At 40.0% G+C, this 120,703-nt stretch overlaps 1 protein-coding gene across 3 annotated transcripts; it reads left to right on the top strand.

The window, feature by feature from the left end:
* Positions 1-22,701: 22,701 nt before the first annotated feature.
* LOC121283999 (radixin) lies at positions 22,702-108,848 on the top strand. Of its 3 annotated transcripts, none has more exons than XM_041198888.1 (14): positions 22,702-23,057; positions 24,545-24,612; positions 53,129-53,212; positions 56,860-56,955; positions 59,076-59,350; positions 63,351-63,434; positions 68,445-68,591; positions 71,895-71,991; positions 85,492-85,655; positions 95,465-95,595; positions 96,863-97,023; positions 100,663-100,755; positions 100,978-101,220; positions 105,640-108,848. In XM_041198888.1, the coding sequence occupies exons 2-14, from the start codon at positions 24,601-24,603 to the stop codon at positions 105,802-105,804; spliced, it is 1,752 nt and encodes a 583-aa protein (XP_041054822.1). In that variant the 5' UTR covers positions 22,702-23,057; positions 24,545-24,600; the 3' UTR covers positions 105,805-108,848. The 3 variants fall into 3 exon arrangements, with proteins under 3 accessions (XP_041054822.1, XP_041054821.1, XP_041054823.1); XM_041198887.1 differs by lacking the exon at positions 22,702-23,057 and adding an exon at positions 23,788-23,823; XM_041198889.1 differs by lacking the exon at positions 22,702-23,057 and adding an exon at positions 24,368-24,384.
* The last annotated feature ends 11,855 nt before the right edge of the window (positions 108,849-120,703 follow it).

Consider the following 120,703-nt stretch of genomic DNA (forward strand, 5'->3'; position numbering starts at 1 on the left):
TCTGGACACTGTGGAGGCCCTTCACGATGTCCTCTACACACAATCTAGCCTGTCTGGAGGCCTGTCATGAATATATAATAATTTTCATAATATTATTGTGATTTATTGTAAAGATAGGTTAATAGTGGGGTTTGGATTCATTTCTCTGTGTGAGGTTGTGTATGTGGGGGTTTTAATTGAATTGCAGACAGGTAGTCTGGAGCTTTTCAGTTATCAGAAGAGAAGCTAGGTTTGAAATGCTAAATACGTAATCATGACTGAAGTTTTAGAAAGTGAGGTCTGAAGAACATTCACATTTTTGGATAAACCAGAGTAGCGAATTTCAAAGAGATGATAAGTTGTTACACCTAGCCATAACAGGCTAAGCCAAACAGTGTTTATTTTTCCCAAAGATTACTGATAATATGAGTACTATGGAAAATTTATGATATGGAAAAAGTTAAGTTGCAAGGACATATTGGGACAACGGAATTTATATTAAAAAGGGAGAAACCTGTATACACGTAAAGATCATTCTAAGATCTAACGAGTGTGAAAAGCCTCCAGCTTCTATGCATCAAGCTGCTGTTTACAAGAACTGAAGATATGAAAACTCATTGTGAATATCCCTGTCCAGGATATTGTGTGCTTTTCCTGGGTCTGTTGAAATCTATCTTGTTATGCTGTTGCCTTAATGGATGTGTCACTGGGAGCTAGATTTATTAGAGGATTTAGGATCAATTATAGTAGTAACTTGTAGACCTATGTATGTGCTTAAAATCTTTTATTCTATTAATAAATGTTTAATTTAGTTTTTTTTTAAACTTCTAAGACTCGGTGGATTTGTTGCTATTGAATTCAAGGCACGCATCTCAAAATAAAAATACAAATTGCAAAAGCAGTTGTGCAGCTGTTTCAAGTTTTCCTCTGGACTTCTCTCAGCATTTACCATCTCCTGTGCCATAACAAGGCCCATCAGTCTCACCACTTTGGCTTGGGAGGCAGTGGCAGGGGTGATCAGTGCCAACGCTGCACACAAGAAGTCGGCCACCCAATGCAGAAAATTAGTGAATGATCTCACTGTGCTGCCAGGGTAAGTGAACCATCTCATCAATTTCAACTCACCCACTCATAAACCCATCGCACATTCATTGGCATCTCACTCACTGCCAGCTCAAGGGACATCACCACTCACTCTCTCACATACACCCTCACATCTCCATCTGGCCTCATCTCCTCTGGAGATAGCCTCCTCATCCTGTCCATGGCTCTGCTCAGCATACACCTGGCATCCTTCTCATTTGGCCCAGCATGCGCCTTGCTCACACTGTCTTCATCTGTCTTTATGCAGGACGAGATCACACACAATAGGAGGAGAGGTCCCAAACCAGTGGTGGAGTGCCAGATTTCAAGGTTCTCATTCCATTCAAGAGTTAAGTGCGGGAGCTGGCCGGAGAGGACATCGACCATTCCTGTGATGACTGTGAGGTCGACAGTGAACACTCATGTGAGGGTCCTGCACCACATCATCCCTCTCTCAACACTACCCTGAATGCACTGTTCTGAATTCAACATGGCTGACAAGCACTAATAATCTTCATTTTGTCTCCTAGGCATATCTGACCTGTCACCCTCAGGCAACCTTGACCATGACACCAGCACTGAGAGCACCTCCAATAAGGACCCTGATGGCAGCACCACTGAAGTCGTCACAGCGCTCACCCACACCCTCCACTAGCGCAGCGACACACACCTCGTGGGACCAAGATGTAGAGTAGCCTTGGGATCACAACCCTGCCAGCACACCACACAAACTGTTCCACAGCAGACAGAGGCAGGGACATCCTTGGTCACCGGTACTCAGAGGACTGCTGGAGGCAAGGAATTTGCTGAGTCCAAGTCAGATGATGAGCCTCTGGATTCAGTCCTCAATCAGTTGTTGGAGCTACAAAGGCATTCATAGGAACATCAGGAACGTCTGGTGCACTCTCCAGATTGCAAGGGACGATGGAGGAATGTGTTTGCCTTCAGTCTGAGGTGATAGCGACAGCATACCAATGCACCAAGGTCAACACCGGCAGGATGGCAGCCGCCATGGAGACCTTGGTCCAGGACATTGGTCTTGTACTGCTGTGCAGGCTGAACTCCATCGCTGGCTCCTTGTTATCATGAGCAGTGTTCATATCACTCAGGTGTGAAACCTTGGTTCCTGCACAAGATAAAGACAGGTGTCTCCATCCAGGGCCTCTTCCCCATGCAGTGTGTAATCTTCAGGCCAAAGTGATGGTCTGGCTTTGCACTCACTGGACACATTAGTGATGCCTGCACCTCGATGATGCTTGTCATTGCTGCCAGAATGTCGTGGGAAAGCATCGCCGAGTTCTATCATTCTCTTGGTGTGCTCGCAGCATCTTTGAAATTAGGCTGGTCCCCATCTCTTCAGCATATGTGACAGGTGACACTGAGCTTCTAAAGGAGTCAGGTGCTGAAGGCTGCCAAAGAATCATGTGCATTTATAGTTTCATGGTTGCGTCTCCATGATATGACCCTGATTACAGAGCGCAAGCAAGCTGCCCTCAGCCGGACAGGAATCAGATATTCACAGAGCCTACGTGAAGATTTATGAGTTTCCTCACTGCATGTCATCATTATCCTCCTGGAATCTAGCGACAATTAAGACCTCTGCTACACTTCCATGACATGATCCTGAGGACTGAGTGTATATGTACTGCCACCAGCCATACAGGAGTCAAACATCCTTCACGAATCTTGCGGCTACAAGAGCTTCCTGAGAGCACCAGCATCAGCTGGCTAGTGTGATGGCCTCATCGCCAGCATCCTCACCTTCGAGGACTTCATCATCATCATCCCCTTCGACATCCTCCTCATCAGAAGAGAGCAGCTCCTCCATCTCTTCCTTAGCGATGTCCTCCCCCTGTTGCAGTGCTAGGTTGTGTAGTGCGCAGCAAGATACGATGTTTCATGACACGCAATGGGGACTTTATTGCAGTGTTCCACCGGACCTGTCGAGGCACTGGAACCTCATTTTCAAAAAAGTTTTGTTTGCACCACCAAAGTCGGGTTGCGGCCTGAGCCTCGTTATACCGTCGCTCTGCTGCAGTCTGAGGCCACTGCACAGGCACCTTCAGACACATCCTCTGTAGGTAGCCCTTGTCTCTGAAGAGCCAACCTTGGAGTTTCTCTGGATCCTGGAAGATCTCAGGGATCTGAGAACTGCTAAGGATGTAGGAGTCATGAATGCTCCCTGGGAATCAAGCACAGACCTGCAGGATGAGTTTTTGGCAGTCACACATCAGCTGAACATTCAGCGAGTGGAAGCCCTTGCGGTTGACATAGTTGACTGCTTGTTGCACCATGTGAGCAGTCGATGGCACCCTGCTCCTCCCTTTGCTGAGCTAGGCACCTCTACCACTCTCTTCTTCATCTTCTCTGCTCCTTGTAAGACATGAGACATACCGCTACATCATCAAGCTCCATGATCCTTATATTCTTTTCCTGCAGGTTCAAAGAGAGAGACCCATGGGATAGCATAGGTGTACTAAGAACCTCTCTTGGTTAAGTCTGAAGGCCCCTTTATGCATGCAGGAAAGTGCTGACCTCCACTCGGATGGCCAGTGTGTGGTGCGCTTCAAGGCTGTCTGAAACCTCACCCACCTTCATCCCACTCTACACAACCGATTGGCAGCAGCTTCGGCCATTGGACTTCACGCTGTGCTCACATTCTCCTAACCCGCTCTGCAAAGCTGTGCTGTTAGCTTGAACCAAGAGGGATACTGGTTCTAAACCTTAATAAAGACATTGCAGAGACTGCACAATGGCCACCTTTAGCAAGGGGGTTCCACAACATGCCCAGTTGGCCAATTGTTCTGCTGCCCCCAAAAACGCATATTAATTTGCAGTCTGTGCACATTGGGTGAAAAGTTCTGGAGCATTTGGTGGCACTTTCATGCCTTTGCATTGCTTGAGTGGGCAGAAAAGCTTCAGAGGCCCGACTCCAAGCATGTCAATGGGGCTACAGCTGAACGGTCTCAGATGCAGAAAAATGTTCACTTTTGACAAGCTTTTCCAAGTGTGTGGCCACTTTCCCCCACCTCCCCGCCCCAGACATGCTTTTGTACTTCCTTCAGTCTGTGCTGCCCCCTACCCCCTGCCCCAGCCTCCCCCACGCTGGGGCCTTTGCCCAGGCACTGCACTGAAAGCCAGCCAGGGGTAAGTGAATTGCCTGTGGCCACACCACCCCCCCTGCCCAAAAATGCATGGGGCCTGTTCCTTGGTGTCCAATGGGCGAGCTCGCAAACGCTGCACAAGGTTGTGTGCACTCACCTCCGAGACCCCCTCGAAGTTCAGGTTGTTCTGAAGTCACACCAACATGGGCAGTAAATTTGACTTGGGGGGATGATTCCGGCGAGCAGAGCATATAATGAGATGCTAAGGTATTGAAATTAGGTAAAAACAAAAAAACTGCAGATGCTGGAAATCCATTTTGTTTTTGTATTGAAATTAGGTTCCTGACATGTGGAAGCAGGAAACACGGCCCGCCATTGACAGTGGAGCAGACAATCGCAAGCTGGTTTCACAACGACGTAAAACCAATCTTTGGCTTTTTTGCCATATTGTTTGTTCACTACCGTTGCCAACAGGACCAGATGATTCTTTGTTATAATTCCAGGCTGGGGAGACAGACTGTCTGCTGTTCCCTTCTTTCACTGATTGTAATGGGTCCACACAATTATAGGTTTGAGATTCCATAAGGAAGAGGCTTGAGCTTTGTACTGTAATTACTTTTGGAAGTTTCCAGAATTATAGCCTACTTAAAAATCATATGACTTGTAGCATCCCTGTTTTTACCCCAGCAAAGTCCATTTTTAAATAAGCAGAGAGTAAGGTTTGATTTAAATAATTTATAATCTCTTTCTTGTCTTGTGGACATGACATTGGTAACAGATGTGGAAGAAAAGTTATACATTAATGAAGCTGCCAGGTTAAGACTATCCAACAGTATAATTTCCCCATTCAATGGCACAAATGTACATGTCATAAAGTGTTGCCTGCCAAGCTGTTCTCCATTTATTACTTATCTACGCCAAGTCCTCACATAGCCTTACAGCTCTGTCATTGTTTATTGTGATATCTGTGGCAACCTGAAGTGTAATACACTTTTAAGAGGCTGTGAGCAGATTGACCATGTGACTGTAAGACCCAATAGCTATGAAGCGCGGGCGACTGTGTAAATGTTAGTCGAGAGTAGGGTCTGGTTGGAGAAGCACACATCATGTTAATGCTCTCTTGTTTGTGTAAATAAATAATATGTGCTTCATTTCATATTGGTCTCTGCGTCTGCAGTATATTATAATTGATTCACCTGCCGACAGATTAGTGTGCAGCCGGTTCATGAGCAAAGTGACCCCATAGTTAAAACATGACAATACCCATACTCAAGGGCACACAATCAAACTGCAATTTAGGATTGAAAGCTAGGCACACTCACATTTGTTGCCCATCCCTAATTTCCCTTGATCTGACTGGCTTGTTAGGCCATTATAAGGGTCAGGCACATTGCTGTGAGTCTGGTATCACATGTCGTCCAGACCAGGCAAGAATGGCAGATTTCTTTCCCTAAAGGGCATTAGTGAACCAAAAGGGTTTACACAACTACCAATGATAGTTGTCATGTTGACCAGGTTTATATTCCAGATTTATTACCTGAATTCAAATTCCACCAACTGCCATGGTAGAATTTGAACTGATGTCCCTTAAGCCAGGGCCTTGGGATTACCAGTCCATTGACATTACCTTGACATTAACACTGTCTCTCCTGAAGCATGTTCTGTCCTTCTGCTGACAATGTCTCTGTTGGAATAAGAAGTTGTCACACGATTATAAAAGAACAGAAGCAAATTGGTGGAGGTTTAGGAAATTACAAGCTTTATAGCTATTTTGAGTATATCACTCTGGGCATCCTTGTGTGAAAAAGTATGAAGGGAATAGATAGATTCATGTCAGAAAATATTTTGGGATACTGTATATTGTATATACTGTACAGTGTATGTGTACATATGTGTACAGTATAAATGAAGATGTGAGATAAGATAAGTTTATTATCCTTGGGAGGAACATTGGGTTCCCAAAAGTTTCCATCATTGAGGCTTTCCTTGCTCCATGTCAGAATCTTTTTGTGGATGAACTGTTAGATTGGTTGCCATGATTAATTAACAACCCCATTATTATTGTATCATGTGACTACTAAGATACTAGAAGACCTTTTATATTTAGTAATTGTTATGTGCCTAAGAACTCAGAAGGTGAACCTGCAGATCTCCCCCCGCCCCAAACTCAGGATTGGGACTCGGCCCTTACAATTTTCTCCATTCTGACTTGCTTCCACTTAAACAGGCTCACAGCTATGTCAGCATTAGACACGGTTTGTAACTTGAAATGTAGCTCAGTTTGAAGCTCTATCTTGGAGCCAGTGTTCTAATACGTGTTTTTTTTTTTGGTCATTGTAGGCTTGGACTGCGAAGTCTGTGAGGACCATCTAGGGCCTGAAATGTTGTATAAATAATCATGTTGAAGTTTTATACACATTAATATAACAATTGTCTGAAATTTCCTTGCAGGTTTTCCCACTCCATTGCCATAACTCTGGTGGATGTTTAGTAGAAATTCTGTTTGTGTACAGAAACTGGGTTTCCACAAAATTACAAGGGTGGCATGAGAGAAACCCTGAGGAAATTCCCAGCTAATGTTACTAATATTTTCTTTAAGGGCCTAGATTTTATGTTTGTAATGATAGTGAAACTGTTAGCATTTACCATCATTACTTTCTGAAACTGGCATTTTGCATATGAAAATCCAGAAGTCGCTGATAGTGATTTACCACTCCACCACAGAATGTGTTGTTGAAGTCCTCACAGATGGAAATCAATTAGAACTCATTGAATTGAAATGAATTCTAAATAATGTCAGGAAGAGATGGCCCACAGGAATTAGAAGAAATAGATTCAAACTTACCTGCCCTTGAAATTTATGCTGACACTTCCAGTCGCCAGAGCTGCTTGGGGTCTGTACCGAAAGGTTCCTCACAGGCCGCAGTGAAGTGCAGCCATGGTGGATTCAAGGAGGCCACAACCCTTTTCTACAGCACTAGATATCGTAAAGCAGGTAAGTTTAAAGGGCTAGTGAAATTGACAGGCCAGAGAGAAGGTAAGTGTCTAAGGTAAGTGGATAGGATTTGGGGAGGGCGGGGGGAATTTGAGGTGGGGGTTGGGGGGGTGCTGGGGAGGTCGGCGGTTAGTGGGGTGGGTAATTTCCCTGTGGGGAGTGGTGGGGGTGTGGGGGGAGTCTTGTGGCAGGGTGGTGGATGGGGTGTGGGGGGAGTCTTGTGGAAGTGGGGGGTCTTGGGGGTCTGGGGGCAGTCCCGTGGGTGGTCCAGAGTGTGTAGGGAGACCCATGGGGGTTGGTCTGGGGGTTTACAATAGTTACGCAGAAGTTAGAAGAGGTTTTAATTCTTTCAACTTTTTCTGGATAATTATTGGTGTAACCCTGGCAGAACCATCCAAGGTTTGTGATTTAAATTGCATTTTTGAATGGTTTCCAGAGCAGGACAATTGTCCAGAGGAAGTTAACATTTCTGGGCAATTGCTGTGCAAACCCTTACCTGGGAAATTCCAAGAGGGATTCCCCAGCGCATTTTTGGGGTTCCCCCAAATCTGACGCTGGGGAGCTCAGAAGTTATGGCCCCATTATTTTCAATGTAAAAACCCTTGAAGAAAACGATGCTTTGTTGAATGTGTTGTCTCTAAGTTGTTAATTTCTGATGAGCAACTGCTCTGGCCCTGAAAAGCTAATTTTATATTTGTGGAATGTCATGTTTTTCAATTCCATGATAAAAATTCAACAGATTAAAAAAATATGTTTATGATATTTCAGCATCCACCTTAATCCCATGTGTATGTCGGAATCTTTAGTTTGCTTTCTATAAAATTTTTAAAAGTGAATGATAAAACCAGCTTGTTACTTCTTGGTTTGCTATCAATATGATTGGATACTTAGCCTGCTTGATGACATCACTGCTTCTGGATGTCAGAGGTCCCTTAAAGCTGGCGCCAGAATCAAATTCATATTGGGGAAGTTGAAATTCACACCGCAAGCTCGCTGGATCTTTACAAGTAGATTTCTTTGAGGTCAGCAATGAGCAATGTCACTTCATTTTTGACTTCAAAATCTGGGTCATAAGGTCTCAAATGGTTCAGCAGTGAAATGGGAAAAAATGCCTTCATGCATAATGACATGCTGACAGCAGGAAAATCTCAGCAACAAGTCTAGGTACCTGCCTTCATCAAAGTGACCCATTTACTAATGCAGTAGCTTTCTTATTATCACAGGATATGTCACTGTTTTTGTGACATTATCTGTGTTTGCTACTTAAAGTATATTTTAGATATGTTATCTATTAATTGTATGGTACATTTATAAAACTTGATAATAGAAGGAAATACTCTGGTAAATATTAACCAAGCTTTACTTTTTGCCATTGTTTAATGATTTATGGTTTAACATTGATTCACTGTTGACTTTATTGAAGAGCAAGTATTATTCTATAAAATATGTCATTTAAAATGGCATTGTATTATGTTTATAGGAAATTCCACTGCTGTTAAAAAAACTCATTACTAATATCACATAGCATGATTTAAATGTCACGGTTTCTTCAATAGAGAATAATTTTCTAACATTTTATCTGTATCTACAACCTAGATAAATTGCTTCTCAAAAAGCATTCAACTTGTTTCATAAACTTCCAGCTTTCGCTCAGTTGTAGCACACCCATCTTCAAATCAGAAGGTCGTGGATTTAAATTCTGTTTCAGAATTGGAGTACATAATCTAAATTGGCACTTCAGTGCAGCTCTGAGGGAGTGTGCATGTGGCTTGGATGAAATGTCAACATGATGAAATGTCTACCCTCTTAGATGGAAATAAAAGATCCCACGACATTATTCAGAGAAAATCAGGAGAATTCTCCCAGTGCCCGCTCAAAGTTTATCTCTCAACCAACAAAGCAAAAGCAGATTAACGAGTCATTTATCTTATTGCTATTTGTGGGATCTTGATTTAAGCAAGTTGATTGTCATGTTTACCTACAAAGTAAGTGACTGTACTTCAAAGGCAAATAATTGGGATGGCCTGATCAGAAAGGGGCTACATAAATGCAATGTATTTTTGATACATACTATTAAAAGTATACGTTAGCACTGTGATGGCTTAGCAATTAATTGAACTACCAACAAAGACTGCACTAAGCAAAAGAGCCATTTTTTCTGGGGTCCATGGAAATGAGCAGAATGCATGAGTAGCTCACTAGAATAGTCCTATGACTGCTGTCACATCACTGCTGCTCTCCAATTTTTTGTCAGGTTTAGTAATCCTGTTGTCAGCAGAGACATGAAGATACAAACAATTGAAGTGCTTCTGCAGGCAGTAAAGGAGCTGACACATCTTATGTCCTTGAGAGAGGTCTTGGAAGAAACAGTAAAGGCTAAGTCTATCTAGGTGAACAGATTGCAGCCAAACATTTAAGAGTGCTTCTGAAAAGTTATTGAATGTTGCTATGTCTGTTTAGTGCCCAAGTGGAAGATTTCTGCCCCCCATCACTTGAAGTGTTTCAACAATAATTAATTTTCAGTTGCTGTGATATTTGTAATGTTGACAAATGCTACTCAATGCACTGATATTAGAAGTAATTTTAGCAAAATGACTATAAATTGAGCTTCTTGATGCAGATTATGGAGATTGACAGCTGACAAAATTAGTGCATCTAGATGCCTCTAAGTGAAAATGAAGTTTGATCTAACAGATAGCAACAACAGATACAAGATTCACACAGGGAAGTCCTAACTTTTATCAAGAAGGTAGTTGTGTGTGGAGTAATATAATTTTGGCCGCTGAGAGCCCATAGCACACCTTCAAATTTTTACTGCCATAATTTATGACATCAGAAGGACTCAGATTGTGTTTCAGCTTTATAGCACACTCCCACTCATGTTTTCTCTCTATGTGTTTATTGCACTCTGCATCTGGATGGTCACAATGTGTTCCATTAATCGAGGACTGCAAGCGTTTATCTCAGATTATTTTTATTGCTGCCCAATAGATTGGTTCTGAATATCAGTTTCAAAGGACAGAATTTTGAGTTGGGTGGGTGGGCCCGGGATTGGTAGGGAAACGGGTCGCCGCCTGCGATTGGTCCCCGACCGCGATTTCATGCTGCCAGCCCATTAAGCCCGCCCAACATTAAAAACAGGCTTCTCAATGGCTGGGAAGGGCCAAGCAGGGACGAGGGCCTGTCAGACACTGGGTCCAATGGCGATCCGGTGGCCAGTTTGAAAACGGCACAGGCAGCCGTTGGAACGCTGCCACAGGAGAACGTTTGTTCTGCATTAGCAATCTCAAGTGATGGAGTTGAGTGCGGCTGGAGATGCCAGGTGGGAGGACAGGTCAGGTGGGCACTGCCCGCCGCTTCTCTGATGAGTGCCTCGCAGTCCTCCTGGAGCAGGATGCTGCCAGGAGGGACATCCTTGTCCCCAGAGATGGGGGAGGAGGCCACTGCACCTCACAAAGAGGGCATGGGAAGAGGTTGCACCGCTGATGACATGGTGCGGCGCACATGGGTGCAGTGCTGGAAAGGGTTCAATGACCTGCTGCGCTCAGGAAGGGTGAGTACTGTGTTGGCATGGGTCAATATGCAGATGTGTCAAGATGTGGCCATCCCCGTGTGGACCTCAGGGGTGCTAGAGTCTGAGCATCAACTGCCAATGACACTGGAGCTGGCCCAGCGGGTGGGCTCTGGCTGCTTGGGCTAAGTGCCTTGCGGCTCAAAGGCCATGACTCGGATATGCCCTGGGAGGTGTTCCTCAGCTAGGATTGGCCAGGCTGCAATGGCGCTGCAGGTAGACAGTCGACTAATCAATTATCCTCTGTCCTTTCAGGAGAAGACAAACCATAACCAATCAGAGGGGTCACGTACAGCTGGAGGCTCGCCCAACCTCCTGCTGCTGACCAGGTTCGAGCAGGATGCCCTTGAGCTGGTAAGCTGGCACGTTTCATGTACAACCGGATGTGGAGAGGCGGGGGTGCCAGATGAAGGTAAGAGTGCAGTGCACAGAGGTGAGAGTTTCAGATTGTGCAACTATTCTAGTGTAGTCCCTTCATTGATGGGAGCCTCGAACCTGGAGTATGCATTGATCATTGAAAGTGAATGGCACTATGATGCAGATCTCCATTGTCTCACCAGGGTGCCTGGCATGCATAGTGACAGTGTGATGACTTTAACTAATGACACGTCCTTGTTCTCCCTTTTAGATTTGCCAGCAGGCGCTCACTCTCTGGACCCCGAAGGGCCACCCCTGACACCGGAGGACCACCGGGCTTCACTTGCATCTGCGTCACACCCATTCTCTGAAGTAGGCAACAACGCAGATACCATCACCTCAGCGGGAATTAGATTAGTCAGAGGACTGCTGGGGACCAGGACAATGCTCATTCGAAGGCAGATGATGAGCCTCTGGAGTCGTCCATTAGGCAGCAGATGCTGGATGTCCAGTGGGATGTCCGGGAGGATCTTGTGGAGATACATGAGAGTCTGCATGCCATGGTCTCTGTTGTGGAGGAGTCCATGAAGAGCATGAGCACTGCATTGACCCCCATGGTCGAGAGCACTGCCTCCTTCATTGAGAGAGTGGCGACTCTTATAGAGAAGCAGTTCCAGGAACAGAATGAGGGGTTCCCGGGATTGTGCTTACAGCTACAAGCCCTCACACAGACACTGACCTTAGATGGTCAGTGCCAGTGTGTGGGATGGATGAAGCACTCAGCATCACAGGTAGGTGCCCCTCCACCAATGATGAGCAGGGAGGTCCAGAGTAACCTTACATTGGTGCACAAGCTGTTTGTCATTTTTGCAGCCTCCTGTCAGGGCACTCCGGATGACGGCAGCAGCTCCTCGACCACCCCCCATCAACTTCGCCAGTGACTGTGGCATCTGATGAGGCTGCGATGACTGGGGGAATGCCAGCCGTGGCACTGGCCGCTCCCTCCCAGGTGGGGCCAGCACAGGCTCCACTGGCCAGAGGACGACCGCCACGGTCATCAAGGCCAACAGGACAGCAGAGTGAGCAGGCTGTCTCCAATGCTGGTGCCAGCGAGTAGGGGGACACCAAGATGTAGCACTCGGAAACGTTAGTTAAAGGCACCATGAGCACAAGGGGATAGTTCATGAGTGATCATCTGTTCATTTATTTTTGGTTTATATGTCTGCCAGTGTGTACATCATCACCAATAATGGTATTATCATTATGCCTTCAATGTGACAATAAAATTAAATTTGCTTTGGTTCTGATGGCCTGAGTATGCTTCACTCTTTTTCTTTCTGGTGCAGGGTATGCCAGCATGTAATGCTGGATGTGAGTGGCTGGATACTTTATTGCACAGGCATTGAGTGTATTTTGGGTGCAAATGAAAGGGTCATTTCATACTGCCAGGATGGAGGTGGCAGCCCTGGCATCAGATAGAAGCAGATCTTTGGTAGACAACTGAAGGAGTACTGGATCAAGGTGGTCCTAGTGTCCCTGCCTCCCTGGAGCTTACAGAGGTCTACCTCCACATCCTCAGCATTCTCCTCACCATGCTCCTATTCTGACTCACTACTGGATTCATCATCTGTGGCCTGTACAGCTATGTCAAGATCCTCTTCCTCCAGTGGGTCGCCCCTTGTCAGTGCCAGGTTGTGGAGAGTGCAGCATGCAACCACTATCAGTAACAACTGTTCTGGGGGGTATTGTCGGGCACCCCCTGAACGGTCCAGGCATCGGAAGTGCATCTTGAGAAGACCTATGGCCCTCTCTACCACCGCCTTCTGGAGGCATGGCTCCTATTGTAACGCTGCTCTGTCTCTGTTCTTGGGTGGCGGAGAGGCGTCATAAGCCACCTCTTCAATGGATAGCCCTTGTCACCCAGCAGCCATCCTTTCATTTGGGCTGGAGCACTGAAGAGCCTTGCAGCGCTTGGGAGTTTCTGAGGATGTTGGTGTCGTGGGAGCTGCCTGGGTACCATGCACGGACTTGCAGAATCTGTATCCTGTGATCACACACTATCCGCACGTTCATGGAATGAAATCCCTTCCTGTTGACAAGGGCACCGGGCTGGCCCATTGGCACCTTGATAGCCACATATGTGAACCAATGTCACCCTGGATGCAGGGGAGCCCAGCAATCGTCTCTGGCTCACTCAGTCTGGCTAGCCTCATCCTTACTGTAAAGAATAAAGGTCAGTACCTGCCTGAATAGAGCTTCTGTCACCAGCTTAATGAAACTGTGGACAGTTGATTGGGAGACTCCACTCAGATTGCCACTGACACCTGGAAAGAGCCAGAGGCAAAGAAGTTGAGGACCACCGTGACCTTCAGAGCCATTGGCATGGGGTGTCCACCCACGCGGTTGAGATCTCGAGCCCAAAGATATAACAAATGGAGGTCACGGTCTCCCTCAAGAGGCAGAGCCTTTTTCGGCATTGCACCTCAGGCATACTGAGGTCGCTGCATCACCGCCTGTAAACCCTGACAGCAGGATAGTGGCGTCTTCTGGCCCTCCACCTTGGACTTCCTGCTGGCCCTGTGCCCCTTGTGCCTGCGTCTTTCCTCCCAAAGGTCCCTCCCCTGGAAGCTGCATTGGGCATATGGCCTCTTCTCCCTCTCAACCTATCAACATAGCCTTCTATTCATTTCTCCCTCATGTACTTATTTAGATTTCCCTTCAATGCCTCAATCATCTCATATGGTAATGGGTAACATGTTCTCACCACTGAGTCAAAATATTTCTCCAAATTCCATTTTAGATTTCAGTAATTACCTTATATTTACAGTCTCTAATTTTGGATTCCCTACTGCACACACTTAACCCTCCATTTGGTTTTCCTCACTCAGTCACTCCCAGAGGTGGGTAACAAGAGGACAGAAGCTCTCTCATTCCTAAATTCTTTCCCTCATCCCCATCCGTATCTATTTCCCTCAAAGTGACTTTTTTTGCTTTCAAAATGTAACTTAAAAAGGAAATCAAATTAGAATGAGGAAAACAGCTGTCTCTCTTTATTTTCATTTCTGCATGTCTTCATCTCGATGTCTTCCCACCCATTTCTCTTCCTCTCTCAATTCTTTCTCTCTCAAACCCCCTTCCTCAGCCTTTCCTCTCAACCTTGTTCTTTTTTAACCTTACCTCCTCTCACAACCATTGTGCTATCTCAATCCTTCTGAATCCCCTTCTCTCCTCCCCTAGCATAGCTTCTACCCAACCTGCTTTCTTCAAAGAGTCTGTGTATACCTTGAAAATTCAATATTCCTACAAAACAAAAAAACTTGTCTTCAATTCTGTGTCTTGCTCTGCCTCATATATGTGTGAAATTAGAATCACCTGAGAAGTGCAAACCATTGGGCCTGGTCTTTTCTAATTGCCAAGAAAATACAAGTTAGCTTCAAATTTAAGCTGATAATGTTATTTGAAATTTGATATTAGCATAAACAGTAATAACAAGGATACTAGCACCACTATCTCTTACATGTTATGTTATAACCCTTCTCTATGTCCTCCTCTATTATGCTTCTCTCACCCCCCCAACCCCCAACCTTTCTCCTCCACATTCATTCTCTATCAGCTCAAAATGTTTTCATAAAACATAAACAAACAACAGGTGCATTATTTTTTCCTCGCTATCTTACACAGACATATATACCTAGACACATGCACACACACTGTCCCTTTAAAAAAAGACAACTTAAATTACCTCAGTTAAGCTTTTGAAATGTGTCCTAAAGTCCTTCAAATTTAGAGACATGCTACTGGACAGAAAGTGCTAGAAGCTGAAGGAAAATATCTTATTAATACAGCTTAAAGAATCATACTGATGGATCTTTGGAAATTACATAAAATCTACATGCCTAAATTACAAAATGCATCATTTTGATCAAAGATATTAAGACATTGTTGGTTTCGGGAAAGATTGAGGCTTTCAAATCAAAAGAAACAAAAGACAGTTCAATCGATAATTGGAATCTGTTGTTATGAAAAATATATTTTAAATGTTATTTTATTCATCAGACCAGCAGGATAGGGTGAGGACAGTTAAACAAATGAGAGTTCTGTACGTGAATACACATAATATAAACAATATTGACAAAAGATACAATTATTACAGGAGAAAGAAGGGATTTCAGTAACAAATGATCAGGCAGTGGGAACAGTCTGGGTAGAAATAAAGAACAGAAAAAGTTCCAAGACTCTGGGAGGAGTTACCTAAAGACGTTCAGACAGTAGCATATAAAGGAGGATATATAAATATGGTGATCAGTGAAAATAATATGTTTAGCATGAGAGATTTTAGTTTTCATATAGATGAGGAGAAATAGAACAGTTCAAGTAGTAAAGGGTTTTCTAGAACAGTATGTTTTAGACCCAAGGGAACAGGTTGTACTGGATGAAGTGCTGAGCACTTAAAATTAATAATTACATGTAGTTAGTATACATTGTACATACGAAAAATGGTGATTGTTAGGTACGAAAATCTAATGAACCACAAAAATTCAATTTTATTAATATTCCATTTTTAATATTCTAGCCCTGATATTTGACACAATTTTACCACAATGAATGATTAAGGCTGTTATTAGGTGCAAAAAATCTGTTCATATTATTATGAACCCCAAATTTACATTGTTTGAGAGCATGGAGGTTGCGAACTTCAACTCTCGATGGGCCATGGAGCTTTTGCGCTTGTGATAATTCAGCACGCACGCCTGTGTAAAATGAAAAAACAGTGCAAAAACCTGGGTCAGGAGGCTGGGAGAGGGGTACAGGCAGGCATCCCAGAGATGGGACAGGGAGAGGTCCCAAAGGGGAGGGAGGGGTCCCAAAAGAAAATTCCCAGAGAGGGGATAAGGACAGAAAAACTTCCTAGTTTAGTTGAAAGGAGAGGAGCAGAGAAAAAAAAGGCTCCAAGTAGGAATAGGGCTGTGGGGAGCAGATTTTAAGTGAAGAGAGCACAAGAGAAAACCTAAAGATGCAAGAAGGCAGCCAAAGGTTGGTAACTCCCTGCTGCAGGCTGTTGGGGTGAAAGTACCCTTTGGGCCAGTAATGTTCTGCTTGGTGTGGTCAAAGATCTGGAATTGTGCTTGCGAGTTGGTGCTTGGGTGTATACTCAGAAATCCAGTGGAATGGAATCATAGGAGATGAGATTGAAATCCTGCGAGGTGGACTGTCGTTGATTCATATGTACCTCATATTAATCCTGAATGTTAGAGCATAAGATAGATAGTGTAAATTGTTTTATCCTTCTGACTTTGTTTAGTTAAGTTTAATTTTGTTTGTTCAAAACCCATGGAATCTCGTGGCTTTCATCACTGAGCAAGTGTCTTGAATCTCAAACTTAGTCTACTTTAAACAAAACATTATTGGTCCCTAACCGGATCTTTCCAACAACTTGGGAATCTGACCTAGGATCATAACAATATACTTGTATTTTACCACTGTTCAAGATTCAGAGTTCCTTATCCTCCCTTATCTGCCAAAAAAAATGAATTAAGCTCTCTTGACACCAGGATAGATAAATGAAGAATGTAGTATGTTAATCACCCATGCAGACCAGGAAATTGTTATTTCAGCTCAGTTTGCTGCTTTTGCCTGAGGCAAAGGAGGGAAGTGCTACTATTACAAAACAAAAACAAAAATACCTGGAAAAACTCAGCAGGTCTGGCAGCATCTGCAGAGAGAAACACAATTAACATTTTGAGTCCGATTGACCCTTCAACAGAACTAAGTAAAAATAGAAAAGAGGTTTAAGGTGGGGTGGGACAAGTAGAGCTGGATAGAGGGCCAGTGATAGGTGCTAATATCAATCTTTATCCCTGGGCTACAAAGGAGGACAAAAGTTATTACATTCCTGCCCCTCATTGCTATCTACTGACCCTTGCTGGAAAATAAAGTGGGTTGGTGGAGATGGGTAGCTACGATACTGATCGCCAAGTAGCTTGTCTATGCTCAAATGCAAATAATAGACTCTTGGAAAATGTACCAGAGTACTTCAGACATCCATTAAATAGGATTCCATCACGAGTCACTGCCATTGGGGGGAGGTGAAAATGAATTAGTGGTGTACTTCTAATGCTACCCTAACAAAATTACCACATTGCAATTATTTGTGGTGGCAGAGCATCTAACTGCTTCATTAGTTAGATATGGACTTGCATATTTAAGTTGTTATTTTATTTTTGAGCAGCAAGTAGCTGAATGTATGAGCTCATAATGTCACAACAATGGAAATCAGGCTTTTGGGACATGAGTGAACAGAGCAAGCAACCGTGTAACTATTTAATCAATCAAATTAAAGAATTGTGAAATTAACAGCACAAGAGAGAGAAGGAAGCGCAAGTTAGAACGGTTGACTTCAATGCCAAATCAAATATAAAAAACAGAAATAGCAAGGGAAAGAAAGATTGGAGCAAGAGAAAGAGAAAAACGACATGGAGAGGAAAAATAAGTAATTAAAAAATTAAAATTTTACATTTTATATAATCTCCAACAACAATGAAAATATGAAGAAAAGGGCTCCAAACTTGTAATTTTAAGTGTAAGAGAGGTTGGCTGGCAGTAATGAATACTTATGACAATGTTGGAAGGGTACTTATACTGAAATGGACAAGATTTAACTTTCTGTGGTGAATTTAGTTCATGTCTCCTGTGCAAATTCAGCAGATTCATATTGCACAATCCATTTCAATGCTGAGGAAGTCAGCAAGATGCCATTTCGTGAAAGTAATGCTCACTACTCACAGCTTGGGTTCTGCCAGGGCCACTCAGCACCTGACCTGATCCAAGTATAGACAAAGGAACTGAACTCAAGAGGTGAGGTGAGAGTCCTTGGCATCATGGTGGCATTTGACCAAATGTGGCATCAAGGAGCCCTAGTAAAACTGAAGTCAGTTGGAATCAGGGGGAAACTCTCCAAGGCTTGGAGACATGCCTAGCACAAAGGAACATGGTTGTGATTGTTAGAGGTCAATTATCTCTGACCCAGAACTTCAGTACAGGAGTTCCTCAGGGTAGTGTCCTAGGACCAACCATCTTCAGCTGCTTCATCAAAGACCTCCCTCCATCATAATGTCAGAAGTGTGGACGTTCACTGATGATTGTGCAATGTTAAGAACCATTCACTACTCCTCAGGTCCTGAAGCCCTTGTTTATGTACAGCAAGACCTAGACAACATTCAGGCTTGGGCTGATAAGTGGTAAGCAATGTTTGCGCTACACAAATGCCAGGCAATGACCATTTCCAACAAGAGAGAGTCCAACCTTGTCACCTTGACATTAAATTGCATTACCATCATTCACTCCATCACTATCAACATCCTGGGGGTTACCATTGACCAGAACTGAACTGCTCCACACATATATAAATACTGTGCCTACAAGAACAGATCAAAGGCTGGGAATTCTGTGGTGAGTCAGTCACCTCCTCGTTCACCATCTCCAAGGCAAAAGTCAAGAGTGTGCTGGAATACTCCATATGAAATTCCTTTTCATCTCTGTTTAAATGGGTGACCCTTTACTCTGAGATTATGCCCTCTGGTCCTAGTCTTTCCCACAATGGGAAACAACCTCTCAGCATCTACCCTGTCAAGCCCCCTAAGAATCTTATATGTTTCAATAAGGTCACCTCTCATTCTTCTAAACTCCAATGAGTATAGACCCAACCTACTCAATCCCTCCTCATAAGAAAATCACTCCATACCCAGAATCAACCTTGTGAACCTTCTCGGGACTGCCCCCAATGCCCAGTATATATTTCCTTAGATAAGGGGACCAAAACTGTTCATAGTATTCTAGGTATGGTCTAACTAGTGCCTTGTATAGTTTTAGCAAAACATCCCTAGTTTTATACTCCATTCCCTTTGAAATAAAGGCCAACATTCCATTTGCCTTCCCTATTACCTGTTAAACTTGTATGTTATCTTTGTGGGATTCATGCAGAAGGACTCTCAAATCCCTCTGTGCTGCAGCCTTCTTCAGTCTTTCTCCATTTAAATAATACTCAGCTCCTCTAATCTTCCTACTAAAGTGTATAATCTCAGATTTTCCCACATTATATCCCATCTGCCACATTTTTTCCACTTACTTAACCTGTCTGTATCCCTTTGTAGATTCCTTGTGTCATCCTCACCACTTGCCTTCCCACCTATTTTTGTGTCATCTGCAAATTTGGTGATAGTACATTCACTTCCCTCATCTAAGTCAATAATATATATTGTAAATAATTGAGGCCCCAGCACTGATCCCTGTGGCACCCCACTAGTTACAGGTTGCCACCCTGAAAATGCTCCCCTTATCCCAACTCTCTGCCTTCTATTAGTTAGCCAATCCTCTATCCATGCTAAGATACTACCCCCAATGCCATGGCTCTTATCATATTAAATAGCCTTACGTGCAGTACCTTATTGAACGCCTTTTAGAAATTCAAATATATTACATCAACTGGTTGCCCTTTATCTTTCCTGCTTGTTACCTCCTCAAAGAATTCTAATAGATTTGTTAGGCATGATTTCCCCTTCATGAAGCCATGCTGAATCTGCTTGATTAGATTATGTAATTCTAAATTCTTTGCTACTGAGTCCTTTATAACAGACTCTAACATTTCTCCAATGACAGATGGCCTATAGTTACTTAATTTTTTGTCTCCCTCCCTTTTTGAATAAGGGTGTTACATTGGCAGTTTTCCAATCCTCTGAGACTTTTCCAGAATCTAAGGATTCTTGTAAGATTACTACCAGCGCATCCACTATCTCTGTAGCTACTTCCTGTAATATCCCAGGACGCAGCCCATCAGGTCCAGGTGACTTATCGGTCTTTAGCCTTGTTAGTTTCCCTAGTACTTTGTCTCTAGTGGTAGTTATTGTATTTATTTCCCCCCTTCTTTTGCCCCTTGGTTATTTAGTATTGGAATGCTATTAGTGTCTTCTACCATTTAGTATTGGAATGCTATTAGTGTCTTCTACTGTGATGCAAAGTATTTATTCAACTCCTCTGCCATTTCCTGGTTCCATGTTATTATTTCCCCAGCCTCATTCTGTAAGGGGCATGTGTTCACTTTGGTCTCTCTCTTCCTTTTTATATATTTAAAGAAGCTCTTATTGTCCATTTTTATATTACTTGCTAGTTTACCCTCAAAGTTAATTTTCTCCCTCTTTATTATTTTTTTGGTCAGCTTTTGTTGGTTTTTGAAACTTTTCCAATCCTCTGGCTTACCACTAATCTTTGCCACATTGTATATGTTGTCTTTTAATTTGAAACTATCCTTAACTTCCTTGGTTAACCATGGTTGGTTTATTCGCTTTCTTGAATCCTTCTTCCTCACTGGGATATATCTATGTTGTGAGTCATGAACTATTTTCTTAAGTGTCTGCCATTGTTCATTAACTGTTTCTTCTGCTAAAATCCTATCCCAGTCCACTCCAGGTAACTCTGCTCTCATTCCTTTGTAATTACCCTTATTTAAGTTTAGCACAATTGTTTTTGACCCAAGTTTCTCACTCTCAAACTGAATGCTAAGTTCTACCATATTATGGTCACTGTTTCCTAGAGTATCTTTTACCCTGAGATCATTTATTAAACCTACCTCATTACACATTACCAGATCCAAAATAGCTTGATCCCTAGTTGGATCCACAACATATTGTTCTAGGAAACTCTCCTGAATACATTCTATGAAACCTTGCTTGTGGATACCTCTGCCAGTTTGATTTTCCCAATCTACATGAAGACTAAAGTCACCCATAATTAATGTATTGCTGTTTTACATGCCCTCATTATTTCCTGATTTATTCTCTGTCCTACAGTATAGCTACTGTTTGGGGGCCTGTAGGCTATTCTCACCAGTGTCTTCTTCCCCTTGTTATTTCTTACCACCATCCATATAGATTCTACATCTTCCAATCCAAGATCCTTTCTTGCTACTGTACTTATTCCATCTTGTACTAACAAAGCTACCCCACCAACCTTTCTTTCCTGCCTGTCTTTTTGAAAAGTCACATACCTCTGAATATTTAGTTCCCAGCTTTGATCTCCTTGTAACCAAGTCTCCCTAATGGCTATAAGATCTTACCCATTAACCTTTATTTCTACCATTAATTCATTTATTTTGTTCTGAATACTACGTGCACTTAAGATGCATTAATTTTGCCTTTTTACCATTTTTTCCCCCTTTGACCCTATTTGCTGCTGTTATTTTTATGTTTGTACACTCTGTCCCTTCCTGTCAGACTCTGGGTATCATTACCTTAAAAGCTGCCCTGCAAGGCTGCCATATCTTTTTGCTTTGTAAGCCTAAGTATCCCATTTCCAGAACCCTGTCTCCATCTCTATTTAGTTTAAAGCCTTCTCTACAGCTCTCCACTTGCCTGGATGAGCGCAGCTCCAACAACACAAAAGAAGCTCAATACTATCCAGGACAAAGAATCCCACTTGATTGGCACCCCACCCACAACCTTCAATATTCACCCTCTTCACCACCAATGCATAGTGGCAGCAATGTGTATCATCCACAAGATGCATTGCAGCAACTCACCATGGCTCCTTCAACAGCACCTTCCAAACCCACGACCTCTAACACCTAAAGGACAAGGGCACCAGATGCATCCGAACACCATCACCTGCAAGTTCCCTTCCAAGCCAAGCACCATCCTGACTTGGAACTATATCGCTATTCCTTCACTGTCGCTGGGTCAAACTCCCTTCCTAACAGCACAGTAGCTGTACCTACACCACATGGACAGCAGCAGTTCGAGAAGGCAGCTCAGTACCACCTTCCCAAGGATAATTAGGGAGGGATAACAAATGTTGTCCTAGTCAGTGATGTCCACATCCTTTGAAAGAATAAAAAAGTGTGCATCGCATTTAGCAACTTCTGGATTTAACCATGCTTCTGCCCTTGCTGGAAGTTGTTGTAGCATTTGCACTTAAAATACCGTGAGCCCTATTAGCTTTGTCTTTATTTTGACAGCAAATTATGAGTCATTATGACATGAACAGACAGAGCAATCTGTTGTGCATGTTCCCACACACTTGCAACCTGATGCTGTTCCTGAATTATTGCACGGCACAGCTAACTTCAAATGTGTCTGGGCACATTCAGGGAATCAATTTTCTAATTAATTTTTTAAAAATTAAAATGTAGCCTCATGAGGAATTTAGTTACATTGAATTACATTGTTTGAGAAGGTAATCAAAAGAAAGCTCTATCTATTATATCTTTGGAAAATATATACCTATGGTATGTACCTAATATTTGGAAAGGGAAATACAGAATATATTTAATGTGAGGATCAATTCATGAGTGCCTTATATAATTCACATCTCCCAAGTTAATGTCTGTACATACTTTAGAAAAACGATGGCAATGAGGAAATTTGCAAATTCTCTTGTCATAATGAGTCATTTAAATCATAATTCCTGTTAGTAGAATATTTGCTTCATCAAGTTGGTGGGAGACGAGGTACAGTTTTAACATCCAGATTGTATTAAGTAGTGATTATGTTTACGAAGTAATAAAAAATCAATTTGTGTCATTCCCTTAAATTGGAATTGTTTCCCAGCTCCGCAGAGACTGCAGTGATAGAAGCTGCTCCCGAGGAGCCACTGATAGTATGCTGTGAGCAGTTAGTGCGGGTCATTAGCACGGGTTTCGTTGCCCCGGGCAGTTCTCTGGGGCAGCTCGGCCATTCCTGCACCGTCTCAGTTTGCAAAGAGAAACAGAGTGCGAGGGTACTGGTAGCGCCATGTAGATGACGGCGGCACTGAGATGTGTCAGTGGGGACCACGCCTTGCTCTCACTGGCGGCCATGTTGCAATCTCACTGCTGAAAATTGCACCGCTTCATCATCAACAGCGGAGAAATTCGAGAAGGACACTTTGTTTGGGGGGGTTTTCTCACGTGACCTTTAAAGAGGTCTGTTTTTACGCCCAGGTAAATTCTGTTTCTTTTTTTGTCTTGCTATGAATGTAAAGCTTGTACTGTGTGTGTGTGTGTGTGTGTTTGTGTGAAGATTTCCCTTCATTACCTAATGCTCGCTCTGTCTCTATCTCGTTGTTAGCTAGGCCTAAAGGAACATTGAAGGCCGAGGCCATTCCCGCTACATTCCTCTGCTTAAATAAAACTTCAAATGAATGTGGAAAAAAAACATCTGCATAGATCAGGGGCAGTGCAGTGAATAATCTTATTAGCGACGAACGCTATCCAGTTGCGAATCGTCAAGCATTGAATAAGTAACATCGCGTGTTTCTTTTTCAGTATTGAGACAGTAACAAACTGGTCGAGTAAGACTTTGAACTGCAACAGTTGAGTGGCCTGATAAGTTTATCAGAACAAAGGTTCAAATATTAGAATTTGGTTTGAACGTATGGATCAAGTGTTGGACGCCTCGCCATCTTTCCTGGAGCTGTGCGTTCAAAATCAACACAAGTATCTCTCTCTCTTGCGAAACGCTTCAAAGCAACCCCGCCACAGCTGTGTATGTCTGTATACAGATCGTGTGTGTGAGAGCGAGGAATTAAGGTCCTGTTATCCATGAGGCTTTTTGCTTGTGACAAATATGTTTCTGACAAAGTGGAGACGTAAAGTTAATTTAATCTTTTGGACATTTTGGAAGAAATATATGCATTTTAAAGATTAGCAATATCACAGTTATAACAAGATAGGGAAAATGCAGGCACCACGATGTTTTATTCCGTAGGTATGCAATTTGCGTTGTTGCTACTGAAAACAAGATGTGTAAAAAAAATCTTTATTTTTCAACACGCCTGTTAATTGTTCTCCTCTGTATTCAAAAATTAATTTTAACAATAAATGTTTAACTTTATTTTCCTCCGTGGATTTCCCCCCCTTCCCCATCTCAACAACTGGCTGGAGGCGCCAAACAGTCGAAACCATAACTTCTGTTCATTGCTCTAATAATCAAACTCGTTAACGCATTGAATCGCATTGAATCGCTGTAAAGCTGCAAATCACGCCTCCGGCCGCACGGATTGGTTTAATGGAACCGTTAAGTGGCACCAATGATCCTTCGGCCAACCACTGCTGCGGGTTTAGCAGCTCCAGCGGCGGCTGTTACTGTCAATCACAGCTCAGATACCTGAACAGCTGGAGGCTGGTAACTCACTGACTGCACCCCCATTGGCTGTCCAAGCCATCGATCATTTTATACGCCCTCTTGTTAGCCTGGTGGCTTCCGAATGAATGTTGAGGCTGTCAATCACCCAGCAAATAGCCAAGGGAGTGTAGTTTCCTAGTAGAGGTGGGCTGCTGGATAGCTTTGCGAGGGAAAATGTTGAGCCCATCGGGAGCGGATACAAATGTTAACCTGTTGTATTTAAAAGGTGAAATGTAATTAATCAAACGTGGACTTGATACTTCATTTGTAACTTTCTTACCCTGGTGTACTGCATTCTTCACAGAAAATCGAGTGATTGGGTCGTTTTGTGTTAGTGTGCTGTTAACCAGGACAGACAAAATGCCGAAGCCGGTAAGTAAGGGATGTGTCATGTTTGATTTTTAAAAAAAATTGAATTGGTGTAACGTGTCTGTTTTTTGGACAAATTTGTGGCTGAATGTTAATAAATCCGTTCGTTATAAGACATTGTGCTTTATAATGGTTTGCTTGGAAGGGTTGCTGTGAAATTTTGTACCGACAATCTGGGTTTTGAACGAGTGATTTGATTATTCCCCTTCTCCGCCCCCGAGTCTATTGTAAGCTTTTTCCCGAGCTAAATGAGCTTGGGAGAACAACACAGCATTTAAATCAATGCCCCATTAACTTGTGTACAACTGCAATATTTTGTTTTCTTTATATATCTGAAATTTGTTGATACTGGTATTCATCTATGAAACAGGACCTTCCACACCTTCATGGGCACAAAATATTAACAGCAAACAACGTAACCATGAAGAGATTTTGGTGATAGTTGGGTTGCTGTTGTTCAACTTGATTGCCCAGCACACCTTTTGGCGGGTAATTCCATCAATCTGAAAAATTAATTTTGTTTTTCTCTCCACAGATGCTGTCTTACCTGAGTGTCAACATTTTCTGTTTTTTATTACAGCTTAAAGGCAATTAGGAATAGGCCACTACTGCTGGCTTACCTGTGATGCCTTTTTAAACTGAGTGAATTTTAAAGTTAAATTTAAACTGAATGGAATGTACTTGTGTCATATACCTACTCCTAACACTCTGCTGCCACACCCCTATCTAACCCTGACCCCGATGGAGCATACTTTCCACTTAATACAGAATGTGACAAGATGGTTAGATTCAAGCAACGAAGCTGTACAGGAACTTGGAATTATTTTTCATTCACAAATGTTGAAGTAAAAAACCCTAAATTGCAATTTGACTGCAAACGTACTCTTTGCCTTCATTTAAAATGCCCATGATCACGTATGCTTTGTTAGCCATGTCTCTGTTGCTAGTGCACTTGCATCTTGAGTTAAAATGTTGTGCTTTCAAGTCTGTTTGGAAGTCCACATACATGTTAACTGCACTGCTTTTATTCATTGCCTATTACCTCATCAAAAATTCAAACAGCATTTTCCCTTAAATCTTTGCTGGCTTTCCTTCTATTTCATACTTGTCCAGGTGGCTTTAATTTTCTTTTAGATTATTGCTTTATCACCACTGATGTTCAGCTGACTGACCTGTAACTGTCAGGTATATCCTTCCCCCATTTTTTTTTTTAATAAGTGTAACAGTTGCGATCCTCCAATACTCTGGAACAAGCCAGTATCTAAGGCCTGGAACATTGTGGCCAGCACCTCTGCAATTTCAAATCTCCCTTTAGCAGCCTAGGATATATCCCATATGGACTAGGTGTTTTATCTATTTTAAATAGTGGCAGCCTTTCTAGTGCCTCCTCTTTAACTATTTTTATCTCCTGCAGTATCCCAGCAACTTCCTTGTTTACTGTTGATTTGGCAAAGTCCTATGCTTGGTAAATACTGATACAAAGTGCTCATTTAGTACCTCAGACATGCCACTGCCTTCTCCAGTAGATCTCCATTTTTTTGTCCATAATCAGCCACCCTGAATCAGTTTGCTATGAATATGCCTATAACAGACTTTAGATTCCCTTGTGTGGTTACCTGCCAATTTATTCTTGTATTGTCTCTTTGCCCCGCTTATTTTCTTTTTCATTCTTCACTTCTTTCCTTTTCGGCTTGATTCTCCCTTGTATTATCAAACTGATGTCTGTTATTCTCTAACTACTCCATCATCCAGGGAGTTCTGGATTTGATTGCGCTTTTACCCCCTTGTGCAAGTGTACCTGGACATTAGCTGAATCACTCTCTAAACATAGCCTGTTGCTCCTTTACACTTGTTAAAGGTGGACAAAGATGGATGTGACAAGGCCAAGTTTATAGGAACGTATTTCCTTTTTGTTGACCATAATTTATTTAGTAATTCAATAAAGTTTTTAATTATACCACTATTCCTATCTCGCCATCCATAAGATTATCTTTGCATCAAATAAAAGCAAGATAGCTCTGTATATTGCTATAGGCTCTCTCTGATCCAAAATCAATGCTTCTAACTGCATTGAAGTTTAGATTTTAATGTTCAAATGCATATCAGTTTGAGTTTTAATCCAGAGTTGTGGATGGCTGGGTGTGTTAATAAACCCCCATGCATCAAAAGATTGAGAAAGTTAAATACCACCATGCATTCAAGTACAATTTAGGAAAGTGAAACATTTTCCAAACTTTTTTGTTGTTTACTGGGTACCAGTGTTTGGTACATTGAGAACATGAACATAGCTAACTACTTGGCAGTAAGTTGTCGTGGAAACTGGCTGATATCTTGAATGGTTTTTCTGGTTTTAAAAAATGTCTTTTGATGGTGTTCCTACTACAGTGACTTATAATTTGCAAGAGTGAGGTGGGTAAAACAAATGGATACAAAGGAAAAAGAGAACTGCTGTGTAGTCTGTTTTCACTGCTATTGGAAAGAAAAGTTAATGTGTTCTTGGGGGAAATAGATGGTAAACTAAATTGAAGATTTAATGCAGCTGCAGTGATGAGCTAGACTCTGTACTCTGCCAGCTACTTAGGTTGTGCTTAAGACAATGGTAGTTTAAGCAAGATACATAAATGACAGTATCTGCTGCAATTAGCCCATCTATATTTTTAAACTGGAAGTCTTTTTTAAATATTTAAATGCTAACATTGCCTGCGTAGTACAATTCATAAACTTTCAAAACTGATTTTTCTTGTCACTAGCCTCATTTTATTTTTGAATAACCTTGACTGACTTCGTGCAGATTGTATATTCTAGCTGCCTACCTTTTAAGCTATGTGTCGAACAAAACATTTTTTTACATTATTCAGAGTAATTTTCAGTTAAGTATCCTTGATGGGTCTGAGCTACTGTCTTTACATTTAAATTAGTGCTGTTGTGGGTGTTGACATATAGAAATAACCACTACTGTAAATTCGATTTAGTTTATTTATACTCAACCAATTGAAGGATAACAATGTTGGAGTAGAATACTTTTCAGGCATCCAGTATCCCTATCAAGGTTTCCTAGGTTAGATTTGCCACAACAAGACAAAGGTAGATGTCTGCCTCACAGCCCTGTTTCCATTACCCATGCAAGCCATCATGTTAGGAACTGGATTGACACGAGCCAAACTCATATCACATAGGACTCTTGTAGCCAGCAGCAGACATGAGAAACTTTTACCTCACCGATTTTGTACTGGATTTGAACCCTAATGACAGGGTGCAAGTCCCCTTAGTTGTTCAACACATTACACAAATAGTCTCAGCAGAGCACGGTGATCCAGTTGATTTAAAATCACTGGTAAATTCTATTATGTAGAACTTAAAAGAGATACCCCATGTTTTTTTTATACATACTTTTTGTTTTACAATGCATCTTTATACTTGTTTCTAACTTGACCAGTGCGATTGTTTTTACCCCCTTCTTCTCTTCTTCCTTTTTCTCCTGGGGAGAACCTTGTTCCAGGTTTTATAGTTCTAACTTGGTAAACTTTTCATACATCATTTACAGATTGTCTTGTGATTTTAATTGGAAACAAGCAATACTAAATATAAAGGCACTATAAGACTAAGTTACTGAGATGAATAGTAGTGGCTCACAGTCTGCCATGTAATTTTTATAGATTAATACTATGTGGTTTTAATTGTGCCTAGTTGTGTTACTTTTAGGAACTTGAATTTTGAGGCACTGTTCTTAGTCTTCTTGCAGTACTTTCTCTAAAATAAATTAACCCTTGCGTGCTTGTTGATTTCTTGTATTTAAAATTGCTTTGCAACAATTGGGAAGAAATCCAACTATTGGACTTGTTTTTCTAAAATGTATTATGTTACTAAATTGTTTTAGTTTCCTTCTGAAGGAACTACCCTGGCACAAGATGTTATACAAATAGTATATCCCAGTAGTGACCAACCGTGATTCAACTTAAAAAGGTTAAAATTTGAACCAGTTTTGGATGATTCATTCAAGTACGCCTGATGATGGTTGTTAGAAGACTTTAGTGTGCCTCTGGATAATCTCTAAGAAAAAAATCTTGCATTTTGCATTTATGCAGCACTTTTCACAACCAGTGCGTTTCTTTTCTAATCGTAGTTCTGATGTAGGCAAATTTAACAGCCAATTTATGTTCAGCAAGATTCCACTGACATCTGTATATGATATTGATTGAGGGATAAATGTTGAGCAGGACAACGGAATAATTCCTGTTTCTCCAATAATGCTGTTGGATCTTCTACATCTATGTGAACAGGCAAATGGTGCTCAGTTTAACGTGTCGTCTAAAAGACTGGCAGTTCTAACAATGCAGCATTCTCTTCGGACGCACTGCACTTGTATCACCTTAGGATTGGCTTTAAAGCCAATGAGCTACTAACTTGATTGCTACCACTGAGCAAAGCTGGCACAGGTGTGTTCATCACTGTAAACAGTACGGTGTTGTGTTCAGGAGTTAGGTGTCCATGTTACTACCTAATCTAATTATATAGTAGTGTAAACTAGCATACAATAATTAACCTTCCATCTATTTTCCCACCACCTCGCCTCCATACCATGATCCAAATTCATTATTGTCCCTTGCCTATGACCTAAATCCTGCCCATTTTTTCCACTTAGTGAGATGAGTAGATACAAATAATCAAGCAAGTGAACGTACATGGTACAAGATGTAATACATCTTATAAGTTGAATCAGTACTACAATATCGTCTGAGAACAGGAAAGATAATACAAATCCATCATCCTATCCTATATGTAGGTTTCCGTAAACTTTTCTCTTGCTCAGTTTTCTGACTCTGGGCTTGGGTAGCTGAGTTTTTCCCTTAATCAGCCAGGCTGATGTATCTAGCTGGCTGACTGTCCATCTGTCTCTGCTTCCATTTGGTAGGAGGGCAGACCCTTCAACATCTTTCCTGTTCAATAAATCAATTTGCCATTAAACTTGATTATAAAACTGTCTGCTTCTTTCTCTCCCTTTCCTTTGGGATGTGTGTTTAAGGAAAACAATTTTTTTAATAAATAAGGGCCCTCTTGGTTTCATGGGTTCAAGATGAGATAGTTAACTATCTCAATGTGCAATTTGTGATGAGCTGGAACATTTCAAAAACTTGGCTGTTAATGCATAACTTCAGACCTGTAGCCTGTGATCTTTTTTAAACTGTTAATTTATTGTTTTAAATCACAACACTTAATCAGAATTCCATTGCCAAATCCTTCCATGAAGGAAAAAGAAACATGAAATATGACAGTTATTTTTGCTGTGGTGCAGACTCCTATTGAATCCTACTGAGTCAGACATGTATAGATTTGTTACCTGCTGGAGTCAATTTCTGGCATGAGCTGCAGTGAGTGAATGTTATGGTACCTTCTGCAACAGAAGGGAATAAAAGGAAAGTCATGCCACAATGGTACCTAATCCCCAATTGAGAACACAGGAAGAAGTGTTGGAGTAGACAGTCTACTTAACTCTTGACAATGGAAACATGGAAGCCAATTGAAATTAGGATAACTGGCAACTGGAGAAATTTTAAACTTGTAAAATGGATTGTCCATTGGTACTGCACAAATGCTTTGAGGTGCAATATTGAGTCTTATGGATCAGAACAGTTCCAGGATTGACATTTAGCCAATATTAGCTGATCGATTGGTGATTGAACCACTACAGTTGCCTTACTGGGACTGAATCTCTGCTCCTGTTAATGATTTAGTGACTTCTGCAAAAAGGTCTGTTGGTCTTGGTTGAGGATAATTCTAATTTCTTCCCCTTGTTAAAGTAATGCATCTAGGCTTGTACATGAAGGATGGTCACTTGTGGAAGATGCCAATAGCTAAGTGTCTATGGTTTGAGGAGCTTTGACTCAGAGTCATTTAGCTGGAGGTCGAGCTGCAAATGCTGCAATGCATCAGGGAAGGGGAAAATTACCTGGGCACTTTGTACCAGGAGGCAGTCATGCCCTTTAGGATGGGATCTTCTGATTTGGTCAGGGACAGGTGGATGTGACTGAGTGAGAAGCAGGTATGGGGACCCTGAAGATCCAAGTGGAGGAGCCTCAGCCTTTACAATTGTCCAACAGGTTTGAGCTTCTTGCAGCCTTTATGGATGAAAGCGGTGGCTGCTAGGTGGTAAGCAAGCTACCATGGCACCATGGTATAGGCAGCATTCAAGCAGGGGGAGTTAATAGGAATATAGTGGAAGCTGGGGACAGTAGGACACAGTTCTCTACAATCGAGAGCAGGAGTCTAGACAATTGTTGCCTGCCTGTTGCAAGGGCTTGAGACATCTCTGGGCTGGAGAGGAACTTTTGTTTTCTTTCCCAGGATGTGGGTGTTGCTAGATAGGGATAAGCAATAAATGCTGGCCTAATCCCCCTTGAAAAGGTGGTGGTGAACTGCTTTTGTGAACCACTGCAGTCCATGTGGTGTAGATACACCCACAATGTTAGGGAGGGGGTTCCAGGATTTTGACCCAGCGACAATGAATGGTGATAATAGTTCTGAGTCAGGATGATGTGTGGCTTGAAAGGGAACTTGCAGATGATGGTGTTCCCATGCATCTGCTGCCCCTCTCCTTCTAGGTAGTAAAGATTGTGGGTCTGGAAGGTGCTGTTGAAGGAGCCTTGGTGCATTGCAGTGGGAGGGGGAGGAACCAGTGGTTGTAGTCCATGTAGGTACCAATGACAGAACCTCTTTCTTACTTCTACCTGAGGGAGTATGAGTAGCTAGGGGCTAATTTAAAAAGCAGAACCCTAAAGATAGTAATTTTTGGATTTTTATCTGAGCCATGAGTAAATTGGCATTGGATAAATAAGATTAGAGTTAAATGCGTGGCTCGAAGATTGGGAGAAATGGTTTTTGATTCATGGGTCATTGGCACCAGTATTGGAGCTGTACAGTTGGAATGTTCATTACCTGAACTGGGATGAGCATTCTGGCAAGTCATATCACTAGGGTGGTAGGACTTTAAACTATATATAGTGTGGTTGAGGGATCAAGTTTGGGAAGATGTGATAAATTAAATAGAGAAGACTAGGCAGGAGAGCAAAGTAGGAATATGGGAAATGATGATTGGAGCATGGCAGGAAGGGACAGTGTACAAACCAAAGAGTGCACCATCAAATAAGGCTAGAGATTACAAAATAATAACAGCACTAAAGGCTCTATATCTGAAGGCATGTAACATTCATAACAAAACAGATGAATTGATGGCACAAGTAGAAATAAGTACGATCTGATATCCATTACAGAGACATGGCTGCAGGATGACAAAGAATGGGACCTGAATATTCAAGGGTGTGTGACATTTAGGAAGGACAGGAAGCTAGGAAAAAGTGGAGGAGTAGTGCTGTTAATTATGGATGACAGTAGAATAGAGAGAGAGCTTAATTTCTGGCGATCAAGATGTGGAATCAGTTTGGGTAGGGATGAGAAACTGTAAAGGTAAGAAGTCACTTGTGGGAGTGGTTTATGGGTCCCCTAACAGTAACCACACTGTAGGACAGGTTATATAGGAATAAATAATGGGGGCTTGTGAGAAAGATACGGCGAAAATCAAGAATGATTTAAATCTCTTTTTATTCATTCACAGTATGTGGGCTTCGCTGGCTGGACCAGCATTTATTGCCCATCCCTAGCTGCCCTTGAGAAAGTGGTGGTGAACTGCTGCCTTGAACTGCTACAGTCCTAATGGTGTAGGGAGTTCCAGAATTTTGACCCAGTGACAGTGAAGGAACAGCGATATATTTCCAAGCCAGGATGGTGAGTGACTTGGAGGAGAACTTCCAGTGTTCCTATCTATCTGTTGCCCTTGTCCTTCTAGATGATAGAGGTCGTGGGTTTGGAAGGTGCTCTCTAAGGAGCCTTGGCGAATTCCTGCGGTGCAGGAATCTACGTATAGGTTGGATACATCAGATTGGCATAGGTAGCCTGGATGATGAGTTCATAGTGTTTTTGGGACAATTTTTAGAGCAGCACATTCTAGCACCAACCAGACAGCAGCTTATAGAAGATCTGGTGATGTGCAATGAGACATGAATAATTAGGACCTCAGGAGGTGCCCCTAGATAGTAGTCTTCATAATCTCACATTAAGTTTGAGGGAGAAGGAGGAGTGGATTGAAGATTAGTGCTTCAAATTTGAATAAGGGCGGTTGTGACGGCATAAAGACAGAACTGGCTGAAGTGAGCTAGGAAATTAGGTTAAGGGATAGGTTAGTAGAGTTGCAGTGGCACACATTTAAGGAGATATTTCAGAATACTCAAAGATAGATACATTCCAGTGAGAAAGGGAAGAACACATCATCTGTGGCTAAATACAGAAGTTAAAGATAGTATACAACTCCACAAAGATGAGTGGCAGGTCAGAAGATTTGACAATATAAAGCACAGCAAAGAATGACTAAAAGATTAATAAGGACCAGAAATTAGAGTAAGGAGAAAGCTAGCTAGAAATAGAGTTTCTATAGGTATTTAGAAAGGAAAAGAGTAAGAAAGATGAGTGGTCCTCTAGGGAGTGAGAATGGCGAATTAACATTGGAAAATAAGGAAATGGCAGTTTAATTGAACAGATATTTTGCATCAGCCTTCTCTGTAGGGGAAATAGATAACATCCTAGAAATAATTATGAATCGAGGTGAAAGGGAGGGAGGAACTTAAAACAATTACAGTCACGAGGGAAAGGGTACTGAGAGAACTTCTAGAACCAAAAGCTGACAATTCCCTGGGTCCTGATGGACTTCATCCTAGAGTCTTAAAGAAAGTGACTGCTGAGATAGTAAATGCGTTGGTTTTAATTTTCCAAAGTTCTCCAGAATCTAGAAAGGTCCCATCAGATTGGAAAAAAGCAAGTGTGACTACTTTGTTCAAGAAAGGAGGGAAACAAATCAGGGAACTATAGGCCAATTAGCTTAACATCTGTCATGGAGAAAATGCTGGAATCTGTTATTGAGGTTATAGCAGGGAATTTAGAAAATCTCAATGTAATCGGGCGGAATCAACATGGTTTTGTGAATGGGAAGTCATGTTTGACTAATTAATTTATTGCTTGCTACTTCCTCAAATAACTCCAATATGGATAAAAGGGAATCTGTGGATATGTTGTACTTGGATTACCAGAGGCATTTAATAGGTGCCACATCAAAGGTTGCTATGCCAAATAAGAGCTCATGGTGCAGTGGGTAACATATTAGCATGGATAGAGGATTGGTTAGCTAACAGGAAGAGAGTAGGGATAGATGAGTCATTTTCGGGTTGGTGACTGGAGTGCCGCAGTGCTCAGGCCTCAACTATTTACAATTTGTATCAATGACTTGGATGAATGACTGAACGTGTGGTTGCTAAATTTGCTGATGACAAAAATAGGTAGCAAAGTAAGTTGTAAAGAGGGCATAAGGAGCCTGCAAAGGGACATAGAAAGGTTAAGTGAGTGGGTAAAAAGTTTGGCAGGTGGAGTAGAATGTGCTAATGTGAACTTTCCACTTTTGTCAGGAAGAATACATAAGTAGCATATTTAAATGGAGAGACATGGTGGAGGTGCAAATAGATATAGGTGTTCTGGTGCATAAATCAGGAAAAGTCAGTATGCAGGTACAGCAAATGATTACGAAGGCGGTTGAGGAATGTTTGTTGCAAGGGGAATGGAATAAAAAGGTATGTTTTGCTACAGCTGTGTTGCTGAGTACTGTGTACAGTTTTGGTCTCCTTTATTTAAAGGATATAAGCGCATTAGAAGCATACAGAGGAGGTTCACACAAATGATACCTGAGCTGGATGGTGGTTATCTTATGAGGAAAGGTTGGATAGGCTGGGCTTGTATTCATTGGAGTTTAGAAGAATGGTGGCGATCTTATTGAAGCGTATAAGATTTTGTGGGGGCTTGATAGGTGGATGCTGAAAGGATAATATCCCCTTGTATGAGAGACTAAAACTAGGGGGGATAATTTAAAAATAAGGGGTGTCCCATTTAAAATGGATGAGAAGAAATTTTTTCTTGGAGGGTTGAGTGTCTTGGGAACTCTCTTCCCTGCAGGGTAATGGAATATTTTTAAGGCAGAGGTATTTCTTGACTAACAAGTCAGTCAAAGGTTATTGGGGCTAGGCAGAATGTGGAGTTGAAGCCACAATCAGATCAGCCATGATCTTACTGAATGGCAGAGCAGGCTTGAGGGGCTGAGTGGCCCCCTCCTCATTTGTAGGTAGTGGTGTCTGAAGATAAGACTTTGTGTGGTCAGTACTTAATATCCTAATTCTTCAATTATTTACTATGGTTTTTGCATTAGTATGATCCTATTTTTTCATGGCATAACTAACTAACTTTTGTCACCCAGTTGATGTATTTGGGTAATATTTTATACTTCTACTTGCTTTCACAATCTTGGAATGCCTTGTTAGATTATGTAAACCGTGTATTGAATTTGTTTTCCTTGCCTGCATATAACCAAGGTCAGCTATAGGAATACCATTTAGTTACCCAGTGTATGCATCATTTTAAATAAATATAATTTGTACATTTACATGAATAATGAGTGGGTTATATCCAAAGTTATTGAAATGCTGAAGCTGAAAGAATCTTATTTCATTTCTACAATGGTTAGATAGGTAGAGTGAAAGCCTGGAAATGTTGGGGGTGTTAATTAATGAACCTACTACTGTACGGGTACCACCTCTGAAAGTTCCCTTGGAGCTACTGCTGTAACATTCCCTCATAAGCTCTCTGATAAAATTCCACTAATCTTCCAGTGATGTTACAACAATCATTTGGGAAAACCCCTGAAGTAATTTCCAGTGATTCATGTTCTTCCGTGACAGTTAACTCTAGTGTTTAAGCTCACAAACTGCAAGCAATTTCCCTGATGATTTCTGGAGAAGTATTTGTAATCAGGGTGTGCAGTGCGAGTGTTCAGGAATGTAGTATGATAGTGAGTTCATTAGGGTGCAAAAAAAAATACTAGAGAGAACTTGAATTTACTTCCATTACCTTGATGGCCCATATTAAAGAAACCTGAACACTCTCAAGTATATCACAGGTAGATGGGAAGTACCCTTATGCTTTTCTGAGCTCCACACTGCTTCAGTGAATGGTTCCACTTGTTGGTTCTGATGGTTTCTTGATTTTTGAGTTTCAGCTGTAAGCTTAGGACTTGCATCTGCTCCAGTAGGGCTGAGAGACCATAAAGCAGTTTCATGGAAGACCGATGCAGCTGGCAAAGTTTTTTTAAAAATCTGTCTTGTCATTTGGTCACCCCCCACCCTGAAGTATCCACAGCATTGCTACCCCTGAGTGTTTGAATTGCCATGTATTTTATTTCAGACTTTAATTCTATTTTATTCTTTGAAAATTTGAGTTGTGATCAACTCCTGTTAATGCTATTCCTGCATTGCAAGCTGCACCACAGTGGAATTTCCATATTGTCTAATTATAGATTGTGTCCTAACAAGCTTGGAGAGTTATGTAATGCTTCGGTTAAGTACTGTTGGTTACAGATCTTTAATAGTGGAAGTAGTTTCAAGAGATCAATTACTGTACATGCATTGAATAGAATTGTATTAGCAAAAAACTACATAGCTTTGTCTTAAGTGCAGTTTCTCATGTGTATGAGAGATGATGTTTTAACTGCCATAGTAGGTGGGTCCCCCCCAATCTCCATTAGGTCTCCATTCAAGTATTTAAACTGAACAAGAAATAATTCCAGCAACTGTGACACATGCAAATCCTTGAATCAGTTTTACATAGTTTCCTTTCTATTAAATTCCACTCATTCTAATTAGTCTTCAGGCCCTAAGCTTTGACTTTTGCAAACATCCTGGGGAATATTTAAGAATCTAGATAATCAGGATTACATTATCTTCCAGCATTAGTGCTTGGGAATTGTCACCTTGGGTATGTATCTCCTCTTCCATTACATTCACCCATGTTGATTCACTGAAAACTAACTTGGGTCAACTTGTGGGGAAAAGCAATGGCTTAATTATAATTTCTTTTCAAAGTTTCATGCATAGAGCTCTGGAAAAATTGGACACCTGGATCATAAATGGTCCTCTCACCACAGACACTGACTTATTTGCTGTGGATTTGTTATTTATTTTTTTGCTTTTCATGTTTATACATATACATGTACAATGCAGTGAATCTGATTATTTGTACTTACATTAATGTATTCACATTACATTTGGTTACTGTAGTTTACAGCCTCATAAGCAACTGAAGAGCTTTCTTGTTTCTAAATAATAGACTTGCAGTATTTTTTAAATATGCAAATCAAGTGCTAGGACCGTGATTCCATTGGCACTTTACAAGGTATCAGTTGGATCCAAGTGGTTTCCGTTTGTGGTTCTTGGACATTGTTTTAGTTGAAGGATTATTAATCTGAGAACTGACCCCAATCCACATTATGAATAAACTCTTAAAATGGAAGTGCTGCATGTTAAGTGCTTAATGCTTTTAATAAAATGTACTTGCAGATATCAATGAGATGGATGTATCTCCTCCTCACTGCAGAGTCAGCTGATCCTTCTGCTGTTCTGTGCTCCCCTTCTGGGTGAGACAGCCGGCCTAATCTGCGCTGCAGATGTGGCAGCTGTATTCTGCTCTTGCCTTCCAAGTTGCATTTGACATTATTTTGTGGATATGCTGGAAAGTCCTTATAGATGTCCATGGACCCCACTTTGAGAAACACTGGTTTCTTTGACCATATAGGGGCTTATTATCTATCTCATGCTTGCAGGATGTCGAATCAGTTGCACTTTCCAGTCAGATTTGTTGGATGATTCAGGCACTTGGTAAAAGTAACACTGGTTGTAAAATAATCTATGGGTCATTTTTTCTTTTTGCATTTTGTTTTGATTTTGTATGTTGTCTATTAATTTTCTATGAAGGAAATTGGGACATACAAGAAATTGTGGCCAAAAGCTTCCCAGTATTTCACTGGAGGAATTTTCTGCTTGCCCACTGCTTGATTTTGGACATGCAGCATGAAGGATCTGGTGCAGTGTTGGGCTTGAAAGAAGAGCCTTATACCATATCTCACCAAAGCATATCCAGAAAGGCACTTCTAAATCCCGCTTCATGCGTTTTTTTTTCAATGAAAGTATGGTATTAATTGGGCCAGGCCATTTGTTATACAATAGTACAGACCAGATCAGAGCAGACCTTAAAAGATGGTGATTTGAACTTTCAAAACCTACATCCTGTGTTTAGTGAAAAAGCCATTGCATCTCCAAAAATGTAATTGTGAAACTTGGAATTTCATATTTTCTTTCTACATTACCAATTAGGTTCACTTGCAGTATACTCTTGTTAAAACCTGCTTTTTAATGGTGTTTTGTACTAAAGCTACTTGGTATATCTTTAACCAATTATGAGGCTTACCCAGGAGCCCCATTAGCAGACTTTATAATTGACTGGATGAGCTTGCTAAAACCACTGGGAAAGCTTTGGGACTGATGTTTTCAGGGTGTATTTGTGCATAGGATCATAATCGGATTGCTACAAGTGCTCAATAGATATATGGAAGATGCGGTTAGCTTTTGCTTGGTTTTTGTGAAGGGGCTCCTATGCTAATGACGATAGGAGATTTCTGATGGAGAATGATTGACCCTTAGTGATGTCTTTCAATTTCAACAATGCACATTCTATATTGAGTGTCAAATTAAGGAAACATGGAATTGTTTATCCTAAGAATGAGCAGCTTTAAGAGAACACTGACCTTGAAATAGCAAATAATATTCAGGGTTTTTTTTGTATACCCTTTAACCCAATTTCTGGCAGTGGTGTTCCTTTGTCTCAAACTTCTTACTACATAGAAAAAGAAAATGTGTTTTACAGAAGCTTGATAACTAATGTCGAATTTGTAGGGTTAACAAATTCAATTTTTAAAAAAAATCACATTCTTTATCAGCCTAATTTAAAGATCATTTGTAGCCATGCTCTTCAAAAATAAGAAAAGTGCAATTTAAAACTTTTTTTTGCACTTATCCTGCTGGCAGCAGTGTGAATCCTACAGCACAGTTAAACTATAATTAATTTTAGTTAATTAGTCTCCAGAGTCTTGACTTTGGACTAGCATCGTCAATACCCAGGCATCTGCAAAATGGATACTTAGAACAAATGTCTCTGCAAATCTGGTCCACCTTTCAGGGACAAGTCAAAACCTTTCCCACCTTGACTCATGCTAGTGATTTGTTTGTGCTTCACTGAGGAGTCAGGATTCCTGAAATTGTTATACATTCATTTTTTCAAGTCACATGCGTTCTTTCAGTATTAATTAGATATCATCTATTTTTTATTGTAGAAAAATTAGATAAGGGAGGCCATTCAGTACATCTAGTTCATCCTTCCATAGAAATCTATAATCTGCCATCACAATATTGAAATGCCTCTTGAGTGACTAGCCTCTTCGTCCCAATGCTTTACTTGAAAGTCTATTTACTATGTGTTCTCAATATGTGATCAATAATGAGAATTTGCCTTTTACTAGTTTGGACCTATTTCTCTCTGTCCTGCAAACTATCTATATTTCAAATTTGCTACATGTGTCACACTGTTAATTTTTCTCAGAATATTGATGCCCAAATAGAGTTTCAACATGGAAACAATATTTTTAGCTTGCCAATTGCCTTCCATTTAAGCAAATAGTCTTAATTACATTTACCTACCTTCCAATTTGCATTTTTTGCCCATGCACCCTATCTAATCTATCCTTGAATGTTGCTTGCTTTTCCTCCACTGCTAACTCAAGCAGTCAAGAATTTTTCCTGCCCTTTGTAAATCTCCTACATTTTTTAATTCCTGTAACCTTTTATCTCTGAATCTCTCTGGTGTTTTGCGGAACTGAATATACTTTCAGAATTAATCCCATTCCCTCATTAATCAGTTTACAGTTTCCTTTTGATCTGCAGAATTAACTATCACCAATATTGATATCTTCAAATTTCTGTGACACGTTTGTGCTTGCGGCGGCACACTTTGGGCTCTGAATAGTACTTCAGAGGCTTCCAATGCCCATATCAATGTGTAGCATCACTATATACTCTGAAGGAAACTTACATTGTCTTGACCTTGTGGGCAAAACTGCAAGAGATCCACTACTTTTGAGGTATGTTTTACTATACCTTTTTAAAGATCTCCTCTGAATCACCACCTTTCCAAATTGATATCTGATCTTTCTATGTCATTTGAGCTTCTGACATTAGGAATTGGCCTCATTAGCCTTTTCTACACTTTCTGGCCTTAAATTGTTCCCTTGTGCCATGGTAACCAAAATGAATACAGTGTAGAAGGTATGCCTCACCAGAGCTTTAACTTGTACTCAAATCATTTGATAGTGTAACTCAACATTGCTTGCTGCTGTTTCTTGCTAGTTTCCTCCCTGCACATTTTCCTTTCAACTGAAAGTGCTGGAGTCTGGATTTTGGTCTCTTATAGTACCTCAGGTTTTTTCTAATCCTTTTCCTTGTTAGATGTTAGCCTTGTCTATTATTTTAAGTGAGCTTTAACATCAAGTACCTGTAGGCTATTGGAATCAGGTGAAATTCACAGCCAGTTATTCTGTCATTGCTTGACACCAACACAGTTGCATATCCAGCAGGAGTCACTTTTTTTGTTCTATTGCCTTTCCCTAACTCAGGGATGCTAAGGCTAACTGCAGCACAAATGCTCCCGAGATCCCCTAACAGTACAGACAGGGAATGGAGGTAAGGGCTTCGTGGCCTGTATGGTTTATTCCATGCATTGGTGAGCATACAGTGTTCATGAAACGTGCCTGACGAGCATGGAATTCTGACTATAGTGGGGATGGAACATTGAAAACTGAGCTATGTTTGCATAATATGTTGTCTTCAGTGCAGATTGCTAAGTTTTAAGTTTGTGCGATCACATACAGGTTTTCTTGATATTTTCCTGTAGAGGTTCCTGGGAAAGCAAATTGAACTTGTGCAACACTTTCTTGCCTTGGACAATGGTGGTTGTCTTTATGGAAAACAGCGACTAGTTTGGACTTTCACAGGTTCTGATATTCCTGTATTTATAACTTTAAGTGTAATACATAGTACTGGGAGAAACCATTCATTGTTATCCTTCATGCATCATGGTTATTCCTTATCTAGTAAATTCCCTGGAAATAACATGATTTTTTCCCCCCACTTTTGTCTACCAGTTTGTTGATGTTCACTTCTTGACTTTGTCATGACATGCTGTCCCTGAAAAACGAGTTTTTTTTGATGTCTGTATCCAATGTGAATTCATATCCCGGAGTGTCAATTTTCTACAGCACTGTAACCATCTATATAACTGCAGGCCAGAGGTTTAGTTATACTATCTGTCTTCTGTTCTCTGAATTACCTATTGGATGTTGGCATAGGGGTCTTGGTAATCTGCGATTGGAACCTGATTATTGGTGCTTCCAGGGCACTCAAATGTTTACTTTTGCATTCAAGGCTGCCTGTTCTAGAAAGGTGATGGAAAGGTGCCAACCCTAGTCCTCAGCACAAGCTTAGATGTTGGGTGTACCTTTCTGGGCTAGTATTGTCTGAGTATTTCTATCTATTTAGTTTTCTTATGAAGATTGTCAAATCTCAGAACACTATCTGTCTTGGGTATACAACTGGAAGCATTGTATGTGTGCATACTGTTTGTGACACTCACCTGAAGTATGTTGAGGAATGCTATAGCCAGCCATAATATGTAGTCATCCATAACTTAGCAATGTTTTCATGTTTTTGCAATTATATAGTGTCCTTAACATAGTAAGATGGCATTTCTATGAAGAAATGATTTAAGACATGAGACAAAAAAATCAGCACAAAGGAAAAGAAGATATTGGGACAGTTGACTAAAAGCTTGGTCATGGTGTAGATTTTAAGGAATTTCAAAGCAGGAGAGGTTTGGGAAGGGAAGTAATTCCCAGAATATGGGGCCTAGGTGGTGGAAGGTGCTGCCACTGGTTGGCAAAGGACTTCAGGGGGTAGAGGGTTGCACAAGATATCAGAATTGGGAGGAGTACTCTTCCCAATTTATATTGTAGGGCTGGACTGGAGGTTGAGGTAGGGAGGGGTGGGCCATGGAGGCATTTAAACATGAGGATGAAGAAGGGACTTGGGGTAAGTTTTGGACTAGCTCAGGTTTATGCAAGGTGGAATGTATGAGAACAGTGAGGAGAAAGTTGGAGTAGTATAGTTTTGGAGGCAACAAAAGCATGGATGAAGGTTTCAGCAGCATATGGGCTGTGGCAAGAGTAGCGATGACTGATGTAATAGAGGTGGAAATTTGTAGTCATTGTGGTAGAGAGGATATAGATTTGGAAGCTTAGCTTGGTTTCATATATGATGCCAAGATTGAATTCATGGCTTGGGAATAGATTTTCTGGCAGGCCCAAAGACACAGGCTTAGGTCTTCCCAGCATTTAATTGGAAATTTTCTCTGTATTTAATTGGGGAACGGTCAACATCAAAGGTTGCAGATTGATCAAAAAGCATGATCTAGAGACAGTAAGCCACGGTCGTTATTGCAGCAGATGTCAGGGAGGGAAAACTACAGTAGAAGAGAATGGAGAGTTCAGTAGTTTCATGGAAAAACTATAGAGCAGCAGGGTGGGTTTTATGGACATGATAAACTCGTGGAAGACAAGGGATGATAGAGAAAATTGAGAAAGGATGCGTGCCAGGGCATTATCACCGACCAGAGGAAACTAAAGTAATTGCTGCCCTGTGTATTTACAGCTGCCATTCTAAAGCCTGAAATATCTGCATGAAGATTAAAGGAAAAACCTTCAGTTTTATATATGATCCTAAATATCCCAATTATTAAATTGGAATAAACTTAAGTTATATAAGTGGTAGGAAAACAAGTACCCCACAGCACATTGTGCTTAATGTCCTGCATTTCAAAAAACAAGAAACAGGTGCCAGTGTTATACTGTTCTGATCAGCCATTTATTCTATCCTTGTAATCACTTTCAGTGCAAACCGTTAGTGTGGCAAAGCTGGATTCTTTTATTTCCATTGCACAAATCTGCAGGCAGAATTGTTTTATAGGTTCTCATTAATTCTATTAATGGTATATCCTTAAATATAAATTACCTCAGTGATCTCTTTGTTAATGGAGATTAAATGAAATCATCTTGAGTCTAGAAAAAAGCTGAAATAAAAACAAAATGCTGGAAAAAGTCAGCGGGTCTGACAACAGAGAAATAGAGTTAACGTTTTGAGTCTGTATGACTCTTCAAAGCTGCTTTGACAGTCTGTGAGGCCGCTGTCAGATCTGAGTTTTTACGGCATTTACTGTTTTTATTTTAGCTTTCCTGCATCAGCAGTACTTAGCTTTTTATCCAGTAAGATAAAAGCAGCTGTTGCATGTTATTTTGTTTTTAACCCTGGGTTTTCTTCACGTTTCTGACCAATGCTGCAGGGTCAGCCTAGGCTCAATAGTCCAGTGGCACTTTAAATTGGGTTATACCTTTCTGCTTAACATACAAAGATTCGAGGATAATATTACTATTATGGATGTATTTTTATATTGTAGTACAACTAGTGATCTTCAGTACAGTCTGGTTAACCATGTCCTTACAATGGGTAGATGAACAAAAGAATTAAGTTGTCCAGACACAGGTGAATAACACCTAATGCATGAATGTAACTAGTAATAGTGCTTTATCACATGAACCAAGTAATACTACTGGAATATTTTTTAGCAAACATATAATAAAAGTCCAGTGATGACTCATCAGCAATGATGGGCAAGATGAAAGCACTGATTTTTATGTTTAATGATTGGGTAGATTTTGATTTATTCCCTGGAGATGAAAATTAAAGGAAAATCCAGTGTAAATATTTGTTTATAGAAAATCAATAAAATTGAATGGTGTTACAACCCAGTTAGGGACTTGTAATATTTTTGTTTAAAGTAGACAAAGTTTGAAATCCCTGTTACCCATTAAGAGGATAAAGCCACAAGATTCCATGGTTTTAAACTAACAAAATTAACTTTGCTATACAATCTCAATCGATCCTTTCCTGTTAATATTCAGAATGCACATACATGTTAAATATGAATTAACAGGCAATCTGATTGGACACACCACACTGCACATTAAATGGCACATATGACTCAGACAGAACCCACAGATTTTGCAGCAACCCACCCAGATGTCAGTGGCCACTGGAGTCACAATCTCGTTAAACTAGTGTCCCTCACAAAGGATTTCAACTCCTCACTTTTTCAAAGAACTGGTCTCTGAATTCCCTCAAAAGCCACTCTGACTCGGACTGTATCATCAACTGTTAACCTCCGACTGGTTCAGTCTCCTCCTGTGACTGCGTTCGGTGGGATTCTCAAAGTTGCACTCCTGCCCATTCCAACTGTTTTGCAGACATCTAGTTTCACTAAGCTAGCACTGGGTTTACTGAATGCTTTTAAACTAATTTTAGTTCTAACTCCCAAAACTAAACATTCTCTGGACTGCACTTTTTTTTTGCAAGCAGTGTAGACATCATGCATCCGGTTTTCTAGCTAAGGAGTCCACCTGCTGTTTTTATGGCTCTGTCTCTTCTCTTCTGACTCTTTTGAGCAAACGTGGATAACCAACATGGGTAACTTTCTGAACTGCCATTTTCTTTTAGGTGTTTTGGGAAAATCTCTCTAGCTCAGCAACTTAGTTACCTTCTCAACAACGATCTTCCCAGAACTAAGCATTACCTATAAAATATTAACCGGAACCACGAACTATAGATATTTTCACACTTGAGTTGATGGTGCCTGACTAATTCCTTAGTAGAGGAATCCTGTGCAAGGTCACAATTGGTTATAGAGAAAGCTTGACACGGATTATGGTACATGTTTTGTCAGCAGGCTATTTGTGTGAGAAGGGACAAGGGCAGCAGAGTTACAGATGTCCTCTGCTTTAGGAAAGGGAGAATGTGGGAGGCCAGCCAGGAGTGCATTGGAATAGTGAAAAGTCTAGAAGTAACAAAGGTATGGGTGAGCGTATTAGCAGATGAGGCGGGGGTAGATTCGGGAGGTGGAAATGAGCAGTCTTGATGATAGCATGATTATGTGGTTGGAGGCTTACCTCTGGACAGCAGGCTTGAGGGGCTGTAAGGCCTATTGCAATTCCTATGTTCCTATATAATTTTGGTATCCTATGGATTGATCTCATGGATTGCCTCCATTGATTGCACTTATAGCTGAGTTAGGGTTTGGGCATTTAATCTGGCATTGCGAGTGAAGTATTAAAGGGGGGCTGCTTAATTGGTTGCATGTTCCAGGGGGTTTAAATGATCCCATGGAATGATTTAAAGATGAACAGTAAGGTTTCCTGGTCAATGTTTCAGCACCACCAGTGATGGATTAACTGAGTTTACTGCTTGTGGGATTGTGCCTTTTTATGACTTCTATATTCATCCATGTAATTCAAATTATGTGCAGTCTTTTTGAGTGAAGCAATAACATGTGATATAAATGAAAGTAACGTGTTCTCCTTGTACTTATTGTTTTCAACACTGGGTTAGTGACTCTATTTGAGTCTGATCGAGTTCAATAAAGAGTTATATCAGTAATTAAAACATCGATCATCTTTACTTTTAATAATGCTCAGAAATTGCTGAAGAACTTCTGTGTTGAACCCTAAGAGTGAACAACCCTTGGATCTAAACTGCCTTACAAGGCAGTAACCTATTATTAAAGTACAAGTCTAATTATAGATCATTTTGGAACAAAATGTCAACACTAAACTTAATCTGTCTCCAGTTGTACAGTTGGTTATTTTGGCAAACATTGACTGTTTCTAATCAATGTGCCGAATTTATGTCCCAGTCCTCTTGGTTGCATTTCATGCAAATATTTTAATGTGTAAATGTAGCTGAAGTTAAGCTATTTTACAGACCAGTTTCTCATCATTTAGTACATGCTCTTTGTGATGTGGCTAGACTGCAAGGAATACTGTACATGATTGTCCGGATAGGTTTTCCTTTGTTTAATTCAATCAATGTTTGTTTTCATCAGAAAATGGTCGCAAATAAACAGATCCTACATCTTTTTGTTGCATTTTATTTGGGGCTTATTTATCCGCAACTAAAATCTATTAATTTCAAAGGAAGAACTGAAATGCCAATTGCACAGGTTTTGCATCAACTTTTTAGTAGGGAGGCATAGATCTAGATTTCTGTAGAAAAAAAAATTGAGCTTACTCTTGTTTCAACTTCTATTACATTCAAACACTCCAATACCCCATAATACCATTGAACACCAGAGAGGCAAAAGGGAAATTTTACATGAGAACCAGTAACTTGCTGGCTTCCTCAACTCTGCAGTAAGGATTCCTAAAAGTGGGTAGGTAAAAGAGAAGTTAGTATTAAAGTTTTTAAACTATAAAGAAATGATTCAAATGTCTACCTATTGATTTCCTAATGAAATTATATTGCTGTTGTTGGCTTAAACCTAAGTTTTCATAAAATCCCCGGTATATTCTCTCCCTAATATTTCGTACAGATTGCTTCCTCTGATTTGCCTCACTTTAAAATAAAAACAAAATACTGTGGTTACAGTATTTCTGTCTTTCTCTCCACAGATGCTGTCAGACTTGCTGAGATTTTCAGCAATTTTTGTTTTTGCCTCTTATTTTGCTTGCTTTTCATTTTCTTCCGGTTCAATTGTTTGTTTGCTATCCATTTTATACTGGGTATGGATGACTTGCTAACAATGAATATATCCTTAACAGATGAACCGACTCCACCAAAGTTTTGTTCTAATTATAGAAATCTTGGCTCCACTGAATGACATAGTCCACTGGTGCACTAACATGCTGCACCAACTATTTTACCATAATACCTGTCCAATAAACATTTTAGTGCGCTGCCCCCTGCCCCCCTTATTGAAGGTTAATTATTTCAAGTGGAATATTCTTTTTAACAAACCAGTTTCTGCCTACACATCTTTGTGGGTACTGGAGTTTGAATGTAATAGAAGTTGAAAGAAGAGTGATTACCCTTTTTAAAGTTAGTCTTTTACTAGCAAAAGGTTTGTTTTGTACTGTTTGGATACTTCTCGAAACACAACTGTGACCATTTGCTTTTTCTGCCTTGTGTGTAAATATTTTTGGACAACATTGACTTTCAATTCACTAATCTAATATTTCTAACAGAATTTCCCTTCAAATTAAAATAAAGTATTCTGCTTTTCTAACTGGAGTTCTGATGAAGAGCCATCCACCCAAAATGTTGACCTTGTTTCATGCTCCACAAATGCTGTCAGACCTGTTGAATATTTGAATTTTCAGTATCCACTGTGGGTTGCTTTTGGAATCTTAATCCAGTTTTTTTAAAAAAAAATGAATAACTCATTATTTTGGATAAGACTTTCTAGTTCAAATTGTGATATTCCTTCATGGCAAAATATTTTTCTGGCTAATTTTAAATTATTTAGCAGCTGTAAATACATTTCTCTTCACCTGGAAGAGCAGTGGCCAAAGTGAGTTTGGACTTTTGATCAATTTGCAGTTTCTTCACCCTTGGATTGCATTGATTTCTTTTGTGTATGTCAAACCAAAGAATAGGTTAAGTGCTATACGATTCAGATAAAAACAAATGACTCTGGATTCTGGAAATTCTGGAATATAACAAAAATGCTGGAAATACTCGGGTCAGGCAGCGTACAGAGAAACAGCTAGTGTTTCAGGTGGAGATAACAACATTTCTATTTTTCATCAGTTCTGAGTGAAAAGTTGAGTTTGGAAAGGCGTGGGGGGGGGGTGAAGACAGGAGGAACAAAAAGTCTGTGATAAGATGGAGGGCAGGAGAGATTAAATAATAGATGATTTCAAGATGCAACAGCCAAAGAGTGGTGTTGGGTACAGTATAGAAACAAAAGTTATCCAAATGAGGAGTGAATGATTACATAGCTGTTTGAATGTAATATGAAGGGATAAAGAAAGAAACAAAATCAATCCAGCTAAATGATAAAAGGGGAAATAAAACTAGAACAAAATGAAGGCAAGTTATGACCTCAAGTCCTCGAACTCTGTTAAGTCCAAGAGGCTGTATTGTGCTAAGTCGAAGTTAAGGTGCTATTTGTTCCTTGAGCTTGTGTTGAGTTTTATTGGAGCACCAGCAGGCCATGGACAGAGAGGTCAGCATGGGAGTCGGGTGAAGAATTAAAATGATAAGCAGCTGGAAGCTTGGCTTCATGTCATACTTGCAGATGAATGGAGATGTTCCACAAAGCGGTCACACAGTCTGTTTGGTCTCCCCAGTGTAGAGACCACCACATAGTGAACAGCAAATGCAATATAATGAACTAAAGTACCACCAATCAATTGCTGTTTCACTAGGAAGGAGTTTTTTGGGCCTTGGATGCTGAGAAGGGAGGAGATGAAAAGCTGGTTGTTGAGCCCCATGTGCTTTCATTAGAAAGGTGCTATAGGGAAGGGAGTGGGTGTTAGGATGACTGAATAGTGGACAGGGTGTCACAGAGGGAATGGTCCCTTTAAAATTGAAAGGGGAGGGCAGGGGAAGATGTTTGGTGGCAACATGCTAGAGTTGGTGGAAATGGAGGATGATTCATTGAATGCAGAGGCTGGTGGGGTGGAAGGTGGGGACAAGCCCTGTCATGGTTCTGAGGGGGAAGGGGTAAGGGCAGAAGTGCGTGAAATGGATCACACACTGGAGGGCCCTGTCCAACATGTGGGGTAGGAATCCTTGGTTGGGGAAAGACCACTTGTCAGAAGCACTAGTGTAGAAGGTTGGATCACCAGAAGAGATGCAACATTGAAACTGGGAGAGTAGAATGGAGTTCTTGCAAGAAACTGAGTGTGAGGAAGTGTACTCCAGGTAGCTGTGGGAATCTGTGGGTTAGCCCATCTCCAGAAATGGAGACAGAAGCTAAGGAAGGGAACAGTCAGATGGGACTAAATGAAGATGAAATTTTCCAGTTCATGGTGAGAGCAGGAGACTGCACTGATACAATCATCAACGTACCAGAAAAAGAGATGAGGGAGTGGGGGGGGGGCCTAAGTAGGACTGGAATAGTAAATGTTCCACATATCCCAAAAAAAGTTAGGTGTAGCTAGGACCCATGTGGGTACCCATAGCAACACCTTTTTTGGATAAAGTGAGTGGAGTTGAAGGAGAGCTTGTTCAGAGTGAGAACAAGTTCAGCCAGGTGAAGGAGGGTGGTGGTGGATGGAGACTAATATGGCCTCTGTTTTTGAGGAAGAGCTGGAGAACTCGGACTGTCCTTGGGGGTTGTGGGGTGGGGGTGGATGGAGGTGTAGAGGAACTGGATGTCCATAGTGAAGAAGAGGCAGTTAGATAAAAGCAAACTGTTCTTCAGTCCCAGCTTTTGTTTCGCTAATGTATAAGTTCTAACGTGGACATTCCTATTGCATGTTTGTTGTTGGTGGGATTTTACACAGGAATCCATGGAGCAGATACTGGGGAATTTCTGTGAACTTGTGATCAGAGCCCATTACTATTCCAGCTGCCCTGTAGGATTTTTTTGGATGAGCTAACAGATCTTCATTGCTCTGGCCAACCAGAGGATCTAAATTTAATCCTAAAGGGATGGAGACTATGAAGAACACATTCAAAACACCTTGCAATTATAACAACCTGTTGTCAAACCATGTAAGTTTTGTCACGTTATCAATCTTTTTCATTAAAAATCTGGAAATAGGAATTTGTAATGGAAATGACCTCTGTAAACTTGTCACGCTGCAGTTAAACCCTCTGATCTGCTGTGCTACAGCATCCCAGCTTTGTGTTTCCAAGCTCCTTTGCTTTTACTGCAGAGAGCTTCTCCACTTCTGAAATTGTTGTTTTGAGCACTGAATAATGTCTGTGTACTCTGGTCCATTTATTTCCTGACTTCTGATCCCATGTGACCTGACGACCACTCCATTTACTGGGCAACAGTTAAGAGCACTTCAGTTATAACACTTCCACTGTTCTGGCTAAAATCAGCTAACTGACGTAAGATCACACAGTTTAAAAAACCCTCAGTTATCATCTAAATAAAGGGAACTTCGGCTGCACAGCAGTTGGGAATTGCAGCTGCAAGTCAGCCCTGGGAGAGTAGGGGCTGAACAGATGGACATGGGTGATCTCTCCATTCATGCAGGGTCTCTGAAACTAGCTGATGTGCACTTTGATCTTCAACAGTCCAATGCACCAGGGCAACTGGGAGTTGTTCAGTTTTGCGGTACTGCCTTTTATTAATCTTTTCATTGTCTGAGATCCAAAGGTTGAGATTCCCCATTCGTTACTGAGGAGCATTCCATACCCCCCCCCCCCCCACCCCACCAAGACAAGGGAGTTAAGGGTTATGGTGAGGGTGGACAGATGGCAAAGTGGAGTTGAGTCCACAACCAGATCAGCCATGATCTTATTAAATGGTAGAGCAGGCTTGAAAGGCTGAATGGCCTACTCCTGCGCCTAATTTCTATGTTCCTATGTTATGTTGTCTTTTGAGGATTTTATAAGCCTCAATATTGTATTCCAGAAATCTCTATCCAGAATTCCGCATTCCATTGGAAGGCAAGTATCCTCAACTGTTGAGTTGTCTTCTCTAAATCCAATCACTGATTTTCTGATTTCATTGCCTTATTTGGTGTGGTATAAGCAGCAGATATGATTTAAAATAAGGCAAAATACTGCGGATGCTGGAAATCTGCAGCGAAAACAAAAATGCTGGAAAAACTCAGGTCTGACAGCATCTGTGGGGAGACAGAGATAATATTGACTCCGTATGACTCTTCTATGGATCTAAAGAGGTAGAGATGTGGTGAAATATATACCAATTAATGAGGTGGGGGGTGGAACTGGTAACCGGTTCATTTTGGTGTAATTCCAACTGTATTTATCCATAATGTGGTACAAGTCAGAGCTTGAAATTAATTGTAATTAATTTTATGATTTACCTTCAGGGGAAATTATTGCATTGGTATCTCATCTGCAGAGCACTGCTCCAGCTTTCACTATTTTAGAACCACACGTTCAAGATGCTATATAAATGCAAGTTGTTTTTTTATGTTGAGGTGTATATATATTATTTTCCAAGATGAAAGCTGACTTCTGATCAAGTCCCAAATCTGTACATATATTTAAATTATTCTATCTATTGCTGCCTAATCAGCCTTTCTTGTTAAATAGTTCCCATGTCCAAATTTATATTATTTTAATAGCTTGAAGAAGTCTATTACTGAAAACTAACCTGCTTTGTCAAATATATACCTTCCTTATTGCACATTTTTGTAACAATATGTTGACATGAATCTTATTGTGTTCAAAGCAGTGCAACAAGTTGGAGATTAAGTTGGTAGAATTGATATCCTTGGTTTAAGCCGTCCTAACAGGCATTTGCACAAAATCAAGTGCCTAGACATCATCAACCAAGCTGTGTAGTTACCCATCCAGCTAGAAATAAGACAGTTTGCAAAAACTGGAAGTTTAGGTGAAGTAATTACATCTTTTAATAACTTAGCAACTTCAAAATATTTTGCTAAAAGCTTAAAGGTTTGCAACTCTGTAACTGTTGTTGTATTAGTTGGCACATCTGTTCTTAGCAGGGATTAACTAGTAGCTGTGAATTCCTGAACTATTGACTCAAAAGCATTTCATCCTAAATGTTTCAGCAACTAGTGTGTGTAATTTGCCTTTATCACATTGCTAATGAAACCTTTTCAAATGCCCTATTGATTCACAAATGTAAAAGTGGTTAAAAGCTCTTCACGGAGTATGGCTTATGCTCATTGTAGGAAAAGTCTTCGAATATCACTGAATATGAGCTCAGGTATTAAATTTGATTTTAATTCTGAAATTATTACCCAGGCAACACTCATACCAATTACATTTGTGTATTTAAGACAGGAGGTTAAAAAATTTGAGCGGGGATGTAATTGGAACTGAAAATATTTGCTTTCATGTTGGCCTCCTGATCTTCAGTGTATATGTGAAAGATCAAAGGTTGGTGTTCCTAGTGAAGGCAGTTCATCATTATTGAAGATCATGAAGCTGACGACATTGTAGATTCAAAATAGAAAAGAATGAAAGTTAAATGAAGAGATGGATTCTAATAATTCATAAGTTGCTGAAAAGGAATAAAGAAAGGAATGTCGAGCTAAGGTTGGAAAGAACTTTTTAGCCCTTTGTTTTGCATTTGTGACCATCTTGGGCAAGAGAAAAGCAAAATGGTAGATTTTTTTTTGGAATAGAGCCTCAAAGTTAAAGTATTTTCCAATCTTCATTTCTCTAACCAAATAGTAACTAAAATCTGACCTGACACACTCTCCTGAACAGGTTTTGGTGACCATAACAACAGAATAGTAACTGTATAGTACATAACATACTCTTGTGCTTCTAAAACAGGAAGTCAATTCTTCATTTAGCTTGATCCACTAATGCAATTAAAATATGCATTCAAAGTAATTGGGCCTTGTAGCAATTTTTCCCCTTTTCCTCTTAAGGCATGGTTAATTGCTAGAAAACGGCTCTATGATTGGCTGCTCTAGTATCTTTCCCAGAGGTATTTGGCAACTAATTGCCCAGAGGGTATACCCCAGCCAAACTCTCTTGAGTTGTGAGGCATTCACATGCCTTTCCAACAAAAGTCACTGCATAGTAATCGGGAACGAGAACAGTGACTATTACTTTCGGCCCAGGTGGTAAAGCTTAGTATGGAACCCTTGCCATCTTCGCCACTAAGACCAGTCACCTTTTTTGTGCAGACTTGGAATCAAATTTAGAATATTTCTAGTTTAAATTACACTGTTACTCACTGGTAAAGCTACAGAGCCATTGGATGAACTGTATTGATATTGTTTAAATTGAAAATGAGGGGATGTTGCTGCAACCCGATCCAGGACAAGATCCTTATTTACTGGTTGTATTTCTCAATGTATCATCGGGATAGTCAGTAGTGAGTGGTACCCAATTAATTGAACATGATCTTCCTGTATAATGTCCCCAGAATTACCTTGATTTTCAAAATTCACTACAGATGCAACATGTTGAGTGAATAGCCTATCGTGAAAACTTGCGGCATAAATCTTGTGCAACTGAGAAAGCGTACTTGTTATTTGGAGAAATAGGGTTCTTAAATATTGCAGTAAAGAACAAACTGAAGACTAATTGCATTAATACCTAAAGAGAGATGCACTTAATATGGATTCAGAATTGGTAATGTGCTGATTTTCATTTTTATAGCCAGAAAGTATGCAAACTTGTTTTTGTCTTTTCCTAAACTATAATTGGCATATCATGTGCTTCTAATTATTTTCATGGATGAACATAATCCCCTGATGCTTTGGTTAGACTTCAAAAATATTTTCTTCCTATGAGTGTAATAATAGCACTTTAAAGGAGTTGCATAGAAATGGCTCTTTCTAGTTATTCAAAGTGGGAGAAAGTTAAAATGCTGATGACTTCAAGATTTGTTTGTATTTTCTTATAATTACATAATTGAGTTAATAGCTTGTAGATGATTAGTTTAATAGATTTAATTTTCTGCCTGTTAATAGATCAATGTACGTGTCACTACCATGGATGCCGAGCTAGAGTTTGCCATCCAGCCAAATACAACTGGCAAGCAGCTCTTTGATCAGGTAAGCTTAATTCTTTTTGTTCACTTCATGGGATCAAAATTTGGCATTTTTATTTGGAAGTGAATCCTAAATTGCTCTAATTTTGCCTTGTGGCTGAAAGTTTAAATTAATTTCTACAGTGGTGTGTTTTAGAATTCCTAAAGCTCTTGAAATCGACAACAGCAATTTGTACTTGTATAACACAATGGAAAAATGGAGGATGTGGCTAAAAGCATGGCCAGTTATTTTGTTGTTTCTGTAGCTGAATAGAGTTGGTAGGGTTTACTTGAGGGCGTTTGAAAGTAGAGCTGAGACATCTGAAAGCTTATCACCTGAATGGTGAGTGCAGTGAAGGGTGATGCACAAGGGACCAGAAGGTCACAGGTTTTCATGTAAAGGCAGAGGAGGGTTACAGGTGTAAGACGAGACATCAGTGATTTGCAAATATGAGTAAGGATGTTGGTTTCAGTATGTGGAGACAGGGCAGATTGGAATGATGGGAAAACTAGACTCTGAGGCTGCTAGGTTGGGTTTTATGCAATTTGTAGGCAGAAGCATTTATGAAGTTGAATATGGAAGTATTAAGGATTAGGAAGAGGCAGGTAGTGTTGCCCCATGTGTGTAACAGCAGTAGTTAAAAGAGCTGAGTTGGGGCAGAGGTGGGTTTTGTCAATGTACATGCGGCAGGTTCTCCTTTCTACACACCACTACTGAGGAACGGCATGCAAAGGAGCGAGCCAGAGATATATGGAAATTTAAGATGTATAAAATTTGAATGGGATTGGGAAGCGAAGCAATTAATTTTGTTCAAGAGGGAATGGGAACCGTGGTCACTTTCGCCAAATGAAAGTCCGGAGAGGAGAAATGGTGAGGCAGGATGGAACATCCAAATGTTGAAAGACAGTGGATAACTCAATAAAAATTAATGCATTTGTTTGTATCTTCATGTTTGCACTTTACATGGGCCTCCACCGTTCTTAAAGGCTCCACCACTGTTGTGGCAGGGGATGGGTGGTGGGCATTTTCTTGTGGGGGTGTATCTATGGGGCATCCTGATGCTCTTGCTTACACAGCTGTGGCTTAACCAATATTTTATATAAAATTTTAATGACTAATGTACACTGCAATGCTTCTAATTATTAAACTCAAAATTCAGTTGACCTTTTTATGGTTCTACTTGAATTTGCATTTTCAGATATTTATGTATTTCTATCCCCCTGACCCCTCCCAATATTTTCCCATTCCTTGTTTTTCCTCGTGCTTATCCTGCCTACATCTTTCTCAACTCTTTTTTGCCAAACCTGTTTCTGGTTTTGAATTCTTCAAAAGCATAGGGAGCTCAAGTTAGGTGTACCAAAAAAAAGGTGCACCCAGGACTGACTGACTCCCTGGTATACAATTTCCCTCAAATCAGACACTGTCCTTTTACCCTAACTTTGTTTCCTGCTTATCCATGCTGCATCATTTCTTCTTGAATCACCTACCTGAATTTATTTTTAAATAAACAGTTTGAGACAGCTGATGGAATATCTTTCGAAATCCATATGCATTACACCTACACACTTATTTATCTTAGTTGGTCAATTTAAAGAAAACCATGTTTTGCCAAATACTACTAGCCTTTAATGTGACAGTATATAACTGGCATCAGCAAAAAGGGATATGAAGCTGCCAGATTATTGTAAAAACTAAACTAGCTTATTAATGTTCTTTAGAGAAGGAAACCTAGCATCTTTACCCACCCTGGCCTACATATGACTCCAGTCCCATAAGTGTGACTGACTCCTAACAGTCTTCAGGCCTAGCAAGTTGCATAGTTGAATCAGACTGCTATACTGCAGCAACTTAAGATATCCCACCATCACCTTATTAGGGCATCTACGAATAGGCAACATATACTGGCTTTTCCAGCGACACTAGATGACAAAGTTAGGAAAATCTATTTTTTTAAAAAATAATCTCACTTTCAGCCTATCCCTTATAGATAATTCAGACACAGGCATATATATTGAGTAAATATAGAAAATGGTCTCTTCTATTTTGTGGGGGTTGATTTCAATAGTCTGGACTTCTAATGTTCAAAACTCCTAATTTTCATGCTCCTGAAGCTACTGACTTGGGGTTACTCCATTAATGTTTTGGAGCCCCATTGGCTTACCCAGCATGCATTCTTTGACTTGAGGCAGCATAATGAAATATTGGATATATAAAATCTTTCATTGCTAATGCAATTGAATTAAATTTTCACTTGGTCCAATACATTAATAGTGAAATGTATATTGGATGCTTGAGGGATTTTACGGCTTTCTATTTGAGGTGTTTGAATGTATTAACTCCAATTCAATTGAAGCCTTGAAATTGTTCTAATATGTTGTGAACATGGCAAGTTTTATTCACTCTGTGCTAACAGCCAGTTTACTTGCTACCACAACTGCCACTTGCATTAAAATTAATGATGGGAGACGTTGTCTAAACTAATTAACAGATGCATTGGTATTGATATCTGCACAATCCTTTTGCCACTGTGTACTAAACTAATTGAGCATCTTTACCTACCCTGGCCTACATATGACTCCACTGCCATAAGTGTGACTGACTCCTCAGGCCTAGCAAGTTGCATAGTTGAATCAGACTGCTATACTGCAGCAATTTAAGAAGATATCCCACCGTCACCTTATCAGGGCATCTATGAATAGGCAACACATACTGGGAACTAATTTTGTAACAAGCTACTTAAAATTTGCATTTAAATCCAACTTCTAGAAGTAAATGAATTTCATGAATGTGTAATAGTCATAGCAAGGGAATCTGAGTATTCCAGTCAGTTCATAATGAGGAACCTGTTATTTGCCCCTTTTTAGATGGCATTTCACATCTTGTACTACATTAGACTTTAGTTGTGGTTGGCTAATTATTTGCTAAGGTGCTCAATAGAGGATAGGGACCACATGGAAAAGGCACACTGATTTAATGTTTTAATGAGACTGGTCTGTGTTCACATTACTAATAGTCAACCATGAATTGGAATTTTTGAAGTTTTTCCCTAGAACTAAATGAAGCTTACACCAATGTAAGGAAAAGGGAAATCCAGCATATTGGTTATAAAAAGCAAGAAAGTGATGTAAAGAATAATAGGTGTAAAAGGAATATGATAAAATCTTGATGGATATCAAAGCTAACAGCAAAATGTTTTCTATATGTATTTAAAAAAAGAACAACCACGCTGAAGAAAAACGTGGGGTCCATTAAGGACAGATGGAAATATTTTTTATCAATTTTTACACTTTTTTTTTCCCACCCCACCACCTCATCAAAGACTGGATGCTAGATCAATTTAATTTTTAAACTCTCTTAATGATTATCATTGGCTAAATGTATATAGAGTTGAAGCACAGATCAGCCTCTATCTAATTTGCAGGGTGGAACTGGCTTGAGAAATGTGTGGCTATGCTACCTAAGCCATTGCTTTGCACACTTTGGTCCTATTACTGTATTTTTAGTAAGAAGTGGTGTTTGCTTCATGCCTAAAGAATTTGGTTTCCACTACCCATATATTCTGCAGCTTATGGCCATAATAGAAGTTTAAAGTTAACTTTTGCTTAACTTTCTTACGACTTGTGATAACTCAATGTAATTTTGAAGGGTATTGATGGATATTTCTGTTTCAGGTTGTAAAGACTGTTGGCCTACGAGAAGTATGGTTCTTTGGCCTACAGTATATAGACAGCAAAGGATACACCACATGGCTGAAGCTAAACAAAAAGGTATATTTTTTGCATTCCTCCTGTGAATCTTTTCATTTAAAACTGGAAAAATTTTCTCCAAGAAATATTTTGAAAATATTCTATAGTACGCATTTGTTTCGCAGTGGATTTAGTTATTTACAAAAAATAAATGTCTGCCATGGATTTTTAAAAATGGTTGGTATTCATACATAAATCATACAACCTTGACCAATATTTAGAAACTAGTGATACAGTAATGTTTCATTGAATTAGTGCTTCCCTACAATTCACTACTTCATTTAAAATGTTTGTAATGCATTTAGGCTCAGCAAAGTTTTGTTGAATCATTACTATATATGTTTGTGTTCAAACATATCAAGTAAAGTTGATTCATGGTGGAGGGGGTAGATTGTGCTGCTTTGAAAGTAATGGTGTGCAAGGGGACACATGGGGAAAAAAAACTTAGAAAACTAAACTCTTGTCCAGAGCACCCAAGTTTGGATTTGAGCTTTGAACTGCATATATAAAACTGCATGAGGTCATAGTGGGAAGTTTTACCAATTCTTCATAGACACTAGATCATGTACAGAAGATGAACAGATCAGTTTTGGGGTTTCTCCACATTTTTTGTGACTTAACTGGTAACTTTTGGATTTGAACAGGAAGTGGCTGTGCAAGAGCAAATTTAAATTAGGCCAATCTACAGGATATTATTGACACTATTGTGATTCTGGGATTCCAATTACCTTTATCAGGATTGATATGAAATGCCGTTGCTGACAAAATAAGGCAAAACATGTATTTTTGCATTTGAGGTGGTGGAGTAGAACAGGAGAAGAAAATGGAAAAACAATAAACCTTGAGTGTGTATGTTGCTGTAACTGAAACATACCTGTTTAAGGTATCTTAAATCTCAAGGTGAGGGATAGAGGTGTGAGAAATGGAACTCCCTCCCATTTTAGGCATTAAATTGATTATGTTTGCAGTTTAGATATAATGGCTTAGATATTAAGCAGTCTCAGTTTCCTCTATTCTATCTCCTTTCTGTACCGTTGTGATATTTTTCCAATTCCCATTCTAGCCATCCTGTGGCCTCTTCGCAAGATTGCCAAATTATCCACAGCTTGTGTTGCAGATTTCTGCCTGCTATGAACTGGATTGAGACTGTCTGAGCTTATTTCACACAAGACTCTTAGAACCAGCAGACCATCTTCCAATGTGTAACTTTGGGCTGGATTTGAAGCCAAGTATCAGATATGGGAAAAATCATTATTGAGTCCACTAACTTGACCAAACTTCATATCTTTCTTTAAAAATATGGAATTCAATTTTAATCTGCTTTCTTCTAATTGACTGTGATATTTGTAAAAGAACATATAGTTGCAGCTTGGGTGCATTCTACTGAGCATAGCCATATGGTTACTTTTAGAGCTGAAGAAATGTAGCATTTAGGTTGGTTTCCCCTTTCACCTCATCTTTGTCATGCACAGTGATCTTTGTATTCTTGCTCAAGTGGTCATTATTCATGTGCAAGGTCAGATGTTGACTATTGGCATGCTGCTCACCTGTTTAGCGTAACGATCACAGTCGAGTTCCTACCTTTAATTTGCCAAGTCATTTGGAGTCATCAGATAATGGTCAAGTGTAGAACTTTTGACATTATTTGCTTTCTTCTCGTGAATATTTTTTTGTAATGGCCTGGGTGCATTGTCATACTAACTCCTCCAACTCTCCATACCGCTCCCCACCCCAAAGCTTGAAAAATCAGTCTTTTTACCTCCCTTTCAGATTATTTACATATCATTTTGCTATTTAATGTTGTTCATTTTCATTTTTATTTTTTGTGACCATGCTAATTTGCATACTACAGTGAAGTTTTGCATCTTAAAATATTGCAAATTGTGCTATTCTTTCAGCACTTTATATAATCTGACCTCTTGGATTTCACATTGCATATGCATTTCATTGATTTCAGTATGGATAAATATAAGCATTGGATAATTGATTGGAATAAATGTACAAGTAGGGTTTCTAGCTGTGAACAGTGTTCAACAAAATCCTGTTGTACCCACCCCCAGATTGCCCTCCAATTTGTCCTGCAGAGATTATCAATTGAAGCTGAAATGTCAGTTTATTGATTTGGAATTTGTATGTTCCAGGTTACTCAGCAGGATGTGCGAAAAGAGAATCCACTACAATTTAAATTTCGGGCAAAGTTCTTCCCAGAAGATGTGTCTGAGGAGCTGATCCAGGAGATAACGCAACGTTTATTCTTCTTGCAAGTGAAGGAGGGCATTCTTAATGACGAAATCTATTGTCCACCAGAAACTGCTGTCCTACTTGCTTCATATGCTGTGCAAGCTAAATATGGAGATTTCAACAAAGAGGTCCATAAATCAGGTTATCTAGCCAGTGATCGACTTCTTCCCCAACGGTAAGTGGAAATAAGTGTTTCTGCCTACATTTTATCTTAAATTTCTGTGCTACTTGTAAAATGATCAATCTTTCGCTGAAATATCTTGTATAGTTTCAAGAAATTGTTGTCGTGGTCAAACGCACACATCACGGGGCAGTGGCTATTAAGAGTATATGAATTCGTTTGGCCTTGTCTACCCACCCTAGTATATTGAGAGGCTAAACTGGCTGCATTCGGGATCGAGGGCGCTGAAATAAACTCTTTCTCTCTCCTGCCACCTCATGTCAGGTCTGCCCCCTAATCAGCTTTGTCTAGACATTTTTCAGATTAAGATGGAAGTGGTATGGGTAGATTCTGGAAGTTGTCTGTTGGTTATGTAGGGGATACATTTTGTAACCCTAATTATTATTATTATTTTTTTTTGGAAGGTGAATTCTTTATATAGGAATTGTTAGATGAGAAAAGGACATAGCCCATCTAGTTCACCCTTTTTAACATCCTGGTATTCATATGGTACAGTGATAATGGGCTCATTGATTAATCATAGCCTCTTAATTAGTGATTGAGTTTCTTGTTGTGCCAGGGGTTTATTTTAAATGGTGATCCTGTGTGAATGAGGAAACCTGTGACATTTGGAAATCTTAAAATATCCATGAAATAGCTCAATTAATTCAGTTGAACCCTCTTCTTAAAGTGACCCCTTTTATTCTCTCCCAAGATGGCTAAGGTCTGTTACACTCTGACAAAATGCTTAACAGATAAATTTCTCCTTGCGTATAGCCATTTACATTTTTTTGTATTAAACTTTGCCTGGCATTGCTCTATCCTCACATTGGCTCAAATCATTCTGTATATTCTGAGCTGAAGCTTTTGATTTCCTTGCTCCTCATAGCTTGGTATCATCTGCAAATTTAACCACTTTAAATTCAGTTTCTGGTTTCAGATTACCTCACCCAATACTTCTTCCACTCTCAATTCCGCTCTAACAAATAAAGGCAAGAACAACTTGCATTTAAATACCACTCTACAGCCATTGAAGTTCAGTTGAAGCGCAGTCTCTGAAGTAGAGAAACATTTGCTGGCAATTTTCACAAAATTGCAATAATGGTTAAACATTGGCCAGGACATGGAGAGCCCCACTGTTGCCCTTGATAGTGGCGTGGGATCTTTAGACTCACTTGAGGGGCGCCTTGGTTGATGTCTCATCTGAAAGGTGGCACATCCAAAGGTGCATTGAAGTGTCAGTCTGGGCTAAGTGCTCAAGTCTCTGAAATGGAGCTGCAACCCACTGCCTTCTGATTCAGAGGCAAGAGCTCTACGATTGAACTACAGCTGACACTTGATACTGTTTTTCTACTCTTCACCTAGTTTCCCTTCCATGTTCTGGTTTACTCTGGAATTTCTACAGCTTTCAGATTAATGGTCTTTTTTGTGGAACTTCATTACAAGTCTTTCAGAACTTGATATTGTGACATTGTTCAGAGGAGAACGGGGAATTCTCGTGTCTAGGGCCAATATTGCTTTCTTAACAAATAACAAAAATAACTGGACAATTATTTCTCTAACATTTTGTGTCACTGCACCCAGAAGTATTTAAAACATTTTGGTTACATGAACAACATGGTTACAGAGGCGATGCCGTAGTGGTATTATCGCTGGACTAGTAATCCAGAGACCCAGGGTAATGCTCTGGGAACCTGGGTTAGAATCCCGGGATTCCCATTGAATTCAATAAAAATCTGGAATTAAACCATTGATCGTTGTAAAAACCCATCTGGTTCACTAATGTACTTTAGACTAATGTCCTTTTAGGGAAGGAAATCTGCCATCCTTACCTGGTCTGGCCTACAGGTGACTCTTAACTGCCCCCTGAGCAAGGGCAATTAGGGATGGGCAATAAAATGCTGGCCTAGCCAGTGACTCCCATATCCAATGAATAATAAAAAAGGCATATCGTCTAGCAAATTCTTTCAAAAAGCCTTTTTTTGTTGTTTTTTGGCAGGGGGCAGCAATGTGAAAAAGAAAGGTTGGCAATTTTTACATTATCTGCGTGCTCAAGGCGCCAGCCATGGCCAGTTTAAACGTGGTGGGCCCTTTATATACAGAAAAATGACATTTAAGGCATGATACATGTGCGATAGTTATCATTAGGCTTTTTCCTTTTTCCTCTTTCTTCTATTTCTCCATTCCTTAATGTAGTAGCATCTTGGAAGTGTTATTGGAAATTTTCATTAATTGATCTGGTAAAGGCTACATTCACTACTCCCCAATGCTGCTCTTAACAGGCTAATGTGAAACTGCCAGCTGTTGTTTGAAAACTTGCCAGGTAATAGTGTGGGCTTTGCATCATTTGTTGTGTTCAAATATTTGTTATTATAAATGAGACTTGGATTGCTGCATAGTTAAGGCCATATCTAAAGGGGCATGCATTGGCCTGATACTATCTAACATCTGGAGTAGCAGAGGATGGGTATAAACCTCTACACCACCATTATAGCATTTAATAAAGATGTATATGAAGAGCTTATCACAGGTATGTAGTTTAGTTGGAGGGAAGTAGTGTCAATTCAAACATGTTGCCAGTTACAGCTTGGCTGGTGTGTTAACTGTTAATTGTAATTGCATTTATTTTACTGATTTGAATGTCAGTCTTTTTTTTGAAGCAGCAAAAGCATGACTGCTTAAAGCACTGAAACCTTTTAAAAAAAAAAAAATTGCATTTAATCATTGCATTCATACTGAAGTGTCCCTAAACACTTCACAACTATTGAATTATTTTTGAAGTATCATGAGTACAATGTAGGGATATATGGCACAGCAAATGCATTCTATCACTAATTTGCTTTGCCGGTGATGGCTGAAGGAAGAATGTTGGACAGGGTACCCTGAATACTCAGGCTCTTCCTTGAACAGCCTTCTGAGATCCTTTGCCTCTGGCTGAACAGGTAGAGTTGGGGCTCAATTTAACATCTCTCCTCCAACAGTGCAGTTCTCCCTCAGTGCTAGCCTAGATTTATGTGCTTGAGATCTAGAATTGGGCTTGAACCTGGAACCTTCTGACTCTGGAGAGAATGGTATTACTAACCAAAACTGACAGCTTATGCACAAAAAATCAATTTTGTTGAATTAATTTTTCAGTTCAAATTTGTAATCAGTTAGTTTCAATAGACCGCATTGTAAAACAAAAATTAAGCAATGGAAGATGGTCAATGATTTTCTTCACCCCATCCCTATTTCATTCTCTTAGCTCTTTAAGTATTTTTTAAACTTTGAATTTTCTGATCTCCCCTTCCTCCCTCACCACCACCACAAAGTTAGTTTTGCTTTGTAGAACACTTGCCACTATACATCCTCAAATTGGTACAATGTGGTCTACAGTAGTGTTCCAGTTGGCTATCAGGTGGTGTGATTGAAGCAGGTTAAGTCTGACCTTGTCACTTTTTCCCCTCATCTATATGCTGCTCCAATTCTCAATGCAGTTAAGAATTAATTTGAAAACTAATCCCAAATGATCAGCTATCAGACTTGAATTTTCTTAAAATCTAGAGGATGTAATTGTCTTATTCCTGCTCCATTCCAGTAATTAGACCCAGCCTCATTTTTTCAACTGAGCACTGAACCCCTTGATCTGGTGATTGCAGCGTTGGTTATAAAGCTTGTGTTCTGAAATATATTTGCTGTTCCAGCATCACAACTGTGCTTTACAGAAGTTCAACTGGAATGAGTTGTAAAATTTACAATTAATTTGAGTTAAATAGTATTTAATGTGATTTTTATTTTCTATTTTGCATTCCAGTGGTTATATGTATGTGTTGAAAAGTACCTTTTTGAGTCTAATGGCAGAGATCATTATATGCTTATACCTGTTGAGCCTGTGTATTAACAGTTCAATAATTCTAGCTTAATTGCTTGAAATGCTTGAAGATCTTGGATGTTGGCATTAGTATACTAGCATTGGGCAGTGTTAAACTAACTTCAAAAATTCTTAGTTTTTTAATTTGGCAATATCTGTTCCTAGTGTCTTAGAACAGCATAAGTTGACGAAAGAACAGTGGGAAGATAGGATACAGACTTGGCATGAAGAACATCGAGGAATGCTGAGGTAATATTCTGAAAATAATTAATGTGCTTTAGGTTAACATTCATCTTGTGGTGCCTGAATTATTAAAGTGTATTATGTTGTGGGCTTCTCATTGGATGGAGTTTTCATGTGCTTTTCTTTTTGGATGTTAGAGATTAAACCTTTTGTGTATATTTTCATGTTAACTAGAATATAGATAATCTTTTGTCATATTCTGAAGACTTCATCCACAAGGACCTCTGTCCACTTCCCCTCAAGTATGTATTAGAAATACACTGACATACCATTGATCATCAGAAGCTTATTATGTTAATAGGATCACTTTGAAGAAGTAAATGATCATGGCAACATTGGGAGAAGATGGTGAACAAAATGCACTTGCCTATCCTCTTCTCCAACCCACCACCACAAAATAAAGGTGCTATGCATATTGTGTTGAGGAGGCAGCCCATGTTGCAACTGCATATCTACTACAAGAGGCATTGACAGTACAGGTGCATGCCACTTGTACTTGTACAATCATAGATTAGTGAAGGAATTAAATGAAAACTTGTTTAGTTCCGTGTATTGCACAACTTTTCGCTAGTGTATATCCTTCGATAGGTATAAATTTGAAAGAGAGGATACTGGGATCTCTGGTCAAGGCCAGCAGCAGTGAAAAAGCAAGGTTTTGTAGTACCCTTTTAGTGGATAAATATACTGACACATGAGCTGCAAGGAATATCGGAGAAGAGTTAGTTTCTAAATCAGAGTAACTCCCTTTCCTGAATTTGGGGGGGGGTGCGGGGGTGGGGGTTGGATGGCGGTGGAGGGAGAAAAAACAAAGAACCCATAAAACCAAGGCATAGGCCATTTTGGGTTTGAATGTAAATGCTAGAATTTGTATGTTGTCACCTCTTGGGTACAGACTCATTGCTAAATAATTAGTGGGAGGAGAGGAAAGTGGATAGAAGTCCCACCTCTAGATGTGGCACACAAGGGGCTGTAAAGTTTGTTTACACCTATTATGGCAGTAAAAATCCAACCATTGCCCCTTGATGTTCAATGGCATTACCATCACTGAATTCCCCATTATCAACACCCTGGGGTTACCATTGATCAGAAATTGAACTGGACTAGCCATATAAATACTGTGGCTACAAGAACAGGTCAGAGGCTAGGAATTGTGTGACGATTAACTCACCACCTGACTCCCCAAAGTCTGTTGACCATCTACAAGGCATAAATCAGGAGTGTGATGGAATACTCTCCACTTGCCTGGATGAGTGCAGCACCCACAACACTCAAGAAGCTTGACACCATCCAGGACAAAGCAACCTGCTTGATTGGCACCACATCTGCAAACATTCACTCCCTCCACCACCAATGCACAGTAGCAGCAGCGTGTACCATCTACAAGTTGCACTGCAGGAATTCACCAAGGCTGCTTCAACAGCACCTTCTAAACCCACGACTACTACCATCTAGAAGGACAAGGGCAGCAGGCACATGGGAACACCTCCAGATGGAAGCTCCTCTAAGTCACTCATCATCCTGACTTGGAAATATATCATTGTTCCTTCATTGTTGCTGGGTAAAAATCCTGGAACTCCCTCCTTTTATAGGACTCTGGGTGTACTGACACCACATGGACTGCCGTGCTTCAAGAAGGCCGCTCACCACCACCTGCTTGAAGGCAACTAGGGATGGGCATTAAATGTTGGGCCAGCTGATGACGCACACATCCCGTGAATGAATACATTAAAAAAAATAGTGAGCATATTTTAATTCTAAAGAATAAATTTGAAACTGAAGGTGAAAGAGTAGATCTCAAACCCATAATCATCAGGTTCCCTGTTGTTCAGGTTCCAAAGGGCAAGATGTTGCAAAAAACAATTGAGATTGTAAAAATATAATTCCTTAATTGGTTTTCCATTTAAGAATGGTTTAAATTACTTAAAGGGTAAAACAACTAAATTGTATGCCTTTACTATGACATCAGAACATATCATTATAAAAGTTCAGGCTGGGTGTAAATGGGAGCTCTAAAGCTAATGTCCACTAGAGTAGTTCAAATTTATTGATTACCACCTTAAATACTTGTGGCAAATAGTATAACTCTTACTGTTATTGACTAGATGTTTTAGTAGGGACTAAATTCTGTGGAATACTGTGTAGTGTAAATAGAGCATTGGATTAGGTGATAATGTTTTATAATGCACATTAGATCTCACATGAAGTATTAAGTGTGGATTACCATGCAACATGAAAGGATGTATGTGCAAGGGTCCATAGATGAGGGTTAACTATAATCACCAAGTATAAACAGGTTAAATTGAGGAGGCTATATAATTTAAAAAGTTGAGGGGATCCCATTGAGCAACAGATAAACAAGATATAAGTATGGAGACCAGAAAATTCAACTATAAATTAGTAAAAAGTGAATTTAAGAACCAGCAAAGAATAACTAAAAGAAGATAGTGGCAGAAAGTAGAGTGTGATTAAAAAGCCAGCTAGTAATACAAATATGATGGTAAAGAGTTCCTACAAGTATTTAAATAGGAAAAGAGTAACTAAAGCTATTGGTCTTCAGTGAGTGAATCTGGGGGTATTGATAATGGAAACAAGGAAATGGTGGAAGTGTTGAACAGAAGTCTGCCTTCAATGTAGGTGACTTGGAAAACTTCCCAAAGGTACTTGCAAATCAAGAGGTGAAAAGGAGGGAGGAACTTAAAACTATCACCATCATTAGGGGAAAAATACTGGGAAAATGATTAGAACTAGGCTGACAAGGCCCCAGGACCTGATGGTCTGCATCAGGTCTTGAAAGAAGTGGCTGCTGAGATAGAGGCATTAGTTATTATAATCCCAAATTTCTTTAGATGCTGCAAGGATCCCAGCAGATTGAAAAATAGTGAATGCAACAGCTTTTTCAAGAATGGAGAGACAGAAAAAGCAGGGAACTATAGACCAGTCAATCTAACATCTGTAATAGGGAAATTACTAGAATCTATTATTGAGGAATTATCTATTATAGCAGGATACTTAGAAAATCATAGTGATCAGGCAGGGTCAACATGGTTCTATGAAAGGGAAATCGGGTTTAACTAGAGTTTTTTGAGAAAGTAACAAGCAAGGTGGATAAAGGGGAACCTGTAAATGTAGTGTACTTGGATTTCCAAAAGGCATTTGATACGGTGCCACATCAAAGGTTACTTAAGAGCACATGGTGTATGGTGTAAACTATTAACATGGATTAATGATTGATTAGCTAACAGGAAGCAGAGAATAGGGAAAAATGAGTCTTTTTTACATTGGCAATGTAACCAGTGGAGTGCCACAGTGATCAGAACTGGGCCTTAACTATTTACAATCTACATCAATGATTTGGATGAAGAGACTGAATGTATGTAGCTAAACAGGCTGATGACACCAAGAAAGGTAGGAAAATTAAATTTGAGGAGGTAGAGAGTCTGCAAAGGGATATAGACAAGTAAAGTGAGTGGGCAAAAATTTGGCAGATGGAGTATAATGTGGGAATATGTGAATTTGCCCACTTTGGCGGGAAGAATGGAAAAGCAGTATACTTAAATGGAGAAAGACTACAGAACTCTGGCACAGAGGGATCTGGGTGTCCTGGTATATGAATCTCAAAGTTAGTATGCAGATACAGCAAGTGATTAGGAAGGCAAATGGAATGTTGGTATTTATTGCAAGGGAAATGGAATGTAAAAGTAGGGAAGTTCACTGGAGCTGTAGAACACCTAAGTGAGACCGCACCTGGAGTATGGTCCTCATCTGAAAATGGATATAATTGTGTTTGAAGCAGTTTGGAAAAGTTTCACTGCACTCATCCCTGGGGTGAAGGGCTTATCTTATGATGAAAGGTTGAACAGGTTGGGCCTATACCCATTGGAGTTTAGAAGAATGAGAGGTGATTTTATTGAAATATACAAGATCCTGATGGGACTTGATGGGGTGGATCCTGGGAAGATGTTTGCTCTTGTGGGGGAGACTAGAACGAGAGGGCACTTTTTTAAAAAAAAAAAGAGGTCTCCTTTTAAGATGGAGATGAGAAATTTCTTAGGTTTTGTTATTATATGGAATTCTGTTCTGTGGAGAGCAGTGGAGGCTGGGTCATTGAATGAGTTAGATTTTTGATAGACAAAGGAGTTGAAAGTTATGATGGGCAGACAGGAAAGTGGAATTGAGACCACAACCAGATTAACCGTGACCTTTTCCAAAGGTGGAACAGGTTCAAAGGGCTGAATGGCCTACTCCTGCTCTGAAGTCCTATGTTCCTACGAATAGTAGAATTTTTCTTCTAAAAAGGCTGTTTATCTGTAACTATTTAACAATGTGATAGTCAAATAAGCAGAGGGAAACCAACCATGGTTGTCCTCTGAAGTAATATTCCTGGTATGTCTCATTAGCGTCTTATGTGAATGTATCTTTACTATAAAGTCCTATGTAAACTTTGCACGTCAACTTGAGTATTTCTGCTGTGAGCAACTAATGTGCCAGAACATAATTAATCTGCCATGTTCATGCCATATATAAATCTTTTTGCTATTCTGTGCAACATTCTTCAATTAATATCTATGCATGTGTTCAACATTTTGAAGAGCCTTCTTCAGGACATCAGTTTTTTTTTCCTCCCTAAACCTTTCCTGATATCTATCTGATGTCTATCACTTGATATATCCAGTGTGTTTGCACACTGTCAGAAATACTCCTCAGTCAGATTTGTTTCTCTCCATAGATGCTGAGAATGTTTCAAATCAATAACATTTAATCAGTTCTAATGAAAGATCATTGACCTGTTTTTTTCTCTACAGATGCTGCCTGACCTGAGTGTTTCCAGCAGTTTTTTTGTTATTTCAGATTTCTAGTCTCCAGTATTTTGTTTCTGCATGTAACTGTAATCTATACTAAGTGCATAATTTTAGTTATGAATGGAGCTGTAGTGCAACTGATTAAATTTCTAAACAATCTGACACATTGGTATCATAATGTACCATAGAATGTTTATTTTACTTTTGTTGTTAATAGGGAGGATTCAATGATGGAATACCTCAAGATTGCTCAAGATCTTGAAATGTATGGTGTTAATTACTTCGAAATCAAGAACAAAAAGGGAACAGAGTTATGGCTGGGTGTCGATGCTCTTGGACTTAACATTTATGAACATGATGATAAGTAAGAGAACTGTTTTTTGAGTTGTTTTCTCAATTGTTCATGGTTTTTAATTTGAAGCTGGAGTTTAATGTAATTAATGAAAATTATCAGTCAAGTGATTGTATAATGAAAAGTTGCTATTTAAAAAAAAAAATAAGGGCGTGTTGCTACTAACTTGGGTGCTATCTGATAGTGTATTGAGCCATATTACTGAGGCTCCAGATTTGGTTCTTGTGCTGTGGTAGAATAGAAGTCCCAAATTTGCAGAGAAGATTAGGGAGTAGTAAAAGGATTAGCTGGGTTCCTGTGTTTATCTGGTGGTCTAACAAGGTTTTAGCCAGCCTTCCAAATATCTCTGAAAGGTCATCAACCAAACATGTAACTGTTTCTTTCTTCTGATGCTGCCTGACCTGAGTATTTCCAGCATTTTTTTGTTTTTAGTTTCAGATTTCCAGCAATTTGCATATGTTGCTATTGTATTAGTACATCCAAATATCTCCTTTTGGCTGCGTGTCATTTTGTCTCCTTATGTAGGAAAAGGAAATGGAATGTTTTGGAGGAGCAGGATTTGGCTAGCCAATGATGCCCAGCTATTGAATAGCGTACTGCCTCAAAGAATGAACCATTCTTTTTCCTCTTGGACCCTCTATTGGCCCTTTTCACCATCCCACTCCTCCTATGACCTAGTCATGCCACATTTCAATTCCTGCCCCCCATCTCCAAATGGGTATTTTGCCCTTTAATCCTTGTCACAAATGCCACCACTGGTCTGTACTTTCTCAGCGTTCTTAGAAGGACCTATTAAGCACTTTTTGTGAACTCTTAATAGCAATCTCACCTGCCTCATTCACAACTCTTGTCAACCTTTCTTGGCAAACAAACGAGGAGGGTGACAAGGTTTGCCATCTTCCTTCCCATATTCTCCCTCAATCAACTATCACTTTCTTGGACTTGCCAGTAGATCCATTAATCCCTGCCCCTTTGTGCATTCCACAACAGAATGTTTGCTTGCTCATGATTTGAGATTCTTGCCTTACAAAAAATTATTGTTTGATTGTACTGATATGGCTTTGACTTGGCTCATGAATGGTGATCTTCTGACCCTTGAAATTTCTTAGCTTGCTATGTTTTGCATCATCTGATTGCCCAAACAGTAGTAGTAGTAATGGGGCCTTTATCATCTAATCATATGTTGGTCTTGTCTCCAATTTCTCTGGTACCTTGTTGTGCCCCTCTTGTCCAATTTTTAAGATCCTAGTCATTTAAGTCCCTCTCAACATTCTCCTTGAGATTTTTCTTTCCTACCTCTGCTAAGCAACTTGGTCATTTATCTCCATCTCGAATCACATCTCTCCACCCCCCCTCTGCCCCCACACTCCTGATTCCAATTTCCTCCCAACCTGTTATTTCATGTAAAGTCTCCTAACCATTTCACTGCACCCAATTGCCTTTGCAATCTTACATGGTCCCCTCACTCCCAACCTTTTTGACCAAGACAAGGCCATTTGCATACACTTGTTTCTGTCATCATCCTCATGTCCCTAAGATCATTTGAACCCCACTTTTTATTGCTGTGCTCTCCTTGAATTCTCCCAATTCACTTCACTTTTAGCTATGCGCGAAAACGCCCACATCCTAGCCGCCTTCCATATACTTTGTAACTACTGTTCTGCTCAGCTACTCCCTTCCCACTACCCCCCCGCACCCCCCCCCCCCCCAAAAAAAAACCTGGCCTTCCACCTTTGCCATTGTCCCAGTGACAGTTTCATTCTCCATCTTGGCCATTCTCTTGTATAATCCTCATGTTTGTTCCATCAAGTGCCATAGGTAGTAGACATGTGTCTGTCCGTCCGGAAACCTTATGTTCCTGTCACTGAGACACACCTCCTGTTTCCTTAACTCTGTTCTGCATCCAATGACAGCTGACATTAAGTGATTTTCTATCCTTTGGTGCTATTCTCTCACTTTCAACATGACTGCCATTACTTGTTGCCCTCCAATTCTAGCTTGGCTTGTGGCCATAATGCATCCACCACCCACCCCCCCGGCCTCTCTGCAACTTTAACATGGAGATCCCGCCAGCATTTCCTCCCTATGGTTTAGCCTCATGACACTGTCTTTGCTTGGTTCTACATATTATAGCCAGATCTCTTCCAGCAATGGCTTCTTTTCCTGTCCTTGCGCAAAGATCTCCAAGGATCGACCCTTGGTTCCCATCTCTTCCTCTTCTACGCACTGCTCTTTGGCAACTATCTATTAGCTTAGACCTGCCCCCATGCACCCACCGAAAACTTGCATTCCTCTGTTTCTGGCCTCTCATACATCTTCCTTTCGCTCTACAATTGGCAGCTATATCTTCAGCCACATCAGCTCCTCCCCCTAAAATTGTTTCACTAAATGTCTCCACCTATCCACTCCATCTCCTCCTTTTAAGACCCTACTCACCCAGCTCATATTCATTATATTCTGTGGCTTGAAGTGCTTTGGGTTGCTAAAAAGCACTATATAAATGCAGATGGTTGGTTGAAGGGCTGTCAGCACATGTGAAATTATCTTAACTAATGGCATCAGGAAGGGAGCAAATTGTGACCAAATCTGGAATACATGCTATTTATTCTCCCCCTCTCTACCTAATTTGACCCTATTTTCTGGTAATTTTAATCCATTAATAAGATGAACTGTTGGACCCAGATACTCCATTAATCAGCTTGCACTTCTTCTAGCAACTTGTGATGCAAAAATGTGCTAAGGTGCAGGGGAAGCATCTAAGTAGGCATGTCACAAGATGTCCTGCTCCAGTAGATTGAGCCATTGTGCCAGTTAGATACATTCAAATGCAAGAGCTCTGGAGGGAATTAATCGAGGGTTTTTTTCCTTTTTTTGTTTGGCTCAGCTTCAACTTTCAGATCTGCTGAACTCCAGACCAGTCAGTTGTAATCTTGTAGGTGATACAACTGTTATCAATCTTGAGCTGCAGCATAGCAAATAAAATCCCAGCTTGGAACCTGCAATATATTTGTCTTCATGTAGTTGCAGCAGTTCCTCTGGCTGGCATAAAGTAGAAAGACATTTTAGGCAATGATGTAGTTTACTGAAGGCCTCTTGTTGAGAAACTGTTTTGCTACTCCTGTATAGTTATTTATACTTTAGAAAATTTATCTTGACTTGAAAGGTGCAAGTAAAAGATCCATATGTTAAGGGAACTATGCTTAAATATTACAATCGTATCTCTATACTTGAAAGAAAAAAAAGTCTTGTTTTCATTGGGAGAAGATAAATTAGAATTGTATTTGTATTAATGTAACTGTAATTTTTGCTCTACAGATTAACACCCAAAATTGGGTTTCCTTGGAGTGAAATAAGAAACATCTCCTTTAATGACAAAAAATTTGTCATAAAACCTATTGATAAGAAAGCTCCAGTAAGTATTTAATATTTTAACACACTCTTAAACTAATTTATTAGGTTACAAATCATTTATGAATCTCAATGGTTTTGAATGATTAAATGACCAAGAATGTTCAGCAATACCATTCCTCTTTAATGCACTCCATGGGAATAGAGAGCATTTAGTATCTTGGTGCAAGGTATATATTAGTTTGGGTTGGATCTTGATATTTCTCAGCAGTCAAAACATTTTAATGGGAGTATTAAAGTGTAACTAACTGAATAATGTTCCCCGACTGAATTAAAGCAGTAATATTTTGATGCCAACCAGACTAAACCTTATGCTAAAGGGTGAATAATATAATTTGTACTGGTTGAGATGTGAGAATGAAGGGGGAAGAAAAAAACTATTGCATCTCTAATTTTTCTCAGTTCTGAAAGGTTATTGACCAGAACCTAGCTTTGCTTCTCTCTGCACAGAGGCTACCTGACCTCTTCAATGTTTCTACCCGTTTGTTTTTATTTCAGCTTTCCAACATGTGCAATATTTTTTTTATATTGGTGTTTAATTCACTGCTACCTCTCTTCCAGGAATGCTCACCTTGAAGTTCTGCTCTTCTCTGCAATAGGATTTTAGTTTGTCCCTCTTAACTTGTTCACCTTCATTGCTTTGTTTCTCGTGTTTGATCAGGTACCTACCCAAACTTGCTTTCGCAGCCACATTTTTTTCTTCAATTGTCTCTGCTTCCAATTTAGTTCTGCTGGATTCCAACTGAAATTCCACCATTCATGTTTAGTATCCACCCATTATAGAATCTTAAAATTTCTTGCAGCTCAGGAGGAGACCATTCAGCCCATTGTGCCTGTGCTGCCTCTATCTCCCAAGATACTCAGCATTTCTTGAACCACTGCTCTTGCTGCATCCTGAGATTCATGCTCAACATCTTGTGCCTGTGCTGCCTCTATCTTCCAAGATACTCAGCATTTCTTGAACCACTGCTCTTGCTGCATCCTGAGATTCATGCTCAACATCTTGCACTGTCAGATGCATGCTCTTGACCTTTCCTTTTAGTACCGAATCACTCCACAGCTTCCCTGCCCCACAGTTAGATTTCATCCTTTGCCTTGTCTAGTGCTTTAACAAAGCCTTTTTTCTTTTATTTTGGATTTAAAAAAAAAATCTACCTTTTGGATTTGGGTGTCACTTTTTATCTTTGTTTTCCTTTATCCTGAACTGAGTATTCACTGCTTTGGTTGATGGGGCTCTTGATGGTGTCTATTTCCACTTCAGCTCTTGCCCCTTCCCTCCTTTCCAAAACTAGAATGGGTTCCCCTTGTCCTCTCATTCCATCTGACCAGCCTCCTCATTAATAAAATCATCCTCCCACATGATGCCACCTAACAACACATTTTGTCCCCCCCCTCCCCTTTCAACATTTGCAAAGGGATCACACCCTCTGCTAATCCTAGTCCACTCTTCAATCACCCCCAACGCCCCCTCCCAACTTCCATGCATGTGCAGGAAATGCAACACCTCTTTACCACCCCACCCCCCCCACCTTCCTACCAGCCAGGACTTTTAAGCACTTGTAGATGAAAAGTAATTTACTTGTACTTTTGATTTAGTATACAGTATTCACTGCCCATAATGTGGTCTCATTCAGAGAGACCAAACAGTTTGGGTGATTGAATGGAGGTTTTCCACAAAGCAACTTGCAAGGGTGATTCTGAGCTTGCCATTTTTTCTCCATCCCACCCCAATTCTGATTTCTCTATCTTAGCCTCCTAATTATTCAAGTAAAACTCAGAAGATGTGTGTACATCTTTCACTAAGAGCGTTACAGTCTTCTAGACTCTACGTTTGAGTTTAGCAATTTCAGATCATAAATCGCTGTCTCCATTTTTTTGGTCAAGACCTGTTAGTAACACGTCTCCTCTAGACTCGTTGTTTCCTTCCTGATCATCTTTTCTGTTGCACCATCATCCCTTTTGTCATAAAATCTCTCCTCACATTCTGCCCAATCAGAGACCTTCCTTTTTGTTCTTTCCTTGCCCCTGTACTTAAAACCTATTACATCTCTAACATTCCACCTGAGAGGTCACTGATCTGAAACATTGTAGCTTTGCTGAATGTCCAGGCCAATCATCCCCAGATTGCTGCTCCATTCGTACTTTGCTGAGTCTTGACTCGGTTTCCTTTTTCTGGCTTGGTCTTCTGAGCCCAGTTTCTTCAGAAATGGGGAGCGTACTGCCCCGTGAAGAGCTTAGTTGCAGTGCTGGAGTGTCTGGGGCAAGACCAGCAATGTAATCTTTTCACAGCACTGGCTGCCTAAAGCAACTTTTAAAAGGTCCAGTGTGAAAGTTAGTGAATGGATAGGTGGGTGAGATAAGTGGGTAGGGTGGTGGCTGGGTAGGGGAGATCAGTTCTGTAGCTACCCAGAAGTTAGACTAGTATTTTTCTGTTCAACATTTCCTGGGTAACAATTTTTAAGTGCTGCGGAACTGTCTGAAATCTCTAACACTCTAACTGTTGAGTTGGAGACTTCCGTGGAGGTTCCATCGCGCAGCGGAATTGCCTGTTGGAAGTTTGAACTTGCAAGCAATTCCCACATAGGGCAGCACGCAGAACTTGCGCGGGATTCCGATGTGCATCTTGGGTTGTATGTCCAGTCTCAAACGATCCAGAGGCCAGAAGATCTGGGCCAGTGATTTTGTTTCTCCCTCTACAGAGGCTTCCTGACCAACTGATTATATTTCAGATATCCAGCATTTTCAGTATTTTGTTTGTTTTTAAAAGAGCTCTGGTATCAGCTTAGTTTTGAGATCTAGGGAATTTAATCTGATAAGTAACCGATTTTAAATATTGCTCTTGACAATGAGATGGTGACTCTCCCCTATCATCCTCATTCAGATAATCTTTTGATTAGCATGAAATATAGTTATGGTGTATGATGCTGGCCTTGAATAATAATTGCAGGATTTATTTTCTGGACTTTTTTTTTCCTATCCCCTGCCATCTTGTTGCAAATTGATGTTAATTACCTATCCAACCAATGACTTTTCCAATTAGCAAATTGCTTTGCAACCTTGGCTTAAGGGCATGTAATTAAACATGTACTTCAAGACAGCTCCAATGTTATGTCCTTAATTTCTTGTGTTTAATGTTTTTAGACTTGTATTTATAATTAAAACTTAATATTCATCAACTAGCTTCCTGATTTGGAACTGCAATCTCTCATTTTGTTTGGATGCAAAAATGTTTTGATCTTGGCTTTCATCCTCTTTCTATTGCTCTGGTGAAAACACTAAAGAGTGGAATGTTTGAAGCAGGGACCAAGTATGTAAGAAATAGGAGGAGACCATAAAGCCTATTGAGTCTGCTTTACCATTTAATAAAATCATGGCTGAGCTTCTGCATCAACTCCACCTTCCTGCGCAATCTCCATATCCCTTAATTTCCTGATGCCTAAAAATCTGTTGACCTCGTCCTTGAATATACTCATCAACTGAGCATCCACAACTCTCTGGTAGAGAATTAGCAAGGTTCACTACCCTCTGAATGAAGAGATTTCTTTTCACCTCAGCCCATAATGGCTGATTCCCTAATCTTGAGGCTATGACTCTCCTGTCGAGGGGACATCTCAGCTTCTCTCAATCACAATCTTTAACGGAAGAGAAGGAGGCCATTTGGCCCATGTCTGCACTGGATCTCCAAGTGAGCATTATGACTTAGTGCCATTGCCCTGCCTTTTCTCTGTACCCTTGCACACTTTTTCTACTCATAACCATCTGATGCTCTCTTGAATGCCTCGATTGAATTGCCTCCACCACACTTCCAGGCAGTGCATTCCAGACCTGAACCACTTGTCTGAAAAAGTTTTTTTTCTTTCGTGTCATACTTGCTTTTTATGCAAGTCACTTTAAATTTGTGCCCTCTCGTTCTTGATCCTTTTACGAGTGGGAACAGCTTCTCCCTATCTACTCTGTCCAGTCTCCTCATGATTTTGAACATCCCTATCAAGTCTCCTCTCAGCCGCCTTCTCTCCAAGGAAAACAGTCCCAACCTCTCCAATCTATCCTTATAGCCGAAGTCTCCTGTCCCTGGAACCATTTCTGTAAGCCACTTCTGCACTCTCTCCAATGTGTTCACATCTCTCCTATAATGGTGCCCAGAACTGTACACTATATTTCAGCTGAGTTCTAATGAGTGTCTTATATAAATTCAGCATAACCTCCTTGCTCTTGTACTCTATGCCCCTATTAATAAAGCCTAGGATACTATATACTTTATTAACTGCTCTCTCCACTTGTCCTGCCACCTTCAATGATCTATGCATATATACACCCAGGTCTTTCTGCTCCTGCATTCCCTTCAAAATTTCACTCATTTTATATTGTCTGCCCATGTTCTTCCTACCAAAATGCATCACCTCACATTGAACTTCATCTGCCACCTCCCTCTCCACTCCACCAACTTGTCTATGTCCTCTTGAAGTTCCACACTGCTGTCCTCACAGTTTACAATTCCCCCAAGTTTTGTTGTCTGCAAACTTTGAAATTGTCCCCTGCACACCAAGATCTAGATCATTATTATGTATCAGGGAATAACAAAGGTCCCGATACCAACCCCAGGGAACTCCACTACAGCTAGAACTCCAGCTAGAAAAATATCCATTGACCGTTGGTCTCTGCTTCCAATTTTGAATCCATGTTGCTGCTGTCCCTTTTTATTCCATGAGCAGTAACTTTTCTCAAGTCAGTTGTTTGGCACTGTCAAATGCCTTTTCAAAGGCATGTACACCACATCAACAGCATTACCCTTGTTGACCCTTTTCTCTTACCTCTTCAAGAAACTCCAAGTTAGTTAAACGTGATTTCCCCTTTAGAAATCCATGCTGACTTTTCCTTATCAACCCATATTTTTCCATGTAACTACTAATTCTATCCCAAGTAATTGTTTCCAGAATCTTGCTGACCACTGAAGTTAAACTGTCTGTAATTGCTGGGCTTATCCTTATGACCTTTTTTGAACATGGATGTAACATTTGCAAATCTCTAGTCCTCTGGCAATCTAGAGAAGATTAAAAGATTATGGCCAGTGCCCCTGCAATTTCTACTCTACCTTGTTAAGTCTTCAAAGAATTATGTACATTTCAATGGGATCATCTCTCATTCCTCTAGACCCCAGAGAATATGAGCTCCGTCTACACTATCTTTCCTCAGACAGTCCTCTCGTCCCACAATCAATCTAGTGAATCTTTTGTTGCAAGTATACCCTTCCTTTGGTAAGGAGAGCAAAACTGTACCCAATATCACAGGTGTGGGCACACCAAAGCCCTACATAATTGTAGCAAGACTTCCTTACTCTTATACTCCGACTCCTTTGCAATAAAGGTGAATACACAAACTTGCTTTCCTAATTGCTTGCTTTATTTGCATGGTGGCTTTCTGTGGTTTATAAATAAAAACCCTCCAGTTCCTTGAATACCAACGTTTGAATCATTTGGAACTGAAGTTCTACATTAGAGCAACATTGAAAGGAATTTGGACATGGGTTGACCTTGGCTGCAATGTTTTTTAAGCGCTTATAATATCCCACTAGTATTGTTTCTGATAGTTCTAATTAGTTTTTTAGTATTCTGCAGTGGTGGGCTTTACTGAAGCAACGATCAAATGTCTTTGACGTGCCTTTCGATGTCATCACTAGAGTTGAGATGGGATCTGCCTGCTCCCCAAGGTACAAAATGGAGGACATCAGACAGATTACACACTAAATAACAAGTGCATCTGTTCAGAAACCAATTCAGTCAGTTATTGGCTGCAATAGCTTATTTGAAGTGTTTGTACTGTGCAGACTTAATGATATGGATGGTTATATTTCTGAATGCTGAACTGTTAGGGTAATTTTTATATAGAGAAAAAGTTGATCTAGAGAAAATATACAAAAGAAAAAGCAAGATTTTTTTAATCTATCTTGATGCAGGCATTGCTGGTAAGGCATTTGTTGCCCATCCCTAATTGCCTTTGAGAAGGTGGTGGTGAGACACTGCCTTGAACATCTGTAGTCCAGCTGGAGCAGGTACACCCACAGTGCTATTAAGAGAGAGTTCTACAATTTTGATCCAATGACAGTGAAGGAATTGTGATGTAGTTCAAGTCAGGGTGGTGTGTTGGAGGGAAATTTGCAGGTGGTGGTGTTCCCATGCATCTTCTGCCCTTGTTCTTCTAGGTAGTAGGGATTATAGGTTTGGAAGGTGCTGTCAGAGGTGCCTTCGGTGAATTAATGCAGTGCATTTTATACAGTAGCAGCAGTGTGTATGTATGTTAGTGGTGGAGGGAGTGGATGGGTTGCTTTTGTCCTGGATGATATTGAGCTGCTTGTGTTGTTGGAGCTGCACTTATCAGGCAAGTGGAGAATGTTTCATCACATTCCTGACTTGTGCTTCTTGATGGTGGACAGGCTTTGGGAAGTCAGGAGGAGAGTTTCTGGTCCCAGAATTCGCAGCCTCTGACCTGCTGTTGCAGCCACAGTATTTACAAGGCTGGTCCAGTTCAGTTTCTGGTCAATGGTAACCCCCAGTATATTCATAGTGGGGAATTCAGTGATAGCAATGCCATTGAATTTCAGGGGGAAATGGTAAGATTCTCTTGTTAGAGATAGTCATAGTCATAAAGTGCAATATATGTTTAAACTCTGTTTAGTGGTGTAAATCATAACTTGGCTCTTTAGTTTTTACTTCTGGGAAAGCATCTGAACTCACTCAATGAATTGGATCTCGTTGTGCACATACAAACTCTCCATGTTGAAGACGATCCAAGAGAGAAACTGGAGTGTTTGAACTGTTCTAATAACCATTGTTTCTCCCTTGCAAGGTTGAAACTGTCCTTATAAGATTTTGAATGATACCCTCAGACTGTTATTATGTTTATCCTTTCTTGTCCTCCACACCTTACCTGCGACATTTAACACAGTTGATCATTCTTTTCTCCCCCCTGCTCCATCTCCATGGAACATGCCTTGCTTTTTCCATTCCTACCTATCCAAATAGTTAATGCATCTCCAGCAATTGCTTCTTTTCCTTCTTGTCATCACCTCTGAACTTCTCTAAGAATCTATCTTTGATCCCTTGTCTTGATCTACACGCTGTACCTTGTTTATCGTCCCAAAGCAGAGTTGGCATCTCTGTATATTTTATGGGGAGGCAGTGGCAATGTCATTAGACATTAGCCCAGGTCAGTGCTCTGAGGATATAGGTTCGAATGCTACCATGGCAGTTGGTGGAATTTAAATTCAATTAATAAATCTGGAATTAAAAGCTAGTATAATGGTGACCACAAAACCATTGTCGATTTGCTGTAAAATCCCATCTGGTTTACTAATGTCCTTTAGAGAAGGAAATCTACTATCCTTACCTGGTCTCACCTGGCTATATGTGGCTCCAGACCCAAAGCAAATGTGGCTGACTCTTCAGTGCCCTCCAAAATGGCCTAGCAACAGCTGCTCAGATGTATCAAACCGCTATGAAGTCTAAAAGCAATGCAACCAGACGACCACCAAGCATTGACCTAGGTACTGGAAATGACAATGGCACACCCAGCTGTGTTGACCCTGCAAAGTCCTCCTTACATCTGGGGGCTAGAGCCAAAATTGGGAGAGCTGTCCCATAGACCAGTCAAGCAACAGCCTGACATGGTCTGTAGGGTATGATTCTGAGAGTATGGCTGTCCCAGGCACCATCAGCTTCCCTGGGCATGCCCTGTCCCACTGACAGGACAAACTTACCAGAGGTGGTGGCACAGTGGTATACAGTTGGGAGCCAGTTGCCCTGGAAGTCCTCAACATTGATGATGGACCACATGAAGTTTCATTGCATCAGGTCAAACATGGGCAAGGAAATCTCCTGGTTTACCACCTATTGTAAATCCTCAGCTGATGAATCAGTACTACCAAGTTGAAGACCATTTGGAGCAAGCAGAGTGGCAAGGGTACTGACTGTAATCTGGTTGGGGGCCTTCACCCAGATTGGCTCTGTAGCATCAGTACTGACCAGGTTGGCTGAGTCCTAAAGGACATAGCTGCTAGACTGGCTCTTCGGCAGGTGGTGAAGAAACCAACAAGAAGGAAAAACCTACTTGACCTCATCCTTGCCAAGCTATCTGTCACAAATGCATCTGACCATAACAGTATTGGTTGGAGTGATCACTGCACAGTCCTTGTGGAGACCAAGTACCGTCTTCATATTGAGGATACCCTGCATTGTATTGTGTGGCACTACCACCATGTTAAATGTGATAGATTTGGAACAGATCTAGCAACTCAATTGGGCATCCACAAGGGGTATCCATGAGGTGCTGTGGGCCATCAGCAGCAGCAGCAGAATTGTATATAACCATAATCTGCAATCTCATGGCTTGACATATCCCCACACTCTACCATTACCATCAAGCTGGGGGATCAACCCTAGTTCAATGAAGAAGGCAGGAGGGTATGCCAGGAGCAGCACTGGGCATACCTCATTTTTTGGTATCAACCTGTTGAAGCTACAGCACAGGACTACTTGCATGCCAAACTGCAGAAGCAGCATGCGATAGACAAACTGCAGAAGCAGCATGCGATAGACAGAGTAAGCAATTTCACAACCAATTGATTAGATCTAAGCTCTGCAGTCCTGCCACATCCAGTCATGAATTGTGGTGGATAATTAAACAACTCACTGGAGGAGGAGGCAGCTCCAAATATCCTCATCCTCAATGATGGTGGAACCCAACATATCTGTGCAAAAGACGAGGCTGAACCATTTGCAGCTATCGTTGGCCAGAAGTGTTGAGTGACCCATCTTGATGGTCTCCGGAGGTCTACAGCATCACAGATGCCAGACTTTGGCTAACTCGATGCACTCCATGGTATCAAGAAACTGCTGAAGGCACCGAATACAGCAAAGGCTATGGGGCCTGGCAACATTCCAGCAATGGTACTGAAGACTTGTGCTCCAGGACAAGCTGCACCTCAAGCCAAGCTGTTCCAGTACAGCTACAACACTGGCATCTACCTGGCAATTTGGAAAATTACCCAGGTATTCCCTGTCCACAAAATACAGGACAAATCCAACCCAGCCAATTACGGCCCCATCAGTCTGCTCTATCAGCAGCAAAGTGATGGAAGGTGTCAACAACAGTTCTGTAAAGTGGCACTTACTCAGCAGCAACCTGCTCGTTGATCCCAAGGTCACTCAGCTCCTGATTACAGCCTTCATCCAAACATGCCCAGTGGTAAGAGTGACTCCCCGTGACATCAAGGCAGCATTTGACAGTGTGGCATCAAGGAACCCCAGCAAAACTTGGAGTAAATGGGATCAGGGCAAGACTCTCTGCTGGTTGGAAACATACCTAGCACAAAGGAAGATGGTTGTGGCTGTTGGAGGTCAATCTTCTCTGTACCAGGCCATCACCGCAGGAGTTCCTCAGGGTAGTGTCCTAGGCCCAACCACCAGCTGCTTCATCAATGAAATTCCCTCCATGTCAGAAGTAGGGATGTTTGTGGGTTGCACAAAATTCACCATTTGCAATTCCTCAGATACTGAACCATGCATGTCCAAATACAGCAAAGCCTAGACAATGTTCAGGCTTGGGCTGACAAGTGGCAAGTAACATTGCCAGGCAATGACCATTTCCAACAAGAGAGAATCTAACCATTTCCCCTTGACATTCAATGGTATTACCATCACTGAATCCCCCCACTATTAACATCCTGGGGGTCACCATTGATCAGAAATGAACTGGGCCAGTGATTTAAATAACGTAGCTACAAGAGCAGGTCAAAGGCTTAGAATCCTGCAGCGAGTTGCTCATCACCTGACTGCCAAAGCCTGTCCTCCATCTACAAGGCGCAAGTCAGGAGTGTGATGGAATAATCTCCACTTGCCTTGAATGCAGCTCCCACAACACTCAAACTCGACACCATCCAAGACAAAGCAGCCTGCTTGATTGGCACCCTATCCACTACCTTTAAACATTGACATCCTCCCCCACTGATACATACACTGGCAGCAGTGAGTACCATTCACAAGATGCATTGCAGCAACTCACTTAGGCTGCTATGGCAGCACCTTCCAAACTCATGATCTCTTCCACTTAGAAGGACAAGGGCAGCAGATGATGGGGAACTTGCAGGCGGTGGTGTTCCCATGCAAGTTGCACACCATCTTGGCTTGGAACTATATCACAGTTCCTTCACTTGCTGGTTCAAAATCCTGGAACTCCCTAACTGCACTGGTGTGTGTTCCTACAACACAGACTACAGCGGTTCAAGAAGGCTGCACACCACCTCAAGGGCATTTAGGGATCAGCAATAAATGCTGGCCTAGCCAGTGTTGCCAACATCCCATGAACAAATAAAAAGAAAAATAATGCCCAATTCTATATGCCCACAACTCCATTTATCTCTTGTCTGACTGTTAGCTTCTGTCATGATTGTGCCAATGGCTCTTCTTCTTCACCTGGTATCCCATCCTCCCTTTTATAAGCTTAAATTTGTCCAAACTCTTGTTTGTATCTTGAATGCACATGCAAGCCACATTTGTCTATTGCCCCTGTCACTTGGTGACATGTTAAATTTAAAACTTTTCTCTAAATCTGGTTTTGGCCCTCACCCTTTGATCTGCAAACTATTTCCACTCTGCAACCCCTCCTAAATGTTCTCCTCTTAAGATTCTTTCTACCCCCTCCCTCCATTGCTATGTGATTGAGTGGAGTTCTTAGTTGTATCTACAAAGCTAACTGACTGGACCTTTCCCTTCACCTGGAAGTTTTTTTCCCTTTTAATGTAGTTCATATAGAACTTTTAATATCTCATTGGAAAGTCCAGTTTACAACTGCAGTTTGTATTTAACACTTTGAGAAGGATGTGTTAACTTGTAGACTGAATGAATACTTAGACAAGATACTCGTATCACTGTTTCAGTAGATCTCGCCAAATAAAGTTAGCCTGTTTAATTTTAGTCTGTTCTGTTTCTGCCTTTGGAAGTAACTAGGGAATATAGTGTGCATTCTACATATTTGTTTTAGTTATTGAAAATCAGTTGGTGCACTTACTGATCCACTATGTCATGAAAAACCTGAATTTCACTGCATAAAACAACGCTCTCTACTTGTAACAGCTCTCAGCCATGAGTAAAGGTTGGAAAACAACTGAAGTCATAAAAACAGAAACAGATCAGGCAACACTTGTGGGGAGTGAAACAAGTTAATATTTAAGGAACATGATCTTTCATCAGAACTGAAGAAAAGAGATGTAACAGGTTATGAGCAAGTGCAGAGGAAGGCAGTTGGGGTAAGTGGGGCGTGTTGGCAGAGGAAAGAGTCTGTGATTGGGTGAAAGATGGGAGAGATTCAGTGATAAAAGGGATAATGTTGCAAGGGTAAAGGAGATGGTAATGGGACAAACAAAAGGTGGGTCCAGGGGCAGTGTAATTAGGGTTAGCAGAATCACCTGCTGCTACCCCAAAATTGAGGACAGTGGTTATGATCAGAAATAGTTGAACACACACTTTTGAGTCTAAAATGCTGTGAAGTAGCTGATCAAAAATGGAGTTGCTTTTTCTCTAACTTCATTCAAACAGAAGGTAGAAGACGAGATCAGAGTGGGTGTGGATGGGGAATAAAAATAAAAAGACTTGCATTTATATAGTGCCATTCACAACCACTGGCTATTTGGGATAACACTTTGTGATAATGAAGTATTTTTGAAGTGTAATCAATGTAGGAAATGCAAAACCAATTTGCACACAAACTCCAACAAACAGCAGTGTGATAATGACCTAATGACTTGCTGTGATATTGATTTGAGGAAAAATATTGGCCAGGACACCAGGGATAATTCCCCTGCTCTCCAAAATGTCAGTCTGAGCAAGAAGATGGAACCTTATTTTTATAGTCTTATCCAAAAGAAGGGACCTCCAACACTGTAGCATGCCCTCAGCACAGCACTGGAGTGTCAGCCTTGATTTTTGTACTCTGGTTCCAGGGTGGGACTTGAACCTTGTGACTCACAGGCTAGGGTGCTCCCAACTGCACCCAAGGAGAATTTAAATGACAGGTGATTGGAAGCTCCCAGGTTCACGCTTGCAGACTAAATAGAGATGATCTGCAAAGCAGTCAGTGTAGAGGTGGTTGGGCTGTGAGCAGCAAATATTATACTAGATTGGGGGGAAAAAAGTGCAAGTAAATCACTGTTTCACTTGGAAGGAGTATTTGAGTTCCTGGATGGTGGGAAGAGAAGAGGCAAAAGAGCTGGTGTTGCATCTCCTCTTGCATTGGGTGTCATAGGAAGGGAAGAGTGATTAACAGATGAACTAGAACAGACTGTTCAGAATTCTGGTGGGGGGGATGATGTGTTCATTGGTGTCATGATGGAGATGATGGAAATAGTTGAGGATGAGATGTCCCAAGCTGAGGACAAGGGGAATCCTATTGTGGTTCCGGGAGGATGGGGGAAGGGCTGGGAGCAGAAGTGTGGGGAAATAGGATGGGCACAAGAATGCCTTGCCAACCATAGTAGAAGGAACTTCTAGATTGAGGAAAAAGGAGACCTCAAGCACTGATATGAAAGGTCACCTTGTCAGGATAGAGAAACTAGGACAGTGGAACAGAGTACATGAAATGAGGTGGGAGGAAGTGTGGACGTAGGTATAGGAGTCAGAAGGATGGTGATGGATGAGGACAAGTTGGGTCTCTTTTCCGGGAAGAAGTATACAGCTGTCAGGCCATACTGGTCAGGCATGGAGGTGTAGAGGGATTGGATGTCCATGTTGTAAAGGAGACTGTTAGGGCCAGCAAACTGGAAATGTGTATGGTGGAGGGCGTGGGAGGAGATTGGACAAGGGAGAAAACAGGAAAGATGTGAATATTAATCAGGAGAGGTGATAGATTGTGTTGCCTCAAAATACAATTTATGTTAATTGTTTATCAACAGTGGGTTTGTAGTCTATTGGCACTTATAAAGATACTCTAGGAAAATGGGAGGTCTGCTCAAACTGCAGGGATATTCTTGTTAGTGGAACATGTGACCAGGAATTGCAATTCTAAAGCCATGCATGGAACTTTTGCTGGTGGGCAGATCTTCTAGATTTGGGGTTAACTGATCTGTTTTATTGCTGAGAAGTTATATTTTTAGTGTACTCTGTAATGGATAGGATAATCTCTTCATGATTTCCAGAAGGAATTTGAAAACTTTTGGTTTTAAAAATCAATTACTTCATGTGTCTGAATTTTAATTCCAGTTCTTTTTGTCCTCATTCGCCCCCCCCCACCCCCCTGATTTTGCCTCATTACTCACACTGGTTACAAAAATGAGCAGTGGAATTCTTTTGTAATATTTGATCTTTGCAAAATTATTTTGGCTACTTTATAATTTTTCAAACCCTTTTCAGAGTAAGTTCATTAGAGTAAAGCTAATGACAAAATGTAAACATAAATAATTATAGCCTTGACACTTGTGTTATGACAAGTATTAATTCTTACTAAAATTTTTTAATAGGATTTTGTATTTTATGCTCCACGTCTGCGAATCAACAAACGAATTCTAGCACTTTGTATGGGAAATCATGAACTCTATATGCGAAGGAGAAAACCTGACACTATTGAAGTACAACAAATGAAGGCGCAGGCCAGAGAAGAGAAACATCAGAAACAATTAGAAAGGTAATTGAGACTGGTCAACTTCACCATTATCCTAAACAAGTCCACATCTGCTATATTGCGCAAGGGCATTGATGTGAACCTTGACTTTAATCTAACCTCTCATCTGCAGAAGCAGGAGGGGCTACTGTTTCTTTGAATAATTAGTGTTAACAGCCCTTGCAAAAATTCCAAATAAGTAATTGGGTTCTAACAACCAGCATTTATAGCAAAATCAGTTTATTGAAGAGGGCTTTAGAAATAAATTGTTTACGTGGTAAGAGATTCTGTGTTTATAGGGGAGCAGGCAGACATTGAGCAGGATCTGACCGAATTTCATTTTATCATTTGTTCTTGGGAATGTGAGCATTGCTGGCAAGGCCAGCACTTATTGCCCATCCCTAATTGCTCTTAAACAAAATGGTTTGGTCACTTCATTGAATCAACCACATGGCTGTGGGTCCGGAGTTGCATGTAGACCAGACTGGGTAAGGATGGCAGGATTCCTTCCCTAAAGGATATTGGTGAACTTGATGGGTTTTCACAATAATCCAGTAGTCTCAATAATGATATAAAACTATCATTTGATTCCAGATTTTAATTAATTAAATTAATTAATTGAATTCCAAGTTGCCATGATTTGAATTAGTCTCCAAAGCATCAGTCCAGACCTCTGGGTTACTAGTCCGATAACATTGCCACAATGCTACCATCTGTAGAAATCAAAAGCATGTCCACAGAATTTTGCTGCTTGTGCTTTTAACATCAGGAAGAGAATTTCAGGAGCTAGGGACAATAATGGCTGGAATATTGGTCTCTGGAAGAATGTAGAGAGAAAGCACTGATCCATTTGGAATTACTGGGATTGAGACCTAGAGTGCCTGGATGGAAAAGTTTTTTTTTTTTTATTCAGTAATTTGAAAATTGGCTGTAGTATGTTGAAGTCAATACTCCTGGGAGCTTGATATTCCCTCCTCCTCCTCCTCCTCCTTCCTGATCTTGCTGGGCTCAAATTGATTGTTGTATTTCTTACACTATAAAACTGCACAAAATTAAAAGCAAACATGGTAATGACGAAAACAATGGCACTAAAAGGTGACAAATTCCCAGGGCAGGATGATTTAAAATAAATAGTTGAGAGCATGGCAGATGCCCTAACCATAATCTTCCAAGTTCTTGATCTGAGAATGATTTCTTTAGATTTGAAAATTGCACATGATTCCAAAACTGCATAGTCTGATTCAACTTGCAATAGTTTCTTCATGCCAATCAATATCGTTATTTCCCAATTCCTGTTGTACATTCAAGTCATCTCACACCTCCTGCATTAAATTTCATTTGCCATCTTTACAGGCTCCCCTTTAGTCTTCAATCCAATCCAATCCAACAAATTTTGCATTTTCTCTTCTATTTTGTCCTGTTTACCTTCTGAGCTTTCCTCTTTATTGTGAAACTCCAATACAGATCCTTGTGGGACACCATTAGTGGCTTCCTACCAATTAGAGTACTTGCCCATTAGCCCATTCTCCAAAACTTGCTACTCAAAAGATTATTTCCTAACTACCAGGTTAATAATGTGCCTTCAATCTATGAGCTTCAACTTAAACAGTCTCTTATGAGGGACTTTGTCAAATGCCTTTCTAGACATGCATAGAAATAATATCCTTAGACATTTCCCTGTCCATTACCTTTAGTCCCCTCTTCAAAAAAATTCAGTCCAGTTCAGCAGTTATGACCTACCCTCTCTTTGGTAGCTAATTTTTTTTAAGGTGTTCAGTCACTTTATGCTAAGCTATAATTTCCAAACAACGCATATTAGGCTAAATGGTCTGTAAATCCTTGGTGTCCTCCTCTTGTCTTGGAATCATGTGCAATTTTCAAATCTAAAGAAATCGTTCTCAGATCAAGAACTTGGAAGATTATGGTTAGGGCATCTGCTATGTTCTCAACTACTTATTTTAAATCATCCTGCCCTAGGAATTAGTCACACTTTAGTGCCATTGTTTTCGTCATTACCATGTTTTGCTTTTAATTTTGTTGAGTTCTTGTCTCTGACTCCATATTGATTTCCTTGGGATGTTTGGCATACTTCCTCCAACATGACCACCATTTCCTTGTTTTCATAATTCAGTGCTCTTCCTTTTTCCTACCTCCTACACTGCATTAAAATCCAAAACTTTCACTTAAACCCAGCAATTCTGATGACCTTTTGGAGCAGGAAGACGGAAGGGATTCCAGTTTTAATGTCCAGCATGCGTGAAAGAGCGCTTCAATCTCTGAGCTGCCTTGGAGATTGAAGTGATTGTTTAAAAATAAATAAAAACAATAAGAGTTTAATGAAACGTCCCCTTATATCATTGTCACATGAGATGGGACAGGTTTTTAATTTTCATAGAAACTTTTATTTAAGTTGTAAAAGCTTTAGGAAACCTCATCCTGCTCATGGATGAGGTTTCCTAAAAACGTAAAGGCTGATTGACCTTTTTGCCTGCCCGTTGACTGTAAGGTTGGATGGGCAGTGTAAAGTTGAACTTAATGGGCCATTTACATATTGGCAGGCATGTGCCCATCGAATGAAACATCGCGAGACAACGCAATGACGGGACACATGCCCGATGCCATCATGCGTCATTTTACGTGTCGGGCCTGCCCTCACATGCTGACTTTAAAAGATAGCCTTGGTGTAAGCACTGCTTCTTGATTTTTAACTCTTCTCATTTATTCCTTTCTACCTTACTATCTGTTTATGGCAACTCCCCTTGCCTTGTCATATTAATAAAATGGACTAACCAAATAATATTTTCCAGCATGATGAAGGGTCTTGCAGTTTTGACTGACTACTTTTCCTACCTCAAATGCTGTTTGATGGAAGCATTGACAGATTTTTCTGTTTTTACCATCAAATAAGTGTAGCTGAGTTTTAACTTTCCAAAGATGAACAATATGCCCCATGTTGTGCTGACATGGAAGTTATTGTAAAATGGTGACAATTCCAACTATAGGTTGCAGAAAGCGTCTCAAGGCATCTTTGTTTGTCTGGCTGAAAATAATGTGCAATTCAAAGAAGGAACATGATGCTTGTTGAGACTGAAAGAAAATCCCTCTATTTACTAGAGTGTGTTACTGTACATATACAGCAAAATGTTTCAAGAGTCAGTAGCCATTAAGTGCCTACCTGTTCTTCTTCCCTCCCCTCCCCACCAAAAATCTGAGGTGAATATGGTGGATTCTTCTGTTTCTGTGGAACTTGGAATGTCCTTCATTTAGGAAAATTAGTCTTGTGCTCCTTTTTATAAAAAATATATAGCCTCAAGATGCTATGAATACATTGGGGCAAATGACTATAAGCATTGTTCTTTGCAGTTTTTTTTCTCAGATATATATGTTAAATGGACCTTGCTGTCATGTTAAACTACATGTATGTACTCAACAACTCTGCCTAGGGTTGTGCCTTATGCTGTTATCAGTCATGAATCATTTACAACCCAAAAAAAACCTTTGCCATGGAAGCTACAACTTGAAGGTCTCTGAAATAGACAGTGATTCCATTTGAACAAATCCTATGATTTCATGCTTCTACATGGTTACAGAACATGGTTTTATATCTTTAAATGTTCTAGAAGCCCAAGAACACTGGTTCATCACATGCCCACTACTTCTCTCCCTGAAAAGGACTCTTTCAACTTCTGGGCAGAATTGTCCCAGATTTGCACTGCTGCATTAATTATGCATTCCTGGGATACATGCTGTTTCGATGGAGGGTAGGCTCAGATTTGCTTGTCACTCCGTCACCTCACTTCATCACGCTAGGCACCACATTTAAAGTACAGCTGTGCCCGGTGCCTCCAGCCCAGGACTGCAGCAAAGAAGACATGGCCCCAAAAGGCAAGAAGACTGCAGCTCTCGAGCGCCTTTTGGAGGCTCACCGTGATGTCTTCTACTGCTGCTTGGGCTGCAGGAGGGGCAGCTACATTACCACTCTGGCTTAGTAGGTGATGGCACTGATCATCACTGCAAACGTTGTACAGAGGAGGTTGGCCATCCAATGCCGATAGAGGATGAATGATCTCATCTGTGCATCCAGGGTATGGTAACCATCTCAGCACTCTAAACTCCCACACTCAAGCCCATCACACATTCACTGGCATCTTACTCACTGCCAGCTCAAGGGATATCACTACCTATTCTCTTTCTCATATCCTCACATGTCCATCTGGTCCCATCTCCTCTGGAGAATGCATCCTCAGCCCTCACCATCTTGAAGCCACAGATCAACATATGCCCCCTCACACACCCTGGATTACCCTCCTTCCCCTTGTCCTGCAGCCTGTTCCCTTGCCTGAGACCACTTCTCCCCACTTTCCCAAGCAAGACCTTGTCCTGCAGCTGTTGAAAAGCCATCCACACATGGCTGACCTGATAGGTGGAGACCGACCTGTGAGACCCTCTAAAAGCGATGTGGTGCTGTCTGTGAAGCCTGGTGCTGATGACAGTGCTGACCAAAGCAAGGTAGGCAAATAAACCTTCAAGTCCCAAGTGAACTGTTGCTTGCCAATTGCTGGCCTTATATATGCTATTGTGAAACACATTGGCACATTTTCCTGCCAATGTGGGCTGCCACTCCAGTAGTGGGGGGGATGACTCTAGTGGGCTGGCTTTCTAATGATATGCTGATGTATTACAATGAGGTTCCTGATGTCTGATGGCGGGGAATGAGGCCTGCCATCGACGAGTGGAACGGACAATTGCAAACTACTTTCATGACGTGCAACTGATTTTTGCCCTTCTCGCCATATTGCCCACTGTCACCACCATACACACCCGATGCTAGAGGGCATGGAAAATCCTGGCCTTTGTTTCCACTTGCCATTCAGTGAGGAGGAGCACTGAAAAGCCATGGCAGCTGAAAAATAAGTGAAGGCAAAAATGTTGTAAAGGAATTTATTGAAGGTTAATATATTTTAATGATATGTGTTTTTACGTAGAGTAGTAAACCAAACACTGCCAAATTGTTGCATTGTCATTTCAGAAATGTTCACAGGTGACATCTACTTGTTGCTATTTGCTGGTCAACAAAATGAATCATAACCATAAATAACATCAATCCTAGAACCTAACGAAGAAGACATCCCTTTAGATGGAAATAAAAATTCTCTAACTCAAATATAATAGTTACCTAGTAAAGAGAATTGTAACTAAGGAACCCCATGCAGCACATTGTCCACCAATAGTATTTCAAGTAATATGAAAATGCAAGTCTTTTCCTTTCTCACTGAAAGGTTGTGTTTACACAGATTGTACTTGCACAGAGAATTATCATCTGTCGAATATCTAAAATGCTTCACATATAATTAATTATCTTATGGTACAGTTATTGTCATGTAAGTAAAGCAAGATGGCCTTTTTGAGCACTGGACTGCATCATAAATTACAATGAGATGAATGAACAGTTAATCCATTAATGTAGGTCGATGAAAAAATGCTGGCCAGGAAGGTTGCAATTAGTGGGTTTTGGGGGGTGGGGGAAGAGTGAAAATCCTGAAGCTGCCAGAAAAAACTAAAGCAAATTGGCCATGTTTGTTTATAAACCAATCACCATTGTCTTCATCCACTTAAAATATTTAGCAAGCAGATTTTTCACTATGCAGTGAAATCTATAAATTAGGGGCACCCAAGGGACTTGCATCAGCTGTCCTGTACTTGCAGGTGTCCTTGTTTTCAAAATGGTAATTGTAAGTACAGTAAACCAGATGAGCTAAATATCCTAGGACTGGCTGTATCTCCTGCAGCATTCCTTTTCTCTCCACCCTCACCTGGGATCGTGTCTAATTTTAGTATCCTGCCAGCAGAATATCATTTGTCTATTTTCTGTTTGTTGGGCATCCTAGTTCATTAACTTCCTGGGATCCTTTTCAATTGAGGGAGGGTTGTCCTGGTCCTAGGATCTGTTATTTTAGCAGCCTGTACAGAGAGCTGCAGCCAAATTTGGCTTTGGTGGGGGGGTGGGGGGAGGAGGGTGGAATGGGATGCGGTTACTATACTGTAGACCCTTTGTGCAGAATACTCCCTCTCAGTGTGCTGCAGTTAATGAAGTTCTGGGTATGGGATTGTTCACAGCTCAACAGAACAAAATGTATTGATGGAGTAGTCTCGCCAACTCTGGTTGTGGTAATTCTTTGTGGTTTGAGCACGTGCCTACAAATGTTACTGCATTTGCCCTTTTGAGATTGGGTCCCCTGAAGTTTAAAATCTTATTTGTGATTTTGAGAATTTGTGATTTTGAGAAATTCCAAGGACCGGGAGACTACCCATGAGCAGGTGAAATAGGGGTTGGAGAAACCAGACAGCACTGCCTCCAAACCCACCTCACAACCTCTCCTCTGCTTCCTTGCACCTTGCCCCCCCACAAAAGCAACAGTTGCCTTTATCCAGTTTCCATAGCAGCAGAAATCTCTCTCTCTATTACACTTGCCTGTGTGTCTGGTGTTTTAAGCTGTAAATGGACATGGTATACTGAAAGCTATTCTTTTTCCAAAAATCAATTAATCTCTCTCTTGAATATACTCAACAACTGAGCATCCACAGTTCTGTGTAGAGAATTTCAAAGACCCACAACCCTTTGTATAAAATCTCTCCTCATCTTGGTCCTAAATAGCCAGCAGATTATTCTGCTGCTATGACCTCATTCTCAACTCACCTAACAGAGAAACATTCTACTGGCAACTCTCTCTGTCAAGCCCCTCAAGGAATTTTTTTTATTTTTCAAAAAGATCACACCTCGTTCGTCAAAATTAAGGAGTATAGGCCTAGCCTATTCGATATCTCTTCCATAGGACAATTCCCCTCATCCTAAGAATCGGTCTAGTAAAGCTTCATTGCACTTGCTCCAAGGCAAGTGTAATCCTGCTATGAGTAAGAAGACCCAAATTGTATACAGTACTCCAGGTGTGGTTTCATAAGACTTCATTATAGTTGTACTGAAATCCCTTTTGTAATAAAGGCTTTGCTTCCCTAATTGGTTGCTATAGCTACATGTTAACTTTGATTCATCTAGGACATCAGGCCTCTGAAAACCAACATTTTGCAATCCCCCCATTTAAAAATATTTTTTTTTCCCCTTCTGATGTGGATAACTTCATACATCTTACAATATTTTCCATATTCTTGCCGCTTACCCTATCTATATCCCTTTGCATCTTCCTCGCAGCTTACTTTCCCACCAGGATAATTTTTTTATTCGTTCATGGGTGTGTGGGTGTCACTGGTTAGGTCAGCATTTATTGCCGATCCCTAATTACCCTTGTTCAGAGGGCACTTTAGGAGTCAACCACAGGTAAGGACAGCAGATTTCCTTTCCTAAAGACATTAGTGAACCAGATGGGTTTTTACAACAATTGCCAATAGTTTCAAAGTCATCGTCATACTTTTAATTCCAGACTTTTATTGAATTGAAATTTCACCACCTGCCGTGGTGGGATTTGAACCTGGAGCATTACCCTGGGTCTCAGGAATACTAGTCCAGTGACATACCACTATGCCACCTCAGTACCCTCATCTAAATGATTAATTTAGAATGTAAATAGCTGAGGCCCAAGCACCGATCCTGGTGGTATCCCACTAGTTATGGCCTGAGAACTCAAAATGCTGTTTTGCTATTCTCTCTTTTTCTATCCATTAACTAATCCCCAATTCCTTGAGCCCTAATGTTATAATCTCTTATGTAGCACCTTATCAAATGCTTCTTGACAAACCAAATATATTGCCTCCACTCGTTCCCCTTTATCCACCTTATTGATCACATCCTCAAAAACATTCCTAACACATGTCAAGTACGATTTTCTGTTTATAAATCTGTGACTCTAACTGTCATCATTTTCTAAGTGCCCTTTTACGACATCTATAATAGATTCTAGCACTTAGCCTTACATCAGTAGTAGGGCAACTGACCTTTGGTTCCCTGTTTGCTCTCTCCCTCCTTTTCTTGAATAGTGAGATTGTGTTTGTTATCTTCGAATCTGTGGAAAACTCCCTAGAATCTAGAGAATTCTGGAACATCAAAACCAATGCATCTACTTTTTCTGTAGATAAAGGTAGGAACTAACCCTTTTGACTTCATCTTGACCAACCCACCTGTAATAGATATGGTTTTCCCATATAGGAGTAGCTACCATACAATCTCCACCACCATACAATATCCACAACAAGGACAGCCTTGATCATGTAAAGTATTGCTGAAGATCTAGTGGCCTAAAACTGGATGTCAATGGCATTCTGGACTATCAGCCACAGAGTTATATACCACCAGCCTAACCTAATGATCCAGCACATCTCTTGCCATCTAGATGGGAGATCAATCCAGCTTCAGAAAAAGGGGACGTAGAAGGGTGTACCTGGAGCAGCACTGTGCATAATTTTTGAAAGAAGCACCATCCTTGTGAAGCTACTAGACAGGGCTGTCTGAATTTTGAACAACAAAAGAAGCAAACAAAGAGTTCAACAGTACCACAACAAACTGATCCAAGTGTAACTCTGTAATGCAGTCAGGAATGGTGGCAGACCAAAAGGCAACTAATCAGGAGGTTTTGTGAATACCCCATCTTCAACTGAGGTTGAAGTATTTGCAGGTTTTTTCCAGCCAAAAGTTCCAAATTCCTATTTAGCCTCCTCTCATTCCCCACCAACGTGGCTGCTGGTTTCCAACCAATTTGCCTCACACCATGTAAGAAGTAGACTTGTGCACTGGAAATGACAAAAGCTATGACCTTTGGACGCATCTTGCAGTGTTGAAGCCCCTTGTGCCAGAGCTCGCTACTCTTCTAGCTAAGCTGTTCCAGTGCAGCTATGACATTGGCATCTTCTTGACAATGTGGAATATTACCCAGTAACTTCTATCCACAAAAAAACACTGGGTAAGTCTAATTTAGCAAATTACAGCCTGATTGCCTTTCTTCCAGTAAAGTGATTAAATGAGTTTTCAATACTACTGTTATTGCTGTTCTGGGAACTTGGCTGCCAGTTTTGCTTACATAAGTCACGGCATTGCTGTCCAAAATAAAAATGATGTCTTCAAGATTTGAGAGATGCAATAAATGCTACAAAACTGAAGTCATTCTTCTCTTGCTAGATTACCCTTAATAGACATTCACAAAGAAGTACTGCTGAAATATTATCTCAGAGAATAAACACTGCTCGCCTTTACTCAAGCATCTTGTTTGTGAGGGCAACATATGAATTATAGTAGTTTAGTTCCTATGGATCAGTTCTGATGAGAGGTACATGTCTGAAATGTTAGAGCCTGCATTTTTTTGTCTCCCTGGATGCTGACTGATCAACATTTTCAGTTTCTATTTGGTTTCCACCATTTGCAAGTTTTTCTTTTCTTTTTATCTGAATATTTTGTCCTCTACAATATTTGACAGATTTAGTCTGTGTATGGCAGATCTTTGAAATAAAAAGCATCCATATAATCTGCCTAAATGTATATTTAGGCTGTACTTGTGAAGTAATATTTACAGTTAACTTTTTTTGTTCCTTGAGGTCATCTCCTCCCACTTCCTTAACCACCACCTTGCTGGGACCCCCTTAATCTATTTTAATTCATCTCAATATTAGGATCAGTTTTTTTTCTCGCTTTTCTCTGCACCACCTTCAGTGTATTTGCACATCTTGCTTTTGTTATTTTTAAAAACTGACCTTTAATTCTACCTCTCCCAAGATTACATGTATACCCTCAATTGCTTTGGCCTGGTACATTTGTTATGGCACTCATGCTACTTTTGTTTTAAAGTGACCTTTGATCAGTACTTGAGTTCATCTATTTTTGTTTTTAAAAGGGCACAACTGGAAAATGAAAAGAAGAAGAGAGAAATGGCAGAAAAAGAAAAAGAAAGGATAGAACAAGAGAAGGAAGAGCTTATGGAAAGACTTAGGCAAATTGAAGAACAGACAGCAAAGGCTCAAAAAGGTAACAGTTTATATCTTGATCACTTGTGCAATGTAGTATATGTCGACTGAAATCACTACACTTTCTATCTGGTTTCAAAGTTTTGGGTTTACTCCATGTTCTCTATAACTGAAATGTGAAGAGGTTAGCGCACAGCTTGTATACTTTGCTTGTGATTTCAAAGATGGCAATCATCCCTTTGTATCCCTGCTTTATATTGTGGTTATTCTGAGTCAGTTTTATTTACTCCATTATTCCCCATCACAATTGGGGTGGGGAAAGAAACTTCGTATTCAATCCGGTATCTCAACAATCTAGGATTCTGTCTCAGGCAAAATAAAGGATACCTTATCTATCTCTTTTCAAAAGATTAGGCAGAACAGTGAATTCCCACAAATGTCAGAATTTAAACTAAGTATTGAGAATGAGATGCAGCAAATATAACACATCTTTGTTGTACTGAACTGCCATGTTAGAGTAAAATGTCTGTAATTATTCCTTTAACACATGTGTTTGAAGAATACAGTTGAATATATAGCCTTGCACAAACAATTTTCTTTCAAGAAAAGACTATAGTATCCTGTCTACTAGTCAGATAAGATGTGAATTTGCAGTGTTCAGTACAGCGTCCTGGGCATAGTTGGATGTATTTTGATGGCCAAAATTGGAATGCAATTTCTTTCAACCAAGAAAACCAATGCAATGCCTATTTGCAAATAATTCTCAGATTTGAGATTGTAATAACTCCAACTTCAAAATAAAGATAGTATTAATTAATTGTTTAATATTGACTGATTCTAGGTGTGAAGAAAAAATGGTTTAATGGAAGCATGTTGTTTTACATGAAAACTAGAAAGATTCCTTAACTCTCTGCCAAGCTATTATTCCTGGCCACGACCTCTGCTGTGTCTATTTGTGCATTGGTTCCCAAGGCTGAATTATTTGGCACTTTCTGCCCAGGCACTTGCTGGGCAAGGTAATTAAGATGACCAGTATCTGAGCCAAAACAAGGAGAATAAAAGAAAACTACTTTAGCCACATCTAACCAATTATCTGTTTAAGTTGGTAATGACAATATAGTTCTGTCTGGTTTATTGTGTGGCCATGCTTGCATCCTGCTGGTCAAAATTGGTAACCAGCTATCTGTGGTGTAACTTTATGCAGTGGGCATAACATTTTTTGTCTTTCATTATGTAAATAAGTTGTTGCGCCATTAGCATTTTTTTTTGCACAAGCTTAGCTTCATTTCTATTCGACAATAAATTTAATTAAAAAATGCTTCCAACAGAGTTAGAAGATCAAACACGTAGAGCTTTAGAACTTGAGCAAGAAAGGAAAAGAGCAAAAGAAGAGGCTGAGAGACTAGAAAAAGAGCGCCGCAGTGCAGAAGAAGCAAAAGCTGCCTTGGCCAAACAAGCTGAAGATCAAATGAAGAATCAAGAGCATTTGGTAGGAACCTTATTTTTCTTTGTCAATCATAAACCAACCAACTCGAAAGTTGCTTCTCAAGAATTTTGTGTCAGGAAGTTCTGAGGGCTCTCTGCAGATTCTGGAGATCTAGAAATGGCATCTCAATATAGAAGAGGGCAGATTAATTGTAAAATCCATATCCCATTAAATAGGAGTCTTTCTGTTAAGTTTCCCCAAATGGAATTGGGACAGGAATACATTATAAGAAGCTTAATGTCTTCTGAAATTAAGTTGTTCACAGACATATTAGAGGTATTGTATTAATTCCCTTTCCTCTAATTCTTCCTCCCCTCTGTTTTGTAACATTCCTAATTTGTATTTCATGCATGTAGACATTCTTAAAAAAAAAAGTGGATAACAAACTACTGATTTTCAAGAGTTTGTTGGTGAGGCTGTAGTTTTTAATTTTTTTTTTGCATTTTAAAGTAAAATCATTATGAGATCGGACCTTTTCAATATTTTGAAGCATGAGAAGTCGTGCAGAGTAATGTTTGGCCAGTGTTTGTGGTCTAATGCAATTTAGGATTAGTAATATGCTTGGGCACTTCAAATTTAGAGGCTTTATAATCTCTTATTTCCCTTCCCATTTCACAAGCCCCCCCCCGGCCCCCAGCAGACACTTACCACCTAAAACTAATTGTTCAAGGTACACCACATAAATTGTGTTAATTAAACCCACCTGCCCATTAGCATCATATGAGCACTCAGTGAAGTAAGGCAAGAGCAAGCAGGGGAAGAACGGTGGGAGAGAATAAGGGACAAGAGGATAGAACAGAAGTCATAACATATTTTGGATATGTTTTTCAGTATCTTTTTGAAGTAAAATGTTGATAAACCAAATGGGAAGGAGACATGACCTAGCTCCTTTTGTGGTTCCTTCTTTGTTCTACTCTCCACATCACCCTCAAATTAAAATAAAACAAACTAAACTTTCCTCCACCTCTTGCATAGCTTTCAACTTTTCTAAAACTGATACCTGTATGAGAGTCAGATTATATTGAAGTTCAGCCCCCAGAAAATGCTGTAACCCAATTTTAGTATCTACATCCAATCTTTAAGATTCATTGTTCCAAGAATTCTTAGGAAAGAATCCCTGCAGGGTAATGGCAGACTTGTGAACAGATTTAGAAAACTAAGATCTTGTTTTTGAGTCAGGACTGATAGAAAGAAGTCAGGAAAATGATATCTGCTTTATGCCCTTAAACTTCTCTAAAGCTGCCTACAAATGTGTGCTCTTAACCAAAATTCTCTTCACAGCAGAACTAGATATGTGGAAAACAAATCCTAAAATAGCTCAAGGCTCCACACCCATTTTTTTTTCCATTTAGAAAGAAGTTGATGAACCCCAACTGTAGCTTCCAGCTGTTTCTTAAATGGTTCCAGACTTTATTTTTACTAGTTTCAGATTTCTATTTCTTTGGTTTTTAAGCTGCCTTTTCAAATCTGCAAATTCCTGTTTCTCCTGTCTTTCACCAGAACAATCTCCTTGAAGCTAACAAGTTTTTGTGGCTCTTTATCTGCCTCTAGAGTTGTACCTTGTATTGGAGACCATTAGATTAGTTGATTAGTCCTATGCTTTTAAATGCCTGTGTCCATTCAAGCAAACCGAAAATATTCCTCTTTTCCTCAGTCTCTGCTCTTGGTGTTGTATCTTTCCGTCTTAAATATTTATCCAGTTTTTCATTTTTCAAAAAAAATGCCTCTATCTCAACGACTATTGTCAAAGTAACCAACGCCCCTAGTCACTCTCCCTCTTCTCCTTCCACTCTCTCCACCACCAACCCCCCCCAAATTTTAAATGAATGAATGAATTCATAGAGGACATAGTCTCTCATGCACCTTACATAATTTTAAGTCTGTTAATGTTAAGACAGTCCCAGTATCTCTAGGAATTCTTTGTAACTATTGTTTTCTGTTACTAGCATCATCCTGCTGAATCCACAATTTTTGGTTTGATGTCTTTTCTATAATGGGGTGTCCAAAACTGACCTCAACACTCGTAACTATGGCCTAATTGTTGCTTCGCACAAGTTCATTATTATTTCTTTTACGATAGTCTATGCCTTTATTTATAAAATCAAAATGTGGCTGGTGTACTTTATATACATGCTCATGTAAACAGTTATGAATTTGAGGTTGGGGACTAACTAGTCCTTCAAGAGAAAAAAATTTAAAATTCTTAGGCCAATTTAAGGGGAAAAAAAAACATTCATTTCCAGCTTCTATTTATATAGCAGCTTTTAATGTGCTAAAATGCCCCAAAGCATTTCACAGAAGTATAATTGGGCAAAAATTGATGAATCAGATGAGATATTGGGATATGTGACTAACAAAAGTTCTAGCTGATCAGCATGACCTGAGGTATGTGCCCAATAGCTACCTATCTTTTGTGCCTAGTAATATTAGGCAAAGCAAGGAACTTGACTGGTCCTTATTTAATCTAGCAGCTGCCCTTCTAACACACAGGACTCTATCTTCTAAAATAATCTATTGTGCAATATATTAAAAATTCTGAAAATCTAAAGAATGTTAACAGGACAACTTTAATCCACCAACCTGGTTATCTCTTCCAAATTCAACCTTTTTCTCCAGAAAATGTTGTCTCTAATGCCTACTCTCAATCATGCAGAGTGTCTGTCTGATTTCTAAACACAATTTTCTAGTAATCGAAATTGAGCTAATGTGTATAATTTCCTTCTATCTTGCTCTTTTTTAAAAAAAATATTGGTACTACCTTAGCCATCAGTTCTTGGAAACAAACCCGGTCTTTGAACTATTAAATATAAAATCCAGAGATGTGTTCAACACGTTCCTGAAGTGAATGTTGTTCAGTCCAGCAGCCCTATTAGGTAATTCTTTCCTGGATTATACATTCATTTTGATATTCTACATTTTAGTGTTAACTGTACATTGCACTAATGGAAACTGAACATTGTCTACTGGAGTGAAGACTGAAAAGTAGCTGTTAGAAGCTCTGCATGGCCCTGGAATTATAGATTTTGATTTGCAATCTCTTTTTAATGACCCGAGTTTGCCTGAATTCAAACTATAATTTAAAAAAAAATTTATATCTGTCACTTCTATGTTCATTCATACCCTTTAATGGCTTTCCACTGATTTTATACATCTATTCCTTGTTTTCTTCACATTATTTATATTAAGTTGCATCTGCAAGCTATCTGTCCTCTTGGAGCCTTTTATAGCCCGCTTTGCTATTTACCAAATCCAAATATGCCCTGACATGCAAGTCCAGGTCATCTGTCTGAAACATGAATACAACTTTTCGATCCATGCCTCTACATTTCCTTTTTGTAGCATACCCTCTTGGCACCATTATTTTTTTCTCTAACACTTCAAAGTCCTCCTGATCTCCTTTCTAATTGGTCAGTTCTTCAAAAAAAAAAATTTCAATTTGTGAAGTATGACTGGCCTTTAACATGTTGGTGCTGACTGTCCTTGATTAAGCATTTAGAAATGAATGGGTTAGTGAGCGAAAGGTGTTGTTTGATATTCAATTTTTTTTTTCTTTTCTGCATACTTAGAACTTGGAGCCCTGAAAGAAATCTATAGCTGTGTTAGTTCTCAAATTTTAATTGATTAAAGATGTTCCTTTTTTAGGCAGCTGAACTTGCTGAATTTACAGCCAAAATTGCACTTCTGGAGGATGCCAAGAAGAAGAAGGAAGCGGAGGCCACTGAATGGCAGCAGAAAGTAAGTCATTCAGCTGTGCTAACTGTTTAATCCAAGTAATTTCAAATAGTCTCAAAATTTTATTTAAGCGGGCAGGGGCAGAGACTGTCCAACTGAAGTGATGTTGCTTCCAAAATGAATAAGGGCATCTGATGATGATTATTGCTAATTTAGATGACATTTGAGAATGAGAGAAGAACTTATCCTCCATTTGTACTTGTATATTTTTTCTGCTAACTTTAGGCTGTCACAGCCCAGGAAGATTTGGAAAAAACTAAGGAGGAATTGAAAATTGTGATGACAGCTCCTCCTCCTCCACCTCCTCCAATTATTCCTCAAGCTGAGAATGAGCATGATGATGAGCAAGATGAAAACAATGCTGAAGCCAGTGCTGAACTCTTGTCAGAAGGAATTGTAAACCATCGCAGTGAGGAAGAACGCATTACTGAAACACAGAAGAATGAGCGTGTAAAGAAGCAACTGCAGGTGAATTGATTAGTTATTAGGTGTCTTTGTGCATATACTACAAATTACTCCAAATGTGTAATCCTTAGGTTGGAAAAGGCAATTACAAAGATGTCTTTAAGTTCACAAGAATGCATGCAATGGCATGAGGTTTTAAAAAAAAAAAAATCAAACCCAGACCATAATGTGCTGAACTTTAACTGAATTAATCATTAGTCTGTGTATTTCTATATTGGGTTTACATTTTCCATTTGCTATCAATCTTCTATATCATTTCTGCTTTAATATTAAAATTAGACTTCTTCCCCCAAGTGAGATTTGCATCACCTGCACTCCCAGTTAAGATGCTTTCAAATCTGAGTCATATTAGACTTTTATATAATTTAAATTCATGTCACATCAGCCAAGAGGGAGAACATGTGCAATTTTCCTTTCGGCTTGGAACAATGCTCTAAATGTTCAGTGTTTGTATGAAGCCAGCTTTACAGGGAAAGTGTGTGTGGTTCCTTGGATGTTATGGAGAGGATTTGTTGAAGTAGATTGGTTCGCAGATGTTTTCTTTCTTGACGTTTGTCTGCTGCCATGTTAATATCTTTGTTTGAATGCTTTGCATGGCAACAATTTGACTTGGGCACCTCTTGTAAAGCTGGACCTCCTCCGTCTTCACCTTCAGAAACCTTTTGCAGTTTTGAAGCAGTTGCACTTTTAGGGTGCCCTGCAGCCCTCTTACCAGTTGTCCTATGACACTGCCATTAGATCACATGCTGTGCAGTCTGAAGTGGTGAATATTTTATATCAGCTGGGTTTGCATTCTGGTCCAAGGCCAGCAGGTATGCACAGCACCAGTATTGGTGTGGCTGCTGTGCCCAGACTACATTATCAACCCTCATGAGTTTTTTTTTTCCATTTAGGATTCTCTTAGGCTTGACTCCTTCATTTCTCAAAGTTGTCAAAGTGAAATTAGCTTGGTTGTCATGGAGGGGTTTATTAGCTATCAAAGACACCCTGAGCTCTGGTTCATCTCATTGGTACCATGTAATCTTGTTTTCTTTTGTACTCATTTTTTAAAAAATTCATTCATGGGATGTGGGTGCTGCTGGCTAGGTCAGCATTTATTGCCCATCATTAATTCCCCTTGAGAGGATGGGGGTGAGCTGCTTTCTTGAACTGCTACAGTTCATTTACAGTGCCTTTAGGGAGGGAGCTCCAGGATTTTGACCCTGTGACAGTGAAGGAACAGTGATATTTTTCCAAGTCAGGATGGTGAGTGGCTTGGAGGGAAACTTCCAGATGGCGGTGTTTCCATGTGTCTGCTGCCCTTGACCTTCTAGATGGTAGTGGTTGTGGGTTTGGAAGGTGCGGTCTAAGGAGGCTTGGTGAATCCCTGCACTGCATCTTGTAAATGGTACATATTGTTGCTACTTTGGTGGTGAAGGGAGTGAATGTTTGTTTGTTTGTTTGTTTATGGATGGGTGCCAATCAAGCGGGCTGCTTAGTCCTGGATGGTATCAAGCTGCTTGTGTTGTTGAAGCTGCACTCATCCAGGCAAGTGGAGAGTATTCCATCACACTCCTGACTTGTGCCTTGTAGATGGTGGATAGGGCTTTGGGAGTCAGGAGGTGAGTTACTCGCCGCAGGATTCCTAGCCTTTGATCTGCTCTTGTAGCCGCAGTATTTATATGCCTAGTCCAGTTCAGTTTCTGGTCAGTGGTAACCCTCAGGATGTTGAAAGTGGGGGATTCAGCAATGGTAATGTTATTGACTGTCAAGTGGTGAAGATTAGGTTCTTGTTGGGAGATGATCATTGCCTGGCCCTTGTGTGGTGCAAATATTACTTGCCACTTGTCAGCCCAAGCCTGGATATTGTCCAGGTCTTGTTGCATTTGGACATGGACTGCTTCGGTATCTGAAGTTGTGAATGGTGTGGCACATTGTGCAATCATCAGCGAACATCCCCACTTCATCCTTTATGATGGAAGGAAAGTCATTGATGAAGCAGCTGAAGATACTTGGGGTTAGGACACTACCCTGAGGAACTCCTGCAGTGATGTCCTGGAAATGAGATGATTGACCTCCAACAAACACAACCATCTTCCTTTGTGCTAGGTATGACCACACCCAGTGTAGAGCTTTCCCCCTGATTCCCATTGATTCCAGTTTTGCTGGGGCTCTGTGATGCCACACTCAGTTAAGTACTGCCTTGATGTCAAGGGCAGTCACTCTTCTCACCTTTTTGGAGTTCATCTCCTCTGTCCATGTTTGAAACAAGGCAGTAATGAGGTCAGGAGCTGACTGACCCTGCTGGGACCCAAGCTGAGTGTCAGTGAGCAGGTTATTGCTAAGCAAATGCTGCTTGCTAACACTGTTGATGACCCTTTCCATCACTTTACTAATGATCGAGAGTAGACTGATGGGACAGATGGGGTCCAGCTTTACAAAGGTGCCCAAGTCAAATTGTTGCCATGCGAAGCATCTAAACAAAGATATATTAACATGGCGGTGAACAAGCATCAAAAAAGGAAAAAAATATTTATCTTCAAACCAAGCTACCATTGACAGGACTTGGGCAATTTTCCACATTGCTGGGTGGATGTCGGTCTTGTAGTTGTAGCTTGGCGAGGGGTGTGGAAAGATCTGGAGCACAAGTCTTCAGTACTATTGCCGGAATATTGTCAGGGCCCATAGCCTTTGCAGTATCCAGTTCCTTCAGCTGTTCCTCGATACTGCATGGAGTGAATCGAATTGGCTGAAGACTGGCATCTGTGATGCTGGGGGCTTCCGGAGGAGGCCGAGATGGATCATCAACTTGGCACTTCTGGCTGAAGATTGTTGCAAATGCTTCTGCCTTATCTTTTACACTGATGTGTTGGTTCCTTCCTTTTGTCAGTAGCTGCTGAGGAATTCTGTTCTCTTGTTGAAGTAGTTGCCTCCTGTTGATGGGGACGTTTCTGAAATGAGCCTCAAAAATGCACATTCTTGGCACTCTACATTTAAGGAAGACTGTGTTTGAAGTACATTGGGCAAAACTTAGCCAGCAATTGTTCTGTTGGAAGGGTAGTCAATCTGCTATTGAAGCTCATTGGGTTTTTATGGCTGATCAGTTTGCAGATAGATAGAATTCCAATTGTTTATGCTTTTAAAGCGAGAGCATGGGCTGCTTGTTGGAGGATTCTGTCCCCTGGAATTCTGAGCTTGTCTTATTTAAGGTCTAATATTTGCCTTGTAGGTGAAGCTATTCAAACAATGTTAAGATCTCCTTTGGCAATCTGAGACAATGGAGTTCTTTAAGAAGCACTAACAAAATTTAGTTTGTCTGGTTTTGTTGTAGCTCTCTGGCACTTTCCCCCTCTTTGCTCTGCCATTGGTGGCAGAGCTATCGGTTTTTCTTGCCATTCACTTGGGAACCCCTCCACCTTGTGCCTCCAAAGTCATCTCAAAAATGACTTGATTGTTTTTGTCCACCTTGCTTAATTTCTGGCTTGCTGCTCTGGTCAGACTTAATTGCAGTATTAAATGTGCTGAACAGACGTTTATTGTTGATTATGTTCTGCATTGGTTTCTACTTCGTAAGCCACATTCATTTTAACACTTCATTGATCCTATTAGGTTGCAATTTTAAAAAAGTGCTATCATCTGCTAAATTGCTGCTTTTGAGATTTATTTTAGACGTCAAATACATGCAGTCTTATCTGAACTGTGCTGTTATGCTTTCAGCTCCTTTAAAAAATATTGAAATAATATTTGTAATTCTGATTCTCTTAACTGGTATCTCCTGCTTAAAACACTCTCATTCTGTGTGCAATGAAAGCATAGAACCATAAAGCACAAAAGGAGGCCATCCAGTGTGTCATGCCTGTGCTGTTTCTTTGAACAAGCTACCTAATTAGTCCCATTCCCCTGCACTTTCACCTTAGCCCAACAGTTTTTTTTTCTCAATTGTTATCCAATTGCAAGCATTGTGGAAAAAACTTCCTGTAATTTCAGTTAATCTAAAAGCCTCAAAGTGACATGTCCAGCCATTTGAGTGTTTTCACTTGTGAACTTTTTCCTTTGTAAATGACACTTTAAAATCAAAGCTGAACCCCAAATTATTCTGTTTGCTGTGTATTGTGCATATACTTAATTTGTGCAGACGTGCAAGTTGGCTAAGACATTCTCTAATTGTGAAATGCCCCTCCACAAACATGATGTGCATTTGAAATGTAAAGATCAATAAAGATAGACAATGCAGTTGAGATTCAACAGATATTCTGGCAGAAATTCTGTTCAGTGCACACTCTAGACAATTGATCCTTTGGCTGCTGTTTTCTGTACACCTTTGAAGCTTCAAGGATGCTTTCAAAAATATTTTTGTTCATTGTTTTCTAGTTAAATTTAAAATTCGATGCAAACTGTGAATTTTCTTATTGAAAGACCGCTTTATCCATGTTTGCTTAACAGGCATTAAGTTCAGAATTGGCCCATGCCCGCGATGAGACGAAGAAAACCATAAACGATGTCATCCATGCTGAAAATGTTAAGGCAGGCCGTGACAAATACAAGACCCTTCGACAGATACGGCAAGGCAATACCAAACAGCGAATTGATGAGTTTGAAGCTATGTGAAAGTGCAGTTACTTTATGTTATGTTCTTTTAAAACAGCTGAACCAACAGCAGAGGAACAAGCAGCACTGTACTGCTAATAAAGAGTAGTGTTTCACCTTGCCAAAGTATTGTATCAGTTATATCTGTGTAAGAGTTGGGTGTAAATTTCTAAGGCAGTTGGTAAATGCCCTTTAAGCATTTTACAGTAAAACAATTAACAACTTAGCTGGAACGATTCAGGAAATAGACTGATTTTTTTTTTGAACAGGTATGTTTAATTTCAATGAAATGCATGTATGAAGTTTGGTTTGGTCTGTGCAGCTTGCCATTAGAGATGTATGAAGTTAATATAGAACAATTGATACTTTTGTGAGGGCTTAAGCAAACTGCCTTAAATTGAGGGGAGTCTGCAAAATTCACATCTAAATTTCAGTAATTGAGATGTAGTAACTGAATAGTGTTGTCAGGTTGAACATCTTTATCTTAAGGTTGGTGTTTCATGTCCTATCATCATAGATGGTTTTCTTTGCCTACCTGTTCACAAAGACTTGTTCAACAGATAGCAGTCCAGCTAGGAAGTAGGATTTGCTATTTGCTCAAGACACAGTAAGCAGTGCATTGGCATTAGGTTTTCTGTGTCTGAATAGACGAAATTGAAATGCAACATAAAATAGTGAACAACTTTTAATATCAGGCCTTTCTGGCAGGGGAGCATATGAAAACATCAGTCCCAAGGAGGGGACAGTATACTACCTCAATATTATACACATGATGAATGGCCAGTCAAACACCCTCTCCAAGGCTGAATTTTCTGCCAGATATCAATTGAGATTTTTTTAAAAAAATCTTGCATCCTTGCTGCTTTGGCACCTTTCTTTCCTTAAAATTCTGAATTGTTAGTAATATTGCAATACTTGTGTTGATCAGACCACTCAATGTTGTATATGTAAAATGACGGCACATAGGTTTTTGTATTACACTTAATATGTCTGTTGCTGGTACCCAGATGGTGGGTTTTTTTTCTGCTTGCAGGAGAATGAGTGAATGTATGTGTGCAAATTTTGGGTGAATGGTGCTTCTTGAGATGAGAAGATGAGGTACTGAGGTAACTTGCATTATTAAATCCAAGCGTTTTATGTGGCAAATTCCAATAGGAAGAACAGTGCATGTTGTCTTGACAGTTGGCTGTCTGTGAAGCTTGCCACATTTCTTGAGCTAAAACATTTGATCAAGTCATTGAAGATTTACTGTAATAACTTAGATTTTGTGCCCTTGCTTCCTCTGTACTTGGTTCAGCTAAATTCCCATTGGTATTATGCACTCATAAATCAGCATTTATTATCTGTAATGATGGTTTATTGAAATTGCCATTTATAGTTGAACATTTAATATGCCTAGTAGGCTAAAGATAATGGGCAATTCTATTGCGCTCTTTTTGTGGCTATTATTGCAGGTTAAGTTTTGATTTACGTCATGAATAAACATCTAGTTTTTTGTAATTGCAAGTGAGATTTCTGTTTATATGTTGAGGGACAGCTGGCAATTCTTAAACTAGTTGTGAATGTTGTGCACATGCATCAAACTGCTTTTTGTGAAATATTTCCACTTGCAGTGTAATAATAGCATACTGTTTGGTGCCTCAGGAACATTCAATGAAGCCTGAGCATTAGTATTTTTATAATGTTCAAGCAGTTTGCCATAGTGAGTTGAAATACTATGCTTCCAATGGATTTTTTTCCCTGAAATGTGTACACTAACATTGGTGCATCAGTAGTGTATTGTATCATTGTTGGATAATACAACCAGTTATTATGTTCGCAGTTTAATAGCTATATGAGCTAGATTACGAGAATGTTCCATTTATACAATTGTGCAACTATTAAGCTGTATGGCTGAAAATGCAACCACTAGCAGTTAGAACATCTAATAACATAAAATGCATTGGTTTATTTCTTCCAAAATAACTTTAACAAATGCTTTTCCCTGGCACCATGTACTGTGTTGTACAATTTGAGCATAACTATTTTGAACAACATTCATTGGTTAACAATTAAAAAAAAATGTAAAAACCTGTCTGTTGCACTCTCATTCAATAAAATATGGTTTCACTTTTAACAAGGGTTACTTAAGTGCAAGTGTGGAGATGATGCTGGGTTCGTGATTGTTTTAAGTCAACCTATTAAAATGTTGAGTAATGCTCGAGTGGTCTACCGGCAATTGGCGTTTTCTAAAACTCCCCAATTCTGTCATTTTATTTTTAAGTTGGGCAGAAAGGGTTGGAAATTGAGATCCCACCTAAATACAGTGCAGTAACAATTTTTAAAAGTTGTAAAAAAAAAATCATGCTAACTTGATAATCTTAGTATGATTTACCATTCTTTACCAGACAGTTGAAAATTGACTTGCTTTCAAGATTACTGGATCGTAGTCAATAACTGACTATCAAGGTGTTAGAAAATGCTGGTTTACTCAGCAGAAAAAAATCTGGGAATGTACCTTGTTCCATGTTTCTATTCAAGTGTATGGAGGTGAAATGGAATATTTTCCTTTGCTTAATTATAATTCATTAATATGCATATTCAGGTGATTCTGGGGTAAATTACAAAACCGGTAAACGTGAATCTGCATTCATGGGTTTCTGGATAGTAAACAACCATAACTAGTATGTTGCATTGTAGCTTTTGATTTCATCTGCAGGGGTGATGCTTTGTTTGAGCTTTTGCAACAGTACATCAGACTATGAACATTGTTCTTGCAACAGCAGTGAGGAAGTCATAATGGAGCTCCTAAAGTTGAGAATGTTGATATTATTAGAAATCCTACCGAATGGACTTAGCCAGCCAGTGAAGATGTTCTTCTACCTAAATTTTTCAAAGACTTAAAAAAAAAATCCTGCTTCTGAATTTGGTTTGGATCTGATAGCTCAACTGCTCCCAATAGAAGGTGTCTACTGCATAAAGTTTACCAATTCTGACCCCTGCTGGAGAATAGGAAGAAATGAAGTAAGAGAATGTAACTTTATCATGTATTATGGTTCAATAATAAACAAGTTGTGTATATGAAACCTGTTTTTTGACTGTTGCCTTAGAATTATCCAGGCAGCTTCTGAGGTACAATATTCTGGGTTGAGAATTTACCTACTAAATGAATTTGTAGACTGGGTACTATGGGACCCTCCCGGTTGTGTTTTGTAACAGATTTATTAGGTGAACTAATGTTCCCACTGAGCAGCAATTTGCAATTTATAGCATGTACCATGTATACAATAGTAGCATGCCTCTGTTAATATGGGATGGAAATTTTATTCCACAAATATGGAGACCCAAGCGATACTGATTTCATGAGCAGGAAACAACCAAGTTGTTGGATTATATGATTTGGGTTTAAATTACAAATTTGATTATGGATGATGAATGCCATGTGGCCCATATTGGTTGAGCTATTTTAGAATGATCCCAAAATTCTCCCGTGACATCTAATTTATTACTGTTTTTGCCTCCAGTACTGAGTCCATTCCATATGTTAATCGCTCCTGATGTTGGTTATAAATTTGCTTTCACTAGTTTTAATCCCTATAATTTATAGTAACTTTCTGGATTTGCCTTTTCAATGGCATTTACCACTGTATAACTTTATAAAAAAAAAAAAAATCCCTTCTTGGCTGCTTTCTTTCATCGCTGAAAATGCCAGTTTAATTTTTTTCCTTTAATGTCCCTTCAATCAACGTTGTGGCTTTTTTTTTTGCACTGCCTGCAGTTTTTGAATTAATTCCTTTGGCACTGATCAGAACTGGATATGAACACACTGAAGGTTTTTTAGAATAAAAAGGTCCTTTTTTTAAAAAAAAAAATCTATCTTTAGTATAGAATTCTTATGGAATTGATCGGTATAACATAACACCACTTCAATTGAGAAACTTTTCTTTCTCTTTCTAGAAAAAACAGTCCCAGAAATGTTGAGGTCTTTTGGTTCAGGCTTCTATGTTGACATTCCTGTCGGTAAGGTGGTGCCTTGTGTACCCTTTTATCTGAGTGTCTAGTAAGGGCTAGCAAATAACCCTCAGCTCCAGGTCACTGTATAGTTTGCCTCATGCTAAGTGAGGGGCAGTGGGAAGATGAACATTCTGAAATCTTGGGTGCCTGTCCTGTATAAAAGCAATGTAGTACAGATGCTTGCAATCACAAATAAAAACAATGTTGGAAAAACTCAAATCTGGTAGCATCTGTAGAGAGAGAGAGTTTGTTTTGAGTCAATTGGACTTCAGAACTGACATGGGGTAGAAATGTGATGGGTTTTATGCTGTTGAAGAGGGGATGGAGCAAGTGGAGCAAAACAGGTCAGGGATAGGTTGGAGTTCAGGAGAGATTAAATGGCAAAGATGTCATCGACATGAGACAAAGGGATTGGTGATAGTGTTAAAGACTAAGGCAGGTGTTAATAATGGCAGAAAGGTCAGCAATAGAATGTGTTAATATCAGAATAAGGGGTCAGCACTTTCTGGAAGCAAAGCATGAGCATAAGTTGCAGATTGGACCTGGTTTTTTTGGCAGGGGGTGGGGGGGGAAAAACAAAGTGGACAGAGTTCGTGATCTGAAGTTGTTGAACTCAGTTCAGAAGGCTGCAAAGTGCCTAATCTGAACGAGTAATCTGAACATGAGGTGCTATTCCTCCAGTCTGTGTTGGGCTTCACTGGAAAATTGTAGCAAGTTGAGGACACAAATGTGAGCATAAGCCCAAGATGGTGAATTGAAATGCCAACCAACAGGTAAGTTGGGGTTATGCTTGCTGATTTCAGTGAAGGTGTTTCCCCAAAGCAGTCAGTCTGCATTTAGTTTCCCCAGTGTATAGGAAATCACATTTTAAGCATCAAATGCAGTAGACTGAATTGAAAGAAATGCAAGTGAATTGCTGCTTCAGCTGGAAGGAGTATTTGGGGCCTTGGATGGTGAGGAGGTAAAGGAATAGTTGACTCGAAACGTCAACTCTTCTCCGCTGATGCTGCCAGACCTGCTGAGTTTTTCCAGGTAATTCTGTTTTTGTTTTGGATTTCTAGCAGCTGCAGTTTTTTGTTTTTATAAAAGGAATAGGTGTTGCCTTCCCATGCAATTGTAGGTGGTGCGCCATGAGAAGCAGATAGCTTTGGGGATGATATAGGAGTGGACCAGGGTATCACCTGTCCTGTATTCATTATAGTTAGAAAGGTTCAAACAAGTGATTGACAGGGTAAACTACCAGCCTCTAGCCATTTGAGTGCTTGGATATAGGTAACAGGCAGCCACCCTCTTCAGATCAAAGATGGACCAGGGAAGACTGGGATAAGAATTCCTGAACACTAGCTAGAGTGAGAAATGCTGCCTTCACAACATAGAGATTAACACACCAGGGACATAAGTGTGGCCAGCTGCAGCTACTGGCTAACCGCATTTTGGAGCTGCTGGTGGTCACACTGCAGATAAAGACTAAACAGGCAGAAAGGGGATGGGTGACCAGCAAGCAGAGTAGAGGAAGGCAGGTAGTGTAGGAATCCCCTGTGGCTATCCCCCTCTCTAACAGATATACTATTTTGGCTTCTGCTGCTTTCCCCTGAGAAGTTGTCTCCCCAATTGTATCCAAGTCCATGGCACCACAGGAGGCTCTGCTGCACAAGAGGGGAGGATGAAGAGTGGCAGGGCTATAATGATAGGGAATTCAATAGTGAAGGGAACAGATAGGCATTTCCACAGCTGCAAAGAGATTCCAGGATGCTATGTTGCCTCCCTGGTGCAAGGATGTCTTGGAGAGGCTGCAAGGCATTCTGAAAGGGGAGAGCGAACAGCCAGTGGTCATAGTACATATTGGTACCAATGACATAGGTTTAAAAAAAGGGATGAGCTACAAGCTGAATATAGGAAGTTAGGATGTAAATTTAAAGTAGGACCTCAAAAGATAGTAATCTCAGGATTATTAGCAGTGCCACGTGCTAGTGAGAGTAGAAATAACAATATATTGGATGAATATATGGCTGAAGAAATGGCGTAGATGGGGAGGGATTCAGATTCCTGGGACATTGGGGCTGGTTCTAAGGAATGTGGACCAGTACAAACCGAACGGGTTGCATCTGGGCAGGACCAGGACCAATGTCCTTGGAGGTGGTGGATGCTAGTGCTGTTGGGGAGGGTTTAAACAAGAATGGCAGGGAGATAGAGGGGGGAAACAAGGATAGAAATGAAAGGGAAAAGTAGAAGGCAGAAAAAACAAGGGTGACAAACAAATGGGATCATAGTGCAAAATAAAGTTGAGATGACAAGGTTATAAAGACAAGTCTAAAGGCATTGAATCTTAATTCATCTACCTTATTGCGAATGCTCCGTGTGTTAAGAGTGTAAATAGATATTAACTGTTATGATATAGTTGCACTTGGGAGACATGGCTACAGGATGACCAAGGATTGGAACTGAACATGCAGAGGTATTCAATATTTAGGAAAAACAGGGAAAGGAGGTGGGTAACACTGTTAGTAAAGGAGGAAATCAATGCAATAGTGAGTAAGGATATTGGCTGGGATAATCATGATGTGGAATCTGGGTGGAGTCAAGGGGCAGAAAACATTGCTGGGGGTTGTCTATAGGTCCCCAAACAATAATGGAGATGTAAGGGAAGGCATTAAGCAGGAAATTAGAGACGCATGCAATAAGGTTACAACTGTAATTATGGATGACTTAAATCTATATATAGATTGGACAAACCAATCTAGCAATAGTACTGTGGAGGAAGATTTCCTGGAGTGTGTACGTGATGATTTTTTAGACCAATATATTCAGGAACCAACTAGAGAGCAGGCTATCCTAGACTAGGTATTGTGCAATGAGAAAGGATTAATTAACAATCTTGTGTGGGGTCCCTTGAGGAAAAGCGACGATAAAATGATTGAATTGTTCATTGGAGAGTGAAGAAGCTGAATCCGAAACTAGGATCCTGAATCTAAATAAATGGAACTATGAGGGTATGAAGTGTGAGTTAGCAATGATGGAATGGGGAACCTTGCTAAAAGGGTTGACGGTGGATAGGCAATGGCTAATATCTAAGGAATGTATGCATGAATTACAATAATTATAACAGGAAAGGTGGCTCAACCATGGATTAAAAAAGAAATTGGGGATAATATTAGTTCCAAACAGGAGACATATAAAATTGCCAGAAAAAGCAGCAAGCCTGAGGATTGGGAGCAATTTAGAGTTCAGCAAAAGTGGACAAAAAGATTGATCAAGAAGTGAAAAATGGAGCATGAGAAACTTGCAAGGAACATAACCAAACATAAAAGCTTCTATAAATGTGAAGAGAAAAAGATTAGCAAAGACAAGTGTAGGTCTCTTGCAGTCAGAAACAGGGGGAATTATGAGGAACAAAGAAATGGCAGAAGAATTGAACACACATTTTGGTTGTCTTCACAAAAGGGGACACAAATAATTTCCCAGAAATGTTAGGAAACCAAGGATCTAGCGAGGGGGAGGAATTGAAGAAAATCAACATTAGTAAAAAAAATGGTGCTAGAGAAATGAAGTTAAAGGCTGAAAAATCCCCAGGGCCTGATAATCTACATCCCAGAGGACTAAAGGAAGTGGCCCTGGAAATACTGGATGCATCGGTGGTCAACTTCCAAAATTCTACAGACTCTGGAGCAGTTCCTACAGATTGGAGGGTGGCAAATGTAACTTCACTATTTAAAAAAGGGAGAGAAAAACAAGAATAACAGACCAGTTAGCCTAACATCAGTAGTGAGGAAAATGCTAGAGACTATTATAAAAGACATGGTAAGAGAACATTTGAAAAGCATTAAAGGGATTAGACAAAGTCAGCATGGGTTATGAAAGGGAAATCATGCTTAACTTATCTACTGGAGTTTTTTGAGGACATAACTAGTAGAAAAGATAAGGGAGAACCAGTAGATGTGGTGTATTTGGATTTCAAGGCGGCTTTTGATAAGGTCCCACTTAGTGGACAAAATTAAAGCACATGGGATTGGGGGTAATATACTGGCATGGATTGAGAATTGGTTGACAGACCGGAAACAGTGTGAGAATAAATGGGTCTTTTCCTGAGTGGCAGGCAGTGACTAGTGCTGTACTGCAGGGATCAGTGTTTGGGCCCCAGCTATTCATGATATATATATAAATGACTTGGAAGAGGAAACCAAATGCAATATTTCCAAGTTTGCTGAAGACACAAAACTGGGTGGGGTTGAGTTAAGGATGGCAGCTTCAGGGCGATTTAGACAAATTGTGTCTCTAAGCAAAAACATGGCAGATCCAGTATGATGTGGATAAATGTGAAGTTATACACTTCGGTGTGAAAAACAGAAAGACAGAGTATTATTTAAATGATGACATTGGGAAATATGGATGTACAAAGGGATCTGGGTGTCCTTGTACACCGGTCAATGAAAGCAAACAGACAAGTGCAGCAAGCAATTAGGAAGGCAAATGGTATTTTGGCCTTCATTAAAGAGGATTTGAGTTCAGAAGTAGGGATGTCTTACTGCAGTTATACAGGGCCTTGGTGAGACCACATCTGGAGTATTGCGTGCAGTTTTGGTCTCCCTAAGAAATGATATACTTGTCATAGAGGGAGTGCAGGGAAGCTTTACCAGGCTGATACTGGGGATGGCAGGGCTGTCGTATGGTTTGACTGGGCCTGTATTCCCTAGAGTTTAGAAGAATGAGAGGGGATCTGATTGAAACGTATAAAATTCTAAAAGGGCTAGACAGACTGGATGTAGAGAGAACGTTTCCTCTGGTTGGGGAGTCTAGAACCAAGGGCCAGTCTCAGGATACAGCGCAGGCCATTTAGGACTGAGATGAAGAAAAATGTCTTCATTCAGAAGGTGGTCAACCTGTGGAATTCTCTACCACAGAAGGCAGTGGAGGCCAGGTCACTGAGTATATTCAAGAAAGAAATTGATAAATTTTTGGATATTAGGGGCATCAAGGGTGATGGAGAGTGGGAATATGGCATTGAGATAGAGGATCAGCCATGATCATATTGAATGGTGGAGCAGGCTCGAAGGGCCGAATGGCCTACTCCTGGTTTCCTCTCAATTTCAAGACACTATAGCAGCATACAGCATGAACGACTAAGCTCGGTTTGAAGATTGAAAACCTGTTAATAGCAGTAACAAAATAATGACAGAGCAGAGATAGAATGCCTTCCCAAGAGAATTATACAAACCTCTGCCTTTCAACGTGTATATGTAGCTGTGCAAAATTCAATGGGACTGATGATTTATTCAGTATTTCTGCCACCCCAACCCACTGTTTTTTCTTACCCTTCAGTCATTCCAAAGTGCATCCTCAATCTCCACAGCTTTGAACTGCATTGAATTCCATGTTATAGACCACTTTAATTGTCATTTCATCAAAATGGTGAGACAGATTTAGTTTTCAGTTTCTAAATTAATGGTAAATTTTCTAAAATAACTGGTAACAAGTTAAGATTACATCTGAGAGCTCCCCATTTGATGTAAAATCGATGGGTTTGCTTGTATAACACTCCATTACATCAAAAGTTTCAGTACATGATTGAGACTGAACGCAGTGACATTGCAAGGAAATAAGATTTTGCCAACAACATTCCACAACTAGCAACAAATATGAATGGCTAATTTCCTTTTTTGTGGCACTGGATGAGGGAAGAATACTAGCATGAAATTTGTTTCAATTAGGCAGATTGAATCTTAACTTCCCCATGGAAGAATCCACTTCCAATAATGTAGCACTTGCTCAATACTGATGTGTAATGACATTCTTGAGTTCAAGACTATTTGAACATGTTCAAATTCGTGACTTATGAAATTGTAAATTCTGATGCAGAATGAACCAAGCTGATACTTTACATAGTAAAGGATAATACACAGGTGAACAAAAGAGGAAGCTAAATGCGACAAGATGTTTAATTAAACTTAAAATAAGTTTATTGGATTCCAAAACTAAATACCAGTATAAATCTCAAAATTCACCAAGTTTTTGCATATGTTATTTTTCTCTAAGTTACAAAGGTATTTGAAAGCTTTGTTACATTTTAAACACTCAGAACACAAAACAGTAGCACACCTATGATATACTTTCAACTCTACAAATGTATTTGTAGTTGATCTGAATTCAAAGCCAGTGGTTTACAAGTTGGTCTATCATGTTATAAAATTCACTATCCAGATATCCAAAACAGTTCTGCAAGAACTATTTTTTGTTCAAAAATAGGAACATAAGCTAGTTGGTTGCTATATTTTAATCACTGATCATTCACATCCTTAAGGACGTATCTCCAACCATATTAAGTTTAGACCAAATTGTAAGCCGTTTAAACTATTGTGATTAACATTAGGCTCGACTGTGTTGACTATAGGGTTTTAAAAAGTTAAAACAAACCCTCAGTGGTTACACAATACCAGCTTTGACATTCAATTCTCACTAATACCAGTTTTCTTAAAGAATTGTTGCTGTTCAATTTCTCCATTCTGCTCTCTGCCCCTATCACACCTTCAAGAAATTGCTTCGGCACACTGCTGTAACAGCTTCTATTCTATAGGGCAGCTCAATATTGTACTATACTGCAGAAAAAGGCAAATTTGAGACAAACTCCACGACTCCATTTCATGTTTTGATCAACACCAAATGTATTGTTTTTGGCTAGCTAATGTAATGACCTTACACATTTGAAGTATCTAGGAGACTTCAAATATCTGAAAGGGAAAAAAAGATATTTGAGGCAAAAGAATATTATAATTGAATAGTATTGGAGAAGAGAATAGATAGCAGAATTATCCTTGTGAAAGTATGCTAGGTGGTGTGGGTAAGTTGACTGGCAGTTATTTCTAAAGCCATATCTAGAAACCTCCACAAATTATGGGATGCTTCATAACGTGCTGTAAAATGTCCCAAGGTGATGATGCATTGAGATGCTAGGACAGGCAATTAAAAACTTGGTCACAGAGAGAGGTTTTTAAAGAGTGAGGAGGTGGTTTAGGCAGGAACTTCCCGATCTTAGGGCTTGACGGCACTGGTGCCAATGGAGGAGAGATGAAAATCAAATGTGTAAATGATTTTTAAAAATTGTAAACATTCTGTAGAATTGATAAATTTTATAACTTTGAATTTTTTCTGGAAATTGCATACAAGAATGTTTGAAAATAGCTTTTTTTCACTTGTTATAATACTTGATTACCTAATTTTGGATACTGCATAAGTGAGTACTGTCACATGACACTAACTGATTTTTATCCAAGTTCAGGATGCTGAAGTTAAGAGTTCAATTATATGCTGCTGTCCCTGCTCCATAAATTATTCAGCCATGGTTGGCTTTTCCCCATTGAGTAACAATACATAAAAACCAATTCCTTTCTTCTTTCTCAGCTGGTGTAACAAGCTGATTTGCATTTTAGTAAGAAAATACTATTAGTAACAGCAAGCAGATTTTAAAGGTTTTAGGAATCAAAACTAAAAAGAAATGTCACTTATTCCACAAGATATACCACCTAGCAATTAATGCTGAAATGTGATACTTGACAACTCAAATCTTACTCATTTTTGCCCAAATAGGGCAAAAGATTTAATTATAATGACCACATCTTCAATTTGATGGGCAACACCTTTCACTTCAGTGCACAATGATTTTAAAATTAGTACCAATATGTAAATATTGAAGTTTTTGTATATAAACTAAAAGACGCTTATAGATTGAAAGGGTCCTCTGATACTGGGTATTTGTAAACAATGTAAATTCTTACAGATATAAATAATTTATATTGAACATCCCAATAAAATCTGAATATACAGATCATTGGAAATGAATATTTCCAGGCTGAAAATTTCACTTAAGGGCATGAGCCTGCACGACTGAAGTTGAGCTTTTACAGAACAGCAGACTCTAATCTGATGTGGCAAATTTGTAGGAACAAGCTACTTTCATCAAATTGAACAAAATTTAACAAGTGGGTTTTAAATATAAGCAAACTAAAGTTTGAAAGATTAAGCAGTGAGCACCAGTCCATGTTATTTCAGCTCTCTCTTGGCCAATTTTCTAACCTTAGTTGCATTGAATACCACACTGAAGCAGAAAGCTAAAAGTAGGTAGGAAACCCTCTGCTCATTTGGGCAAGAGAATAGTAAGAAATAAAGGGAAGAGAAAGGAAGGGATATAGGCCAGACTGGCTGGTGTATTTACTTATTCTGCTAATGCAAGTTCTATATATCACACTGAGCACTGAGACTAAAGGGTACCTGATCAGTCTAAGGAGTTAAGGGGATGGGATCATTTTGCATGATCCAGTGGACAGGAAGCACCCAAGTTACTGCGCCACATTAAAAGCAGCTTCCTACAACATTGAGAAATATAAACCACCCAGACTTTGATTGCAACACTATAATTCCAGACTAGTGAGTGCAGGGAATGAGAGCTAAGTGTCAACTTTACTTAGGAACCATTTAGTGCTTTGCATATCAATGTAGAAACTAATTAAATGCAGACCAAATTGTAAACCACAAGTTGCCCCCGATGTGACAAACAGGATTTTGTTAAAATTTATTATTTGGGTTAACTAATCCAAATTGTTTTTCAGTTTATTACAGTATTTTGAAAGGTTTCATAGACAATTACAGGCAAACAGATGCTTCACAACACATTGAATCGTTCACCTGAGGTCTATGGGGCCACATGCTTGACCATATATCGTTGTTCTCTCCTGCATTTAAGATCTTTTTTCAAGATTTTTCTATGAAAAGTTTTAAAACTACCAATGGTATGTGCGCTTAGCCTCATAAGCAGGGCATAAACTTCCAGTCAAATTTGTGACACACTTACAACTAATAGCTCATAAATTTACCTTGTATGCTGATAGCAATCTGTAACTGTATCACAATAGAAACTCTATTTATATAGTTTCTACTTATATAGATTCTTAAGCTAATTTTTTCTAAAAAAAAACCTGGGGAGTGCCTCTCTGAATTAAGTTTGTCGTCTTAATTATGGAAAATTGTATTAACATGAGAGGGAAGGAATTCCCTATGAAAAACAAAAACTTCCACAACCCTGTGTTGTACTTTTCCATTTGACTGTATGCAAGGTCTTGTTCTGGTCTACAGGTGACAGTATAGTCACTACAAGTACACCTGATACATGCCTATTCAAGTCCAAAGGACCCTCATTCTAGGTTAGAGCAAAAGCTGAATCATAACTTTGTAATGGAAGTCTGCACCATCACCCCAAAGGTCAATTCCAACTTTTGCAGTCAACGTGTGAAATCTGAAACTCGACAAGCTAAATTTCTGCAGGCCTATACTTTTAGCTGCTGTACTAGTATCCAAATTTGGACCCACTCAAATTCAGTCATACCATCCATATTGGAGGATGCTTTTTGATAATTAAAAAAACATGAGCACTGGAAATGGCAATTTTCAATAGCGTGTTTGCAAATTTTAAAAAAACTGACTCTTTCAAGCAATGTTCCCTCTAAGTTGTTTGGGTTCATCTGGAACTTACCCCATAGGGAACATAACAGGTGGGCATTACCAATGTTCCCTTTAACATGTGTAACCACGCAGCAATCTTAAAAGGACTGCACAGTGCAACAAACAGGATATGTACAGCAAAGAAAAATTAGAGCAACTGGTTGTGAGCAAAGCCTATACTAATTTACCACTTCTAGCCTGCATGTGACTTTATCTGAAAAACAATTTTCATAAAATGGATGCCTTTTGTTGCTACAAGAACCTTGCGTAATTTAGCTCCCATGGACAGCAGCAGCCCAAGTCAGTCTCCCAATAACTCTAGTAAATTAGTAAAGGCCCTAAAGGTGAGGGGGGGCGGGGGTGTGAATTGCTCACAACATATCCATTCTTGTATTGGAAACTTTGTAACAAGTAATGGCATATCTAAATAAGCACTTTATATAATTGCATGATTTAAATTAGAGGGATGAAGGTGCTGCATCCTTTACTGACCCTTCACATAGGCAATTGTTGCTTTCTGATAGCTCCAGATCTATTGTGTATTAAGAAACTTACATCTAGTCCTTTGCTAAGCCTGGGGGCAGCTTCACCTCTCATTTTGCAACAGTAAAAGCATACATCATATAGGTATCTATCACTGTAAATGATCCAGTATATTCAACCTTGAACTCAGGCACTATCATTAATGAAGTTAAGATAAATACTTGTGGCTGGTGATGTGTAATTTGGATGCCATCATGCACTACAAAAAAAGGCTCAAGTTTTCGTGAATGGAATAGAGGACAGGGTAAAAGGAATAGTGAATAAGCAAAAAAATCTGGTCAGTATATTCTCCCATTCTGTTATGTACAACGTGAGAAATAATAATATGGGATAGAATCACAGCGTTATGTACAAGAGAGAATTTTTGAGCTGCTGGCAGGGAGCCCCATCCATTAGCATCAGATATTAGAAACCTGAATGTAATTTTCCAACCATTATTGTCAATGCACATCCATTAGGCAGAATTACGCCCAGTGCGAAATTTTGATGAGACTCCTTACCAGCAACACAGTCATGAAATTATTCTTATTAAAGTGATTTGCAAAAGCAAATGTGATTTGAGAAGAAATTTTTTCACACGAGTGGTTCGGGTTTGGAATGCACTGCCTGGAAGCTCGGTGGAGGCAGGTTCCTTTGAGGCATTCAAGTGGGCATTAGATGATTATTTGAATAGAAACAATGTGCAGGGTTACAGAGAAAAAGCAGGACAACGGCATTAAGTCATAATGCTCATTTAGAGAGCTGGTGCAGACACGATGGGTTGAACGGCCTCCTGTGTTGTTAAAATTCTGTGATTAGTATACAGTATTCCCAAACTAAAGGAGAAATGTGGCAGAAAATGGAAAAGCTATATGGCAATTAAAACAAGAGCTCTACTTGGAGCAGTGAGTGATTGTAA

This window comes from Carcharodon carcharias, chromosome 11, assembly GCF_017639515.1.
Source record: "Carcharodon carcharias isolate sCarCar2 chromosome 11, sCarCar2.pri, whole genome shotgun sequence".
Lineage (NCBI taxonomy): Eukaryota > Metazoa > Chordata > Chondrichthyes > Lamniformes > Lamnidae > Carcharodon > Carcharodon carcharias.

Bases quoted from the DNA above. Each gene is read 5' to 3' on its own strand.
- LOC121283999 (XM_041198887.1), top strand. The intron at 56,956-59,075 runs GTATATTTTTTG...TGTATGTTCCAG, and splicing joins GGCTGAAGCTAAACAAAAAG to GTTACTCAGCAGGATGTGCG. The intron at 95,596-96,862 runs GTAACAGTTTAT...TGCTTCCAACAG, and splicing joins GACAGCAAAGGCTCAAAAAG to AGTTAGAAGATCAAACACGT.